The sequence below is a fragment of the Nerophis lumbriciformis genome, linkage group LG16 (assembly GCF_033978685.3).
Source record: "Nerophis lumbriciformis linkage group LG16, RoL_Nlum_v2.1, whole genome shotgun sequence".
NCBI lineage: Eukaryota > Metazoa > Chordata > Actinopteri > Syngnathiformes > Syngnathidae > Nerophis > Nerophis lumbriciformis.
Window position 1 is genome coordinate 37803527 of NC_084563.2, and position 121896 is coordinate 37925422.

General features: G+C 40.1%; 1 protein-coding gene and 1 pseudogene across 1 annotated transcript; one reads left to right on the plus strand and one right to left on the minus strand.

Moving 5' to 3' along the window:
• Positions 1-16289: 16289 nt before the first annotated feature.
• Positions 16290-19540, minus strand: LOC133617431 (uncharacterized; annotated as a pseudogene).
• A 33449-nt stretch (positions 19541-52989) lies between these two features.
• naa15b (N-alpha-acetyltransferase 15, NatA auxiliary subunit b) lies at positions 52990-119851 on the plus strand. Its single transcript, XM_061977104.1, has 20 exons — positions 52990-53177; positions 83358-83442; positions 83533-83637; positions 85295-85452; positions 85562-85696; positions 88226-88379; positions 88656-88775; positions 91267-91362; positions 95314-95420; positions 95922-95994; positions 96227-96396; positions 96478-96630; positions 99327-99455; positions 99531-99744; positions 104935-105128; positions 105201-105309; positions 114726-114824; positions 118304-118447; positions 118527-118624; positions 118706-119851. Exons 1-20 carry the CDS (start codon positions 53124-53126, stop codon positions 118898-118900), a joined length of 2592 nt encoding a protein of 863 aa, XP_061833088.1. The 5' UTR covers positions 52990-53123; the 3' UTR covers positions 118901-119851.
• Positions 119852-121896: the final 2045 nt, after the last annotated feature.

Below are 121896 nucleotides of genomic sequence, written 5' to 3' on the forward strand. Positions count from 1 at the left end.
CAACTGCTTACGTTGACAAACCTTTACGTCGACATCCTATTATATCGACAAATAAGAACCGCTTATGCCGACTACGCCTTCTGTCGAGGCGAGTCAGCCACTGAAAGGGTCGTAGACATAAACGTGTTCCACGTTATTCTGTGAAAGAAGCGTCAGTCAGGCTGATGAGAGGAAGAACACGTTTGTGCCTCCCAGCTCAGTGCTTCAGATCTCTGTTGTGCGAGAGGAAGTCCAAACTCCTCTCTGTCTTCTATCACTTCCTGTCTTGGAAATGCTCACACACACACTCACACACACACATACACACACACACACACACACACAAATAATTATCTTCATTTGATCTTTCTCTCAGCCTTCTTCTTCTCTCCAGAGAATCTTTACTTGCTCTCAACACTCCATTCACTGATGAAATAGTGAGGAAGACAACACATTAAGTGTGTCATAAAAATATGATAATAATTTTCATCTATTTCATCTTCTTAGGGCTTGCCTGCTTTTGTTAAGCAACCAATGGGTTTTTTTCCTCTCATTTTCGGATGTACAGTAGAAGAAAAAGAAGGAAAGAACAGGCAGCTAAAAGCAAGCACATGCGTACTGAATACTGAATATATTTATATACTGCATATATTTATATACTGCATATATTTATATACTGTATATTAGGGGTGTAACAGTACATGAAGTCATAATCTGATTTTTCGGTACAGAACATTGGATTTGGTTCAGAAGTGCACGGAGTACCTACATACTACACATTAGAAAGTGACAAATACAATGATACTGTGACACTGTTTCATGATGGTGAGTCCCCACCTGCTGGATTTAAAAAGTCACTACATTTGACCTACAAATAAAATTGAATTTTAATATTTTTTTTAAAAGAGAAAAACATTTTATTAAATAAAAAATGTTACCTTAATTGGTGCTATAATATATGGAAGAATATAAGTATACATAAGAATGCCCCAACAGTCTATGTAGGACAAACATGGCACAAACCTTCCTAATTGTTAGAAATCCCACTGTTTGTATTAAACATGCTTCACTGATGAGAGTATTTGGCGCGCGCTGTTTTGTCCTACTGATTACGGCAGTCCTTGAACTCACCTATAGTTTGTTTACATGCCGCAAAAAGACGTGTTTTATGCCACCCATTCTTTGTCTCATTTTGTCCACCAAACTTTGTATGCTGTGCGTGAATGCACAATAGTGAGCTTTGTTGGTGTTATTTGTCGTTTGGGCGCTAATCAGGCATATTTGAATCGAATAGAATGTATCTTTATTGTCATTGTACATTTGTACAAGGAAATTGTAAGCAAAACTAATTTAATGCCAATTCATAATAACACATAAGAACACAGATAAATAGATAAAAATACATAAAAATACCTAGCACACAGCTCACATGCACAGTTATTCATATTTGGTCAGTGCATGACTGCAAGTTAATCGATGCTAAAATGCTATTTAAAAAGGCCTTTCATTATGCCTATTTTGTAGGTATATATCAGCTCTACATTAATTTGACTTATGTCCTCTGTTTATATCATTTATATTTGCAAGCCTCACGACACATTATCTGTATGTAATATTGGCTGCATTTCTCATAGTTGTTTTCTGTGCCGTTTTGTTCCGGACCACAGCAAACGTTACCCAGCTTGCAAAGATTGTAATGAATACACTAGAAGAAGACAGCCTGTGGTCTCCTTTAACTTGGACACACACATCTGTACCTTTGGCCATTCTGAGCCAGTCATTTCTCGGAGTTATCTTATCTCACCCTCTGAGAAGCCTCCATTTTAATAACGTTTTCCAATGTTGTAAAAATGCGTAGAATAAATATTACATTTCAACATTTCTGTCAACGAAGATTTTGCGTCAGCCTGCGACAAATACTAATTTTGATAGTAGGCTGATACAGCTAATATAGACACTTACATCATGCGTTGTTTTCATTATAACACTTATATAAGACTTTTAAAGTCATTTTGATAGTAGGCTAATATAGACACTTACCGCATTTTTCGGAGTATAAGTCGCACCGGAGTATAAGTCGCACCTGCCGAAAACGCATAATAAAGAAGGAAAAAAACATATATAAATTGCACTGGATTATTAGTCGCATTTTTGGGGGAAATGTATTTGATGAAAGCCAACACCAAGAATAGACATTTGAAAGGCAATTTAAAATAAATAAAGAATAGTGAACAACAGGCTGAATAAGTGTACGTTATATGAGGCATAAATAACCAACTGGTATGTTAACGTAACATATTATGGTAAGAGTCATTCAAATAACTATAACATATAGAACATGCTATACGTTTACCAAACAATCTGTCACTCCTAATCGCTAAATCCCATGAAATCTTATACGTCTCGTCTCTTACGTGAATGAGCTAAATAATATTATTTGATATTTTACGGTAATGTGTTAATAATCTCACACATAAGTCGCCCCTGAGTATAAGTCGCACCCCCGGCCAAACTATGAAAAAAACTGTAACTTATAGTCCGGAAAATACGGTATATGTGTTGCTTTCATTATAACACTTATATAAGGCGTTTAGTTTTTTGCGGCTCCAAATAATAGTTTTTTGTATTTTTGGTCCAATATGGCTCTTTCATCATTTTGGGTTGCCGTTTCAATCATTGATGGCGACAAAAATCAACGTCAAACGCAGACGCGACACTCCTCCGACTTCTTTTTAGTACAAGCCGTCACTCGTGAGTTCAGCAAACCCTCCTGATGATTGTCTAAAAACATCATTAATGAATTACGACTAAATATATCAGTAGATGTTACACTCATTTGCTTTGTCACCTGTGATACAAAGTTACGATTTTTTTGGGGGTGGTTAACGTCTTTAAATGCACAAAAATCATCATTGTGGGAAAGTATTTTTACCACGTCCATGGTGGTGGCTTTCCTTTTCTTTGACGCACACACTCATGCCTTATCTTTGGCTAGCATAATGAAGGGCAAGAAAACAAATGTTTCTTCTTAAGCATCATTAACAGTTCATGGGAGTGCGTTTGTTCAAAGTGGGTTTCTTCCTGTACTTGAAATGAACTTAAGACCAAGCAATGTACCGAAGCGTGGTTATGGCGTACTGTTACATGACGTTTAGAGTACATACTTATGTATACACACACAAGCACAGAGCAGAAAGAGCTGACAGCCTGTGAGGCACAAACGTGATGACGTGAAAAAATGCTGACTGGGCACTGAATGTATTTTAGCACCACAAGTGACTTCTTGGTTTATGAATCATTTCATCAAAGCCACTCTTTGTTTGTTTCTGTGTACGAACGCTGGTTGTGTTTCTGTCCCGTTTTTTCCTCAAACAAATTAGCCTTATTTCGTCTTGTAAATGGCTCGTTCACTCCTACTGTCACACAGGAAAGACAATTGTGTTGTTTGTAAAACTGCTGTGAAGACACAAGTTGTTGTCCCCCAAACTAAACCACTGCTCAGCCTTGACATCCACCGTATCAAGTGGACGTCGATCGGATTTTTTTTTCATCAAACTCTTTGAACTTTGAACTCACTTCCGGTTGGCGTAACGTTATTTTCACCTTCAGCTTCCCGCTTGTCGTATAAACCGACCCTTTAAATACAAACTTAGAATGGGCGATACCGAGTAAATACAGTAAATACAGGGTAAATACTGGAGATCATCAAATCAACAATTGTGTGTTTTTTCCTCTAATTTACAGTATAGGGTCAATTAGGACAAAATGTAATAAATAAATACATCTTTACCTCATTACTTCTTCATATAACGTCCCTCCAGTGGTCGTCCTCTCCAGGATACTTATTTTACAAACATGCGTCAGCTTTAATGAATTTATTTTATCTGTCAAACTCAACCGTCAAAGTCAGTGGGCAGATAGATATGTGTGTATATGTGTATATATGTATATATATGTGTATATATGTGTATATATATATATATATATATATATATATGTGTGTACAAACCCCATTTCCATATGAGTTGGGAAATTGTGTTAGATGTAAATATAAACAGAATACAATGATTTGCAAATCCTTTTCAACCCATATTCAGTTGAATATGCTACAAAGACAACATATTTGATGTTCAAACTCATAAACTTTTTTTTTTTTTTTTGCAAATAATAATGAACTTACAATTTCATGGCTGCAACACGTGCCAAAGTAGTTGGGAAAGGGCATGTTCACCACTGTGTTACATGGCCTTTCCTTTTAACAACACTCAGTAAACGTTTGGGAACTGAGGAGACACTTTAGAATGATCAGTTTCCAAAAACAATTTGAAATATGGACTCGTCAGACCACAGAACACTTTTCCACTTTGCATCAGTCCATCTTAGATGAGCTCAGGCCCAGCGAAGCCGACGGCGTTTCTGGGTGTTGTTGATAAACGGTTTTCGCCTTGCATAGGAGAGTTTTAACTTGCACTTACAGATGTAGCGAACAACTGTAGTTACTGACAGTGGGTTTCTGAAGTGTTCCTGAGCCCATGTGGTGATATCCTTTACACACTGATGTCGCTTGTTGATGCAGCCTGAGGGATCGAAGGTCACGCTTACGTGCAGTGATTTCTCCAGATTCTCTGAACCCTTTGATGATATTATGGACCGTAGATGGTGAAATCCCTAAATTCCTTGCAATAGCTGGTTGAGAAAGGTTTTTCTTAAACTGTTCAACAATTTGCTCACGCATTTGTTGACAAAGTGGTGACCCTCGCCCCATCCTTGTTTGTGAATGACTGAGCATTTTAATGGAATCTACTTTTATACCCAATCATGGCACCCACCTGTTCCAAATAAGTGTTTGATGAGCATTCTTCAACTTTATCAGTATTTATTGCCACCTTTCCCAACTTCTTTGTCACTTGTTGCTGGCATCAAATTCTAAAGTTAATGATTATTTGCAACAACAAAAAATGTTTATCAGTTTGAACATCAAATATGTTGTCTTTGTAGCATATTCAACTGAATATGGGTTGAAAAGGATTTGCAAATCATTGTATTCCGTTTATATTTACATCTAACACAATTTCCCAATTCATATGGAAACAGGGTTTGTATATATATATATATATATATATATATATTTGTATGTATACATATATTCCTCGCGCGCTAATTAACTGAAAGACTGCGATGATGTCACGTTATCGATGGAAAAATGCATTTTTAGACAATATGATTTGCCTGAGCAGCGAGGAGACCCCGAGAGTAACAAGCGGTAGAAAATGGATTATAAAGGTGTATAGATTCCTGTTAGACCCGCCCACTGACTTTGATGGCTGAGTTTGACAGATCATTCTAATAGACTGGGAAGTAATTCATTAAATCGTGAAACAATTAAATCAATAATGAATTAACTGATTTTAAAAAAGGATTAAATATTGAAATAAATGAATGTTGAAATATTTCAAAGTACTTTTGTATCAAATACATTAATGACATATTTCTATTTTTAATTCCAACTATGATGGCACATTTAAGTACAGTACAGGCCAAAATTTTGGACACACCATCTCATTCAATGTGTTTTCTTTATTTTCATGACTATTTACATTGTAGATTGTCACTGAAGGCATCAAAACTAGGAGACCTGTGAAGTGAAAACCCTTTCAGGTGACCACCTCTCGAATTTTTTTGGGAGAATGCCAAGAGTTTGCAATGCATTAATCTAAGTAAAGGGTGGCTATTTTGAAGAAATTACAATATAAAACATGTTTTCAGTTATTTCACCTTTTTTTTTTTGTTAAGTACATAACTCTACATGTGTTCATTCATAGTTTTGATGCCTTCAGTGACAATCTAGAAGATATAAAAAAATATGTATAAATAAAGAAAACACATTGAATGAGAAGGTGTGTCCAAACGTTTGGCCTGTACTGTGTATTTATGTAAAGAAATATATATTTGTTTTGTCCAATTTGACCCTACATACTAATGTATTGATCATGATTATGATTAGAATTGTACACCCCCCATTTAACAAATTCAAGAAGTGATTCACGTGAGTTTCTTGTTTCTCGAAATACCACATTTTGCAGTTTTCATGCATTTTATGGCCCCCCCAAAAATGCGATGAAACGCACAAAACAATAATAATAAACATATCAGTTCAGATAGAATCCTAATAAAACACAGTATAGGTCTAATGCCGATACCAGCCTTGGTATCGCTCCTGTTTGAATGTCTCCGCCCACCCCTGAAGTGGTCCATAGTTTTATGGAGTATTGTTTGAGTTCGTAGCAGTACTTCACTGTTTATGTCCAAGACTTTGCAGAGTACTCCAGGCAGGTTCCGATGAGTAACAATGAATGAAAACTGTCAGGCCAGTGAAAGTGGGGGGGAAAAACACCTTTTAGGTTCATGGTGTTAGGGGCTTAGTCTTTAAAGTGACAGGCGGTCACGTTTGTCGTCCACTCAGTAGGACAAACGCTGTCTTCCTCCAAATATCATTGTGTACTGGGACCAAGTCTGTAGACCACGTTTGAACTAAAATATATATATTGTTGTTATTGTTCTTTGTTTTAGGATTTTTTTTTTTTTTTTTTTCCTGGTGCTGACATATGTGATTATATTAAAAAAAACATATAAAAGATAATGGCTATTTGTAAATATGTTTTTACAGGTTTAAATACATCAGATAATACAGTCTACTGTGTAAAAAAAATAATACTGTTTGTTGGAAAAATAGAGAAGTATTTTTATTTAGAATTGTTTGACTTTAACCCATCTGAGCTTCGCCATTGCACTTCAGACAATGTCTTACTACTAATTTCTATTGTAAACTCCTCTTTTGTTCTTTGCTTTTTCTAGTTCTTAAGCAGTGCTTCTTTCTGTTTATGCTGTACAGAACTCTGAAACGGTAACAAAAGAGAACTACGACGACAAGTTTTTTTCTTTTGCTTTTTCCAAACATAAACAATAAAGAGAACGTTCTCGCTGATCATATCCAATGATGATTGCTGTTTGTTTATTCAAGAGCAAAAACACAGTCCGTTCCCACCCAAATTAAAAGTACTATTGCTTTAAACTGCAGGGATGTCAAACTCATTTTTGTCGCGGGCCCTCAGAGGGCCGGCTTCAAGATATTAATCAGTTCCTCCAGGATTTCACAATGTTGCAATCACGCAAATTCAGCAAACTCGCATCGTTGTCAAATCCCCGAAATTTCCCTGAACCTTTTTGGCCAATCCCATTTGTCCCAGCAGCACTCAAACACAACGCAACTGTCTAACCCAGTGGTTCTCAAACTTTTTTCACCAAGTACCACCTCAGAAATAAAACCTGGCTCTCCAAGTATCACCATAATGACCAAGGTAAAAATACCGTAGGCCTAAGTATTCATTAATAACAAGTCAGAGGTTTGAACAGTAACACTGTTTAACTATATTAAAATAAGATACTTTAATCAAGGGATTATTGGGTGTACACAAACAATTTGAGAATCACTTTAATGCATACTTGCCAACCTTGAGACCTCCGATTTCGGGAGGTGGGGGTGTGGGAGGTGGGGGCGTGGTCGGGGGTGGGGCGGGGCGTGGTTAAGAGGGGAGGAGTATATTGACAGCTAGAATTCACCAAGTCAAGTATTTCATACATATATATATATATATATACATCCTGAAAATATGCAAACAAAACTGTGTTTAGATAATTGATACTTCAAACTTGCATAAATATAACATGAATATAACATAACTTGGCTTCTGAGAGCTTCAAAATGGATTGAATAAAATGCTAAAGTTGTTGATAAACAAGCAATTATTTTAATAATTAAATATGGTCATTTTAAATGAATTATTATGATAATTTAAAATTAATTATTTCAAATATGTTTATTTTAATGTACCGGTATAATTCTATGGCTGGATGTAATAAGGAGTCAGAAAAAATACAAATAAAAATACAATTAATTTTGATGTTTTTAGCAAAATATAGTAAACATTTATTTCGTTGTTTTTTTTTAAATTAATAAATATATTTACTTTTAGGTAAGATAAACATAATAATACAATTTATCTCTCGTCCGGATGATTTAGTTCTTGTCACCGTGTTGTCCTCCCGTCGTGAAGAAAAGGCTGTCCTCACTCAGGTCCGCATGGAGCTGGAGGGGGCGTGGCCTCCAGCTCCAGCTGAAAATCGGGAGATTTTCGGGAGAATATTTGTCCCGGGAGGTTTTCGGGTGAGGTGCTGAATTTCGGGAGTCTCCCGGATAATTCGGGAGGGTTGGCAAGTATGCTTTAATGTCTCCCTTAATGTGATTCTGCCGCAGTTTTTTGTAAATGCTGCTGCAAACTCAGGCATTTTAGGCCGCAACAATGACCAAAAAAACCTGCAAAAGCCGGGAGGTACTGATTATTTCAGATTACCCCCCCTTCATTTGAATATTATCTTTTATTACCAACAAACTGGTGAAAAACCTGCTTCTGAATCAGATGTCAGTGAAAAAGCAGATACCGTATGTGGTGAGGCGGGGCCGGCAGACCGACAGCGAAGCGTGGCCGGCAGTCCAACAGCGAGGCAGGGCACACCGGAGCCCGCTCCAAGATGGCAGCAAGGAGGCGTGGAGCGTGCCGAGATCGACGCCGCAATTATCATCAGGTGCGTGGAGCGCTCAGCTGGGCACGATTTAATAATCCTTGTGGACTGTAGGAGGGCGGCAGCCGCGGACGTGGGAGGAAGAGGCGGAGATGAGAGAAGGAGCCAGCGAGAAGCGGATGCTGAGCGCGAGAGCCAGAGGCAGACGACGACGCGGAAAGCTGAAAGCAGACGGCGGAGCGAGCAGCAGAGGGAGGCGCAGCGGAAAAGCGACCCGACCTAAGCTCAGCTTTATTGCAAAATATAGAAGTCAACCCTGCTCGCGACAATGTCCTTCCTTGATGGTCCTGAGAACCCGGACGACAGCTAGAATCGTTCACACCAAATTTTTCGGACTATAAGAGGCACTTAAAGGCCTACTGAAATATGATTTTCTTATTTAAACGGGGATAGCAGGTCCATTCTATGTGTCATACTTGATCATTTTGCAATATTGCCATATTTTTGCTGAAAGGATTTAGTAGAGAACATCGACGATAAAGTTCGCAACTTTTGGTCGCTGATAAAAAAGCCTTGCCTGTACCGGAAGTAGCAGACGATATGCACATGACGTCACCGGTTGTGGAGCTCCTCACATCTGCACATTGTTTACAATCATGGCCACCAGCAGCGAGAGCGATTCGGACCGAGAAAGCGACGATTTCCCCATTAATTTGAGCGAGGATGAAAGATTTGTGGATGAGGAAAGTGAGAGTGAAGGACTAGAGGGCAGTGGGAGCGATTCAGATAGGGAAGATGCTGTGAGAGGCGGGTGGGACCTGATATTCAGCTGGGAATGACTAAAACAGTAAATAAACACAAGACATATATATACTCTATTAGCCACAACACAACCAGGCTTATATTTAATATGCCACAAATTAATCCCGCATAACAAACACCTCCCCCCCACCCGTCCATATAACCCGCCAATACAACTCAAACACCTGCACAACACACTCAATCCCACAGCCCAAAGTACCTTCCACCTCCCCAAAGTTCATACAGCACATATAATTCCCCAAAGTCCTCAAAGTTACGTACGTGACATGCACATAGCGGCACGCACGTACGGGTAAGCGATCAAATGTTTGGAAGCCGCAGCTGCGTACTCACGGTACCGCGTCTGCGCATCCAACTCAAAGTCCTCCTGGTAAGAGTCTCTGCTGTCCCAGTTCTCCACAGGCCAATGGTAAAGCTTGACTGTCATCTTTCGGGAATGTAAACAATGAAACACCGGCTTTGTTTGTGTTGCTGTAGCCGGTCCGCAATACACCGCTTCCCACCTACAGCTTTCTTCTTTGCTGTCTCCATTGTTCATTGAACAAATTGCAAAAGATTCACCAACACAGATGTCCAGAATACTGTGGAATTTTGCGATGAAAACAGACGACTTAATAGCTGGCCACCATGCTGTCCCAAAATGTCCTCTACAATCCGTGACGTCACGCTCAGGCGTCATCATACCGAAACGTTTTCAGCAGGATATTTCGGCGCAAAATTTAAAATTCCACTTTGTATTGGCATGTGTTGCAATGTAAAGATTTCATCATTGATATATAAACTATCAGACTGCGTGGTCGGTATTAGTGGATTTCAGTAGGCCTTTAAAATCCTTTTGTTTTCTCAAAACTCGAAAGTGTGCCTTTTACCCGGTGCGCCTAATGTACGGAATAATTCTGGTTGTGCTTACCGACTTCGAAGCTATTTTATTTGGTACATGGTGAAATGATAAGTGTGACCAGTAGATGCCAGTCACACATAAGAGATACGTGTAGACTGCAATATGACTCAAGTAAACAACACCAAAATTGTATATGTTCCATTGAAAATATAGAACATTACACACGGCGCTCAAAAATCTATCAAAATGTTTCAGTACGACTTTGGTAAGCTATGAAGCCGCACCGCTTGATGGATTGTACTGTGCTTCAACATACGAGTATTATTTTGGTGTGTGTATAAGGTAAGACATATTATCTGCCGTTTTGTTTCGCAATATTACGCAAAAGCAACTTTTCTTACCCTCTGGTACCTGCTGATCTGTATTTGGGATCTGCATAAGTCCTGAAAATTTGCACGAGTCCGCCTTTGTAGTCCGTGACGAAGCCGTAGTCTATAAGCTTCTTCTTTTTCTCTATCTTCTTGTCATGGAACATTCATCCTCTGCTTTTGCCATCTCTAATATAAAGTAGTTTAAAGTTCTTACTTATATCTGTCAGTAAACTCGCCATGAAAGCAATAAAACATACCGGTATTGTGAGTTTACATAATTCACCCAAGGAACTTTAGTTATTAGAATTTCGGTCGGACGGTGTTTCACAGGACACATTTCCAGTGTTGTTGTTGCACGAGTGGCCACGGATGAGGAGATGCTGCTCCGTTATTGATTTAAGTAAAGTCTGAATGTCATTAAAACAGTTAGCTCCATCTTTTGACACTTCTTCCACTCCCGTCCTTGCACGCTACACCGCTACAACAAAGATGATGAAGAAAAGACGCTGTCGAAGGTAAGCCACGTAAATAAGACCGCCCACAAAACGGCGCATCCTGAAGAGACTGTCAGAGAGCGGCTTGAAGATGATCTGTAAAACATAATATATGCAACATTTTGACCAAAGAACCATCATTACATGTTATGTAGACCACAAGGAAGTGTTTTACATTTAGAAGAAAAAAAAATCCCTTCAATGCACTTTATAATCCGGTGCCCCTTTTGTATGAAAATAGACCTGAATAAACCCGCTCATCGGCAGTGCGCCCTATAATCCGGTGCGCCCTATGCTCCAGAAAATACGGTACTTAAGTTCAGTTAGTGTATAACTTAATTCAAAAAAGTGTTTCAATCACAAAAAAAATGGAATAGCTTGTTTCAAGTAATATAGTGCAAAGAACTGTATTTGCATGCATAACTTTTTTTCTGCCAAAACTGAAATATGTTCATGAAGAAAGATGACATTTCTTATACTGTCATAAGTGAATTTGTAATGAGGATCTTTTGTGGTCCATGCTGTAGTAGAGACACAAGTGCGCACGCACACACAACAACATAGGTTGTAGTGTGAGTAGTACCATTAAAAAATAGCTACTAAAAAAATTGGAAGTTACTCACCAATTACTTAATACTTGAGTACTTTTTTCACTGAATAATTACTCAAATTTTTCTTTGAATGACTACCTTTTACTTTTGCTTTAGTCATATTACGCTAAAGCAAAGGTGTCAAACTCAAGGCCCGCGGGCTACACCTGGCCCACTGCATCATTTTGTGCGGTCCGCAAAAGTCTGGAAAGAATGTTTCAATAACACGGGTGATGTTGGCGTATGTATATGTCATATATAACTCAAACTTACAGTGCATCTGGAAAACATTCACAGCGCTTCACTTTTTCCACATGTTACGGTACAGCCTTTATCCAAACTGGAATTAATTCATTTTTGTCCTCAAAATTCGACACACAATACCCCATAATGACAATATGGGAAAAAAAGATGTTAATATTTAAATACTTACGATAATATTGAAAATGATTTGAACGATACAAAAATATAATGCACAAATAATAAAATGTATTTTATGTTATCATTATTCGACGCTGGGTAATACTAATAACAGTAATGATCATGAGAATAATTTGTAGAGATGTCCGATAATATCTGCCTGCCGATATTATCGGCCGATAAAGGCGTTAAAATGTAATATCGGAAATTATCGGTATCGTTTTTTTAATTATCTGTATCGTTTTTTCGTTTGTTTTTTTTTTGTTTGTTTTTTAATTAAATCAACATAAAATACACAAGATACACTTACAATTAGTGCACCAACCCAAAAAACCTTTCTCCCCCATTTACACTCATTCACACTCATTCACACAAAAGGGTTGTTTCTTTCTGTTCTTAATATTCTGGTTCCTACATTATATATCAATATATATCAATACAGTCTGCAAGGGATACAGTCTGTAAGCACACATGATTGTGTGTGCTGCTGGTCCACTAATAGTACTAACCTTTAACAGTTAATTTGACTAATTCTCATTAACTACTAGTTTCTATGTAACTGTTTTTATATTGTTTTACTTTCTTTTTTATTCAAGAAAATATTTTTAATTTATTTATCTTATTTTTTAAAATTTTTTATTTATTTATTTTTTAAGTACCTTATCTTCACCATACCTGGTTGTCCAAATTAGGCATAATAATGTGTTAATTCCACGACTGTATATATCGGTTGATATCGGTATCGGTTGATATTGGTATCGGTAATTAAAGAGTTGGACAATATCGGAATATCGGATATCAGCAAAAAGCCATTATCAGACATTCCTAAAAATTTGCTTTGTCAGCAATGACACAAAACTGACCTGCAGGATGTTTTTTTTTTTCATTAATAATGTCTTAGCATATCTACATGGGTTGGTTTTAGCTACTTTACAACTTAAACAAATCCCAGCGGATAATCCTCATTTGCATGATTATGCAAATTTAGATACATACAATAATAATAAAAGAGCAGAACCTTTATCTCAGTGGTTCCCAAACTTTGTTCACCAAGTTCCACCTTAGAAAACACTTGGTTCTCCAAAGTAGCATAGTTCAGTTTCAGTTCAGTTTATTCATGTATATAGCACATTATATAAGTACATTTGTGTTTGTATATACAGTCACGATCAAAAGTTTACATACACTTGTAAAGCAAAAGAACACTGCTGTCTTGAGTTTCCAATAATTTCTACAACTCTAATTTTTTTGTGATGTCAAAAATCACTTTATTAAATATTTAAACATAGTGTTACTGTTCAAACTGTGTGTAATGTTACAGTGGCCAAAATATCAAATATACTTGTTAAATAAAACCACTGCCTTATTTTTTATTGATATTTAGGCCTACTAAACAACACCGACTGGGACATATATATATATATATATATGTATATATATATATATATATATATATATATATATATATATACACTGCAAAAAGTCAGTGTTTGAACTAAGCAAAATTATCTGCCAATAGAACAAGAAAATGTGGCTTGTCAAGACTTTCCAAAACAAGTAAAATTAGCTAACCTCAATGAACCAAAAAAAACCTTAACATAAGTATATTCTCACTAATAACAACTGTACTACTATATGAGTACGTATTGTCTATTGTTTCATTGAAAATAAAACAGCAAAGTCCATTTGGCTGTCATCTGTTTTAATTATGAGAAACAATTGTGTCAAAGTCATGATTTTTTTTTTTACATGCTTGAAATAAGAAATGATCAGAGGTGTGGACTCGAGTCACATGACTTGGACTCGAGTCAGACTCGAGTCATGAATTTGATGACTTTAGACTCGACTTGACAAAATGTAAAAAGACTTGCAACTCGACTTAGACTTTAACATCAATGACTTGTGACTTCACTTGGACTTGAGCCTTTTGAATTGACATGACTTGACAAGTTATTCGGGAGCGCTCCGTATTTTTCATTGTGTACTTGTCTATCAGCGTTGCGTGTGTCAGCTGGTGTGGTCTCAGTACAACAGCCAATCAAATTAGATCTACTTTGTTTTCATCACACAGCATTCATCCAATCAAATTGCAGGACAACCAACGAAGAAGACATGTCCAAACCACACGCCAGTGAACAAAAAATAATACCTAAAATAATTTTGTTTGGGTATAAAAATTACGAGGTGGTCAACACAAAACGGTTTGCAGTATGCAACACATGCGGTTCGAAAATTACTGATGGAGAGGCAACAACTTCCAACTTCGTCCGGCATTTGAAGTTGCACAAAGAACGGTAAGTTTTGAATGTAAGATAACGTTTATTGGCTAAGTAACGTGACTTTTATTTGCTGTGTAGTTAAATCAGTTAGGCTGTAAACTCACTGCTAACGTTATAACGTTATTGCAAACACGGGAATCTGTTGCAGTTCACTACCTTATTCATTATTTTTGTTCAGTGATTTTTTTTAAGCAGGGTTACGTTAGTCAATATATCACACGTAACGTTAGACGGCGGTCAGCAGCACCGCGTATTTTAGCCACCTAAAAAAAGACAAAAATAGTAAAATAAAGGTCAGTTAAAATGTATACTATATTATGAATATGTGTACCGTTTTAGCTAGCTTTCTGACATACTGTTGGTTGTTTACCTCAGTGGTTACCAACCACCGGGCCGCGGCCCGGTACTGGTCCGTGGATCGATTGGTATCGGGCCGCACAAGAAAAAAAAATGTTTTTTTTCTTTTTTTAATTAAATCAACATAAAAAACACAAGATACACTTACAAGTAGTGCACCAACCCAAAACAACTCTCTCCCCCCTTTTGTTCTGGGCATTGAACATGAAGACTCTTCCTTCACTGTTCCGAGTGGCCATGAGAGTCTTGGCAGTGCCTGCCTCCAGTGCTCCAGTGGAGCGAGTTTTCAGCCATGGTGGCATCATACTACGCCCCCACGTATATGTCATGTTTTTTCAATGTTAACACTTTTGTACAAATAAGTACATTTGCACTTTATTTTTCAATGTGTTTGTTCTGTAAAGGAATGAGTTTATGTTTAAAATGACTGGTTAATAGTGCTATTATAAAGTGCAATGTCAGCACAATTTTCTTTCCTGCAATTTAAAATGCACTTGTTTTAATAAATAAATACAGCGTTTGAAAAGCATACACAATCTGTGTTAATATATTAGTCTGTGGTTAAAAGGACTTGAAAGGACTCGAAGCTCAAAATGCAGGACTTAGGACTTGACTTGAGACTTTCCAGTCTTGACTTTGGACTTGACTTGGGGCTTGCCTGTCTTGACTCGGGACTTGACTCGGACTTGAGGGCAAAGACTTGAGACTTACTTGTGACTTGCAAAACAATGACTTGGTCCCACCTCTGGAAATGATTACTTTAAAAAAGTAGTTTTATACTTGTGAGTGTTGATGACACAGCTTTGCAACAGTTGATATTCTAGTTTCAAGCATGTTTTACTCAATATAGGTCATAAAATCTCAGCAACAAGCTGTAATATCTTACTGAGATAATTTAGGACCAAAACCCTTAAAACAAGTAAAACACTCTAACATAAAATCTGCTTAGTGAGAAGAACTATCTTATCAGACAGAAAATAAGCAAATATCACCCTTATTTTATTTAGATTTCAGTTTTTACAGTGTACTGTATATATATATATATATATATATACATATATATATATATATACATATATATACATACATATATATATATACATATGCATATATATGTGTGTATATACTGTATATGTCTATATATGCATATATACATATGTATATATATATATATATATGCGTATATATGTATGTATGCATATATACATATGTATATAAGCGGTAGAAAATGGATGGATGGATGGATATATATATATATATATATATATATATATATGTATATGTATATATGTATGTATATGTATATATTTACACATATACATGTATGTATATATATATACATACATATATATATATATGTACATATATATATATATGTGTGTGTATATATATATGTCTATACATGCATATATGTTTATTTATGAATGTATATATACATACAGTATGTATATGTATATATATATATATATATATATATATATATATATATATATATATATATATATATAGATTTGAGAAACACCTTGCGGTGCAGCTTGAACACATCATCAGTAAAGAACCAAGGTTCATTGGGTGTTTCGGGTCTTTGATCTCTATACACCCTCGCCTGGGCGACCCAACCGGGGCTGATCAGGCCCCGGCTTGTGTCCAAGCAGCGAACTACTCCATCTGTCTCCCCTCTTGATCCACAACCACCTTGAGGCTTTCTCAGCAGCCTCACTGATATTTCTGGTGGCTTTTCTCTCCAGCAACCCTCTGATTCCAAGAAGTCTGAATGCTTGATGCACAGATTGCCCTAGAAAGCCCCTGCAGCCCACTTCTATAGGCTCACAGCGGGTCCTCCAGCCGCTCTCTCTGCATGTCTCGACCAGCTCAAGGTATTTGGCCTTCTTTCGCTCATGGGCCTCCTCCATCCGGTCTTCCCAGGGGACTGTAAGTTCCAGCAGCACAACTTGCTTCGTTGAGTCAGAAGTTAAGACAAGGTCTGGCCTCAGCGATGTCCTTGCTATGCGCTCTGGAAACTTCAGCTGTCTGCCGAGATCCACCTGAAGCTGCCAGTCACGGGCTGTGGCTAGCAGTCCGGTTGGGGCCTTAAATCCAGCCTGTGGTTTGTCCCCTGCCTTGACGAAGGAGATGTTATGTCTGACTGGGAGCTGATGTTTGTTCTGCTGGATTCCAGTGCCAATGGTGTCTTCTACTGCCTTCAGCACCTGGTCGTGGCGCCAAGTGTACCTCCCCTCTCCCAGGGCTTTAGGGCAGCAGCTCAGGATGTGCTCCAGGGAACCCCGTGCCTTGCACAGTGGACATTCAGGTGTTTCTACTAGCCCCCAGCAATGAAGATTGGATGGACTTGGGAGGACATCATACACTGACTGGATCAGGAACTTGAGTCTTGCTGGTTCTGACTTCCAAAGTTCTGTCCAGGTGATCTCAGGGACGGCGGGGCGCAGTGGAAGAGTGGCCGTGCGCGACCCGAGGGTCCCTGGTTCAATCCCCACCTAGTACCAACCTCGTCATGTCCGTTGTGTCCTGAGCAAGACACTTCACCCTTGCTCCTGATGGGTGCTGGTTAGCGCCTTGCATGGCAGCTCCCTCCATCAGTGTGTGAATGTGTGTGTGAATGGGTAAATGTGGAAGTAGTGTCAAAGCGCTTTGAGTACCTTGAAGGTAGAAAAGCGCTATACAAGTACAACCCATCTTCCGGGTAGATGCGTGGTCCCAATTTGTCCAGGCTCCTTGCTGGCGCATGGCCACTGTCTTGCTCCGGCGTTCCTCCTCAACCTCTGCACGGATCTCTCCCTGCACCATCAGCCGTCTCTCTCGACCCTGGGCTTTGTCGTAGCGTGGTCTTGTATGGCTACCCAGCCCAGCTCGACCGACCGCCACAGCACCTACTAAGACGCCATGTCTCAGCCTTGCTTCTGCCTGGTCAACGGCCTCCTGTGCCTTCCACTTCCTCCCAGTTCTGACCTTGATGCCAGCAGAGGAGACTCTGGTGTCAGATGAGTCTCTGTAAAGTAACACCTCCCTGGCTCTGACTCCTCAGTCAATCCGGTGACTCCTCAGTCAATCCGGTGAAGGGAAGTTGCAGCTTGTTGGTGTTCCCATACAGGGCGATGCTGCTTAGGCTCTTCGGCAAGCCCAGCCACCTACGCAGGTGCTGGCTGATGTTGCGTTCAAAGCCCTCCACAATGGTTACTGGGACTTCGTAGATGAGCAGCGGCCAAAGGATTCTCGGCAGGATGCCATGTTGGTATATCCAAGCCTTGAACTTCCCGGGGAGGCCCGACTTGTCCACTGCTGATAGCCAGGTCTTCAGCTCCACATGGGCTGACTGCACTGCTGCTTTGTCCTTCAGGGTGCTGTCAAAAATCTTCCCCAGACTCTTCACAGGCTTCTCTGACACTGATGGTATGGGGACTCCATCCAGGCTGAAGCGGTATTTGTCCTCCACTCTCCCCTTCCTCAGAACCAGGGACCTGGACTTAGCTGGCTTGAACATCATTCTCGCCCATGTGATGATCCTTTCCAGTCCGCGGAGGAGCCACCGACACCCTGTCACTGATGTTGTTGTGACAGTCAGATCATCCATGAAGGCTCGGATCGGAGGTTGGCGAATGCCGGAACTGGACTTCGGACCCCTGCATTCCACTTCTGCTGCCTTGACCAGCATGTTCATCGCTAGGGCGAACAGTGCCACTGATATGGTGCACCCTGTGATGATGCCCTTCTCCAGGCGGTGCCATGCAGATGTTATTGCTCCAGAGGTGAATCTCAGATTGAAACTACTGTAGTAGTCTCGTATGAGTTCAGTGATCTTCTCTGGAACATGATGTGTCGTCAAGGCTGTTGTCACGAGCTTGTGTGGAATGGATCCATAGGCATTGGCAAGGTCAAGCCAAAGGACAGCCAGGTCTCCTTGATTTTCCCTTGCCTCCCGGATCAGCTGGGTAACCACTCCTGTGTGTTCCAAGCAGCCTGGCATGCCTGGGACTCCTCCCTTCTGCACTGCGGTGTCGATGTACGAATTCCTCAGGAGGTACTCTGTCAACCTGTTGGCAAGAATCTTGAAAAAGATCTTGCCTTCCACGCTGAGCAGGGAGATGGTACGGAACTGCGTGATGTCACTTGCATTCTCCTCCTTTGGTATCCAGACACCCTCTGCATGGCGCCACTGCTTGGCTGCCTTCCCCCTCCGCCATACTACCCTGATGAGTCTCCACAGCCTCTCCAGGAGTCTCGGGCAATGCTTGTAGACTTTGTATGGCACTCCACTCGGGCCTGGGGCTGCGCTGGTCCTTGCGGCTCGGACGGTGTCCCTGACTTCTGCCAAGGTGGGCTCTTTGATGTTAAACTGAAAGGAGGGTTCTGATGGTGTGGGTAGCCCTCTGCAGGGGGGCAGATCTTCTTCTCTCCTACTGTCGCTGTATGTGTTACTGAGGTGCTGATTGATCTCCTCTTCAGAGCAGACAAGGGTCCCGCTCCGCTTCTGCCCCAGCAGCTGTTTCGTAAATCCAAAAGGGTTTGCTATGAAGGCAGTGCGCTTGCGCGCCCTCTCTCTGCCCCTTCTCCTATGTCCCTCAGCACGTCGGAGAGAGATGAGCTTCTGCTTCAGGATGTCCCTGAGCTCTGACAGGGCTGGTCTTTCCTCCTCACTCGCCCTCTTATACTGATGTTTTAAGGCCTTCAGTTCTTTCCTGAGCTGGGCGATCTTGGTCTCCCGCCGGTTTGGCCTGGCAATGTTCTGAGCCTTGGGTTGTTTGATGCCAAATCTCTCAGCACCCATGCTGATGATCAGTGTACTCATCAGCTGCAGTCGCCGATCAACCTCCCCTCTGCATGCTGCATCAAGGGTAGCATCAACATCCTCGTCAAACTGTCGCCATTCAGATTCCTTGTTTGCTGCAGGCCATAAGACCCGGCGCTGTTCAGATGGTTTGTCGGGTACAGCATGTTGAGCATGGAGGTTCTGGACACTGTGGGGTGACTCCGGTTCCTGCTCCTCCTTCGTCTCACCAGGGTCAGTACTAGACACTGGCTCTGTGCGTTGCTCAGCTTGCTTTCTCCTTATGCAGCCCATCCTGGTCTGGTGGATCCTCAGGCCTCTCAGGTTCTTACAGACCTTGCCACAAAAACAAGTTGCTGTCGTTGTCGATAATCCGTCGCGTATGTCTGGTACCAAAAGATCCGTCAGTTTGGGGTGCTCATCCTCCCCCCCTCTCGGGCACCCGTGGGGGTATCTTTCTTTAGGGCTTTCTGTAGCGTTTTGTGGGTGCTCCCTCACGGGAGCTGCAGTGCAGGGTGCTAACCTTTACTGCCCCGTTGCCGTCTCTCCGGGCTGTCCACTGTCTCTCCAGTCGTCACCACACTTTCACGGTTGTCATCCAGACTTTCCTGGAAGTCACTGGCTAGGCCAGTCATACTAGATTTGAGAAACACCTTGCGGTGCAGCTTGAACACATCATCAGTAAAGAACCAAGGTTCATTGGGTGTTTCGGGTCTTTGATCTCTATACACCCTCGCCTGGGCGACCCAACCGGGGCTGATCAGGCCCCGGCTTGTGTCCAAGCAGCGAACTACTCCATCTGTCTCCCCTCTTGATCCACAACCACCTTGAGGCTTTCTCAGCAGCCTCACTGATATTTCTGGTGGCTTTTCTCTCCAGCAACCCTCTGATTCCAAGAAGTCTGAATGCTTGATGCACAGATTGCCCTAGAAAGCCCCTGCAGCCCACTTCTATAGGCTCACAGCGGGTCCTCCAGCCGCTCTCTCTGCATGTCTCGACCAGCTCAAGGTATTTGGCCTTCTTTCGCTCATGGGCCTCCTCCATCCGGTCTTCCCAGGGGACTGTAAGTTCCAGCAGCACAACTTGCTTCGTTGAGTCAGAAGTTAAGACAAGGTCTGGCCTCAGCGATGTCCTTGCTATGCGCTCTGGAAACTTCAGCTGTCTGCCGAGATCCACCTGAAGCTGCCAGTCACGGGCTGTGGCTAGCAGTCCGGTTGGGGCCTTAAATCCAGCCTGTGGTTTGTCCCCTGCCTTGACGAAGGAGATGTTATGTCTGACTGGGAGCAAAAAATGATACCTAAAATAATTTTGTTTGGGTATAAAAATTACGAGGTGGTCAACACAAAACGGTTTGCAGTATGCAACACATGCGGTTCGAAAATTACTGATGGAGAGGCAACAACTTCCAACTTCGTCCGGCATTTGAAGTTGCACAAAGAACGGTAAGTTTTGAATGTAAGATAACGTTTATTGGCTAAGTAACGTGACTTTTATTTGCTGTGTAGTTAAATCAGTGAGGCTGTAAACTCACTGCTAACGTTATAACGTTATTGCAAACACGGGAATCTGTTGCAGTTCACTACCTTATTCATTATTTTTGTTCAGTGATTTTTTTTAAGCAGGGTTACGTTAGTCAATATATCACACGTAACGTTAGACGGCGGTCAGCAGCACCGCGTATTTTAGCCACCTAAAAAAAGACAAAAATAGTAAAATAAAGGTCAGTTAAAATGTATACTATATTATGAATATGTGTACCGTTATAGCTAGCTTTCTGACATACTGTTGGTTGTTTACCTCAGTGGTTCCCAACCACCGGGCCGCGGCCCGGTACTGGTCCATGGATCGATTGGTATCGGGCCGCACAAGAAATATATATATATTTTTTTCTTTTTTTAATTAAATCAACATAAAAAACACAAGATACACTTACAAGTAGTGCACCAACCCAAAACAACTCTCTCCCCCCTTTTGTTCTGGGCATTGAACATGAAGACTCTTCCTTCACTGTTCCGAGTGGCCATGAGAGTCTTGGCAGTGCCTGCCTCCAGTGCTCCAGTGGAGCGAGTTTTCAGCCATGGTGGCATCATACTACGCCCCCATCGTGCACAAAGACTCTTGGCTAATTTGGTCTTTTGCAAATGCAATGCAGCATAGGGCCCTGACATATAAAAAGTACAACTTTTTTGTTATGTTCACGTATATGTCATGTTTTTTCAATGTTAACACTTTTGTACAAATAAGTACATTTGCACTTTATTTTTCAATGTGTTTGTTCTGTAAAGGAATGAGTTTATGTTTAAAATGACTGGTTAATAGTGCTATTATAAAGGGCAATGTCAGCACAATTTTCTTTCCTGCAATTTAAAATGCACTTGTTTTAATAAATAAATACAGCGTTTGAAAAGCATACACAATCTGTGTTAATATATTAGTCTGTGGTTAAAAGGACTTGAAAGGACTCGAAGCTCAAAATGCAGGACTTAGGACTTGACTTGAGACTTTCCAGTCTTGACTTTGGACTTGACTCGGGGCTTGCCTGTCTTGACTCGGGACTTGACTCGGACTTGAGGGAAAAGACTTGAGACTTACTTGTGACTTGCAAAACAATGACTTGGTCCCACCTCTGGAAATGATTACTTTAAAAAAGTAGTTTTATACTTGTGAGTGTTGATGACACAGCTTTGCAACAGTTGATATTCTAGTTTCAAGCATGTTTTACTCAATATAGGTCATAAAATCTCAGCAACAAGCTGTAATATTTTACTGAGATAATTTAGGACCAAAACCCTTAAAACAAGTAAAACACTCTAACATAAAATCTGCTTAGTGAGAAGAATTATCTTATCAGACAGAAAATAAGCAAATATCACCCTTATTTTATTTAGATTTCAGTTTTTACAGTGTACTGTATATATATATATATACATATATATATATATATATATATATATATATATATATATATATATATATATATACACATATATATACATACATATATATACATACATATACATACATATATATATATATATATACATATGCATATATATGTGTGTATATACTGTATATGTCTATATATGCATATATACATATGTATATATATATATGCGTATATATGTATGTATGCATATATACATATGTATATAAGCGGTAGAAAATGGATGGATGGATGGATATATATGTATATATGTATGTATATGTATATATTTACACATATACATGTATGTATATATATATACATACATATATATATATATATATATATGTACATATATATATATATATATATGTGTGTGTATATATATACATACATATATATATATATATATATATGTACATATATATATATATATATATGTGTGTGTATATATATATGTCTATACATGCATATATGTTTATTTATGAATGTATATGTACATACAGTATGTATATATATATATATATATATATATATATATATATATATATATATATATATATATATATATATGTGTGTATATATATGTTTATATATACATATATATATATCAATATATATAAACATATTTGATATTTGGATATTTTGGCCACTGTAACATTACATACAGTTTGAACAGTAACACTATGTTTAAATATTTAATAAAGTGATTTTTGGCATACCACTATATGGAGACCCCTGTCAACAAGGCAGAGGTTTGAACAGTAACACTGTGTTTGAATATAGGAAAATAAGACACAGTTTGAGAATCACTGATGTATCTTGCATTAAAGGGGAACATTATCACAATTTCAGAAGGGTTAAAACCATTAAAAATCAGTTCCCAGTAGCTTATTTTATTTTTTGAAGTTTTTAAAAAAATTTTACCCATCACGCAATACCCCTAAAAAAAGCTTCAAAGTGCCTGATTTTAACCATCGTTATATACACCCGTCCATTTTCTTGTGACGTCATACAGTGATGCCAATACAAACAAACATGGCGCATAGAACAGCAAGGTATAGCGACATTAGCTCGGATTCAGACTCGGATTTCAGCGGCTTAAGCGATTCAACAGATTACGCATGTATTGAAATGGATGGTTGTAGTGTGGAGGCAGGTAGCGAAAACGAAATTGAAGAAGAAACTGAAGCTATTGAGCCATATCGGTTTGAACCGTATGCAAGCGAAAACGACACGACAGCCAGCGACACGGGAGAAAGCAAGGACGAATTTGGCGATCGCCTTCTAACCAACGATTGGTATGTGTTTGTTTGGCATTAAAGGAAACTAACAACTATGAACTAGGTTTACAGCATATGAAATACATTTGGCAACAACATGCACTTTGAGAGTGTAGACAGCCCAGTTTTCATCAATTAATATATTCTGTAGACATACCCTCATCCGCTCTCCTTTCCTGAAAGCTGATCCGTCCAATCCAGTTGGAAATGCATCTGCTTTGAGTGTCGCAGGATATCCACACATTCTTGTCATCTCTGTCGTAGCATAGCTTTCGTCGGTAAAGTGTGCGGAACAAAAGTCCAATTTCTTGCCACTTTCGCATCTTTGGGCCACTGGTGCAACTTGAATCCGTCCCTGTTCGTGTTGTTACACCCTCCGACAACACACTGACGAGGCATGATGTCTCCAAGGTACGGAAAACAGTCAAAAAAACGGAAAATAACAGAGCTGATTTGACTCAGTGTTTGTAATGTGTTTGAGAAAATGGCGGATTGCTTCCCGATGTGACGTCACGTTGTGACGTCATCGCTCCGAGAGCGAATAATAGAAAGGCGTTTAATTCGCCAAAATTCACCCATTTAGAGTTCGGAAATCGGTTAAAAAAATATATGGTCTTTTTTCTGCAACATCAAGGTATATATTGACGCTTACATAGGTCTGGTGATAATGTTCCCCTTTAACGGTGATGGTGTTGCTTCACATGCAGACGCAAAAACTTGTTTGACCTCGTTGCTCTGTCTTCAAAAAATGTTTCTGCCACCCTTGATGTCTTCGTCACTGCAGCCACCTTCCTCTACCTCAAATGTCTCGCTCCTCTATGGTGTCTCCCCCCACTGCCTTCTTTCTCCTGCACTCTCTGGTGCATCCATGGTTCTCCCATCTGACGTTGATAAATGAAGACTTACAGCGATGACAACGTTATTACTCATGCTGAGTTGTAGGAGGACCACGTGAAGGACAGCGGGGAGACGGCATGGAGGGCAATGGAGATGTTTGCTCCGTTCCACCACAACCGCTTCATCTCCTGAGAGTGCAATGGACAGTGAGGCCTCAAATAAATGGAAGTAGATCTACTAGTTTGAACATTGAACGTCATCACTTACAACACACAAATCCAATTGTTTGATCAAACATTATATTTTGAAATTCAACCTTTAGAACAGCATGTAATGTGATGTAAGTCTTGTTAAATGATTGGCAAATATTACAATAAACTTATCTTGGCTCTGGAGCCACATACTGCGCTTCTGCCTCCTTGTTGTGGCTCCCTCACATTTGTTTTAACCAAGGAGTGAGAAAAGTTTGCAATTTTAGAAATAATGTTATAATTTCTGACTGTCTGTAAAGAGACGCAAGGAGGACAAGTAATAGTGTTTCGCTCAGCTTCTTTTAAAGGGGAACTGCACTTTTTTTTTTAATTGTGCCTATCATTCACAACAATCATTATGAGATTAAGAGCGGGGTTTTTTTGCATTCTAACTTGAAAAAATCTTGGTGGCTAGCAATGCAACAACCCTATTTTTCAGACCACAGGGTGCACCTGATTAAAAAGCGCACTGCCGATGAGCGGGACTATTCAGGTCTGTTTTCATACAAAAGGGGCACCGGGTTATAAGGCGCATTAAAGGCCTACTGAAACCCACTACTACCGAACGTTAAGTATCTTGTCTTTGCAGTCTATTTATTTGAATATAGGTTGAAAAGGATTTGCAAATCATTGTATTCTGTTTTTATTTAAAGTGGGGCCTGCAGGAATCCTCTTGCATGGAGACACGTCGGGGCGCAGAGACGCCCCCGACTGATACTGTAATGACTTCTTGTAGCAGGATCATTGGCTTGCTCCTCACAGACTAATAAAGTGAAGAAATGCAGTGTGTGGACTCATGTAAAGTGGGAACTAGACAAATGCAGATGCTGGGGGGTGTTATTTGGCTGTGTGTGTGTGTGTGTGTGTGTGTGTGTGTGTGTGTGTGTGTGTGTGTGTGTGTGTGCGGTGTCAAAGTGATGAATGTGGTAGCAGGAGCCATGGTGGTGGTGTAGGAGTCGGGGGCCACCAGATAACAGCAGACCAAGGCCTTAGCTGTCGGCCGTGCATGAATAAAACAACACAAACTCCTTTTCACTCTATTAAACCAACGAGCAAGTTTCTAATTAAAATGACACAATTTACTGAAGTATTACCTGCTCCAGCTTATGAGTTTTGCGGCATAAGAACCGTCTCTCGGTTAATTCCTACGCTTTAATTTATGCTGTGACGTTTGCTTTGCGAACCCCAAAACATCCAATGTATTACTCGCTAGCAATTAGCATATCGCTATCAAGACTCGCCAGCATTTATGGTGAGAGATGGACATAACTTTGTTTTTCTAACAATGGAAGGAAAGAAAGTGAGTGTGAAAAGATAGTGCTGAGAAGACGTAGTCGATGATATTTATTGAATTAAAGATAGCTAACTTGGTACAAACCCCGTTTCCATATGAGTTGGGAAATTGTGTTAGATGTAAATATAAACGGAATACAATGATTTGTAAATCCTTTTCAACCCATATTCAATTGAATGCAAAACAAAGACAAGATATTTGATGTTCAAACTCATAAACTTTTTTTTTTTTTGCAAATACTATTTAACTTAGAATTTCATGGCTGCAACACGTGCCAAAGTAGTTGGGAAAGGGCATGTTCACCACTGTGTTACATGGCCTTTCCTTTTAACACTCAGTAAATGTTTGGGAACTGAGAAGACACATTTTTTAAGCTTCTCAGGTGGAATTCTTTCCCATTCTTGCTTGATGTACAGCTTAAGTTGTTCAACAGTCCGGGGGTCTCTGCTGTGGTATTTTAGGCTTCATAATGTGCCACACATTTTCAATGGGAGACAGGTCTGGACTACAGGCAGGCCTGTCTAGTACCCGCACTCTTTTACTATGAAGCCACGTTGATGTAACACGTGGCTTGGCATTGTCTTGCTGAAATAAGCAGGGGCGTCCATGGTAACGTTGCTTGGATGGCAACATATGTTGCTCCAAAACCTGTATGTATCTTTCAGCATTAATGGCGCCTTCACAGATGTGTAAGTTACCCATGTTTTGGGCACTAATACACCCCCATACCATCACACTTGCTGCCTTTTACACTTTGCGCCTATAACAATCCGGATGGTTCTTTTCCTCTTCGGTCCGGAGGACACGACGTCCACAGTTTCCAAAAACAATTTGAAATGTGGACTCGCCAGACCACAGAACACTTTTCCACTTTGTATCAGTCCATCTTAGATGAGCTCAGGCCCAGTGAAGCCGACGGCGTTTCTGGGTGTTGTTGATAAACGGTTTTCGCCTTGCATGGGAGAGTTTTAACTTGCACTTACAGATGTAGCGACCAACTGTAGTTACTGACAGTGGGTTTCTGAAGTGTTCCTGAGCCCATGTGGTGATATCCTTTACACACTGATGTCGCTTGTTGATGCAGTACAGCCTGAGGGATTGAAAGTCACGGGCTTGGCTGCTTACGTGCAGTGATTTCTCCAGATTCTCTGAACCCTTTGATGATATTACGGACCGTAGATGGTGAAATCCCTAAATTCCTTGCAATAGCTGGTTGAGAAAGGTTTTTCTTAAACTGTTCAACAATTTGCTCACGCATTTGTTGTCACAGTGGTGACCCTCGCCCCATCCTTGTTTGTAAATGACTGAGCATTTCATGGAATCTACTTTTATACCCAATCATGGCACCCACCTGTTCCCAATTTGCCTGTTCATCTGTGGGATGTTCCAAATAAGTGTTTGATGAGCATTCCTCAACTTTATCAGTACCGTATTTATTGCCACCTTTCCCAACTTCTTTGTCACGTGTTGCTGGCATCAAATTCTAAAGTTAATGATTATTTGCAAAAAAAAAAAATGTTTATCAGTTTGAACATGAAATATGTAGCATATTCAACTGAATATGGGTTGAAAATGATTTGCAAATCATTGTATTCCGTTTATATTTACATCTAACACAATTTCCCAACTCATATGGAAACGGGGTTTGTAAAACAGTTGGAGTGTATCACTGCTTGTCTGCAACATAGTGAAGCAGAGTGAGTCGATAAGCCCAGTCATGTGCGTTAAAATTATATCTCAACGGGGGACATTTATCCATGACAATATGGAGAAACTGCTGATTGTTCGGCGGAGAAGCAGCAGAAAGGAGATACCGTAGAAATTCACTCTCCAAGGTAAGTGTTTTAATTTACTTTTACATTACATAAAACTACTGTAACTGTTTGTAGTACACTCTAATATATTGTGTTACATGCAATATTTATTATCCTAAAAGTATGTTACATCTTAGGGACGGCGTGGCGAATTTGGGAAAGCAGCTGTGCCAGCAACCTGAGGGTTCCTGGTTTGATCCCCACCTTCTACCAACCTCGTCACGTCCATTGTGTCCTTGAGCAAGACACTTCACCCTTGCTCCTGATGGGTCTTGGTTAGGGTCCCCCCCCCTTGCATGGCAGCCCCCGCCATCAGTGTGTGAATGTGTGTGTGGGGCGGTATGGCGTAGTGGGTAGAGCGGCCGTGCCAGAAACCTGAAGGTTGCAGGTTCGCTCCCCGCCTCTTGACATCCAAATCGCTGCCGTTGTGTCCTTGGGCAAGACACTTCACCCTTGCCCCCGGTGCCGCTCACACTGGTGAATGAATGATGAATAAATGACAGGTGGTGGTCGGAGGGGCCGTACGCGCAAACTGGCAGCCTCGCTTCCGTCAGTCTACCCCAGGGCAGCTGTGGCTACAAATGTAGCTTACCACCACCAGGTGTGAATAAATGATGGATTCCCACTTCTCTGTAAGCGCTTTGAGTATCTAATAATAGAAAAGCGCGATATAAAATCTAATCCATTATTATTATTATTATTATTATTGTGTGAATGGGTGAATGTGGAAATAGTGTCAAAGCACTTTGAGTACCTTGAAGGTAGAAAAGCGCATAACCCAGGTAGTTCTTAAAAGTGTGCTGTTTTGGGGATGAAGCTGAAACGACTGGGTCGCATCGTGATGCGGGTGTGGTTCTCCCAAGGATGCAGACGGCTTCGGACACAGCTTGCAGGTAGGAAAATGATTTATTTTAAATATAAATCATATGATGAATAAACAAAAGACATGCACATAGCACAAAAGGCAAAACAAAAGGACTAGCGTGGGAGCTAGCAGGAAAAAATAGCATAGCATGAAATCTAAGTAGTCGTTAACAGTTGTATGGGAACAAACTAGGAAGCCAGGCCGAGTGAGGCCAGGGCAAAGACTAAATAGCCCTCTGATTAGTGCCCGGGCAACAGGTGCGCGTCCCGAACACTAACCAGAGGCAGGTGAAAGTAATCAGTTGACATGGCAACTGAACACAAACAAAATCAAGGTGCTGAAAACATGTGACTCAAACATAAACAAACTATGATCCGGGCAGCGGATCGTAACAGTACCCCCCCCCCTTAAAGGACAGATTCCAGATGTCCCTTGACACTAAATAAAACTAGAACCCAAAAAACAAGAAATAGTTCGAGAGTCAAGGGAGGGTGGAGGGAGGATTTGGTGGTGGGTCGCCAGGCCACGTGTCCCCGAATCCACCGGGGAAGAGTCAGGTGGCGGCGGCGAGTGGAACGCCGCTGCCGCAGGCGAGGCGGGCAACCACGGAAAGGCCACATTCGTGGCTGCCGAGAAGGTGGGCGTGAGTGGCGCCAGAAGTTCAGCAGCCGGAGAGTTCTACGACTACGTCTCGGGTGTCACTGCTGTTTGCGCCACTGGCGTCCATAAACAAACCTCCGAGAGCGCCGCTTGCGCAGCCAGACCACTCGAGGTCGCTGAGACGAAGACGAGGAGAGAGCAGACGTCGCCGTGGAAACAGGAGGAGCAGACGTCGCCGTGGAAACAGGAGGAGCCGACGTCGCCGTGGAAGCAGGAGGAGCCGACGTCGCCGTGGAGGCAGGAGGAGCCGACGTCGCCGTGGAGGCAGGAGGAGCCGACGTCGCCGTGGACGCAGGAGGAGCCGACGTCGCCGTGGAGGCAGGAGGAGCCGTCGTCGCTGTGGAGGCAGGAGGAGCCGTCGTCGCCATGGAGGCAGGAGGAGACGTCGTCGCCGTGGAGGCAGGAGGAGACGTCTTCGCCGTGGAGGCAGGAGGAGATGTCGCCGTGGAGGCAGGAGGAGACGTCGTCGCCGTGGAGGAAGGTGCAGGTTCTGGTACCAGCCGTGGAGCAGGTGCAGGTTCTGGTACCAGCCGTGGAGCAGGTGCAGGTTCTGGTACCAGCCGTGGAGCCGGCGCTGGTGTGGGTACCAGCCGTGGAGCCGGCGCTGGTGTGGGAACCAGCCGTGGAGCCGGCGCTGGTGTGGGAACCAGCCGTGGAGCCGGCGCTGGTGTGGGAACCAGCCGTGGAGCCGGCGCTGGTGTGGGAACCAGCCTTGGAGCCGGCGCTGGTGTGGGAACCAGCCTTGGAGCCGGCGCTGGTGTGGGAACCAGCCTTGGAGCCGGCGCTGGTGTGGGAACCAGCCTTGGAGCCGGCGCTGGTGTGGGAACCAGCCTTGGAGCAGGCGCTGGTGTGGGAACCAGCCTTGGAGCCGGCGCTGGTGTGGGAACCAGCCGAGGAACTTGGCATGGTGGAGCTTGGCGTGGTGGAGGTACAGGAGACGAAGCTTGGTGTGTCAGCCGAGGTGCAGGAACAGGTGCTAGCCGAGGTGCAGCTGGAGGTGGCCTAGCTGGCGGTTGTGGCTTAGCAGGACGAAGGACTGGTGGCGGTGGCCGTGCAGGAGGTTGCGGTTTAGCACGCCGAAAGACTGGTGGCGGTGGCCTAGCTGGCGGTTGTGGCTTAGCAGGCCGAAGGACTGGTGGCGGTGGCCATGCAGGAGGTTGCGGTTTAGCACGCCGAAAGACTGGTGGCGGTGGCCGTGCAGGGGGTTGCGGCTTAGCACGCTGAAAGACTGGTGACGGTGGCCGTGCAGGAGGTTGCGGTTTAGCACGCCGAAAAACTGGTGGCGGTGGCCGTGCAGGAGGTTGCGGCTTAGCTGAGCGCAATGGTGCCACCCCACTAGCGCAGTTCCCAGTACTAGCCCCCCCCTCAAGACGCGGATACCAGACGCGCTCTTTGCGGTTTGGAACCGTCTTCAAGGGTGGGTGGGGGAGGTATGGAGGGGGGTATACTCCTCTTTAAATTGTCCAAATTGACTATCATCACTCCTCACTTGAGATTGGGTGGGAGCACAGGGGGGGGAAATATGTGCAGTGGGCGGAGCAATAGTCACTGGGGGCGGAACCAAATTCACTGGAGGTGGAGTCTGAAAATCAGAATGTGACTGACTAGACTTACACTTAATAAAAATGTCCTGATAATGTTTTATCTTGGAATAAAAGTCTTTTGGAGGTGGCTGACTGAATGAAGCAGAAGATGGAAAAAAAAATTCTTGCTCAATGACGTCATCGGGAGTGGGCGGAGTTACCTCTTTGGGGGGCGCCAATGAAATGACGTCATTGTTGATGCTGTCCATGTGACTGACAGCCCAATCGGAGAAATGTTTGGCAAAGTGGTCAATTGGGTTGCCAAACATCTGAGGAGGGGAAGTTTGAGCTGCATGTAGCTTGCTTCGGTCCGGGGGAGGAGTTTGCAGGAGCGGCGCGTCTTGACAGCGAGAGGAAGACCTTCTGGCCGGCTTCCGTCTTCGCTGACGCGTCCCGTACTGCGGGGGTGTGGCGAAACGGAGTGGATTGGGACCAGCTTTCCGTTGGGACCCCATATCAGGTCCTGGCGCTCCGAGGGGGAATAGCGAAGAGTTTCCGCTTCCATTGCTCGCAACACCTCCCACGTACCTTCGTCAAACTCCTCAATGGCGGCCGCGGGAGAATTGTTATTTGCTGGCTTCCTACTGAAACGACTGGGTCGCATCGTGATGCGGGTGTGGTTCTCCCAAGGATGCAGACGGCTTCGGACACAGCTTGCAGGTAGGAAAATTATTTATTTTAAATATAAATCATATGATGAATAAACAAAAGACATGCACGTAGCACAAAAGGCAAAACAAAAGGACTAGCGTGGGAGCTAGCAGGAAAAAATAGCATAGCATGAAATCTAAGTAGTCGTTAACAGTTGTATGGGAACAAACTAGGAAGCCAGGCCGAGTGAGGCCAGGGCAAAGACTAAATAGCCCTCTGATTAGTGCCCGGGCAACAGGTGCGCGTCCCGAACACTAACCAGAGGCAGGTGAAAGTAATCAGTTGACATGGCAACTGAACACAAACAAAATCAAGGTGCTGAAAACATGTGACTCAAACATAAACAAACTATGATCCGGGCAGCGGATCGTAACAGAAGCACCGGTTACATTTATTTTAGCTGTATTTTTAGAGATATAAACTTTGTCACAGAACCGATTCAATTAGTATTGCGAAGTACTACTGGATATAAAACTATGTACCATAGGGCGCACCGGATTATAAGGCGCACTGCTGATAAGCGGGTCCAGTCAGGTTTATTTTCATACAAAAGGCGCACTGTCGATTTTTGAGAAAATGAAAGGATTTTAAGTGCGCCTTATAGTCCGGAAAATACGGTAAGTAAAATTCACACATAAGTCCTCTAGTTTTCATTCACTTCCTGAAAAATTTGGAAAATTCCACAAGTCAAATGGTCCACAGGAAGTTGCATCGATCACATCCTCTGTCAATCATCAATCAATCAATGTTTATTTATATAGCCCTAAATCGCAAGTGTCTCAAAGGGCTGCACAAGCCACAACGACATCCTCGGTTCAGAGCCCACATAAGGGCAAGGCAAAACTCACAACCCAGTGGGATGTCAATGTGAATGACTGTGAGAAACCTTGGAGAGGACCGCAGATGTGGGTGACCCCAACCCCCCCCCCCCCCCCCCCCCCACACACACACACACACACACCCGGAGACCGGATGCAATGGACGTCGAGTGGGTCTAGCATAATATTGTGAAAGTCCAGTCCATAGTGGATCTAACATAATAGTGAGAGTCCAGTCCATAGTGGGGCCAGCAGGAGACCATCCCGAGCGGAGACGGGTCAGCGGCGCAGAGATGTCCCCGACCGATGCACAGGCGGCCATGAGTCGTAACTGCACTTTTTATCCATATAGATAAAAATAGTGTTCATATATGAGATCTAGTCTTATACATAGGGTTGCCAATTATGGCCAAAATAATAATCACGATTAATTGTATCATTATTGAAATCATGATTATTGATTGTTAGGTAACAAGTGTTGGGGTGTGAACGTAATACCATCATGTAATTTGTAATGTCTAATAAAAAGGCTATAGATAAACGTTATCCATATATCTAAAGACGAGTATTTGTTTTTTTTTCTGTTCATTAATAATATCAACGTGTCAGCTTTTTATCATTACATGATGTCTTTATCTCTATTTTTACATTTTGATAGAGGGAGGTATTTTTTTTTAAAGTATTTATTTATTTTTCTAAGTTATGTACATTTATCTGTACATGTAGATGCTGTATCGGGACAGATCCATTAAGAGTTTGAGCAGAAATATGTTGTATAGGAATTTAACTATACACAATAAAACATTAACAAAATGCTGTGTCACATAAATGTTTTTTAAAGTAATACCTTTGTGACATGAAAAAACACAAGTAATGTAAAAAAAACCATGTTGTTTACTTTTTGATATCAATATAAAACTCACAGCCGTTAGGCTAATGAAGTTGAAGTCTAATAAACAAGCTTTGTTCTTCTCTAACAACACCATGTGTTTCAGTGCAACAGCTTGTCCAACAAAATAAAAACCAGAGTCATACCTCTCACATTGAATACACAATTTTCACAGCCTGCGTTCAATTTAATGAAATTACATAACATTATAGTTAGTATTGATGTTATTTAAACACTGATAAAGTTTGCAGTTAAATAAAAGATGAGTTAACATCCCAGTAAACAAACTAAAGACTTTATAAACAAGTTGTGGCAATGTTCACGACACATCGCCTGCTGCATGTTTCCTCACGTCATTAACTTTCAGTGACAGCAACTGAGGGGCGCTATGTTGAGAAAATAAAAGGAACATCAAATAGTTTTCTCCTTCGTTGTATACTTTTAGTGTGGGACAAGTGCGTTTGTCTCCAATATTGTCCACACCTGTCTCTATCTTAAAAAAGCAGTGTGCTCTTAAACGCACGCCAAGAGGTGAGGGAAAATTACGTTAAAGGGGAAATCTCCGTAGCAAAGTCTGTGTAGTTTGTCCGCCATGATTTTTAAGCCAAACGACGCTAGTGCGCATGCACCTGACTTCGTTTTCAGGAAATAAGCAGTGTTGCCTAAAATACATTAATAAATGACGTTTTTTCGGTAATTACAAAATTAGATGTTATTACTAACCGTCGGGAATTTTATCACGGTTTATCATTATACCGTTCACAGTTACATCCCTAATATATACGTATGCAAATAACACATGCATGTCACATTCATCTGTGATGTGTAACCAACAATTGTCGAGTGTCTATCACAGGAACGCAAACTCGCAAAGAATGAAATTTGTAAACAGCTACTAGGGCGGATAGATAATTAGTTTGCATCCATGTTTTTAGGAATGGGATTGGTATTTTGTTTAGCTTATACAGTGTACTTTTGGGACAATGGTACAATGTAATTGCAGAAATTAGAGAACTCACAAAAGAACATACACTGAATACAAGATCAATCCAATTAGAACAAAACTTTATGTTAAAAGGAGATCATTATACAAACATACGTACCATCCAGTGACGTGCGGTGAGGTTCAAGGCTGGTGAGGCACTGACTTCATCACAGTCAGATTTACAAACATATGAACCCTAAAGAGTATCTTATTCACCATTTGATTGGCAGCAGTTAACGGGTTATGTTTAAAAGCTCGTACCAGCATTCTTCCCTGCTTGGCACTCAGCATCAAGGGTTGGAATTGGGGGTTAAATCACCAAAAATGATTCCCGGGCACGGCGCCGCTGCTGCCCACTGCTCCCCTCACCTCCCAGGGGGTGATCAAGGGGATGGGTCAAATGCAGAGGACACATTTCACCAAACCTAGTGTGTGTGTGACAATCATTGGTACTTTAACTTAACTTTAACTTTACACATACAAACTGTAGCACACAAAAAAGCACATTTAATAAAAAAAAACGTTATTATGGTCTTACCTTTACTTATAAATGAAGTCCATGCGCCGCTCCTTCTGAACAAAAGCATCGATAACTTGTTTATAGAAGTCTTCCTTATCTTTCTTCAGTTTTAAAAGTCTCTCTGTCTCGATGGAGATCTTCCTTTAATTATTACCTCCTGCTTCGATTGAAAGTCCAGTTTAGAAAACTGTTTTATTTTACATATGTAATCCTCCATGTTAAAAGTCCAGGCGAGAGGAAAAAATAAACGATCGCTGCTAACTGTTACTGCTTGTTGTCACTTATTCTGCAGCCGAGTAGTCGCAAGAATGATCCCTGGGATCACTAGCGCCCTCTACCACCAGGAGGCGGGATTACTGCGAGCCTCACCCAGTGCGTCTTTGCAGCCGTTTTATGATTGCTCAGCACAAGAAATACGTTACACACATGCAGTTGTTGACAAAATACACTGTACATTATATACCTCAGCTAACTAAACTATGGAAATGTTTAATATAATTCATATAGCAATACGGTCTCACTGCACAGCAGGCCAGCAGTTAGCCGAGTCATTGCGCAATCCATGGTGAGGCTCAACTGGCTGCTGACTCACCGCAAGTCTCTTCTCAGTATTTGAACGGCAAATGTGAAAATTCAGCGATTTTGAATAAAAATAATCTAAAACTGGTGAAGTTAAATGGAAAATAACTTTATAGTAAAATCACTGGATACATATAACAATTTAATTATTTGTTCTTCTTTTTACATTTTCTTTCTTTCCATGATGGCACGTGAGGCCCTGCCTCACCTGCCTCCCCTGACTGCACGTCACTGGTACCATCTATAACATTGATGATGTGTAATATATAACAGTGGTCCCCAACCGCCAGGCCACGGCCCGGTACCGGTCTGCGGACCGATTGGTACCGGGCCGCACAAGGAAAAAAAATTAAAAAAATAAATAAAAATGTATTTTATTTTTTTATTTTTTTATTAAATCAAAATAAAAACACAGCGGGACAAATTTTCAAGCGTTGACCGGTCCGCAGCTACAAAAAGTTTGGGGACCACTGATATATAACATTTAAAAGCATCGAGGATCTGCAATACACTGCAAACAGGACAAACAAACAATAACAGTTAGAAACATTGAAATGAGCATCATTGCAGCAAACATGTGGTAATGACACTTGTGCCATGTGGGACTTAAAACAAGTCTGTTTAAACATTTCTTCAACACAATTCATTTATATGCATATCTGTTGATAATGTAACAAAGCTTCTAAAATTGAGAATACATCAACAGCCAAATTAGCTTGATGACAAACTATTATACAGTCAGATGTTCAGTTGTTTATATGTTTAAGTTAATGTATATTAAGACATGACAGCAAGCTTACTGTTGGTGAATTACATGTGAATACATTCCGTGCAAAAAAATCGCTGGTCAATGTTATACCAATAATATGTGTTATTGTGTCTGTTGTAATCTAAGTCAGTGTTAAGGAATGTGGCTAATAAAGTCTCAGTTTATATCCAGAACACTGGCACTAAATATACAGTAGCTGACTAAGATAGCTGCAGGAGCTGGCAACAATTTTGCTGGTGGGCATAAATACAGTACAATGTGGAGTGAAGCGAATTATATTTATATAGCGCTTTTCTCTAGTGACTCAAAGCACTTTTACATAGTGAAACCCAATATCTAAGTTACATGTTAAACCAGTGTGGGTGGCACTGGGAGCAGGTGGGTAAAGTGTCTTGCCCAAGGACACAACGGCAGTGACAAGGATGGCGGAAGCGGGGATCGAACCTGGAACCCTCAAATTGCTGGCACGGCCACTCTACCAACCGAGCTATACCGCCCCAATAATCTTTGATTCACAAAATATAACTAATAGTAATGTTCACTCTTATTTGTGAAAAGTAATTCCCCCGTCACTTTTCCATGGTCCCCCGATTTGTGCATGAATACTCACTCCCATCGTGTTCTTCCTTGTTCTTTCTGCTGCTCAAAGAGGGGCATAATACCGGTTCAAGATGGCGGCCGAATTTCTTGCGCCACAGCACCCAATGCGGCTTCTATTCCTGTATGATATGGTTATGGTTGCGAGTGTTGCTCCACTCAGGACCACCAGAAACACGTGAGCTGAGGAGGACACACAAATGACAGCATGTAGAGGCAACAACAAAATAAAATGCAGAGGACATATCGCTCATTCTGTACATTGTATGATTATGACTTTGCTTTAATTTGAGGAAATCCAAAATGATTTAGAAATTAGCATAATAATTTATTTTTTTAAGTAATTGAGGATGCAGGTTGTATTTTTATTATTCCATTCTGGAAAAAAAAGACCGTCCATTTAACTTTTTATTTAAGATGACAGTGAAGTCCATGATTAGTTGATGAATACTGTACATATTTCATATCATAAATTAATGTTAATAGTTTTTTGTTTTTTTTGCCGACGATGGTCGTTAATGTGTTCACCTTTTCTATCGAAATAGTGCCCCCAAGTGGTTAATGTAACAAACTGATATCATTTTAAGCCCATTCTTATTATTATCAGAATCAGAATCAGAAATACTTTATTAATCTCCGAAGGGAAATTGAGATTTTCAGCACAATCCTATTCAAGAGCAGACAAACATTAAAGGGAGACAGAACAGGATCGCTGACGGGTCTGCCAACTTCCAGCGCCCCTTACAGAAAAAGGTGTGAAAGCGGTAAACAGAAACATATCTAATTGTTGATATAAATAGTCATATGTTAAAATTTGAGAGCACAGAATGACAAAACTAAAGGTCGGCAATTCAGGTTGTGAATGTGCTTTTATTCTGAAGGTTTCGTCCAGGATGTTTCAGCCACTGGCATCAAAAAAAAAAAAAAAAGATTACCCATCTTAAAACTCATTTGTATACTCTAGCCTTTAAATAGCCCCCCTGTTGGACCAGTTGATCTGCCGTTTCTTTTCTTTTCTCCTCTGCTCCCCTTTTCCTTGAGGGGGGGGGGGGGCACAGGTCCGGTGGCCATGGATGAAGTGCTGGCTGTCCAGAGTCGGGACCCGGGGTGGACCGCTCGCCTGTGCATCGGCTGGGAACATCTCTACGCTGCTGACCCGTCTCCGCTCGGGATGGTGTCCTGCTGGCCCCACTATGGACTGGACTCTTACTATTATGTTGGATCCACTATGGACTGGACTCTCACAATATTATGTCAGACCCACTCGACATCCATTGCTTTCGGTCTCCCCTAGAGGGGGGGGGTTACCCACATATGCGGTCCTCTCCAAGGTTTCTCATAGTCATTCACATCGACGTCCCACTGGGGTGAGTTTTTCCTTGCCCGTATGTGGGCTTTGTACCGAGGATGTCGTTGTGGCTTGTGCAGCCCTTTGAGACACTTGTGATTTAGGGCTATATAAATAAAGATTGATTGATTGATTGATTGATACTTGATTTTTTTTTATTATGTAACATTGCATGGTGAAGACAGGCTTGTTGGTACAGTAACTTAGAATTAGACTTAGACTTAGGCTTCCTTTTTATTGTCATTCAAATTTGAACTTTACAGCACAGATAAAAACGAAATTTTGTTACATAAGCTCATGGTAGTGCAGGATAAAAAAGCAATAAGGTGCATATATAAATAAATAAATAGGTTACTGTACAGATAAATATATTGCACTTTTCCACATGCGTCCACTTTGTATATAATGCTCATTATTTTATCTAGATGTACTTAACAAAAAGCTCATTTATGTATGCGAGAGAAAAATAGAGAGGCACAATCCAGGATTTAGGTGCATTTTTAATCTAAAATGCTTTTAAAAACGATAAACATGAAATAATTTACAACATAAAAAGGACATTGCTTTAAACTTAATACCACATGTATTTTTTTCTGTCAGTGCATTATTATCCATCCATCCATTTTCTACTGCTTATCCCTTTTGGGGTCGCGGGGGTCCTGGAGCTGCACTCGGGCGGTAGGCAGGGAACACCTAATGTCCCACATAAAATGAAAGCTAATTACAGTGTATTTACTTTTTTATTTACTTGTTTTTCGTTTTCAAACTACACAGTTGCTCTGGTAAGACAAAGAGCATTTCAATTATTTGTAATTCAGTCAAATGTACTAATATTTACTTTTTTCTGTCACATTGTACAGTATATTTTCTATGTGTGACTGTGTAGGTTTGACTGTATGAGCATGTATATTATAAAACAGTAAACTCTCAGGCTTGTGATTTATATTGCAGAATTGTTTATTTTAGTGAAATTTTAAATCCAAGTGGCTTTCTATCTGTTTAATTTATTTGGAAAGGAGAGCCCACCATTTTTTTTTATCCAACAGTTAATTTGTTATTTACTGTTTATTATTGAAAATGCTATGTATAAAAAAAAACAATAACATACTTAAAACACTTTTATTGCACGTTAAGCACAATTAAAGAACAATGGAAATATTTCATTTGATACATATGATTATTTTTGTTAAATACCGCGACCCCGAAAGGGACAAGCGGTAGAAAATAGATGTATGGATGGACATTCTAATCAAATAATAATCTGATTAGATAAACTCTGCCCCTTCCTAACATTTTTCAGACATGTTAGATCAGGGGTGTCAAACATACGGCCCGCGGGATAAATTTGCTAAGTATAAAAATTAGCCGAAATGTTTTAATGAAAGAAACTGCTGTTCTAAATGTGTCCGCTTGATGTCGCAATAGCAATTCATTGTATCTTTGTAGATTATGCTACATATGTAAAAAAATAAAAAATAAACCACATGATGTTAGTGCACCAGTCGAGGAAAATGAGCAAACATCCTGTAATTTCCATCCATCCATCTTCTTCCGCTTATCTGAGGTCGGGTCGCGGGGGCAGCCGCCTAAGTAGGGAAGCCCAGACTTTCCTCTCCCCAGCTACTTTGTCCAGCTCTTCTCGGGGGATCCCGAGGCGTTCCCAGGCCAACTGGGAGACATAGTCTTCCCAACGTGTCCCGGGTCTTCCCCGTGGCCTCCTACCGGTCGGACATGCCCATAGGGAGGCGTTCGGGTGGCATCCTGTAATTTGATTTTGATATTATTTTTTTATATTGATAGATGGAAAATTACCACCAATGAGTTGAATGATGAACATTATCACATGATTTATTCAGCCCACATTTATAGAATGTGCTTCTTCCATTTTTAAACAAAGAAAACATTCTGAACAATCTTTATTTTGAAGTCATCGTGCCGTGATTTTACCAGTCAGGCCCACTTGGGAGTAGATTTTTCTCCATGTGGCCCCCGATCTAAAATGAGTTTGACACCCCTGTGTTAGATTTTTAAACTTTTTAAAACTTTTTAAGCATGATTGAGGTGGCGACTTGTCCAGGGTGTACCCCACCATCCACCCGAATGCAGCTGAGATAGGCTCCAGCACCCCCCGCAACGCCGAAAGGGACTGATTGATTGATTGAAACTTTTATTAGTAGATTGCACAGTACAGTACATATTCCGTACAATTGACCACTAAATGGTAGCACCCGAATAAGTTTTTCAACTTGTTTAAGTCGGGGTCCACGTAAATCAATTCATGGTACAAATATATACTATCATCAGTCATCAGACAAGTTAATCATCAGAGTATATACATTGAATTATTTACCTTAATTACAATCCGGGGGATGGATGTGGAGGGGGTTGGGACGGGGGGTTAGGTTTGGTTGATATCAGCACTTCAGTCATCAACAATTGTATCATCCGAGAAACGGACATTGAAACAGTGTAGGTCTGACTTGGTAGGATATGTACAGCGAGCAGTGAACATAGTGAGCTCAGAAAGCATAAGAACAGGTCTCTACATTTGATTATTTACATTTGATTATTTACAATCCGGGGAGGTGGGATGTGGTGGGGGGAGGGTGTCAGTCTAGGGTTGTAGTTGCCTGGAGGTGTTCTTTTAGTGCGGTTTTGAAGGAGGATAGAGATGCACTTTATTTTACACCTGTTGGGAGTGCCTTCCATATTGATGTTGCATAGAAGGAGAATGAGTTTAGACCTTTGTTAGATCGGAATCTGGGTTTAACGTGGTTTGTGGAGCTCACCCTGGTGTTGTGGTTATGGCGGTCATTTACGTTATGGAAGTAGTTTGACATGAACTTCAGTATCAGGGAGGTGTAGCGGATTTTATAGAGGTGGTTCAGTGCAAGTTGTTTTACTCTGTCTCCAGGACAAGCGGTAGAAAATGGATGGATGGATGAATAATAAATAATTCTAGGGGTGGAACGGTACATGTATTTGTATTGAACCGTTTCGGTACAGGGGTTTCGGTTCGGTTCAGAGGTGTACCGAACGAGTTTCCACACGGACATATTAAGTAGCGCACCGCACGTTGTGTAAACAATGCACACCGAGGCGCAACACATGGCATGCTTGCAACGACCGGGCTACGACAACATGTAAAAGCCAGAGCTGGAAGACCCTCCTGCCTCGTTAAGATCTCCCGTTTGGGAACACTTTGGCTGCGCGATACAACAATGGTAGACGGAGGTTTGCCGACATTGTTCAGCAGCTGCTTCTGACAACACGTCAAACATGCTAACCCATTTGAAGCTTTGAAGCGTCACCACCGCATTCAAGCAGCCTCTCCTCGGCGAGTCAGGCCGGGCTAAAGCAATAACAAATGTTTTTATAGCACATACTTGCCAACCTTGAGACCTCCGATTTCGGGAGGTGGGGGGTGGGGGGCGTGGTCGGGGGTGGGGCGGGGGGCGTGGTTAAGATATATATATATATATATATATATATATATATATATATATATATATATATATATATATATATAAGAAATACTTGACTTTCAGTGAATTCTAGCTATATATATATATATATATTTTACTACATATATATATATATATATATATATATATATATATATATATATATATATATATATATATATATATATATATATATATATATATATATATATATAAGAAATACTTGACTTTCAGTGAATTCTAGCTATATATATATATATATATATTTTACTACATATACCGTATTTTCCGCACTATAAGGCGCACCGGATTATTAGCCGCACCTTCTATGAATTACATATTTCATAATTTTGTCCACCAATAAGCCGCCCCGGACTATAAGCCGCGCCTACGCTGCGCTAAAGTGAATGTCAAAAAAACGCTGCGCTAAAGTAAATGTCAAAAAAACAGTCAGATAGTTCAGTCAAACTTTAATAATATATTGAAAACCAGCGTTCTAACAACTCTGTCCCAAAATGTACGCAAATGTGCAATCACAAACATAGTAAAATTCAAAATGGTGTAGAGCAAAAGCAACATAATGTTGCTCGAACGTTAATGTCACAACACACAAAATAAACATAGCGCTCACCTTCTGAAGTTATTCTTCATTCGTAAATCCTTCGAATTCTTCGTCTTCGGTGTCCGAATTGAAAAGTTGCGCAAGCGTGGGATCCAAAAATGGCCGGCTCCGTCTCGTTGAAGTCATCGGATTCAGTGTCGCTGTTGTTGTGCAGCAGTTCTGTGAATCCTGCCTTCCGGAAAGCTCGGACCACAGTTGTGACCGAAATATCTGCCCAGGCATTTACGATCCACTGGCAAATGTTGGCGTATGTCGTCCGGCGCTGTCTGCCCGTCTTATTGAAGGTGTGTTCGCCTTCGGAGCTGTGTGAAAAAAGCCACCCGGCCTCTTCGCGTAAACTTCCCTTAACCACTCGCTCATCTTTTCTTCATCCATCCATCCCTTCGAGTTAGCTTTTATGATGACGCCGGCTGGAAAGGTCTCTTTTGGCAAGGTCTTCCTTTTGAATATCACCATGGGTGGAAGTTAGCATGGCAAGCTAGAACCACAGTGAAGGATGACTTCTCATTCCCTGTGGTGCGAATATTCACCGTACGTGCTCCCGTTCCACAGTGCGGTTCACAGGAATATCAGTTGCTGTGAAATACGGTAGTAATCCGTGTGCGGATGGAGAGATTGCGTCTTTTTATGAACCGGATCCTTGTCGCTTTGTAGGAGCCATTTTGTGGTCTTTACAGATGTAAACAGGAAATGAAACGTACGGTGATATCCGCGCGTTTTTTCTTCTTCTTCCGGGGGCGGGTAGAAGAAGAAGCGCTTCCTGTTCTATGGGGGCGGGTGCTTTCCTTGGCGGTTGCTTGCGTAGAAGAAGAAGCGCTTCCTGTTCTACCGGGAAAAAAGATGGCGGCTGTTTACCGAAGTTGCGAGATCGAAACTTTATGAAAATGAATCGTAATAAAGCGCACCGGGTTATAAGGCGCACTGTCAGCTTTTGAGAAAAATTGTGGTTTTTAGGTGCGCCTTATAGTGCGGAAAATACGGTATATATATATAAATAAATAAAAGAAATACTTGAATTTCAGTGTTCATTTATTTACACATATACACACACATAACACTCATCTACTCATTGTTGAGTTAAGAGTTGAATTGTCCATCCTTGTTCTATTCTCTGTCACTATTTCAGAACACACATATTATACAAATATACATTATAAAATCAATAAGAAAACGGGAGCTCTAATTTGGGAGTCTGAATTAGGATCAGAAGTTCCTATATAAACATTGCGCACTCACGTCGCCTTTTTGTATTGATTACTGCAGCTGTGCACTGGATTCATTCACAAATACAAACTACAACTCACAAACACTTTAGAGTTAGGCTCCACCATCAGAATGTGTACTTAAACTTATAAAGATCACATGGATATTATTCAGTGAGTTGATTCACCAAAACTAACCTGTTATACAGGAGGAAAAAGCACACAGGACATTTCAATTGTTCACAGACTGGTCGCTCTCATCAGAATGACAAGACACTTCCGGTCTGCAGGTGATAGCATTCAATTGGGAAGAAACGCCCTACTGCGCCCTACTGACCAATGTGAATACTGATAAATGTGTAATGACAGCTCCAAAAACGAATTCAAACCACAAAATAAAATAAATAAATCAACACAAAAATGTGACACATTATGCATGTACAGTAGATGGCAGTATTGTCCTGTTTAAAAGTGTCACAACATTGCTGTTTACGGGAGACGAACTGCTTTACGGTAGACGAAAACTTGACTGCTGTTGTTGTGTGTTACCGCCAGAGGTGGGACCAAGTCATTGTTTTGCAAGTCACAAGTAAGTCTCAAGTCTTTGCCCTCAAGTCCGAGTCAAGTCCCGAGTCAAGACAGGCAAGCCCCGAGTCAAGTCCAAAGTCAAGACTGGAAAGTCTCAAGTCAAGTCCTAAGTCCTGCATTTTGAGTTTCGAGTCCTTTCAAGTCCTTTTAACCACAGACTAATATATTAACACAGATTGTGTATGCTTTTCAAACGCTGTATTTATTTATTAAAACAAGTGCATTTTAAATTGCAGGAAAGAAAATTGTGCTGACATTGCACTTTATAATAGCACTATTAACCAGTCATTTTAAACATTAACTCATTCCTTTACAGAACAAACACATTGAAAAATAAAGTGCAAATGTACTTATTTGTACAAAAGTGTTAACATTGAAAAAACATGACATATACGTGAACATAACAAAAAAGTTGTACTTTTTATATGTCAGGGCCCTATGCTGCATTGCATTTGCAAAAGACCAAATTAGCCAAGAGTCTGTCAGTCATTTGTGCACGATGGGGGCGTAGTATGATGCCACCATGGCTGAAAACTCGCTCCACTGGAGCACTGGAGGCAGGCACTGCCAAGACTCTCATGGCCACTCGGAACAGTGAAGGAAGAGTCTTCATGTTCAATGCCCAGAACAAAAGGGGGGAGAGAGTTGTTTTGGGTTGGTGCACTACTTGTGAGTGTATCTTGTGTTTTTTATGTTGATTTAATTAAAAAAAGAAAATATTTTTTTATTTTTTATTTCTTGTGCGGCCCGATACCAATCGATCCACGGACCAGTACCGGGCCGCGGCCCGGTGGTTGGGGACCACTGAGGTAAACAACCAACAGTATGTCAGAAAGCTAGCTAAAACGGTACACATATTCATAATATAGTATACATTTTAACTGACCTTTATTTTACTATTTTTGTCTTTTTTTAGGTGGCTAAAATACGCGGTGCTGCTGACCGCCGTCTAACGTTACGTGTGATATATTGACTAACGTAACCCTGCTTAAAAAAAAATCACTGAACAAAAAGTATGAATAAGGTAGTGAACTGCAACAGATTCCCGTGTTTGCAATAACGTTATAACGTTAGCAGTGAGTTTACAGCCTCACTGATTTAACTACACAGCAAATAAAAGCCACGTTACTTAGCCAATAAACGTTATCTTACATTCAAAACTTACCGTTCTTTGTGCAACTTCAAATGCCGGACGAAGTTGGAAGTTGTTGCCTCTCCATCAGTAATTTTCGAACCGCATGTGTTGCATACTGCAAACCGTTTTGTGTTGACCACCTCGTAATTTTTATACCCAAACAAAATTATTTTAGGTATCATTTTTTGTTCACTGGCGTGTGGTTTGGACATGTCTTCTTCCTTGGTTGTCCTGCAATTTGATTGGATGAATGCTGTGTGATGAAAACAAAGTAGATCTAATTTGATTGGCTGTTGTACTGAGACCACACCAGCTGACACACGCAACGCTGATAGACAAGTACACAATGAAAAATACGGAGCGCTCCCGAATAACTTTTTCATCTTTGGGTTTTGGGGAAAGTAGCAAGTCATGTCAAGTCATGTCAATTCAAAAGGCTCAAGTCCAAGTGAAGTCACAAGTCATTGATGTTAAAGTCTAAGTCGAGTTGCAAGTCTTTTTACATTTTGTCAAGTCGAGTCTAAAGTCATCAAATTCATGACTCGAGTCTGACTCGAGTCCAAGTCATGTGACTCGAGTCCACACCTCTGGTTACCGCGCTAAGAGGACGTTAATGAAACTGCCTAACAATAAACCCACATAAGAAACCAAGAACTCGCCCTCGATCATTAGCTGTTTATATTGTGGGAAAGCGGACGTGTGAACAGGCTGTCAACACGTCACTCAGGTCCGCCTGAATTTCGGGAGATTTTCGGGAGAAAATTTGTCCCGGGAGGTTTTCGGGAGAGGCGCTGAATTTCGGGAGTCTCCCGGAAAATCCAAGAGGGTTGGCAAGTATGATAGCAGCAGATTTAAGACCATATTGCATTAGAAACTAGATTTTGACCCACTTCTACGGTGGAAGAACAATGAACCCATATATCCTCTTACTGCCAAATTAGCCAGGCTGGGGGGGGGGAAGAAAAGTTAATCTGAGGCTGAGTTGACTTAAAACTGTTTAATGTTGCACTTTTTATATGTAGAACAAAAGTTTTGTCATTTTATTTAATCTGAGCAACAACTTGAGGCAGTTTAATGTTGATTAACGTGGACCCCAACTTAAACAAGTTGAAAAACGTATTCGGGTGTTACAGTTTAGTGGTCAATTGTACAGAATATGTACTGCACTGTGCAATCTACTAATAAAAGTCTCAATCAATCAATCAAAAAAAGCACTTTATACTGTATGTAGAAAAGTTTTGTTAAGAAACCATTCTGAGCCTTATCTTATTTAGTTTTTATTTTATATATGTTGACCACATTAACCCTGGCAATGGACCCTATACAGAGGTGGGTAGTAACGCGCTACATTTACTCCGTTACATCTACTTGAGTAACTTTTGGGATAAATTGTACTTCTAAGAGTAGTTTTATTGCAACATACTTTTACTTTTACTTGAGTATATTTATAGAGAAGAAACGCTACTTTTACTCCGCTACTTTTATCTACATTCAGCTCGCTACTCGCTACTATTTTTTATCGATCTGTTAATGCACGCTTTCTTTGTTTTGGTCTGTCAGACAGACCTTCATAGTGCCTGCGTTTCAACAAATACAGTCACTGGTGACGTTCACTCCGTTCCACCAATCAGATGCAGTCACTGGTGACGTTGGACCAATCAAACAGAGCCAGGCGGTCACATGACCTGACTTAAACAAGTTGAAAAACTTATTGGGGTGTTACCATTTAGTGGTCAATTGTAAGGAATATATACTGTACTGTGCAATCTACTAATAAAAGTTTCAATCAATCAATCAAATGTGTGAAGGAAAAAAGACCCTTTTATTTCAACCGTACATCCCGTCAAAAGCCTAAAGACTGACTGCACAGTTCCTGTCTTCACAATAAAAGTGCCGCTCCATCGCGCCTGCGCTTTCAAAATAAGAGTCTCCGAAAGCCAGCGCAAACAAGCTAGCAAGCTACGGAGTTTGCCGCCAATGTATTTCTTGTAAAGTGTATAAAAACGAATATGGAAGCTGGACAAATAAGATGCCAAAAATCAACCACTTTCATGTGGTATTAGACAGAAAGGAGGAACTTTTTTCTCCTCCATTTGAAAACGTGGACGCTATCAGCACTACTGTCTGATTCCAATCAATGCAAGTCATCAGAATCAGGTAATACACCAACTTATATTCTTGTCTTCATGAAAGAAAGGAATCTATATGTGTTAAACATGCATGTATATTCATTAAAACACCTTTAACATGTAAACAAAAACGGCAAAATAAATAAATATAAATTATATACTCAGAGCGGCCCAAGGCATAAGCGTACTAAGCGGTTGCTTAGGGCCCCGCGGCCACCAGGGGGCCCCCAAAAGCAATTAACAAAAAATTATTTTTTATTTTTTGCATGTACGAGTCTGACTGATGATTTCTAAATGATCAAAGATATATTATTGTACAAAAACACAATTTTAGGTCAACATTTTTGCACATTGCTATTTCAGGTTTTTGTTACCAAAAATAATAAAGTGAATCAGAATCAGCTTTATTGTCCAGTTATGTTTAACACACATGGAATTTAACTTCAGTAGACTGCGCTCTCTTTGTACAAAGTAAACATTAAATATGAACAATTAACTAAAAATATGAACTAGTAATTAAAGACTAATATGTACAAGACTGATGAGACAAGATGTGTCACGGCCAGGGCGCATTGGAATGCGTCCTCATCCTTGCGCGCTGCAAGCACCGCGGGACACGCCCACGACTGTGGCGCAGATCTAGGGACGCGCCGCGCGCGTCTCCGCCCTGCAGCTGCCGCCAGCTGCAATCACTTGCCGGCAATCATCACACCTGCCTGGAATGAAGGAGCTGCCTTCATAAGCCTGGACATCTTGGCATGCCGGCGCCGGAATATAATCATCTGTTGGCGTATAGTAAGCGATCATCCTGCTTGATGCAATACTGGTCTCGCTGTCTGTTTTCCCTTCCGTGTTTCATTGTCGTATCATTCTACTGCAGACCTCCGTTCCTGTGTTTTGACATTGCTGTGTGTCTTGTCATTTCTCGTCGTCGTTCCCCTGCTTCTCGGACTGCTCCTTGGATCTCGACCTCCCGCTTGGACACGGATTCCCCTCTTCCCCTGGACTTCCTCATCTCTCGTTCAACACTTGGTAACGCACACCTCAGTTAAATACTACACATAGTCTTACACCATACACACTCTTGGATTTTGCCACACTCCATTTCCTTAGTTCGTATATTTAGTGTTGTTTATTATTATATATATTCAGAGCCGGCCCAAGGCATAAGCGTACTAAGCGGTTGCTTAGGGCCCCGCGGCCACCAGGGGGCCCCCAAAAGCAATTAACAAAAAATTATTTTTTATTTTTTGCATGTACGAGTCTGACTGATGATTTCTAAATGATCAAAGATATATTATTGTACAAAAACACAATTTTAGGTCAACATTTTTGCACATTGCTATTTCAGGTTTTTGTTACCAAAAATAATAAAGTGAATCAGAATCAGCTTTATTGTCCAGTTATGTTTAACACACATGGAATTTAACTTCAGTAGACTGCGCTCTCTTTGTACAAAGTAAACATTAAATATGAACAATTAACTAAAAATATAAACTAGTAATTAAAGACTAATATGTACAAGACTGATGAGACAAGATGACACTTTTACTGTAAATACAAAGCTTTATCACTTGGACTGTTCAACCCCAGGCCACTCTTGTAGCTGAATGTTTTCTACATTTTAAGATTAGGAACCATATATGGCACTCTGGACATCATTCGTTCATTCATTGGTATTATTTATGTTCTTAACTGGGCCACCCCCATATCTTTATAAATGACATGTCATTTGTAAAGACATGCCAGGCTGACAATAGGATAATGTAAACAACACTGCCAGAGCCGCAATGAGTTTATATATTATTTATATATTATTGGCAGAAATAGAGGGCCCCAAAATCAAATTTTGCTTAGGGCCCCATGGAGGCTTGGGCCGGCACTGTATATATTACTATATATAATAAATCATTGAACATTACTGCCATCTAGTGTCTGTTGCCGTCACCTCCCCTGCAAACCTTAACAAGATGACACTTTTACTGTAAAAACAAAGCTTTATCACTTGGACTGTTCAACCCCAGGCCACTCTTGTAGCTGAATGTTTTCTACATTTTAAGATTAGGAACCATATATGGCACTCTGGACATCATTCGTTCATTCATTGGTATTATTTATGTTCTTAACTGGGCCACCCCCATATCTTTATAAATGACATGTCATTTGTAAAGACATGCCAGGCTGACAATAGGATAATGTAAACAACACTGCCAGAGCCGCAATGAGTTTATATATTATTTATATATTATTGGCAGAAATAGAGGGCCCCAAAATCAAATTTTGCTTAGGGCCCCATGGAGGCTTGGGCCGGCACTGTATATATTACTATATATAATAAATCATTGAACATTACTGCCATCTAGTGTCTGTTGCCGTCACCTCCCCTGCAAACCTTAACAAGATGACACTTTTACTGTAAATACAAAGCTTTATCACTTGGACTGTTCAACCCCAGGCCACTCTTGTAGCTGAATGTTTTCTACATTTTAAGATTAGGAACCATATATGGCACTCTGGACATCATTCGTTCATTCATTGGTATTATTTATGTTCTTAACTGGGCCACCCCCATATCTTTATAAATGACATGTCATTTGTAAAGACATGCCAGGCTGACAATAGGATAATGTAAACAACACTGCCAGAGCCGCAATGAGTTTATATATTATTTATATATTATTGGCAGAAATAGAGGGCCCCAAAATCAAATTTTGCTTAGGGCCCCATGGAGGCTTGGGCCGGCACTGTATATATTACTATATATAATAAATCATTGAACATTACTGCCATCTAGTGTCTGTTGCCGTCACCTCCCCTGCAAACCTTAACAAGATGACACTTTTACTGTAAATACAAAGCTTTATCACTTGGACTGTTCAACCCCAGGCCACTCTTGTAGCTGAATGTTTTCTACATTTTAAGATTAGGAACCATATATGGCACTCTGGACATCATTCGTTCATTCATTGGTATTATTTATGTTCTTAACTGGGCCACCCACATATCTTTAAAAATGACATGTCATTTGTAAAGACATGCCAGGCTGACAATAGGATAATGTAAACAACACTGCCAGAGCCGCAATGAGTTTATAGTAGGTGTGTGAATGATCAATCAATATTATTGGCAGAAATAGAGGGCCCCAAAATCAAATTTTGCTTAGGGCCCCATGGAGGCTTGGGCCGGCACTGTTACTGTATGTATATATATATATATATATATATATATATAAATGTGTGTGTGTGTATATATATATATATATATATGATATGTGTGTGTATGTTACTCATCAGTTACTCAGTACTTGAGTAGTTTTTTCACAACATACTTTTTACTTTTACTCAAGTAAATATTTGGGTGATTACTCCTTACTTTTACTTGAGTAATAAATCTCTAAAGTAACAGTACTCTTACTTGAGTACAATTTCTGGTTACTCTACCCACCTCTGACCCTATATCATACTTGCCAACCCTCCCGAATTTGCCGGGAGACTCCCGAAATTCAGCGCCTCTCCCGAAAACCTCCGGGGACAATCTCCCGATTTTCAGCCGGAGCTGGAGGCCACACCCCCTCCAGCTCCATGCGACCTGAGTGAGGACAACAGGGTGACAAGAACTAAATCATCCAGACTAGAGATAAATTGTATTATGTTTATCTTACCTAAAAATAAATATATTTATTAATTTAAAAAAAAAAAAAAAAAAAAAAATACATTTTTACTATATTTTGCTAAAAACATCCAAATTAATTGTATTTTTATTTTTATTTTTTTCTGAATCCTTATTACATCCAGTCATAGAAATATACATTAAAATAAACATATTTGAAATAATTAATTTTAAATTATAATTCATTTAAAATGACCATATTTAATTATTAAAATAATTGCTTGTTTATCAACAACTTTAGCATTTTATTCATTACATTTTGAAGCTCTCAGAAGCGAAGTTATGTTATATTCCTTAAGATTTATTTATGCAAGTTTGAAGTATCAATTATCCAAACAGTTTTGTTTGCATATTTTCAGGATGTATATATATATATATATATATATATATATATATATATATATATATATCTGAAATACTTGACTTGGTGAATTCTAGCTGTCAATATACTCCTCCCCTCTTAACCACGCCCCCAACCACGCCCCGCCCCACCTCCCGAAATCGGAGGTCTCAAGGTTGGCAAGTATGCCCTATATGTATGTTATGCCATTGTTTACCCCTCCATCCATCCATTTTCTACCACTTATTCCCTTTGGGGTCGCGGGGGGCGCTGGAGCCTATCTCAGCTACAATCGGGCGGAAGGCGGTGTACACCCTGGACAAGTCGCCACCTCATCGCAGGGCCAACACAGATAGACAGACAACATTCACACTCACATTCACACACTAGGGCCAATTTAGTGTTGCCAATCAACCTATCCCCAGGTGCATGTCTTTGGAGGTGGGAGGAAGCCGGAGTACCCGGAGGGAACCCACGCAGTCACGGGAGGACATGCAAACTCGATCCACACAGAAAGAAATCCCGAGCCCGGGATGGAACCCAAGACTACTCAGGACCTTCGTATTGTGAGGCAGACGCACTAACCCCTCCTCCACCGTGCTGCCCGCCATTGTTTACCATCCATCCATCCATTTTCTACCGCTTATTCCCTTTTGGGGTCGCGGGGGGCGCTGGAGCCTATCTCAGCTACAATCGGGCGGAAGGCGGGGTACACCCTGGACAAGTCGCCGCCTCACCATTGTTTACCAATTTGGTAAATAAATAACCCAAAATGTATATTTTGTTGTTTTCTTACTGTACCGAAAATGAACCGAACCGGACCTCTAAACCGACATTTTTGTGTACCATTACACCCCTAAATTATTCACACTAATTATTGTCTCTAAATCCACCTAAGCATGTTGTGTTTGATGAGGAGCACATTAACTGATGAAATAACATTTTATTAACTAATCAATTCAAATGTGTCTTGTTTTTGCCTTGTCTTGTCCATGCCCTGGATCAGTGGTTCTCAAATGGGGGTACGCGTACCCCTGGGGGTACTTGAAGGTATGCCAAGGGTTACGTGAGATTTTTTTTTAAATGTCTGTCAAAAAGAACTGTGAAAAGAAATGCAACAATGTAATATTTAGTGTTGACAGCTAGATTTTTTGTGGACATGTTCCATAAATATTGATGTTAAAGATTTCTTTTTTTGTGAAGAAATGTTTAGAATTAAGTTCATGAATCCAGATGGATCTCTATTACAATACCCAAAGAGGGCACTTTAAGTTGATGATTACTTCTATGTGTAGAAATCTTTATTCATAATTGAATCACTTGTTTATTTTCCAACAAGTTAATTATTTTTATATCTTTTTTTCCAAATAGTTCAAGAAAGACCACAACAAATGAGCAATATTTTGCACTGTTATACAATTTAATAAATCAGAAACTGATGACGTAGTGCTGTGTTTTACTTCTTTATCTCTTTTTTTCAATCAAAAATGCTTTGCTCTGATTAGGGGGTACTTGAATTAAAAAAATGTTCACAGGGGGTACATCACTGAAAAAAGGTTGAGAACCACTGCCCTGGATGACAACGGTTGACCGCCGCCATTTTGAAACTGTCAGGGTCCCGGAAGAAGAAAACCGAGCAATCGAACGGAGCGACTCGGGCAAGGCAGGCAGGCAGCCAGGCAGGTCACTCGACTCGACTCAGCTCGACTCGTCTTGCCTGTTCGCACTAGCATTAGCTAGCGTTACATGTGCTGAGGTCGAGGGGGAATTGATCCCGTCTGCTGCTAAGATGCCGACAATTACTTTACCACCAAAAGAGAATGCTCTCTTTAAACGGATTTTGGTGAGTCTGCGTCTCGATATATATGATAACTGGTGTCAATGCAGTGGAAGTGCCGAGTTTACGGAACCACCACCGCCGGCAGCGCTCGGGCTGTTAGCACATGAGCTAACAAAATGGCATCATTGAATGGGTTTGCTAGCCAGGCCGTGTCACGGTGCCAAAATGGTTGTTCGTGGCTTTGAGGTGATGGCGGCTGCATATTGGCAGTGCTTTATACAAAACGCTCAAAACGACTGAATACATGTGAAACAACAACAACCACGTTATGTGCCAAACATGGTCGGTTACAAAGAAGCCCATCATGGCTTCCTGCTAACGTTAGCGAGGTGTCGCGTGGTTCGTCTGTTTGGACTGTTAAGGACTCGGTGTAGTGTGGATGATGGAAAGCATGTAAAGCAGCCTCGTATAAACAAGTATTTTCTCCTATATTTTAAAGTAACATGTAAACATTTGCTGCTAAGAAATGTGACGCCTACAGGCTAATCTTAGCAGGCTAGCTAGCTTACTGACTTGAGTTCAATCAATTTGGTAATTTCTCTGTTTTGCGTGGCTTGTTGACTTATGGATTGCTAAAAAAATCGAATCATATCCATTTGCAAATTGAAATGTTGCATGTAAATACGGTTTACAGTTGAGTTCGGTCCGGCATGATTGTGTCAGCAATTCCGTTGCAGCTTTTGGGCCTGCTGTTACTTGCACAGCTAGCAAGCAACCACCCATGACCCCCCTTCCCTTCCCTGGTCCCTGTTTAGACCCATGTGTCTGCTCGGTGCTTGTCAGAGAGGATCCATGTGTTCGTACGACTAAGTCAAGAGAAATAGTTGTGTGTAGTTCAGTTGCATTTGAGAGGGAGCAGAACTACTTTCTAGCATTGTCTCAGTTTTTGCGTCACCGCCCAAGTTTAAAGTTTCCCATCCGATTTTTATTACCGGTATTAATCATCAAACATTCCGATAAAATAAATAAATTATTAAATTCTGGCCCACTCTTGACCTGAGCTCTAATTGTGTTTAATTTCGATGTTAAGTAATAATACTCAATTGAACCATAAACGATTAGAACACAATAGTTGTGTGTAGTTCAGTTGCATTTGGAGCAGTGGTTCTTAACCTTGTTGGAGGTACCGAACCCCACCAGTTTCATATGCGCATACACCGAACCCTTCTTTAGTGGGGGAAAAAAAAAAAAACATTTTCGAACTCAAGACAAAGTTATATGATTTTTTACTGGTGCACAAAATGAACCGTGCATGAACATCACCTTGTTCAATGAACAAAACCAGCACAGTGCATTAACTCACAACAAATTACACACCTGCAAATCAGTTTGACTTCTGCTGTTGCCGTATCCATAATATGCCGATAGGGAGAAGTTTTTATGTACACGGTGAGTTGGGTGTGGCTCGAGCTCCGCGACGGAGGCTCCACCAAACCCCTGAGGCAGACTCACCGAACCCCTAGGGTTCGATCGAACACAGGTTAAGAACCACTGATTTGGAGGGTAAGTTGCACATCAGAGGGAGCAGAACTACTTTCTAGCATTGTCTCAGTTTTTGCGTCACCACCCAAGTTTAAAGTTTCCCATCCGATTTTTATTACCGGTATTAATCATCAAGCATTCCGATAAAATAAATAAATTATTAAATTCTGGCCCACTCTTGACCTGAGCTCTAATTGTGTTTAATTTCGATGTTAAGTAATAATACTCAATTGAACCATAAACAATTAGAACACAATAGTTGTGTGTAGTTCAGTTGCATTTGGAGCAGTGGTTCTTAACCTTGTTGGAGGTACCGAACCCCACCAGTTTCATATGCGCATTCACCGAACCTTCTTTAGTGAAAAATTAAAAAAAAAACAATTTCAAACTCAAGACAAAGTTATATGATTTTTTTTACTGGTGCACAAAATGAACCGTGCATGAACATCACCTTGTTCAAAGAACAAAACCAGCACAGTGCATGAACTCACAACAAATTACACACCCGAAAATCAGTTTGACTTCTGCTGTTGCCGTATCCATAATATGCCGATAGGGAGAAGTTTTTATGTACACGATGAGTTGGGTGTGGCTTGAGCTCCGTGGCGGAGGCTCCACCGAACACCTGAGGCCGACTCACCGAACCCCTTTGGTTCGATCGAACACAGGTTAAGAACCACTGATTTGGAGGTTAAGTTGCACATCAGAGGGGGCAGAACTACTTTCTAGCATTGTCTCAGTTTTTGCGTCACCGCCCAAGTTTAAAGTTCCCCATCCGATTTTTATTACCGGTATTAATCATCAAGCATTCCGATAAAATAAATAAATTATTAAATTCTGGCCCACTCTTGACCTGAGCTCTAATTGTGTTTAATTTCGATGTTAAGTAATAATACTCAATTGAACCATAAACGATTTGAACACACTACTTGTGTGTAGTTCAGTTGCATTTGGAGCAGTGGTTCTTAACCTTGTTGGAGGTACCGAACCCCACCAGTTTCATATGCGCATTCACCAAACCCTTCTTTAGTGAAAAAAAAAATAAAAATAAAAATTTAAACTCAAGACAAAGTTATATGATTTTTTTTACTGGTGCACAAAATGAAACGTGCATGAACATCACCTTGTTCAAAGAACAAAACCAGCACAGTGCATGAACTCGCAACAAATTACACACCTGCAAATCTGTTTGACTTCTGCTGTTGCCGTATCCATAATATGCCGATAGGGAGAAGTTTTTATGTACACGATGAGTTGGGTGTGGCTTGAGCTCCGCGACGGAGGCTCCAGCGAACCCCTGAGGCCGACTCACCGAACCCCTAGGGTTCGATCGAACACAGGTAAAGAACCACTGATTTGGAGGTTAAGTTGCACATCAGAGGGAGCAGAACTACTTTCTAGCATTGTCTCAGTTTTTGCGTCACCACCCAAGTTTAAAGTTTCCCATCCGATTTTTATTACCGGTATCAATCATCAAGCATTCCGATAAAAATAAATAAATGATTAAATTCTGGCCCACTCTTGACCTGAGCTCTATTTGGGGTTTGAACTCACAACCTACCGATCTCAGGGCAGACACTCTAACCACTAGGCCACTGAGTATGTCCACTAGGCCACTGAGTAATCGCCAAGCATTCCGATAAAAATAAATAAATAATTACATTCTGGCCCACTCTTGACCTGAGCTCTAATTGTGTTTAATTTCGATGTTAAGTAATAATGCTCAATTGAACCCTAAACGATTAGAACACAATAGTTGTGTGTAGTTCAGTTGCATTTGGAGGGTAAGTTGCACATCAGAGGGAGCAGAACTACTTTCTAGCATTGTCTCAGTTTGTGCGTCACCACCCAAGTTTAAAGTTTCCCATCCGATTTTTATTACCGGTATTAATCATCAAGCATTCCGATAAAAATAAACAAATAATTAAATTCTGTCCCACTCTTGACCTGAGCTCTAATTGTGTTTAATTTTGATGTTAAGTAATAATGCTCAATTGAACCATAAACGATTAGAACACAACATATACTATTTTCTGCTGAATGCTCTTTTTCATTAAATCTGTTTGCTCTTTTGTAACATTTAGCAGTGCAGTGGAACCTGTCTAAGTCGACACTGACAAACATGGTCGATCGCTTTTGTTGATATCAAATTGCCGTATTTTCTGGACTATAAGGCGCACTTAAAATCTTTTTTTTTCTCAAAACTCGACAGTGCGCTTTATAACCCGGTATAATCAGGTTGTGTTTACCGACCTCGAAGGTATTTTTATTTATTACATGGTGAAATAAGTGTGACCAGTACATAGTAGTCAAACATAAGAAATACATGTAGACTGCAATATGATGGCAGTCACACACAAGAGATACGTGTAGACTGCAATATGACTCAAGTAAACAACACCAACATATGTCCCATTGAAAATACAGAGCATTACACACGGCGCTCAAAAATCTATCAAAATATTTTAGTACGACTTTGGTAAGCTATGAAGCCGCACCACTTGATGGATTGTACTGTGCTTCAACATACGAGTATTATTATGGTGTGTGTGTATGAGGTAAGACATATTATCTGGCGTTTTGTTTCGCAATATTATGCAAAAGCAACTTTTCTTACCTTCTAGTACCCTCTGTTCTGTATTTGGGATCTGCATAAGTCCTGAAAAATTGCGCGCGTCCGCCTTTGTAGTCCGTGGCAACACCGTAGTCGATTAGCTTCTTTTTTTTCTCTATCTTCTTGTTATGGGACATTAATCCTCCGCTGTTGCCATTTCTAATGTAAAGTTCTTACTTATATCCGTCAGTAAACTCGCCATGAAAACGCTAAAAGATACCGGTATAGTGAGTTTACATTATTCACCCAAGGAACTTTAATTATTAGAGACGGACGTTTTTCACGGGACACGTTTCCAGCATTATTGCACCAGTGAGCCACGGATGAGGAGATGCTGCTCCGTTATTGATTTCAGTAAAGTCTGAATGTCATTAAAACAGTTAGCTACACTTCTTCCACCCCCGTCCTTGCACACTACACTGGTACAACAAAGATGACGTGGAGAAGACGCCGAAGGTGAGCCACGTAAATAAGACCGCCCACAAAACAGCGCATCCTGTAGTGACTGTCAGAAAGCTTGAAGATGATCTGTAAAACATAATCTATGCAACATTTACCCAAATAACCACCATTACATGTTACGTAGACCACAAGGAAGTGTTTACAATTTAGGAGAGAAAAAAAAAGTGACTCCTTTAACGCTTTGTATATGAAAAAAGATCGAAAATTGACCACCGGCAGTGCGCCTTATAATCCGCTGCGCCCTATGGGCCGGAAAATATGGCAAATGCTAAAAGGTCTTTTTGTTGACATGTCGTAGTATTGTTAACTTCATCATTATCGCTAAGCAGCGTGAAACCACAACTTTGACATAACTGCTGTCTCATTACACAGCATTAAAATATACGCAAAATGACTGTTTACACTGCAGGGCAAAGTGTCCCATAATCAGATTTTTTCCAAATCAGATTTTTTTTTCGCAGACTGTTCACACTGCAAGTAAAATGTGATCTTTACTAGACTCCAGTATAAACACGCACAGGCCCCAATGTGGCATGTGCAGTCCAATAAAGTGAATACAAAGGAAGTTGACCAGATTCCAAAAATAAACAAGGAATTAGCTAATACCACTACAAAATAAGATAAAAGTTGCCACACCTTTAAAACTTGTTTTTTATGCATATATTGTTATATAATGTATGCATAAATATATATAGTGTAATTTATTTGGGAAGGTTACAATCTTTTTATGGCTGTTAAGTAGAGGAGGCACGGTCTTCAGCATGAATTTACTTTATTGCTTTATTTTTATCATTCAGCTCACATTCAGGTCTCATTTCCGTTTAGACTGAAGTCACATTTGAAGAGAACATATTGCAATCGGATTCAGATAACCTCCTGATGTCGCCTGTATCTGATGCAAAGAAAATCAGATGTGACGCACTTTGGAGCATTAAGCGTCACTTTAAAGGCAGAAAAATTTGATTTGATGTGCAGTGAAAACAGTGCCAATGACTTTTTGTCCAATGCAAAGTTAGATAAAGAAAAACCTGGCAATATAAATTTGGATTCTACCACATCAACAAAAATGCACCTACTGTAGTACTTCAACTCACAAGCTTTATTGATTCTATAACACTTTGAAATTAACATTGCCCCATCCAAAAAAAACAACAACCCAAAAAAACACTGAACTATTAACACATAACATGCATTTGAAAAAAAATACTTTTAGATAAGAAAATACAAACAAATGTACTACAAACTACAGTTGTTTTATGAAATAGTAATGTACCGTATTTTTCGGAGTATAAGTCGCACCGGAGTATAAGTCGCACCTGCCGAAAATGCATAATAAAGAAGGAAAAAAACATATATAAATCGCACTGGAGCCCGGCCAAACTATGGAAAAAAAACTGCGACTTATAGTCCGAAAAATACGGTACATTTTTTATTTTGGAGAGTGGACTTCTACGGCATCTCCTTCAAGTTGCTTCTCTGTCAAACATACCATCAGCAGCTTCTTTGTATTTTAATTGATAAATGTCCATTGTTTGGATATAATTTTAACATCCCTGGCTGGTGTTTGACAATCTCTACGGCAAGTAGCAGTGGGCGGGTGTTGCTTGCAACTTAAAGCATAACAATTAGCTGAGAGACAGGTAAACATACTCGTAAATGCAGTTACAACTGCATGAAAAGGAGGGATGTCATTGATTTTATATGTCTAATTTTCATAATTGACCATGGCATATGACCAAAAAACAGGAAAGGCAAGTTTATTAATGGAGCACAATTTTTATGCAGGGCAGTTCAAAGTGCTTTACTGGTGCATCCAATTACAAGTAGGCAAATAGAATCATAAATACAAATAAAATCATTCATAGACAATAAAGAATGAATTAGATGAAAAGCAAAGTATGCAGATAAAAGAAGAGTGATCATGCTTTCATGTAGGGATATAATGGTAAACGGTATAATGATACACCGCGATAAACTTCCAGACGGTTAGTAATACTGTCTAATTTTTTAATTACAGAAAAAACGTCATTAATGCATTTTAGGCAACACTGCTTACTTCCTGAAAACAAAGTCGGGTGCATGCGCACTAGCATCGTTTGGTTTGAAAACCATGGCGGACAAACTACACAATCTTTGCTCAGGAGATTTCCCCTCTGAATAAACAGAACCAAGAGCTTGGTTTAACATCATTTTCCCTCGCTTCTCGGCGTGCGTTTAAGAGTGCACTGCTGTTTTTAGATGGAGACAGGTGTGGACAATACTGGCGACAGACGCACTTGTCCCACACTAAAAGTATACAGCGGAGGAGAAAACTATGTATTTGATGTTGCTTTCATAAAAGCCGCCACGGCCATCTTAAATATTGTGTATAAGGTAAGACATATTATCTGGCGTTTTGTTTCACAATATTATGCAAAAGCAACTTTTCTTACCTTCTGGTACCTGCTGATCTGTATTTGGAATCTGCAAAAGTCCTGAAAAACTGCGCACGTCCGCCTTTGTAGTCCGTGAAACGCCGTAGTCAATAAGCTTCTTTTTCTCTATCTTCTTGTTATGGGACATTCATCTTCTGATATTGCCATTTCTAATATGAAGTAGTGTAAAGTTCTTATTTATACCTGCTGGAATACATTAAAATATGTCCACAGCGTAGACATGCTGGCTCTGCTCCAGACAACCCAATACGTATAGCTTATGTCATCACAACATCCAATTTCGTTAGCGCTGTTAGTACGTCGTTTTTCGGTGGCCAAATTTTCAGGGTTTTACTAGTCAATAGTGCGCAAGTAATACATTATACAAATCCATTCACACTAACTACCTGCTGGTGCTAAAGTGTATGTCCATGTGTTATGATGTTCATCTTTCCCATGGTCTTGAACACATGTTGGCGGAGAATAAGGAAGTGTTGTTGTGTCTCTGGGGAGTGAAATACATAGACGGATGTGTGTGCACAAAGGAAGTACTTGTTGGAATTTGGCTCGTGGTTAGCATAAGTTTGGCGATAAAAGCTAAAAAGAGCGTCGGACGTTGTCTTCTTCTGGATGCTACAATACCTTACAGTGTTGGCGCTAGGAATTTTCAAAATGGGGTTCCAGGGACGCCATCAAGTCATAAAAATGGGGTCCCACAGTACATTTTTGGGGTCCCACTTTGTTGTAACCGTTTGGAAAACAAATGATAAATGTATGCATTATCCTGTTATATCTCACATTCTATATTGTGTTTTGGAAAAAAGTTGTCATTAACGTTACTTAATTCATAAAATAAATAAAAATACAAAAGAAAACACATTTTTATGCATATGTAAATTTATTCAGTATAAACATTCATTCACTTTCTTATTTCCTTCATGGATCTAAACTTTACCGCTGCCGGTAGTTTTTTGTATATTTTTATTTAGTAAGTTGTAGCTATATTTATTTCAGTTTAAAAGTGTAAAAAGTTTTTTGCTTCGGTCATGAAATTATGACAACCGTGTGCTCGAGTCTACATCAACTTCAGATCTATCCATCAATTCTAAGTTGTTGTTTTTTTTCATGTTTTTTTGTTGGTTTGTTTTCTGCCCTTTTTGTCAAAGAAAACTGTTGTTTTTTTTATGGCAAACACACAAAATATGCAAAATCTTCCACAAAAAATATTTTTCAAAGTGGAATATTTGATGTGAAGTAATCAGAGCCTTGGATAGGTCAATAATTCATAAAAACATTGACTTTGATTCAATATTTTTTGAGCAATGACAGTTTTAAAGAAAAAAAACAGCTTTGTTTTAGTAGTCAACATTGCGACTTTTTATAAATTACATTTCAACTGTAAGCTTTTTTATTCCACTTTTGTTAAGTTTTTTTTTTATTCTAATTGTATATTTAGAATATGCCGTGACACCCCTGCTGTAGATAATACAAATTTAAATCTGATAAGTCTATCGATAAAAAGCAGAGCCTGGCGACACAAGCACGTTTATCATAACGCACAGTCAGCATCTCTGCTTCAGTGATGACGTCACTGTCAGTGATGCAAGCGACACTTGCTAACTTGCCAGCCACTCCTTGCACATTAACACTTCAAAATGCACATATTTGCCCTGTTTGTTGACCTGCAAAGTATGTTTTTGGGGTGGAGGAGTCTGGTCGGGTGCTGCTTGAAGCTAACAGCTAAGCTTGAAGCTAACAGCTAGCCTGTCTTCATCCTCGAACTATGTCGATCCAGTGGTAGATAAAAGTGAAGTTTCTATGGACTCACAAAGACTAAAACAAGTCATTTACTGGAGTCTTGGCACAGGATGAAGTTAAAAAGGTTGACTTTACACTCACCTTAGTGTTTACCATGAAGTCTTTCTTTTGACATCCCCCCGCGGTAAAGTTGTCCGAGCGCAAACTGAGGCAGTATTTGTGATTGATAAAACTTTTGGCGAATAAAAATTTAAGAAATTGTACCGGAAAGTTAATTACCGTATTTTCCGCACTATAAGGCGCACCGGATTATTAGCCGCACCTTCTATGAATTACATATTTCATAATTTTGTCCACCAATAAGCCGCCCCGGACTATAAGCCGCGCCTACGCTGCGCTAAAGTGAATGTCAAAAAAACGCTGCGCTAAAGTGAATGTCAAAAAAACAGTCAGATAGTTCAGTCAAACTTTAATAATATATTGAAAACCAGCGTTCTAACAACTCTGTCCCAAAATGTACAAATGTGCAATCACAAACATAGTAAAATTCAAAATGGTGTAGAGCAATAGCAACATAATGTTGCTCGAATGTTAATGTCACAACACACAAAATAAACATAGCGCTCACTTTCTGAAGTTATTCTTCATTCGTACCGGTAAATCCTTCGAATTCTTCGTCTTCGGTGTCCGAATTGAAAAGTTGCGCAAGCGTGGGTTCCAAAATGGCCGGCTCCGTCTCTTCGAAGTCATCGGAGTCAGTGTCGCTGTTGTTGTCCAGTAGTTCTGTGAATCCTGCCTTCCGGAAAGCTCGGACCACAGTTGTGACCGAAATATCTGCCCAGGCATTTACGATCCACTGGCAAATGTTGGCGTATGTCGTCCGGCGCTGTCTGCCCGTCTTAGTGAAGGTGTGTTCGCCTTCGGTCATCCATTGTTCCCACGCCGTTCGCAGTCGTGATTTGAATGCCCTGTTGACACCAATATCCAGCGGTTGGAGTTCTTTGGTTAATCCACCCGGAATGACGGCGAGTGTTGTATTTGTGTGCTTCACTTGTTTTTTGACACCATCTGTGATGTGGGCGCGCATAGAGTCGTATATCAACATGGACGGAGCTGCGTGAAAAAAGCCACCCGGCCTCTTCGCGTAAACTTCCCTTAACCACTCGCTCATCTTTTCTTCATCCATCCATCCCTTCGAGTTAGCTTTTATGATGACGCCGGCTGGAAAGGTCTCTTTTGGCAAGGTCTTCCTTTTGAATATCACCATGGGAGGAAGTTTCTGGCCATTAGCATGGCAAGCTAGAACCACAGTGAAGGACGACTTCTCATTCCCTGTGGTGCGAATATTCACCGTACGTGCTCCCGTTGTATCAACAGTGCGGTTCACAGGAATATCAAAAGTCAGTGGAACCTCGTCCATGTTGATAATGTTCTCTGGCCGGATCTTTTTTTCCGCTATCTTCTTTTTACAATATGCACGGAAAGTAGCCAGCTTTTCTTTAAAGTCGTTAGGCAGTTGCTGTGAAATAGTGGTCCGTGTGCGGATGGAGAGATTGCGTCTTTTCATAAACCGGAAACACCAAGAAGCACCACCTTTAAAATCATCCAGGTGAAGTTCGCTTGCTAGCGTTGTTGCCTTCATTCGAATAGTGATGGTGCTGACACTTCTGCTTGCTGCTCTCTGCTCAACAACCCACTGTTCGAGTTCGTCCTCCAACTGTTGCCATCGTGCTTTGTTCCCTCGGAAACTCTGTTTTGTCTTCTTTACCTGGCGCAGGTCATCTTCTTGCTTCCTCCACCTACGCACCATTGATTCATTTATGTTATATTCTCTTGCTGCTGCTCTATTTCCGTGTTCTTCGGCATGACTTATTGCCTTAAGTTTAAATTCTGCGTTATAAGCGTGTCGTTTAGTAGGAGCCATTTTGTAGTCTGGTCTTTACAGATGTAGACACACAAAGGAAATGAAACGAAATATCCGCGCGCTTCTTTTTCTTCCGGGGGCGGGCGGTAGCGCTTCCTGTTCTATGGGGGCGGGTGCTTACCTTGGCGGTTGCTTGCGTAGAAGAAGAAGCGCTTCCTGTTCTACCGGGAAAAAAGATGGCGGCTGTTTACCGAAGTTGCGAGATCGAAACTTTATGAAAATGAATCGTAATAAAGCGCACCGGGTTATAAGGCGCACTGTTAGCTTTTGAGAAAATTTGTGGTTTTTAGGTGCGCCTTATAGTGCCGAAAATACGGTACTTGGAAGACGACCAATAAAAACGCAATAAACGGGGACGGAAATATGACCCGGCAAATATAAACAAAACAAGTCACCGACGGAAAGCGATAATCGATAAGTCCTAGTAATAAATATTGTAATTGTTGGTCCAATCCACTGTATTTTTGTTGTCGATTTTCATTAAAGAAACTGAAAGCTTAGTTGTTGTTGTTGTTGTTGTGCAGGAAAGCCAAGTGCTTTATTTGACACGGATGACCACATTATAGCGTCTTTTGTAGTGCTGCACAATTAATACAATTTTAATCGTGATAACGATTTTGGCCGCTACGATTAAATGAGGGTGATCGCCGGCGATATTCAATGCTTATTTTTTATTTGTTTTTAATCTATTAATCTATAAAATTAATCTATATATATTAACTTTTAAAAAGCTGGCTCCGCTGAATATCAATTAAAGCACTTTCACAACCAACAGTCAGCCAACCGAAGGACAGTGTACTAATGTGAGAGCAAGTGAGAGAGTGACTGACAGTTGATCAACTGGCTGCCTGTAGTTCCCGAAAATATTCGGAAAAATAAATTCATTATTACATTGGTGCCCTTCTCTCCCGCAGAGTGACCCACATTTTATCCCCCCGGAATATGCTCGCTCACCTCACCGTTCTCTAGGCATCCTCCAGCTCGTTCCTGTAAACCTGGAAATGGCCCCGTGCATATAAACCAACAAACGGCACAAGTTGCACAGCAAAGCTGCGTTGGTGTGCACATTTAAACAAATTGAGTTGTGGTCACAGGTTAAAAACACTTTCCTTCTTTTCTCAACAGCCATCGTTTGTTTGCCCGTGACATGAAGCTAATATTTCAAATACAGTTATGGTTTTTCACAGAGCGGGGTGCCCGCCTCCGTTGCAAAGCCCCAACGTACAGACTAGCATAACATCAGGTGCACGAGGGACCCCGTATCCATCCACCTCTCAAAAACACGCATAAATAATATATATAATAACGTTTTATTTGGCAAAGACATGTTCTATATATACTATGTTCCTTGGACTATGTGCCTTTTGTGCATAGGCTTATTTGTTCACTTGTTTGCACACTTATGATCGCACTCTGCAATAGCATATTTATTTTTAGTTACCTCTTTGCCTTTTGTGAATTTTATTTTATAACTGATTATTTTTTGTTAAGTTTAATTTTGAAATTAAAGCCCAGTTCACATTCTGTTTGTTTAAAATAGAAAGGGCAATAAAATGTTTTACATAACATAGTAAATAATTATGATTTCAATGTTGATAAAAATAATGGTGATCATTATTTTGGCCATAATCGTGCAGCTTTAGTCTTCGGTGCTATTTGTTAGTATCAAGAAACTATCCTTAACAATATTAATAAATTAGATGAATAAATCTCTCGTAGGCTGAACAGCGCATACTGAATCTTGATATCGCTAGCATACATTGCTGAACAACAGGGACATCCATAGCTAAAAGAGACTAAATGGGAACTTCACACCATAAAAACAACTGCAGAAAATGAATTGTTGATGAGACTAATATTAGTTATAAAAATTTATAAAAGTTTATGATAGCATGCAAAAGTATGCATGAAAACACTCCTACAGACGATAAACATGGGACGGTTTAATAAGTAAGAATTGGTTTAGTTAAACTGAGAAACTTACAAACGTTGCTTGGAGTGATAAATGAAGAATCCTTTCGAGCAAAAACGCTATAACGCTTATTTCTTGTTTACGGCATCACAAAAGGAAGTACATGTTCAACCCGCAATGCCTGTAGTGAGCGTACTTGTCTAAAAGATGGCGCCATAGCACAAACAATAACACAATTTCAGTCCTCTGCTTGGGTTTAATGCAAAGTATTGAACACAAAACATTACGGGGCATTAGCGGGAAGAACATCCATGAATTTGATATACATTTATCTTTTTTGTTCGGAATAAACCAGAAATGATAAAGCAAGATTCGTTTCATGAAGCCACTCGCGCTTTGGGAATACAGGAAAGAGGAAGTGCCACTGAGCAATGAGAGGGACACGCTAACAGCAGAATCAGTTAACAGTATTGACTGAGCAATGGGAGGGACACGCTAACAGCCAATCACGTGATAGTATCAACTACACCTTTCCAGCTGTTCGGCTCCCAGTCCCAGACCGTAGTCGAGGAGTGCAGGGGAGACGTCCCCTCCAGGGCCGATGTTTTTGACGGGGGTAACACGCTTCACTTCACCTGACAATGGGTCTGTTAAGCTCCGCTTTCGGGTCAGAATGACGAGGCCGCCGACTTGTGACAATTTGGTCGCTTTAGTTTTATTTCTGCCGGACACATTCGCAAGTCACCACTGCTGCTGCATGCTACCGCTCGCTTTTCTACCTCTTCCACTCACTCACCCAACATTGGAATTTTGCCTATCGTTCACAATTGCTTTCTAACATATAAAAATTGTTTTGTTCTTGGTAGCTAGCAATGCAGCTAATGGGAGCAATCAATTCTACCTCTAAATCACTTTAAAATGCATTCCCAAAACCGCCAACAATACTTAATTTACGTTCGGTAACCTGTATAATAACCTAACTGTAGCGACATTGTTATTGTGAGAGCAAACACTGAGGAACTCTTTTTCTAGCGTATAAACACATTGGTGTGCTACGGTATTAGCTGTAGTAGCTATTCACGGCAAGAGATAAGCTAGCTTCTACGCCAGCACAAAATGTGTTTGAGTTTAATGCACAGCACAATGCGATAAGACACCAATCTGTATTGACTAAAAAACATGAACAATCATATTTACAGTAGGGCTGCAACAACTAATTGATTAAATCGATTAAAATCCATTATAAAAATAGTTGGCGATTAATTTAGTCATCGATTCGTTGGATCTATGCGCATGCGCTGAGGCAATTTTTTATTATTTTTTATTTTTTAATTTTTTTTATTTTTTATAAACCTTTATTTATAAACTGCAACATGTACAAACAGCTGAGAAACAATAATCAAAATAAGTATGGTGCCAGTATGCTGTTTTTTTCTTCTCAATAAAGTACTGGAAAGGATAGAAATGTAGTTTGTCTCTTTTATCCGATTATTGATCGAATAATTTAAGCAACAATCGACAAATTAATCGATTATCAAAGTAATCGTTAGTTGCAGCCCTAATTTACAGTATCTGTAAAGTATTAGCCTGCATTTCATGTTTTGTTTGTACACAGCTTGCACTGTAGTGTACGGTGTTGTGCTGCATGTATCATTATCAGTGGTGTAGTGACTCACTCCACAGACCGTTGTCCGTGTGGTCAAGCTGAGTGGGGACGTTTCCAATTGACATAGCATAGCTTGGCTTAAAAGTTCCAGATTTGCAGCGTGACCTTGTCGCACTCTCGGCTTCCATTTGCTCCAGAGTTTTGGCCTACTTCTTCTTCAGTAGTTCATCCTCCATATTAGGGCTGGGCGATATGGCATTTTTTAAATATCTCGATATTTTTAGGCCATATCGCGATACACGATATATATCTCGATATTTTGCTTTAGCTTTGAATGAACACTTGATGCATATAATCACAGCAGTATGATGATTCTATGTGTCTACATTAGGGATGATACTCGAAACCGGTTTTCCCGGTTGTTCAATAAGAAAAAAACCCAGTCCTCGGACTCGAATCCCTTTTTAAGAACCGGTACCCGTTATCAAGACCACTATAGTAAAGAAAAAGAGTTGGTTCTTTATTCGAATCCCTGGTAACGAATACCGTCCCGACCAGAAATGCTCTGTGTGACATCACAAGAAATGACGTCACATAGCTCAGTCATTAGGCGCAAATAGCGAAAGCAGGAAAACAATGGACCGGAAAAAGCGCTCCAAGGTGTAATAAAGTTCAAAACAAAAGGTATAATCCAATGAATAACTTTACTGAGAGATTTCAGCAGGGTACAAACACATGACGAACACTTTTACGACCAACCGGAAACATAGCAACCAGGCTAGCAACGCACCTCCTTTACGGCAGCTGTCGCAACGTTCTTAAAGCAACCGCAGCACATACATATATATACAACATATATGACATGATCTCCCTTTTTTTAACTTTCTTTCCTTGTAAACAAAACAAAATCACACTGTATATGTGTTGTCTGTCTAATTATAAATAATGCAGACGAGGCGTGTTGGCTGAGTTCTTGACGTTTACATTCACAGCGACTTTCACAGCGACATGCAACAACACTTTTTGGGGCTACCGCGCATGCTCATCACTCTCGTTGCATGCTGGGTAGTGTAGTTGTTATTTTCCCTAGCTCATAACATCACATCCCCCTATAAAGAAATAATGTTAACTCAATAAAGTGTATTTCTTTTTTTAGCTTTAACTTTTCATTTTTTAGCATTGTAACCACATTTGCAAATAACTTTTCTCTTCATAGAATTTTCTTTCAATAAAGAAATAAAGTGCAAAAATGTCAAAGCATCATAACAAACAGTTACCGTATTTTCCGCACCATAAGGCGCCCTGGGTTATAAGCCGCGCCTTCAATGAACGGCATATTTCAAAACTTTGTCCACCTATAAGCCGCCCCGTGTTGTAAGCCGCATCTAACTGCGCTAAAGGAATGTCAAAAAAACAGTCAGATGGGTCAGTCAAACTTTAATAATATATTAAAAACCAGCGTTCTAACAACTCTGTTCACTCCCAAAATGTACGCAAATGTGCAATCACAAACATAGTAAAATTCAAAATAGTGCAGAGCAATAGCAACATAATGTTGCTCGAACGTTAATGTCACAACACACAAAATAAACATAACGCTCACTTTCTGAAGTTATTCTTCATTCATAAATCCCTCTAATTATTCTCCTTCGGTGTCCGAATTGAAAAGTTGGGCGAATGTGGGATCCAAAATGGCCGGCTCCGTCTCGTCGAAGTAATCGGAGTCAGTGTCGCTGTTGTCCAGCAGTTCTGTGAATCCTGCCTTCCGGAAAGCTCGGACCACAGTTGTGACCGAAATATCTGCCCAGGCATTTACGATCCACTGGCAGATGTTGGCGTATGTCGTCCGGCGCTGTCTCCCTGTCTTGGTGAACGTCACGTGTGTTCGCCTTCTGTCATCCACTGTTCCCACGCAGTTAGCAGTCTAGCTTCGAATGCCCTGTTGACACCAATATCTAGCGGCTGGAGGTCTTTTGTCAATCCACCCGGAATGACGGCGAGTAAGCGTGTCTCTTAATGTGATGTTATGAGCTAGCAAATATAACAACTACACTACCCAGCATGCAACGATAGTGACGAGCATGCGCGGTAGCCCTGAGAAGCGTTGTTGTATGTGCTGGCAGTTAGAATGTGGTTATGAGCACGCTGTGAGTAAACGTTGAGAACTCAGTTAACACGCCTCGTCTGCATTATTTATAATTAGACAGACAACACACTTAATAGGAGCCATTTTGGGGTCTTTACATAAACACACAAATGGAAATGAAACGTCACATATCCCAGCATGCACCGCGCGCTTCTTCTACGGGGAAAAAAGATGGCGGCTGTTTACCGTAGTTGCGAGACCTAAACTTTATGAAAATTAATAGTAATATTAACCCATATATAAGGCGCACCGGATTATAAGGCGCACTGTCAGCTTTTGAGAAAATTTGTGGTTTTTAGGTGCGCCTTATAGTGCGGAAAATACGGTATGTCAAATAGCAGCAGAATTGCACTTTTTGGAGAGCTGTATTATTTTCAGTTTTATGCCCAAGGGACTGATTTTATTTAACACTATATTATTATTTATACACTTATAGTGATCACAGAGACAGGTTGTTTTTGTGTTACTGTGTATATTTGTTTTTCTGAAAAATCCCACTTAATATACTTTGGGTAACAACAGTCAATATTTATTTATTTTATTTTATTTTTTTAGGGGGGTAACAGTCAATATTTATTTATTTATTAGATTTTATTTTTTTCTTAAATAATAAAAGTGAGCTTTTGTTAAACCAAATATTGTGTTTTTTTTCCAAATACAACAACCTATCTGGACTCGATAAGAGAATCGACAAGGAATCGGTTCGATAAGAGGATTCGATAATAGGCTCAAACTCGATAATTTCTTATCAAACATCATCCCTAGTCTACATTAAAACATTCTTGTTCATACTGCATTAATATAGGCTACTTTTAAACTTTCATGCAGAGAGAGAAATCACAACTAAGTCAATTTAGCAAAACTGTATTTATTAAACAGTTATTAAGCAGTGGCACAAACATTCATGTAATTTCCAAAACAGAAAGTGCAAGATTGTCAGAGACATTTTAAAACAAGCTATAAGTGCACTTTTGTGAATGATGTCACTAAGATGACATATCAAAACAACACTAAATTAAAGTGCACTTTTTGTACAGAACGCCATTACAATAGTTTAAAACAAATAAAGCGCACTTTTGTGCATGATGACACATAAGATATTTCAATAAGTGTCACATAAAAATGAGCTGCGTATCAAATAGTATATGTCCTACGGTGTTGATGTGGAAATAGTTGCTTCGGCATTTAGTTGGTGTGGCACCGAACGGAGATGTTGACATGTAAAGACATTTTCCCGCTTGAAGCCAACCCACCGTCAGACGATGGGCCCCGTGCTGTTTTTCTTGGGAATTATTCCTCCATTTGTTACCAGATTCGCACCTTCTTTCTCTCGTATTACCACTCAAACCACACCGTTACCTGTTAGCATCACAGCTAACGTTACCATGTCGCTCTGTCTGCTCCGCGGGAGCGTGTGACGTTGCTCACGTGACAGTATGTGACGTATGTAAAAAGGTGCGCTTGGTTTAAGTGTCTGTGAGAAGGAGAGACAGGAAAGAGTGAGAAACTTCTGCAGTTTAATGCCCCGCAGCTAAAAGCAACTGCGTGAGAACGTATACTCGAATATCACGATATAGTAATTTTCTATATCGCACAGAGACAACCCTGCGATATATCGAGTATATCGATATATCGCCCAGCCCTACTCCATATATTAGGTTTCAAAAAGATAAGGTTGTGAATCCTCGTTTATCCAAAAATAGTCGTCTTTGTTGTCTTATACCAAGTCTGCCATGATTAGAAAACAGGGAGTAGGAACATATTTGTTGCGGTAAGTCGGAAGAACGCTGCTACGGAAAAGGAAATAAATGCGCCGAAGAACTAGTTTCGGCTGTGCATAAAATGACCAAAACACGGTAAATATTGTACATATTACATATTTTTTTGATCGCGTCTGTTACTACATTATATAGAGTAGGGGTGCTCACACTTTTTCTGCAGGCGAGCTACTTTTCAATTGACCAAGTCGAGGGGATCTACCTCATTCATATATATCATTTATATTCATTTATTTATGAAAGAGACGTTTTTGTTAATAAGTTAAAGGTGTTTAATGATAATAAAAGCATGTTTATCAATCAATCAATCAATCAATCAATCAATCAATCTTTATTTATATAGCCCTAAATCACAAGTGTCTCAAAGGGCTGCACAAGCCGCAACGACATCCTCGGTACAAAGCCCACATAAGGGCAAGGAAAAACTCACCCCAGTGGGACGTCGATGTGAATGACTATGAGAAACCTTGGAGAGGACCGCATATGTGGGTAACCCCCCCCCTAGGGGAGACCGAAAGCAATGGATGTCGAGTGGGTCTGACATAATATTGTGAGAGTCCAGTCCATAGTGGATCCAACATAATAGTAAGAGTCCAGTCCATAGTGGGGCCAGCAGGACACCATCCCGAGCGGAGACGGGTCAGCAGCGCAGAGATGTTCTCAGCCGATGCACAGGCGAGCGGTCCACCCCGGGTCCCGACTCTGGACAGCCAGCACTTCATCCATGGCCACCGGACCTGTGCCCCCCCCCTCAAGGAAAAGGGGAGCAGAGGAGAAAAGAAAAGAAACGGCAGATCAACTGGTCTAACAGGGGGGCTATTTAAAGGCTAGAGTATACAAATGAGTTTTAAGATGGGACTTAAATGCTTCTACTGAGGTAGCATCTCTAATTGTTACCGGGAGGGCATTCCATAGTACTGGAGCCCGAATAGAAAACGCTCTATAGCCCGCAGACTTTTTTTGGGCTCTGGGAATCACTAATAAGCCGGAGTTCTTTGAACGCAAATTTCTTGCCGGGACATATGGTACAATGCAATCGACAAGATAGGACGGAGCTAGACCGTGTAGTATTTTATACGTAAGTAGTAAAACCTTAAAGTCACATCTTAAGTGCACAGGAAGCCAGTGCAGGTGAGCCAGTATAGGCGTAATATGATCAAACTTTCTTGTTCTTGTCAAAAGTCTAGCAGCCGCATTTTGTACCAATTGTAATCTTTTAATGCTAGACATAGGGAGACCCGAAAATAATACGTTACAGTAGTCGAGACGAGACGTAACGAACGCATGAATAATGATCTCAGCGTCGCTAGTGGATAAAATAGAACGAATTTTAGCGATATTGCGGAGATGAAAGAAGGCCGTTTTAGTAACACTCTTAATGTGTGACTCAAAGGAGAGAGTTGGGTCGAAAATAATACCCAGATTCTTTACTGATTCGCCTTGTGTAATTGTTTGGTTGTCAAATGTTAAGGTGGTATTATTAAATAAATGTCGGTGTTTAGCAGGACCGATAATCAGCATTTCCGTTTTCTTGGCGTTGAGTTGCAAGAAGTTAGCGGACATCCATTGTTTAATTTCATTAAGACACGCCTCCAGCTGACTACAATCCGGCGTGTTGGTCAGCTTTAGGGGCATGTAGAGTTGGGTGTCATCAGCATAACAATGAAAGCTAACACCGTATTTGCGTATGATGTCGCCTAGCGGCAGCATGTAAATACTAAAGAGTGCAGGGCCAAGAACCGAACCCTGAGGAACTCCGCACGTTACCTTAACATAGTCCGAGGTCACATTATTATGGGAGACGCATTGCATCCTGTCAGTAAGATAAGAGTTAAACCACGACAAAGCTAAGTCTGACATACCAATACGTGTTTTGATACGCTCTAATAAAATATTATGATCGACGGTATCGAAAGCAGCGCTAAGATCAAGAAGCAGCAACATAGATGACGCATCAGAATCCATCGTTAGCAGTAGATCATTAGTCATTTTTGCGAGGGCTGTCTCCGTAGAGTGATTTTCCCTGAAACCGGATTGAAAAGGTTCACAGAGATTGTTAGACACTAAGTGTTCATTTAGCTGCTGTGCGACAATTCTTTCGAGGATTTTCGAAATAAAGGGAAGGTGGGACACCGGTCGGTAGTTTACCATGAGGTCAGGATCAAGGTTAGGTCTTTTGAGCAGAGGATGAATAACCGCTTTCTTGAATGCTAGGGGAACAGTGCCAGAGGAAAGTGATAAGTTTATAATATTTAGCACTGATTGACCTAATAATACAAAAAGCTCCTTGATAAGTTTCCCAGGAAGTGGGTCAAGTAAACATGTTTGTTTTATCCCACTTACACGCTGTAATAGTTCCTCTAATGTTATTTCATCAAAAAGAGAGAGACTATTTTGTATTGCAGTATCCGTCGTAGATACAGTTGTATCTGTGTTCATAGAACCCAGTTGTAGCTGGGATGCGTTGTCTTTAATCTTCTTTCTAATGAGTTCAATTTTCTTATTAAAGAAATTCATAAAGTCATCTGCCGAGTGGGTGGAGCTATTGGGGGGAGTCCCTTGTTGGGTTAGCGATGCTACTGTACTAAACAAAAATTTAGGGTCGTTTTTGTTGAGGCGGATGAGATTTGAGTAATATTTAGCTTTAGCTAAGGTAAGCATGCGTTTATACAATATTAAACTATCACTCCATGCTTGATGGAAAACCTCAAGCTTGGTCGCGCGCCATTTGCGTTCCAACTTTCTACATGATAATTTATGAGCTCTGGTTTCTTCTGTAAACCATGGGGTGCGCCTTTTAGGGGCCCTTTTTTGTTTTAGCGGTGCTATACTATCAATGGTTTTGCGCAGGGCATTGTCAAAGTTGTTAGTGAGGTTATCAATAGAGCCGACATAATTTGGAAATGGTGCCATTACCGAAGGCAGTAGGTCAGCAAGAGTCATCGTTGTGGCAGCATTAATGTTGCGGCTGCTATAGCAGTTATTATTATTATTAGTTTGTTGACAATGAGTCAGAACTTCGAATTTTATAAGGTAATGATCGGACATTACTTTAGTATACGGGAGTACCATAACTTTGGAGGTGGTGACACCCCTGACCAGCACTAGATCTATCGTATTGCCGTTGCGATGCATAGGTTCATTTATTATTTGTGTAAGACCACAGCTATCAATTATAGTCTGGAGCGCCACGCACTGAGGGTCCGATGGGGTATTCATATGGATATTAAAGTCCCCCATTATGATTATATTGTCTGCGTGCGTCACTAGATCAGCAACGAACTCTGAGAATTCATTAATAAAGTCCGAGTAGGGCCCTGGGGGGCGGTAGATAACAGCCATATCGAGAGGCAGCGGTGCGACAGACCTCATAGTAAGCACCTCAAACGATTTGTATTTATTATTTAGGTTAGGGGTAAGGTTAAAGTTTTCATTGTATATTAGTGCGACCCCCCCACCCCTTTTAAGGGGACGGGCAATATGCGCATTCGTATAGTTAGGAGGAGATGCCTCATTTAGCGCAAAAAAAATCGTCTGGTTTGAGCCAGGTTTCGCTAAGACCAATGACGTTAAGATTGTTGTCTCTAATGACCTCATTAACTAATAACGTTTTGGGAGACAATGATCTTATGTTTAAAAAGCCCATATTATAAGTATTGGGCTGTTTTGACAAGTTTTTGTTTAAATTATCCGTAGTAGTTTAACATGTATAGATTCCTTTCTTTCATGAAGACAAGAAAATAAGTTTGTGTATTACCTGATTCTGATGACTTGCATTGATTGGGATCAGACAGTGGTGATGATAATGTCCACATTTTCAAATGGAGAGAAAAAAATACCACATGAAAGTGGTTGGTTTTTGGCATCTTATTTCTCCAGCTTCCATACTCGTTTTTACACACTTTACAAGAAATATATTGACGGCAAACTCCGTGTCTTGCTAGCTTGTGCACGCCAGCTTTCTGAGACTCTTATTTTGTTTGCGCAGGCAGGATGAAGCAGCGCTTTTGTTATGAAGATAGGAACTGTGCAGTCGGTCTTGAGAGTTTTGACGGCAGGTACGGCGTGAGAGTCTGTTGAAATAAAAAGTGTTTCGCAACTTACTTTTTCTTAATAATCTCACAAGACCATCGAGTGCCGTGAATGTCAAAGTGACGTATTGGTAAAGATTGATGAGCGCTCATTTTTAGGTTTTTTTTTTTTTTTTTTTTTTTTTTTTTTTTAATCCCTGGCTGGCGAGCACTGACACATCCTCCGCGATCGACCGGTGGCTCGCGATCGACGTAATGGGCACCCCTGATAGAGAGATTTGCAGTGTGTATATAAAACATTGACGGAGGGCTTTGAAGTTGTTTTAGAGACATTTGAAGGCTACAACGATGACTCCCATTAGCAGCATCTTGCAAGCATTTTTTCTGATCTTTAAAATCTTTTTTAAAAATGTGTGTGGTCTTGTCTCTCATAATGATTGTGAGGGTTGGCAAAACATTTTTTTTGAAGTGCAGTTGCACTTTAAATAAGTCTAGAGCTGCATCAAACTATTTCTCAAATTTAGAGCGACATCAAACTATTATTTCTCAAATTGACTAATTTATTGATAATTTTTTCAATAAATCTGTGTTGGTTTTTTTAAGTAGGTGTGCAACAAATTTTACGAAGTAATTTCCCACGTGTTATATTTGTATAGGTATTTATTGTAAGCAAATGTAAAAAAAAACATGTCTATGGATGTTGTCATTCATCAAGGTCATAGTAGTCTCAGTATTTTATAGTGGCCAAGTCCCTTTTTTTTTTTCTTTTTTTTTTTTAAGTTCCACAAGGCTCCCAGCAGCCAGCCCTAAGTGCTTTTCTTATTTCGAGACCCTCTTTTGGGGTGCTGTTCACAACTAGTTGAAGGGTATGGCCAGCACACTGCTGCATGCCTCCCTTCCAAGATCCTGAGAGCGGCCACTACATTCAAAGCGTTATCTTGAATAACACCCAGTGCGTTTTTTTGAGAAATACCAAACATTTCTGCCACCTTTTCCACTCAACCAGCAATATTTTCTGCTGAATGTTGCTCGTTAAGTGGCATTGTGGTAAGTGTGTATGAATCAAGGTTCAAACCAATTTGATTAGCAATGTGGCATGTGACTCCAGATATGCCTCTGTGGCAAGACTTGTCCAAACATCTAAAGTGAGTGTAATTTTTGATGCATTTTTAAATTCCACTCTCACTTTCTCAATAGTGGTTTCATATTTTTTCTCTGCGGTGGGAAGTGTGTACCGTATTTTTCGGATTATAAGTCGCAGTTTTTTTCATAGTTTGGCCGTGGGTGCGACATATACTCCGGAGCGACTTATGTGTGAAATTAACACATTACCGTAAAATATCAAATAATATTTTTTATCTAATTCACAGAAGAGACGAAGCAAATGTCAGCAATCGTCACACCCACGTCAGCAATCGTCACACACACATCAACCAATAAGAATTCGGCGGGGAGGGTCATGGCAGAAGTGCATTGTGGGTCATGGGATGCTAACTGCAATATGCTACTGCCGTAGCTATTAAAATGAACCATTTCAACATTGGCGGTAACTTATAAAAACTGAGAAGGGCTGAACAAAAATGGCACCGAAAAGGAAATCATATACTGCAGATTACAAGCTGGACGTAGTGAAATATGCAGCAGAAAACGGCGATTGAGCAGCAGAAAGAAAGGATGCTAGCGGCGCATACCAGGAGCGACAACGAGGAAGACGATTTCATCGGATTTAGCGATCAGGAGTGACAGATTGTTTGGTAAACGTATAGCATGTTCTATATGTTGTAGTTATTTAAATGACTTACCATAATATGTTACGTTAACATACCAGGCACATTCTCAGTTGGTTATTTATGCATCATATAACGTACACTTATTCAGCTTGTTGTTCACTATTCTTTATTTATTTTAAATTGCCTTTCAAATGTCTATTCTTGGTGTTGGGTTTTATCAAATAAATTTCCCCCAAAAATGCGACTTATACTCGAGTGCGATGTATATATGTTTTTTTCCTTCTTTATTATGCATTTTCGGCCGGTGCGACGTATACTCCGGAGTGATTTATAATCCGAAAAATACGGTATTCCTAAATGATATGTTATAATTTCACGAACGCCTTCTCCACCAACAATGGCAAGGAGTCTCATCTCTTGACCATCAGTCAGTATGCTGTGAGGAAGTACAGTTAATAGCTTAGATGTGCAACTTAATTCAGGGTACCCCATCTTGTTTTGAAAAACAAACAAGTATTTAAAATAGCGGTAAATCAGAAGCTTATTTAATATATGCATTAGCTCCATGTCACACAACTGTGCTTGCCATAAATGCATTAAATTGTTATAAAAAGTACTGAAATTAAGTAAACATGCATACTACAATGTATGTAAAAGCATGACAACTGATGAGACTCACAAAACTGACTTAGCATGAAATCCGTGTAAACTACCATACAGTTTGACTTTGAGCCTTGTTTTCTAACATAAGGAAAACTAATTCAAATAATTTCTTGAGTCTAACAAAATCTAACGGTGATAACCAACCCATGTTATTACTTTTTTAAACGCAGCTGGCAGACTGGAAAGTGACAGTAGGAAAAAGCCAACTTGCCGAAATATTAACCGGTACCCGGTTGTGGTAATACAGGCATAGAACATGTAAAAATAAAACAAACACTAACTTTCTTGTGTCTTGAACTTTAAATGCGTGATGTTGGGATTAAGGAGTAAATTACTTATGGAGCCATTTTACGTCCTCCTCCACTGTCCTGCACAATCACCCCACAATGCCGTTCATTGCAGTGGTGCCGCTGGGAAAAGCCATTTCTAGTATGCAAAGTTTACAGAGCACCGTGTTTGCGTTGTAGTCAAAATATTCCCAGACTTTGGATTTACTAGCTTTTTTACCCTTAAAAGCCTTGTTTCCTCCATCTGCATGTTTACTTCCGCACGCGGCCATTTTTGCTCAATGTGCCGACGCAGGGCAATTGACGTCAATGTATTTACGTCATCGATGACGTTGACTAAACTGACAAATTGTTGCAGTCCTGAATAAGTCATTAAAAAGTATAAAAAATTATCGCTATCGATCAACATAAAAAAAACGGCCATATCGCCCAGCCCAAGTTAAAAGTTAATTATTTTCATGTTACTGCTGCTGTTTAAACATGTCCTCTTAAACCAAGGCACTTATTTTCACATGTTCTTTTGTTTTTGTTAGCTGAAGAATTGAGTATAGCTAAAGATTTTTTTTCCAAGAAGATTGGAGAGTATATTTTACTTTTTAAATGATTTTCATAGCCCTTTTTTCTTACTCCAAAACACTTCTTAAATTGGGATCCTATTATGCAAAACATACGCTTCTTACTTGGTGGTACTTGTTTTTGTGTATTTGAGATCCCCATCAGTCCCGAAAATTTAAAATCAAGGCATGGTGGAGATAATTAGTTTTGTCAACGGATATTTCCATTTATAGCACATGTTCTGTGTTTAATACAGCAATACAGAAGGCCTTATGATGGCAATGTGTTTATATGTATGAGTGTACACGTGTACCCTGTTTAGGGATGATGTTCGAAATCGGTTCTCCCGGTTGTTCGATAAGAAAAGAATCGATTCCATGGACTCAAATCCCTTTTTGAGAACCGGTTCCCGTTATCGAGGCCGCTATAGTAAAGAAAAAGAGTTGGTTCTTTATTCGAATCCCTGGGAACGAATCCCTTCCCACGTACAGGAAATGCCCTGTGGAACCTGCAATGTTATGCCCATTTGATTGTAGACTCTTACTGACACCTTGTGGCGATATGAAAATACTACGCGCCATTAGTTTGGGCACTTCCGGGTTGAGACAATTGAGAAGTAGACAAGTTGTGTTAGCTCTTACAAGCCTTGGAAAAGATAAGTCTGTAAGTAAACTGTTTTATGTAGCTCTTACAAGCCTTGGAAAAGATAAGTCTGTAAGTAAACTGTTTTATGTAACTCAATATTAAGGTGGAAAGTGGTTAAGTTTGATACTAAGATGTTTATTGAAAAACAATTTTTGTGCACTGTTTCAATGGAACCTGGGGATAAGTTGATTGGCAACACTAAATTGGCCCTAATGTGTGGATGTGAGTGTGAATGTTGTCTGTATCTGTGTTGGCCCTGCGATGAGGTGGCGACTTGTCCAGGGTGTACCCCGACTTCCGCCCGATTGTAGCTGAGATAGGCTCCAGCGCCCCCCGCAACCCCAAAGGGAATAAGCGGTAGAAAATGGATGGATGGATGGATGTTTCAATGGATGTTTTGAGGACTTAAAATGGATGCCAGTTGTATATTTCCACCATCGAAATAGTTTCAACACTCAGAAGTATTTGTTTGATAATAGTACTGTATATTTGGGTGAAGCTAATATGTAAATATTGTGTATTACATTTCAGTATGTTAATTGAATCACATAGCTTAAACATTTGTCATTGTGTGTATTTCAGTTTAAAAAAATAAAAATAAGAGTCCAGTGCAAGACAAAAGTAAAGGTAGGAAAAGACAAAGCACGATCAACAACAATAAAGAGCCTAAATAGATTAATCTGCTTTGGATTGTTTGTTAGCTGTCTGCCAAGCTGTATAACCTCAACACGTACTGTATAGTGAGGGCAGAACAGGCAATTATTGCCAGGCTTTGCTCTCATGTGAGGGGGGAAGAATTGTTGATTGATGACTGTGGTGTTCTTAGTGTCATAGTGTGTGTGTGTAGTTAGTATGTTCCAATAGCAGCAGAAGTGCACTTTTTGGAGAGCTGTATTATTTTCAGTTTTGTGCCCAAGGGACTGATTTTATTTAACACTATTATTATTTATACACCTATAGTGATCACAGAGACAGGTTGTTTTTGTGTTACTGTATATATTTGTTTTTCTGAAAAATCCCACTTAATATACTTTGGGTAACAGTCAATAAATATATATATATATATATATATATATTTTTTTTTTTTTTTTAGGTGGGGTAACAGTCAATATTATTATTTGTTTTTTGTTTTTTTTCTTATAAAATAAAAGTGAGCTTTTGTTAAACCAAATATTGTTTTTTTTCCCATATACAACAACCTATCTGGATTCGATAAGAGAATCAATAAGGAATCGGTTCGATAAGAGGATTCGATAATGGGCTCGAACTCGATAATTTCTTATCAAACATCATCCCTAACCCTGTTTGAGTGATATTTGAGAAATTTCATATTGCTTTAAAATTTTGTCTGTACTACAAATGCTTTTCAGTTAGTAACACCGGTGCTACTAGTGAAAAAGCTAAGCTTACAGCCCTGATGAGGATATTTCAGTATCTGCAGTTGGTGTCTTAATGCGAACCAGTTGTTTGTCCAAAAATCAGACACCACTCCTCCAATTCATATTTTTTCAAATGTGTATGTGTTAAATTGTTAAAAGGCATCCTTTTTGAGGCCCTTAACATGCAATAAAAGTCCTCAAAGTTTGCTGGCACGTCAGGTTCGGCGAACATTTTTATATTTTTGGGGTCCTGAAAATAAATCCTTAAAAATAGCTATTTAGCGCAACTTATAATTTAATTCTGATATTGAACAAACACGCTCAGTTGCTGAGAACGGTGCAACGACTAAAACCTCTTGCCCCCTGTTTGAAAGCAAGAGAAGAAAAAACAAAACAATTTATCGATGCTGATCAGTTATTTCTCAGTTCGATGCTGATCAGTTATTTCTCAGTTAGATTGGTCAAATTTAGTATTTATCCTTGACCTCAACACAGTCGCGGAATTTTTAGTCCAGAGGGCGGTATACGGTATATACCGTTATCTTAAAATAACGTGCAAAGTGTTTAAGGTTGCCTAAGTGTTTTACGGCTAGATAACCAGTGTTGAGACTACTCAGATTATTTTTGTTGTAAGTAGTAACGTGTTGTTTATTCTTGTAAAGTAATTAGTCTGCTGTTACTATGTCAAAGCCGTTTTTGTTCATTGCGTTAGGTTAAAATCCGCTGGCTGTTTAAAACTACTTTTCAGCCACCATACTACAGTACCTTAGTCTGCACAGGCTATATATAGGAAGAGGCACTTTCAAGCCGAGGTGTCCCTAAACACTTTGACACACTGAGCGAGCAGCAGGTTCTCAAGCAAATTGGTGTATGTTTGAATAAAGCTGTAGTCACTCAGCAATAACCAAATGGAGTCGCTGACCAAAGCATTGCATCACTCAGGAGTAGAGAACTCCACACCGCGCCACCGTATTTAAAACAAAAAAAACCGTTTGATGCGCAGCGCGTCATTGTGCTTCAAGCGTGCTTTAAAACCTCTAAAGGCCTGATTGGCCACATGCGTGGACAGCACCGTTTAGCTCTTATTTTCAAAATTGTGTACACTACTGAATTGGGGTCTTATGCCGACATATGGACACTTATACTGCTATCTGGTGGTGTCAGAAGAATATAACACAATGGAATTTGGAAAAAAAAGTGTAAAAATAAAAATTAGCATGTCACAATGATGTACTTATAGACTAAGTACATCATATAAAAAGATGATTTTTAGTTTTTATTCTAATTAGGGTCCAATAAGCCCAAATAGCAAAGAGAAATAAAAAAATAATGTAAACAAACAGCTTGGGCCTTAAGAGGTTAAAGGGGTGTGGTTTGTCTGTCAGGCGCAGAGAAGCGCAAACAGCCGTACCAAAGGCACATTAAAAGATACAGGTATGGCGGTATTGTCTCAAATATATAGCCTACCGCTTTCTAAAATATACCGATATTAACTATAACACTGCTATACCGCACAGCTCTAATTTGTATTTTATAATTACTTGTATACGTCGGTGCTTCTCGCCAGTGGTTTGGCAAACGGCAAGTGGTTAACACTGTAGTTTATATTTATTGAAAGTACATTAAAGTTCCGTTCAAATTTGAGGTAGTGTAAAATAATGTGTACCAACACATAATAACAAGTTTAATTTCAGGAACAAAGTGTTTCTATCCATCCATCCATCCATCCATTTTCTACCGCTTATTCCCTTTGGGGTCGCGGGGGGGCGCTGGAGCCTATCTCAGCTACAATCGGGCGGAAGGCGGGGTACACCCTGGACAAGTCGCCACCTATCCTTTCTATCCACAAACTCAAAATTATTTGAACAAAAAGTGTCTGCAGTTTTTAGTACATGTTAATAAATAAGGGTAGTAATCAGAGCGCAAACAGACAGTCTAATTAAAAATTATTTGGATTTAAAAATATCTAGGTTTTTTTCAAACTAAATTAGTAGGTGAGTTTATTCTCCCAGTCGGGACCAGTAGCCTGTAGTAGTTCAGTCACACAAACAAATTCACAGACATACACAGGATCACGGTTAGTAAAGACTGATTGTTCCATTATATCGAACATCGATGCATTCCTACTATTTACTACTACGGTATCTTCTAACAGAACATTTCCGCCATGTTTGATCAAAGTAATATATGCTAAAAGTTGATCATCGTAAACGAACTGAAGTTAATCACAATCATCTATCACAATGATGTAATCGCCCAGCCCTAGCTTCAACTTCTGTGTGTTTATGCAAAGACTAGGACAGTGGATGGCTGACAGGAGGTTTATTTTGTTCCGCTATGGATATAGCAAAATGTTGTCATATTAGTAGTAAGATAGATCACCGTCTGGGTTCAGATTTTTTTTTACAATTGTTAGGTAGGGCCTGTCGAAGATCTTTGCACACTGAATGGAGTGTGAAGTGAATTATATTTATATATAGCGCTTTTCTCTCAAGACTCAAAGCGCTTTACATAGTGAAACCCATTATCTTACATTTAAACCAGTGTGAGTGGCACTCGGAACAGGTGGGTAAAGTGTCTTGCCCAACGACACAATGGCAGTGACTAGGATGGCGCAAGCGGGGGTCGAACCTGGAACCCTCAAGTTGCTGGTACGGCCAATCTACCAACCGAGCCACGCCGCCCCTGAGTGCTTTTCTAGTTCATCCGGCCTTCCTTTTTAATTTGTTCTCTGAAGTTGTAAAGAGTTCTCTGTGTACTTTTGACCTCAAGGTTTATTTTCTCCTTTCTTTAACAGCGATGTTACGAGCACAAGCAGTACAGAAATGGACTCAAGTTCTGCAAACAAATACTTTCCAACCCCAAGTTTGCAGAGCATGGAGGTAAATATTCAAATTGGGGATGTACTGTATGTGTGTAATGATGACATGCGGGAAAGTCATTGTTTTTGACCATACTGTTGTTCTTTCCAGAAACCCTGGCGATGAAGGGTCTCACTCTGAACTGTCTGGGGAAGAAGGAGGAGGCCTATGACCTTGTCAGAAGAGGCCTGCGCAATGACCTTAAGAGTCATGTCTGTATCCTTGAATACGTTTTAAAGAGGTCATATTATGATTTAAAACACTTCCTTGTGGTCTACATAACATGTAATGGTGATTCTTAGATCAACATTTTTGCACAGATTATCTGTTTTACAGACCATCAAACCGCTTTCTGACCGTTTCTTCAGGATGCGCCATTTTGTATAACAAACGTGTTTTTGGCATCAACTTTGTTTAATTAAGAAGAAACATAAATGTAAAAATAACAGAGGTCGTAAGAGGACCACAGCCTCAATGGGGTGCCATGTCCCGGGGGTCCTCAAGGAAAAAACATTGTTTTGAAAATAACTAATGTATATTGTAATGTAAAAATAAAATAAAAAATTTAATAAAATGATTATTTTTAGGATAGGCTAGCATAGGATATACTTATTTATCCCACAATGGGGAAATTACGTTGTTGCAGTATAGGTTTTTACATACAGGAGCTGGTTTTGAATTTTGACAATAAACAATCTTGAATCTTTACAATGAGACGCTACCATGATAGGCAGTGTTAGCTACCTGCAGTATTAAGAGCAGAGGACGAGATTAATTTTTGGCTTGAAGGGGATGGAAAACGCATCATTCATTCAAAGTTATTACATTTTGTGTATGCTAATGTTTCTGGTAGTATTTCCTCTCTTTGATGAAATATCTACTTAACAAGTATTGCAATTTGCCCTGTTGTGATCCTGTCTCTTGAATAACTCTCCAGCGTTTGTGGGAGCCAGGTTCTCAACAAGTTCCTGGACCAGGCTGGTTACATTTGTATGTATAATGTCTTACATTATAGTGAAAATGGAAGTTCTTTAGCAGGAAGATGTGTGTTGGCATCTTTAGTTTTTTGTGTGGAGTTTGCAGGTTCTGTCTGTTTTCTGGCATTTTTCCAAAGTCTAAAAACATGTATGTTTGGGTTTAAATGCTTCTGTCTCTGTCTGCCTTTTATTGGGATGTAGACCTCTGCCACCCCAAGCCCGTTGGGATAAACTACAGCTTCTCCATGACTGTGAACAGGAGAAGAGCTGTTAGACGATCAATAGTACTTCTAGTCAAAACGGAACCATACTTATAAATACTGTAACTAGAGACAAAATATCTGCTTCGGTTTGTGATTTTTGACATGAGCTGTTTTTTGCTCTAGTCTTCAAGCCACAAAACATTGTGTTACTGGACACGCTGTAAGAGCGCGCTTGTCTCTGTGGAGTACAGTCAGTACATCTTCTTTTTAGCTCTTTCCCTTCTGACTCCTAATCCATATCAGACAGAACCATGCTTCAACACAAAACTGGCATTAAGTGACTGTGCCTATGGGTTTAATATACTGTTATAATTAATACTGGTATCATATGTATATTTATTGTATCTGATGATGTAGTTCTGTTGTAGTTAAGTTTTTATAAAAAAGTCGATACCGATAACGTCAAAATACCAAATATGGGCAACGATAATCGGTCAATCTCTACAGTAAATTACCATCACTAGACTCATAATATTTCTAATTATGCCAGGTATTATTACTGGTCTCTTTTAATGCAACCTTATTAGTGGATTGTGAGCATAACTTACTTTGCTCGACTTGATCAATTTCCATACTATTTGCCTAATGGAATGGAGTGAATCGTTGTGTTTCTTAAGTCCCCGTACCTCTCAGGCTGGCACGTATACGGTTTACTGCAGCGCTCAGATAAGAAGTATGACGAGGCCATCAAGTGTTACCGAAATGCGCTGAAGTGGGACAAGGACAACCTGCAGATCCTACGAGACTTGTCTCTGCTGCAGATCCAGATGAGAGACCTGGAAGGCTACCGGGTGAGCACAAACATAAGGAACATAAATCTAATTGCTCTCCAATATTAATTTTTTAGTGAAAAGTCAAAATGTAATTGGAGCTGTGCTATATAATTTCATGTTCTTGTAGGAGACAAGGTACCAGCTGTTGCAGCTGCGTCCCGCTCAGCGAGCTTCTTGGATCGGCTATGCCATTGCCTATCACCTCTTGGAAGACTATGAAATGGCAGCAAAGATCATTGAAGAGTTCAGGAAAACACAACAGGTTGGACATTAATATATTTACAAAGTATGACTACCAGCATGCCATTTGCATTAATAGCAGAATATGTTAATGTATGTTTTTATTCTAATGTGAGAATTTGTTGAGTACCCTGATCTTTCACATTATGTATGTATTGTATCAAGAAAGCAACTACCGTATTTTTCGGACTATAAGTCGACGTTTTTTTCATAGTTTGGCCGTGGGTGCGACGTATACTCCGGAGCGACTTATGTGTGAAATTATTAACACATTATCGTAAAATATCCATCCATCCATCCATCCATCTTCTTCCGCTTATCCAAGGTCGGGTCGCGGGGGCAGCAGCCTAAGCAGGGAAGCCCAGACTTCCCTCTCCCCAGCCACTTCGTCCAGCTCTTCCTGTGGGACCCCGAGGCGTTCCCAGGCCAGCCGGGAGACATAGTCTTCCCAACGTGTCCTGGGTCTTCCCCGCGGCCTCCTACCGGTCGGACGTGCCCTAAACACCTCCCTAGGGAGGCGTTCGGGTGGCATCCTGACCAGATGCCCGAACCACCTCATTTGGCTCCTCTCGATGTGGAGGAGCAGCGGCTTTACTTTGAGCTCCTCCCGGATGGCAGAGCTTCTCACCCTATCTCTAAGGGAGAGCCCTGCCACCGGGCGGAGGAAACTCATTTCGGCCGCTTGTACCCGTGATCTTGTCCTTTCGGTCATAACCCAAAGCTCATGACCATAGGTGAGGATGGGAACGTAGATCGACCGGTAAATTGAGAGCTTTGCCTTCCGGCTCAGCTCCTTCTTCACCACAGCGGATCGATACAGCGTCCACATTACTGAAGACGCCACACCGATCCGCCTGTCGATCTCACGATCCACTCTTCCCTCACTCGTGAACAAGACTCCGAGGTACTTGAACTCCTCCACTTGGGGCAAGATCTCCTCCCCAACCCGGAGATGGCACTCCGGGTTGGGAGATGGCACTCCCAACTCGGATATCTATATGATATTTTATTATCCCGTAAAATATCATATAATATTATTTATCTCATTCGTGTGAGCGACGAAGCAAGTGGCAGCCATCGTCACACACACGTCAGCAATCGTCACTCACACTTCAACCAATAAGAATTCGGCGGGGCAGAGGGGTTATTGCATCTGCCTCACAATACGAAGGTCCTGAGTAGTCTTGGGTTCAATCCCAGGCTCGGGATCTTTCTGTGTGGAGTTTGCATGTTCTCCCCGTGACTGCGTGGGTTCCCTCCGGGTACTCCGGCTTCCTCCCACTTCCAAAGACATGCACCTGGGGATAAGTTGATTGGCAACACTAAAATTGGCCCTAGTGTGTGGATGTGAGTGTGAATGTTGTCTGTCTATCTGTGTTGGCCCTGCGATGAGGTGGCGACTTGTCCAGGGTGTACCCCGCCTTCCGCCCGATTGTAGCTGAGATAGGCTCCAGCGCCCCCCGCGACCCCAAAGGGAATAAGCGGTAGAAAATGGATGGATGGATGGCAGAAGTGCATTGTGGGTGTTGGAATGCTAACTGCTATATGCTGTACGCTACTGCCGGAGCTACTAAAATGGATCACATCAACATTGGCGGTAACTTATAAAAACTGAGAACGACTGAACTAAAATGGCACCGAAAAGGAAATCATATACTGCAGATTACAAGCTGGACGTAGTGAAATATGCACCAGAAAACGGCAATCGAGCAGCAGAAAGAATGGACGCTAGCGGCGCATACCAGGAGCGACACCGAGGCAGATTTCATCGGATTTAGCGATCAGGAGTGACAGATTGTTTGGTAAACGTATAGCATGTTCTATATGTTATAGTTATTTGAATGACTCTTGCCATGATGTGTTGCGTTAACATACTAGGCACGTTCTCAGTTGGTTATTTGTGCATCATATGGCGTACACTTATTCAGCCTGTTGTTCACTATTCTTTATTTATTTTAAATTGCCTTTCAAATGTCTATTCTTGGTGTTGGGTTTTATCAAATAAATTTCCCCCAAAAATTCGACTTATACTCAAGTTCGGCGTATATGTTTTTTTTCTTCTTTATTGTGCATTTTCGGCCGGTGCGACGTATACTCCGGAGCGACTTATAGTCCGAAAAATACGGTAATATGCTGCATGTGTTTTCCCTAATGTATCATTGGGGCAGCAACATATAGAGATTGCCCCATTGGATACAATTTGATTGTCTGTAACTGTGTTTCTATTTTCATCTGAGTTGTTTCAGTGTGCATATTGTACTTGAAGCTTTGCATGTTTGTTTTTGTTTCTGGGCTGTGCGTTTATTGGCTTTATTAAGTTCCATGCCAATTCTTCATATTTAGGTAAAATATTCCGGGTAATATTTTATTTAAATTAATTGCCCTTTCCTTGCGTTTCCTACAAACTGTACAACTACTAATTTCACCACCTAAAAGTATACTAAGAGTTATGCGGTTTCTTGGAACTTTTGCCCTCAGAGGTCACTTTGGCTTGTGGAAAATAATCACCACTATCTCTTGCTGTTTTCTGTATCAAATGACGTGCATCCAGACATCTCCTGACAAGGTGGACTACGAGTACAGTGAGTTGCTGCTTTACCAGAACCAGGTGCTGAGAGAGGCAGGTCTTTACAAGGAGGCCCTGGAGCATCTTTCCAACTATGAAAAGCAAATCTGTGACAAACTGGCAGTCGAGGAGACACGAGGTGTGTTAAGTCTCAGTGTGTCTCACTGACACTGTAACTTTTTTCCACATTGAACTATGAAACCAATGAAAGTTGAAATTTTTTGGCATAGTGCAAGCAGGTAACTTTTCTGTATGGTTTGGTACAGGCTATATTATTTAATGGTTAAAGGTGTGTGGTTATGGAAAGTTTTGCATTATCATGCCGCATAGTACGGTACATATAATGTAATCTACAAATGCATCACTGAAAATCAGTTCAACTCTGTGTTCACTTGATAATGTCTTATTTATTTAGGAGAGTTGCTGTTGAAGTTGGAGCGCCTGAATGAGGCAACGGATGTCTACCATCGCCTGCAAGAGAGGAACCCAGAAAACTGGTCCTACTACCACGGCATGGAGAATGCCCTCAAGCCAAGTAAAATATGTTGTCCTTCGTATGTAAAACACACATATTGTGGTTCTAAAAGAATATTATCTTATCCAGTAGATGTATCTATTCACAGGTTCCAAGTCCCGTAGGGTAAATGGCAAAAACATATGAATAATCGATTAAAAAAAGAAATCCCATTTTTTTCATAGTCTTAATGCTATAAAATGCATTTCATAGTTCTAGACACATTTAAAATTCAGTTACACACATTCAAAAACAAAGACAAACAGTACAGTGATCCCCACAAAATGCCACTCTATTTGTGGTGTTGGGGGTTTGGCCATGGGTGTGGTGAGTGGTGTGACCAGGGGGCCATATCAAAGATGACATGATCATATCAAAGATGACATGATCATATAATTGACTGTGGCTTGTGTAGTTGTTTAAACAGGCTCAAACTGTATTTTGTTTTTGTTTTTGCGTAGTATATGTGTTATCACTGGGCTTAAAATCCCAACAGAAACATTTTCAATTTCCTAAATCAATTTGATTTTGATTTATAAGGTTCAAAATCAAAAATCACGGCTTGATTTGATATGCACTTAAATAATAATGTCTTAACTCGGTTATGAAATTAAAAACAAATATCTTCACCTTAAACAACTTGGGTAAACTTTCTCAAAAGTCTTAAAATTATGACATAACTGAATTATAAATGATAAATGGGTTGTACTTGTATAGCGCTTTTCTACCTTCAAGGTACTCAAAGCGCTTTGACAGTATTTCCACATTCACACATTCACACACTGATGGCGGAAGCTGCCATGCAAGGCGCTAACCAGCAGCCATCAGGAGCAAGGGGTGAAGTGTCTTGCCCAAAGACACAACGGACGTGACTAGGATGAATTGCAAGAGATAGTTTATTTTATTAAAATAATTAGAACATTTAATCACTGCAAATGGCATTAAGGTATTGTTTCTTCAAGTGTGAAATAATGCCAAATTTGTAAATTATTTTCCTAGAGGCCCTTGTTGGTACAGTCAGACAGGATGTAACACACAGCGATTTTATTGTAAATGCGGGAAGTATGCTCTTGGTTTTTCTGGCACATTTGACACTGCTTTGTTTAGGGAGGTTTGTAAACAAAAGTAGCTTCCTAAGTACGGCTGCCGTCCTTTCTTAATAGTGAGATTGCATCACATCAGCAATTATCTTATAAGATTTGCTGAGATAGGCTCCAGCACCGCCTGCGACCCCGAGAGGGACAAGCGGTAGAAAATGGATGAATGGATGGATTTTCAGTTATATATATACAGCATAATGAATAACAACAGTTTCAGTCAGAGATTCATGATGCATGATCATGAGTATGGTTCACTTTGAGCATCTGAAGAAGCAGCTTGAAGCTGGCAAGAGCATTGTAAATCGTTGCCAACAGAAGTTGCTATGGCCTTGTTTACTCTATCTTTATGGCCTCAATCCCTCACTTGTTGTTGTTGTTCACACGCAAGACGGCGATGTGGGGGTAATTGATATCAGACCTTGTGAATTGATATTGCAAAATTTTAAGTGTTTTTGTTTACGCAGCCCTAGTAAAAATTAATTGTGTGACTTGTAATGTACCCTCTCGATTGTTATTGGGATGAACCACCAGATGGCACTAGACAATTCTTGGGTTTGCAACCAGCCCCCCTCTAGAGGCCCGTTTTATAATCCATCCATTTTCTACCGCTTGTCCGTTTTGGAGTCGCGGGGGTGAAGGAGCCAATCTCAGCTGCATAAAATTTATAATTCAAAAACTCACAATAACATGAATTATTATTATAGTTGTTGTATTGCATACTATAGTAACAAATATCTCATTAAAAAAACTGTTTTTGTTCACCTGAAAAACAAAAGCTGAATATATGTAACACCATGCATCGTCCAGAGGAAAAGCCAGGTCTGTGTTGGATTTTCAAAGCTATGATGTGCATCTTGGTGTAAGTTGGCCACTTGGTGGTACTGTTAGCTCACCTTTCCTCATATTTTCTTTCTCTATAACCAAACTACTGCTCATATTTTGATCGATGATAGATTGAGGTTTTTTAATATAGAATGGTGAAAGGTGGTGTCATGTTTCATTGCCTGTTTACTCTTGCTTTTATAGTGGCTCCCCTCTTTTGCAGTAAGTGCTTACAAATGAGAAATAACGTAATGGCAAAATAATGATGAATGCTGTGATCACAAATTTGGTTTTACTTGACCGATTTTCACTATTCGAAGACTGTTTTGAGACATTTTACCTGAGTTGAAAGTCGAAATCATCATGCTAGGCCACCTATTATGCTGAACATGCATTTCTCGCTCCTAAAATTAGGTTACCCTAAGAAAAGGTAATTATTTACAATTTAAAGCAGAGAAAATAAATCTGCTAATATATGCACACAGCAAATGCCAACCACAAATAGGTGGGGATCTACTGTGTACGAAATATAGTAAAAGTAGTCTTTCCTGCTTGTTGAAGTAGCTTTCCTGTGTTTTCCTTTTCCTTAGGTAGTGTGGAGGAACGATTTAGGGTCTATGAGGATGCCTGGGAGAAGTTTCCTAAAGGACTGGTTCCTCGCCGACTGCCCCTCAACTTTCTTACTGGTAGGACCAACATTGCAACTTCTAGTGAAAAAGAACAAGCAGATCATTTTAGTTTATTTAGTCATCGTTGATCAGGAATGTACGGTAACGATAATGTAGATACCGCGGTATTGCGGTTTCAAAATCCTCACAATAATTCCGTGACTTGTGACTATTTATCGAAAACTTCGTGAGCATAGTTTTTTACTGGCACTTTTGCGTTTGCCGGTCTGAAAATAAACAACATATCCTCTGTGCAGCACGGGACCAACAAAGTGGGGTTGTGTAACGCCGTAAAGGGGAGAATATGAGGAAGCGTGCGAGAGAAGTGTGTTCGTAGTAGAGAAGAGGATCTGTATTTTTCAGACATTTCCTGAAAATGTAATCAAAATCAGTCCATAACTTTTTAAAGTTATGTTGCTAACAAATAGACAAACAAACCCTGCCGAAAATATAACCTCTTTGGCAGCAAAGTTTGCATACTGCAAAGCAAAGCGTGCCATCTTTGTCTCGAGCGTTTTTTATTCAGCACACCATGCTTGTAATTACAACTACATACACTCGAGCTAGCTGTCAAACAAAACATTAAATGTGGGCTAATAATTTACAGATACTGCATTATGATTGTTCATGTTTTTCAATCAGTGCAGATTGGTGCCCTATCGCATTGTGTTGTGCATTACAAACTCATAAGCGATTCAGCTGCTCATGTAAAAGCTAGCTTACGGCTAATGCCGTCGCATGCCGTTTCAAGACGATGTGTTACTACACTAGGTAAACAGTTTCTCAGTGTTTGCTCTTACAAAACAATGTTGCTAAAGCTTGGATATTACACAATTTACGGAACGTAAATTAAGTATTGTTGGCAGTTTTGGATGCATTTTCAAAGTGATTTAGAAGCAGAATGGATTGCTCCCATTAGCTGCATTGCCAGTCACCAAGAACAAGCCAATTTTTACAAATTAGAATACAACAATAAAAACAACTTTTTGTCTTGTCTCTCAACTTCTTGTCTCTCTGATCGATAGGAAAAATTCCCCCCAAAAAGTGCAGTTCCACTTTAAGTTATGGTGCTAACAAACAAGGGGGGAAAACCTGCCAAAAAATAACCTCATTGGCTGCAGTAATAAAGTCTGCGTCCTGCAAAGCGAAGTCCGCTACCTTTGTATTAAGCATTTCCAAGCCAACACCGCTGGGCGGAAAAACGGCAGCTTGGAGCTGTAATACTTTGTATTACTGTAAGAATAATATGAGAAACTACTCAACATCAATCTCTGAGGTATTTACAATATTAAAAGTTACGTTGTCAATTGAGAAACCGCATTTTCCGAACTGATATAAAAAAAGATCCACTGCAGAAGACATACGTTTTTTTATATATACCGTATTTTCCGCACCATAAGGCGCCCTGGGTTAAAAGCCGCGCCTTCAATGAACGGCATATTTCAAAACTTTGTCCACCTATAAGCCGCCCGGTGTTGTAAGCCGCATCTAACTGCGCTAAAGGAATGTCAAAAAAACAGTCAGATAGGTCAGTCAAACTTTAATAATATATTAAAAACCAGCGTTCTAACAACTCTGTTCACTCCCAAAATGTACGCAAATGTGCAATCACAAACATACGTATATCAACATGGACAGAGCTGCGTGAAAAAAGCCACCCGGCCTCTTCGCGTAAACTTAAACTTACCTTAACCACTCGCTCATCTTTTCTTCATCCATCCCTTCGAGTTAGCTTTTATGATGACGCCGGCTGGAAAGGTCTCTTTTGGCAAGGTCTTCCTTTTGAATATCACCATGGGTGGAAGTTTCTGGCCATTAGCATGGCAAGCTAGAACCACAGTGAAGGATGACTTCTCATTCCCTGTGGTGCGAATATTCACCGTACGTGCTCCCGTTATATCCACAGTGCGGTTCACAGGAATATCAGTTGCTGTGAAATAGTAATCCGTGTGCGGATGGAGAGATTGCGTCTTTTCATGAACCGGATCCCTGACGCTTAGTAGGAGCCATTTTGTGGTCTTTACAGATGTAAACACACAAAGGAAATGAAACGTACGGTATATCCGCGCGCTTTTTCTTCTTCTACGCGGGCGGGTGGTTGCTTACAGTAGAAGAAGAAGCGCTTCCTGTTCTATGGGGGCGGGTGCTTACCTTGGCGGTTGCTTGCGTAGAAGAAGAAGCGCTTCCTGTTCTACCGGGAAAAAAGATGGCGGCTGTTTACCGAAGTTGCGAGATCGAAACTTTATGAAAATGAATCGTAATATTAATCCATATATAAAGCGCACCGGGTTAAAAGCCGCACTGTCAGCTTTTGAGTAAATTTGTGGTTTTTAGGTGCGGCTAGTAGTGCGGAAAATACGGTACAGGCGTCATCAAAAGTTTACATACACTTGTAAAGAACGTAATGTCATGGCTGTCTTGAGTTTCCAATAATTTCTACAACTCCTATTTTTCTGTGATAGAGTGATTGGAGCACATATCTGTTGGTCAAAAAAAAACATTCATGAAGTTTGATTCTTTTATGAATTTTTTATGGGTCTACTGAAAATGTGACCAAATCTGCTGGGTCAAAAGTATGCATACAGCAATGTTAATATTTGGTTACATGTCCCTTGGCAAGTTTCACTGCAATAAGGTGCTTTTGGTAGCCATCCACAAGCTTCTGGTTGAATTTTTGACCACTCGTTTTGACAAAATTAGTGCATTTCAGCTAAATTTGTTGGTTTTCTGACATGGACTTGTTTCTTCAGCATTGTCCACATGTTTAAGTCAGGACTTTGGGAAGGCCATTCTAAAACCTTCATTCTAGCTTGATTTAGCCATTCCTTTACCACATTTGACGTGTGTTTGGGGTCATTGTCCTGTTGGAACACCCAACTGCGCCCGAGACCCAACCTCCGGGCTGATGATTTTAGATTGTCCTGAAGAATTTGGAGGTAATCCTCCTTTTTCATTGTCCCATTTACTCTCTGTAAAGCATCAGTTCCATTGGCAGCAAAACAGGCCCAGAGCATAATACTACCACCACCATGCTTGACGGTAGGATTGGTGCTCCTGGGATTAAAGCCTCACCTTTTCTCCTCCAAACATATTGCTGTTTACCTTGCTCCATTTTAGTTTCATCTGACATCACATGGACAAAGATAAGACCTTCTGGAGGAAAGTTCTGTGGTCAGATGAAACAAAAATTTAGCTGATAGGCCATAATACCCAGCAATATGTTTGGAGGAGAAAAGGTGAGTAATGGGTAAATCAGGCTAGAATTAAGGTTTTAGAATGGCCTTCCCAAAGTCCTGACTTAAACGTGTGGACAATGCTGAAGAAACAAGTCAATGTCAGAAAACCAACAAATTAGTTGAACTGCACCTATTTTGTCAAGAGGAGTGGTCAAAAATTCAACCAGAAGCTTGTTTATGGCTAAGGGACATGTAACCAAATATTAACATTGCTGTATGTATACTTTTGACCCAGCAGATTTGGTCACATTTTCAGTAGACCCATAATAAATTCATAACAGAACCAAACTTCATGAATGTTTTTTGTGACAAACAAGTATGTGCTCCAATCACTCTATCACAAAAAAATAAGAGTTGCAGAAATTATTGGAAACTCAAGACAGCCATGACATTGTTCTTTACAAGTGGATATTCCAGCAAAATGCGTTGCCCTTAAAAATACATGTTTGTGTAAGACATTTGATTAGAACATTTTGGTATTATGTTTGTGTTCAATTAAGTGTGTTTATCTTAAACATTCAGGCAGCCACTTTATTTTACACACTATGGCATTTTTACAAAGTCTGTTTTTTTTGGACAATAACATAATATTGTACCATGGCCTTGATACCGTGACAGTATCGTACCGTAAGATTTTGATATCGTTACATTTCTATTGTTAATAATTGTTAGAACACATTCACTATCTGCTTTTTTTTCATATTCCTCATCTCACTTTGTCTTCATCTATTAGGTGAGAAATTCCGAGATTGTCTGGACCGGTACCTGAGAATGAACTTCAGTAAAGGATGTCCGCCTGTCTTCACCACATTAAAGTCTCTCTACAACGACAAAGAAAAGGTGACTGCAGAGACCAATGTCTAAACCACACAAATGCAGACCTGCCAACTTGTACAAGAGGTCATCAGGTTACCAACAAGTTCCGCCCCTAAACAATTATGTAAATCACATTTAAGTACAAGTCAGACAGTGGAATACTTTGCAGCTGTCCAAATGTGCATTTTACTGCATATTGCCAGTATGGGATTCAGTTCCTGACACCTGGATTATGGTCCTGTGTCAAGGCAGCAACATACTGGCTCATTCCTCTCTATTGCGTGACGTGCGCTTGCAGAAAAATGTACCTCGCATTACAGCGACGCCTACCGGAGAGGCTGTGATTGGTCGGCGTGTAGAACGTGGCGGCAGGACAGTGGAATATAATTTTAAAAATATATACCATTTTCTTCAAGACTGGCAGTTCTGCAAATGTCAATTTGTACAGAACACATATTACTCCAATTATATCAAAGTGACTCATTTGACAACATTTACTCTCATTGTGCAACTTTCCCTTTACAGGTGTCAATTATAGAAGAGTTGGTGGTTGGGTTTGAGACCTCGTTAAAAAGCTCCAGACTGTTCAGCCAAAATGGTAAGAACTACCAGTGATGGGAATGATCATCCATACTACCAGTGATGGTAATGATCATCCATGGCCAGTCAGCAACATTACCCACAGTCATATGTAATTCATATGCAAGTTATTTGATGGATAAACCTAATACGCAAAGTACAAGTATTGTAATGGTCAAATTGCATTTGTTCTTGCAGTCGGATGTATATGAATGCCAAGTTGAACGGACTGTTGATTTGAACTGTTGCAGATGAGGGTAAAGAGGAGCCACCTACCACATTGCTGTGGGTGCAGTACTTCCTGGCTCAGCATTACGACATGGTTGGCCAACAGACACTGGCTCTTGACTACATCAATGCAGCCATTGATAGTACGCCAACCCTCATTGAACTTTTCCTTATCAAAGCCAAGATTTACAAGGTAGCCTGTGCTGCTTAATTGCACATTTTCCAACCTTTATTTGAAAATAGTTCAGGTACTGAGCTTTTTATCATCCTGCAGCATGCTGGTAACATCCGAGAGGCTGCTCAGTGGATGGATGAGGCCCAAGCTCTGGATACTGCTGATAGGTTCATCAACTCAAAGTGTGCCAAGTACATGCTGAAGGCCGGCATGGTCAAAGAGGCGGAGGAAATGTGCTCCAAGTTCACAAGGGTGAGAAACTGAGAGTGTACACAAAAATACATTCTAAAATTTGCTTAAAAAAATTTGAGCTTAATGATGGCTCTATAAAAACTTCAATTTAAAACAGCAAAATAGTTTCTTCATTATTTTCCAGAAATCTGGCATACAGGGTTTGGGTCTGAGCTAAAGAAACAAAAAATAGAGAAAACAGTGGACATTTTTATCACAACAGTCTTTTTTTTTTTGGTTCAATGAATGTGAGTATCGTTTGTATTTTAACAGATACTACTACCAAATTGTTACTTATAATACAGTGCCCAAACCACTACTTAAAAAACGGAAAATATACAAAGGCCTTGTTCACTCTGCAGGTCAATTCTGCTTTGTTTGCCCTTATGCGACCTGTATCAGATTTTTTTCATGTCAGTCTGAATAGTGCAATTCCAATTTTTTTTTATCTAACCCAGGTCTCTTTTGTATGTGGGGCGGGGGGAGTAGCACATGTTCGAATACAGATTTTAACCCCTTAATTGGCATTTTGCTCCTAAAATAAATCCATTCAAATTTGATCAAACTAGAGTAAAGTTTTTACTCATCTGCATACCATGCTTGAAATAAATATGATTGACACGGAAGTGTCACTGATTACTCTGTGCGCGCTGAAAGCTGTGTTTGTCCCTCCCTCTTGCACCATGCACAGGGAGGAGCAGGACTAAATACCTTAGCGCGCACACTCTACAATTACAATTTTTTTATATGCTACGAAGTTGATTTACGGTAGTAGTACATCATCCATCAGTGGGCAAAGTCAACGTTGAGCCATACTTCCAAAGAACTTAATACAAATGTCACTGAGTGTGTGACATTCAAGCAATTTAATAAACCTGCAGTAGTTTGTAATAAAGGGAAAACTATTTAGATACCGTATTTTCCGCACTATAAGGCGCACCTAAAAACCACAATTTTTCTCAAAAGCTGACAGTGCGCCTAATAACCCGGTGCGCTTTATTACGATTCATTTTCATAAAGTTTCGGTCTCGCAACTTCGGTAAACAGCCGCCATCTTTTTTCCCGGTAGAACAGGAAGCGCTTCTTCTTCTACGCAAGCAACCGCCAAGGAAAGCACCCGCCCCCATAGAACAGGAAGCGCTTCACCCGCCCCCATAGAACAGGAAGCGCTTCACCCGCCCCCGGAAGAAGAAGAAAAAACGCGCGGATATCACCGTACGTTTCATTTCCTGTTTACATCTGTAAAGACCACAAAATGGCTCCTACTAAACGATCCGGGTCATAAAAAGACGCAATCTCTCCATCCGCACACGGATTACTACCGTATTTCACAGCAACTGAACCGCACTGTGGAACGGGAGCACGTACGGTGAATATTCGCTCCACAGGGAATGAGAAGTCATCCTTCACTGTGGTTCTAGCTTGCCATGCTAACTTCCACTCATGGTGATATTCAAAAGGAAGACCTTGCCAAAAGAGACCTTTCCAGCCGGCGTCATCATAAAAGCTAACTCGAAGGGATGGATGGATGAAGAAAAGATGAGCGAGTGGTTAAGGGAAGTTTACGCGAAGCGGCCGGGTGGCTTTTTTCACGCTGCTCCGTCCATGTTGATATATGACTCTATGCGCGCCCACATCACAGATGGTGTCAAAAAACAAGTGAAGCACACAAATACAACACTCGCCGTCATTCCGGGTGGATTAACCAAAGAACTCCAACCGCTGGATATTGGTGTCAACAGGGCATTCAAATCACGACTGCGAACTGCGTGGGAAAAATGGATGACCGAAGGCGAACACACCTTCACTAAGACGGGCAGACAACGCCGGACAACATACGCCAACATCTGCCAGTGGATTGTAAATGCCTGGGCAGATATTTCTGTCACAACTGTGGTCCGAGCTTTCCGGAAGGCAGGATTCACAGAACTGCTGCACAACAACAGCGACACTGAATCCGATGATTTCGAAGAGACGGAGCCCGCCATTTTGGAAGCCACGCTAGCGCAACTTTTCAATTCGGACACCGAAGACGAAGAATTCGAAGGATTTACCGGTACGAATGAAGAATAACTTCAGAAAGTGAGCGCTATGTTTATTTTGTGTGTTGTGTGTTGTGACATTAACGTTCGAGCAACATTACCGGTATGTTGCTATTGCTCTACACCATTTTGAATTTTACTATGTTTGTGATTGCACATTTGTACATTTTGGGACAGAGTTGTTAGAACGCTGGTTTTCAATATATTATTAAAGTTTGACTGAACTATCTGACTGTTTTTTTGACATTCACTTTAGCGCAGCGTTTTTTTGACATTCACTTTAGCGCAGCGTAGGCGCGGCTTTTAGTCCGGGGCGGCTTATTGGTGGACAAAATTATGAAATATGTAATTCATAGAAGGTGCGGCTAATAATCCGGTGCGCCTTATAGTGCGGAAAATACGGTAGCTTATTTTAAAAAGTGCATTCATTTTAGTATTGGAAAAAGTGAAACAAACTATACACAGAGTAAAGTTAAAAATAATTTAAAACATATTTAATCATTTATACCTAACAGCTAATTAAAAGCCCAAATTTAGGATCCCATAAAATGTGAAAAACTGCAAACACTTCAATTGGTCTCCGAGTCTGTATTAAACTCGTACAATCAAATAAAATCTTTGCATTTCTGGTTTGGCCATAGGATTCCAATGTTATGAATGTTTTTTTTTTTCCAGGAGGGGGCGTCAGCTGTTGAGAACCTGAATGAGATGCAGTGTATGTGGTTCCAGACAGAGTGTGCACTTGCCTACAAAGCTATGAACAAGTTTGGGGATGCTCTCAAGAAGTGCCATGAAATTGAAAGGGTAGGTTTTACCTAATGGGAATTGCAGACATATTTTTTTACATTATATATTCTTTTCCTCGCTACCTTTGTTTAGCATTTTGTGGAGATCACGGACGACCAGTTTGATTTTCACACCTACTGCATGAGGAAGATGACACTGCGCTCGTACGTGGACCTGCTGAAGTTAGAGGATGTGCTCCGCATGCATCCCTTTTACTATAAGGCTGCTGTCACAGCCATCCAGATATACCTGAGCCTTCATGACAATCCTCTTACTGATGACAGCAAGGAACTGCAGGCTGACACTGGTAAAGAAAACAAACTTGTCGTTACAACTTTGTACAGTAGATGACATTTTAATGCTTTTTCTTAACACCTGGTCTACCAGAGAATAAGACACAGCAAGAGGGATCAGTGTTGCCAACCTAGCGATTTTGTTGCTATCGTTAGCGAATATTCAGACAATCCGATATTGATTTCAGATATCAGTCCCAAAATAACAAACCTGTGCCCATCATTCAGCTTGCTGGAGGGTTTCCCTCGGATTGCCAATATACATGTGGCGATGGGGGCATGGCTCATCGCGTCGCCAATATTACAAATTATATATTGTGTGTGTGTGTGTGTGTGTGTGTGTGTGTGTGTGTGTGTGTGTGTGTGTGTGTGTGTGTGTGTGTGTGTGTGTGTGTGTGTGAGAGTGTGTGAGAGAGAATATGTACCGTATATATACGTACAGGTAAAAGCCAGTAAATTAGAATATTTTGAAAAACTTGATTTATTTCAGTAATTGCATTCAAAAGGTGTAACTTGTACATTATATTTATTCATTGCACACAGACTGATGCATTCAAATGTTTATTTCATTTAATTTTGATGATTTGAAGTGGCAACAAATGAAAATCCAAAATTCCGTGTGTCACAAAATTAGAATATTGTGTAAGGGTTAAATTTTGAAGACACCTGGTGCCACAAACTAATCAGCTGATTAACTCAAAACACCTGCAAAGGGCTTTAAATGGTCTCTCAGTCCAGTTCTGAAGCCTACACAAACATGGGGAAGACTTCAGATTTGACAGCTGTCCAAAAGGCAACCATCGACACATTGCACAAGGAGGGAAAGACACAAAAGGTTATTGCTGAAGAGGCTGGCTGTTCTCAGAGCTCTGTGTCCAAACACATTAATGGAGAGGCAAAGGGAAGGAAAAACTGTGGTCAGAAAAAGTGTACAAGCGATAGGGATCACCGCGCCCTGGACAAGATTGTGAAAAAAAACCCATTCAAAAATGTGGGGGAGATTCAGAAGGAGTGGACAGCTGCTGGAGTCAGTGCTTCAAGATCCACCACCAAGAGACGCTTGAAAGACATGGGTTTCAACTGCCGCATACCTCGTGTCAAGCCACTGTTGACCAAGAAACAGCGCGAAAAGCGTCTCACCTGGGCTAAGGAAAAAAAGAGCTGGACTGCTGCTGAGTGGTCCAAAGTCATGTTTTCTGACGAAAGCAAATTTTGAATTTCCTTTGGAAATCGAGGTCCCAGAGTCTGGAGGAAGACAGGAGAGGCACAGGATCCACGTTGCCTGAAGTCTAGTGTAAAGTTTCCACCATCAGTGATGGTTTGGGGTGCCATGTCATCTGCTGGTGTCGGTCCACTCTGTTTCCTGAGATCCAGGGTCAACGCAGCCGTCTACCAGCAAGTTTTGGAGCACTTCATGCTTCCTGCTGCTGACCTGCTCTATGGAGATGGAGATTTCAAGTTCCAACAGGACTTGGCGCCTGCACACAGCGCAAAATCTACCCGTGCCTGGTTTACGGACCATGGTATTTCTGTTCTAAATTGGCCCGCCAACTCCCCTGACCTTAGCCCCATAGAAAATCTGTGGGGTATTGTGAAAAGGAAGATGCAGAATGCCAGACCCAAAAACTCAGAAGAGTTGAAGGCCACTATCAGAGCAACCTGGGCTCTCATAACACCTGAGCAGTGCCAGAAACTCTTCGACTCCATGCCACGCCGCATTAACGCAGTAATTGAGGCAAAAGAAGCTCCAACCAAGTATTGAGTATTGTACATGCTCATATTTTTCATTTTCATACTTTTCAGTTGGCCAACATTTCTAAAAATCCCTTTTTTGTATTAGCCTTAAGTAATATTCTAATTTTGTGACACACGGAATTTTGGATTTTCATTTGTTGCCACTTCAAATCATCAAAATTAAATGAAATAAACATTTGAATGCATCAGTCTGTGTGCAATGAATAAATATAATGTACAAGTTACACCTTTTGAATGCAATTACTGAAATAAATCAAGTTTTTCAAAATATTCTAATTTACTGGCTTTTACCTGTAAATGCGTGTGTGTGAATCTGTGTATATAGATATATATATGTGTGTGTGAGAATCTGTATATGTGTGTGTATATATTTATATATGTGTATATATATATATGTATATGTATATATATATATATATATATATATGTATGTGTGTGCGTGTATTGGTATATTTTAGTATTAACTAGATGGTCAAATGATTAATTATTTAAATCAGATTAATCTCATTTTGTAATTTAGGTTAATCCGGAGTGATTACTCACTTGAATAATTAAAATTATCTTAAGAAAAGACCCTGATATGTGTACACAAATGCAATGTTATTGTCACAATGTCATCCAGGAACGTTTTACTTCAATGTATGTCATTTATTTGCACAAAACCTGGTAACAGTTTTATCCAAAGTTCTTTCAGGCTGTATTTTACAGTGGAAATTTACCAGTAAGCACGCCAGCCAGAGTCTCCTTACTCATTTTCGTACATACATATTCATTGATCGGATCACTGGCCGTCTAACGGTTAGGGTAAAATAGCTTTTACTGTCAAAATAAATTGCATGATTAATCTAAGTGTGTAAATTATTAATGCAATAATTGTGATTATTCACATGAGGTAATTTGTTAATTTTGACAGTCGTCTTATTAAAATTTGTAAAAAGTAACACAGACTGCACTGTATTCTGACCTCTCTGAATGTTGGAATTTAGTTTGCCAAATATGTAAACAGTCCTTTGAAATAGTGATGGAAAAATGAAACTTGAGGTGGTTTATTGATATTCTCCACAATGAAATCCCTGTGAAACTAAGCACACAAAGGAAAGTACAGATGAAGTGCACATGCATGTAGGAATCATTAATAATACAGTTTGGAAAAAAATCAAAAAAGCAATACAATTTTACAGGTTGATGGTTGGCTCTGCTTAATGCTGACATACAATGGACCAGCTCATTGACAAGCTATCCCAAATTAGCATGACCACACGCAGGGCACATATATAGACATTAGAGGTGGGGGAAATAATGGTAAATGGGTTATACATGTATAGCGCTTTACTACCTTCAAGGTACTTTAAGCGCTTTGACACTATTTTCACATTCACCCATTCACACTGACTGTGGGAGCTGCCATGCAATGCCCTAACCACGACCCATCAGGAGCAAGGGTGAAGTGTCATACTCAAGGACACAACGGATTACCAACCAAGCCATGTCGTCCCCCGTAATTGATTCTTAGATGCATAGCAATTCGGACATGGATGATTATAGAATCGGTTAGTAAACGTCAATCGATTATTTATTGTAAATAAAGTAATGCAGACAGTTCTAAACTGTGGCTGACTGCAGCGAGCCACCTCACCGAGGGATCCGACCAGCTCCTTTATTATAGGGCACTTATGGTCCAGTTTTGCACACATTTTTACTAATTTAAAACATGTGGGAATTAATTTAACTGTTTCTTATTCCAAATGAACAGTTTTTTTTAAAAGTTGCAAGTGATAAATCATCAACATACATAAATTAAAGATGCATCAATAATTGATTTTTAATAATCGAATCAAATCGTGAGGTGCCCAAAGATTCCCACCTCTAATAGACATACAATCATTCACATTCATATTCAAGCCTATGAAAAATTTAGATTCTCCAATTAGCCTAACATGCATGTTTTGGTAATTTGAGAGGATGCGGGAGTACCCAGAGAAAATACACACGCATTGGGGTTCTCCCACACAGATGTCCAGAGGTTTGAAGGCGCACACAGCGTAAAGTAGGATGTTACTTTCCTGTAGTAATGTCAAAATTTGGGTAGTTTTCACAAGCTTGAACAAGAAATGCATTAGGTTGAAATACCTTTTTACTAAACGTGTTTTCTCTTTTTTCTTTTCCCGACGGCCAACTGCGTTTCGCAATCAGCTGTTGCGCATATGCTGACGGGTGATTCGGATGCAAGTTTTTTTTAAATAAAAGCATTGAAAAACATCTCAAATATCATTAAGATGTTTTTCTAACTAATTATGGCTTATAGTGCTTAAATAATAGGTTGTATTCATTTGACGGCTCATTAACAATGCAAAGCTCGAAGTGGTGTGCCAGGAAGCATCTGTCATAGCGTTCTGGGCGGCATGTTGATTTCTCGAAGAAAAATGCCCTATGCTCGCGTTGTTTTAGACTGTTAAAAGGATAAAAGTGACTAGGAAAGCAGGACCTGAGTAAAAGGCTCCGCATCTGCTAAAATGATGCTCCCTGAGTTTTGCCTGGCAGGCATGTAAAATAGATGACTGAATGGACTGTTTGTACATAGAGACATGGTTCTCACACGGAGGCACACGCTTCGAAAATTGAAAAGTTTGCAAACAGAGGGGTACATAAATTGAGGTTCCACTGTATATTACTTAAATTTGTTTTCATGTTTAAAAAAACCTTAATTTGTAAAGTGTTACTGCTTTTATTTTTTGTTGTGGCTGTGCACCACAATCAACTAAATTTAGGGGAAACCCTGCAGTGCGTTATGAACTTACCTTGATGAATGAATGCGGCCTGTAGGTGTCACCAAAAATATTTACCACTCCACCTCAACTTCTTCATACCTATCATTGTTCTCTGTTTAGCTAATTTTACTTGATCAAACCTTTTCTAACATTCCACACTTATAATAATAAATGTACATATGATTCTTGCTGATATTGTTTCGGATCAATATTGTTATCGGACAATATTTAAGGATCCAATAATGACAGTGAGTTTAATTCAGACCTTTCGAGATTCTGTTTTTCAAATGGTGCAACTTTGGCTTTTATTGGCCTTTTTGGAGGTTAACATGAAATCATGTATCTGTTTTCTCAACAAGCAGCAGGTGTTTCTGTCTCCTACAGCGTCATGGCCAATTATGCATATTAAATGATGTCACAGCCCACCGCCACAAATATATTGCAGTCCTGTGGGAAACAAAGAAGACGTTTTCTGAAACAAAAAGAACATTTGCATGCAGTTAAAGTTAAAGTACCAATGATTGTCACACACACACACACACACACACACAAACACACACACACTAGGTGTGGCGAAATTATTCTCTGCATTTGACCCATCACCCTTGATCACCCCCTGGGAGGTGAGAGGAGCAGTTGTGCTTCTTTCCTACCATCACCCATCTTGGAACTCTCTTGCAGCTAACCTGTCGGACAAAGAGTTGAAGAAGATCAGAAACAAGCAACGGAGAGCCCAGAAAAAGGCTCAGGTGGAGGAGGAAAAGAAGATTGCGGAGAAGGAGAAGCAGTTGAAGAATCAGAAAAAGAAAAAGGAGGATGACGACGAAGAGATTGGAGGCCCGAAAGAGGAGCTCATTCCTGACAAATTGGTCAAGGTTTGTTGGAGATATTAGAGATGGCCAAGTAGGTCAAGGTGGTGTTGACTGTTCCTGACATCTTGTTTACAGGTAGAAAATCCACTGGAAGAAGCAGTCAAGTTCCTGATACCTCTCAAACACCTCGTCAAAGATAAAATAGACACACACCTAATGGCATTTGAAATCTACTTCAGAAAAGGTTAGTAGGAAACGAAGAGCTAGAAAACCCTGTCACTTTGTTTTCATCCAAAGGTGAAAAATTAGAAAATAAGTGTTATCATATGCAGGAAAATCTGTGAATACTATAGAATAGTCTTAAAGTTTGCTTTTAAACATGTGAATATAAATCAGGCATCACATTGTTTGGATATCATTCAAATGGTTTGTGAAAGTATTTTAACATGAACCAAAAACTATATATCTTAAGTTAAATAAATAAAAAAAGGCTACAACCTTTTATACAGTAGTAACTTGGTTTTGTACGATTTAACATGCACTGTAGACTCAGTCCCTAAAATAAGCCAGTACTCTGATAAAGAAGGTGAGAAACACAATAGAGCTCTGAATGTCACTTGACTAGTTTTGTTTAAATCGCCATGTTGGCAGGAGAAGCAGCAGCTAAAATGAATGCATCAGTGTTAGCTTTAAACCTCCAGAGTTTCCTGCACATTTTAATCTAACGGCTATTGAATGATAACACAAAACTTAATCCGTTCAGGCATGTGATTTTTCCGTCCATAGTCGGGAATCTGTCTTTTTTATCTCTGTAAAAATCTTTTAAATTTTTTTTTAGTTTTTTCTGACCTACTACGGTTTTCCCGTAATGAGTATAGTTTTTGATATTCCAGTGGTAAAAACTACGGTTTTCCATTAAAAATTATTAACTTAAAAATCGAAGCTACATAGCAAAGCAACTCCACGGGAAGGGCACAACATATACGGGAACTATCAATGATGATCGGTTGGTTTACATATAAGAAAATCTATGATTGGTTGGTTGGTTTACTATGCTTAGTCACGATTGGTTAAGATTAGGGCAAAACATTACGGACAGGCCAATCAGAGGCAAGATAGGGCAGGTCATCAAACCAGGAAGGGATACCCACAACAGACACGCACATCCCAATTGACGACAAGAAGAGAAGAGGGAATATTCAAACGGGGGATTTATATATTTAAAAAAACTAGTGGAAGATGGCAGAGGGATGCTCTTCCTTAGATTTTTATTTTAGCAATGTACAAACCCCGTTTCCATATGAGTTGGGAAATTGTGTTAGATGTAAATATAAACGGAATACCATGATTTGCAAATCATTTTCAACCCATATTCAGTTGAATATGCTACAAAGACAACATTTTTGATGTTCAAACTGATAAACTTTTTTTTTTTTGCAAATAGTCATTAACTTTAGAATTTGATGCCAGCAACATGTGACAAAGAAGTTGGAAAAGGTGGCAATAAATACTGATAAAGTTGAGGAATGCTCATCAAACACTTATTTGGAACATCTCACAGGTGTGCAGGCTAATTGAGAACAGGTGGGTGCCATGATTGGGTATAAAAACAGCTTCCCAAAAAATGCTCAGTCTTTCACAAGAAAGGATGGGGCGAGGTACATCCCTTTGTCCACAACTGCGTGAGCAAATATTCAAACAGTTTAAGAACAACGTTTCTCAAAGTGCATTTGCAAGAAATGTAGGGATTTCAACATCTACGGTCCATAATATCATCAAAAGGTTCAGAGAATCTGGAGAAATCACTTCACGTAAGCGGCATGGCCTTAAACCAACATTGAGTGACCGTAACCTTTGATCCCTCAGACGGCACTGTATCAAAAACCGACATCAATCTCTAAAGGATATCACCACATGGGCTCAGGAACACTTCAGAAAACCACTGTCACTAAATACAGTTTGTCGCTACATCTATAAGTGCAAGTTAAAGCTCTACTATGCAAAGCGAAAGCCATTTATCAACAACATCCAGAAACGGGCCCAAGATCATCTAAGATGGACTCATGCAAAGTGGAAAAGTGTTCTGTGGTCTGACGAGTCCACATTTCAAATTGTTTTTGGAAATATTCGACATCGTGTCATCCGGACCAAAGGGGAAGCGAACCATCCAGACTGTTATCGACGCAAAGTTCAAAAGCCAGCATCTGTGATGGTATGGGGGTGCATTAGTGCCCAAGGCATGGGTAACTTACACATCTGTGAAGGTACCATTAATGCTGAAAGGTACATACAGGTTTTGGAACAACATATGCTGCCATCTAAGCACCGTCTTTTTCATGGACGCCCCTGCTTATTTCAGCAAGACAATGCCAAGCCACATTTAGCACGTGTTACAACAGCGTGGCTTCGTAAAAAAAGAGTGCAGGTACTTTCCTGGGCTGCCTGCAGTCCAGACCTGTCTCCCTTCGAAAATGTGTGGCGCATTATGGAGCGTAAAATACGACAGCGGAGACCCCGGACTGTTGAACGACTGAAGCTCTACATAAAACAAGAATGGGAAAGAATTCCACTTTCAAAGCTTTAACAATTAGTTTTCTCAGTTCCCAATCGTTTGAGTGTTGTTAAAAGAAAAGGTTTGTAATTAACACAGTGGTGAACATGCCCTTTCCCAACTACTTTGGCACGCGTTTCAGCCATGAAATTCTAAGTTAATTATTATTTGCAAAAAAAAAAAAAGTTTATGAGTTTGAACATCAAATATCTTGTCTTTCTAGTGCATTCAATTGAATATGGGTTGAAAAGGATTTGCAAATCATTGTATTCCGTTTATATTTACATCTAACACAATTTCCCAACTCCTATGGAAACGGGGTTTGTAGACGACGTCTAGGAAACCCACAATGCATCTACTTGGCCACATTTGGACAAATGTAAGCATCTGGATAAAACAATGCCCAACACATTCATTTTAGTTGTTTACCTTGTAAGCCCAAATCAAAACTGCTCTCAACATGAAAGACATGGAATACACATTTAAACACATGATTGTGAACATCAAATATCTTGTCTTTCTAGTGCATTCAATTGAATATGGGTAGAAAAGGATTTGCAAATCATTGTATTCCGTTTATATTTACATCTAACACAATTTCACAACTCCTATGGAAACGGGGTTTGAAGACGACGTCTAAGAAACCCACAATGCATCTACTTGGCCACATTTGGACAAATGTAAGCATCTGGATAAAACAATGCCCAACACATTCATTTTAGTTGTTTACCTTGTAAGCCCTAATCAAAACTGCTCTCAACATGAAAGACATGGAATACACATTTAAGAACACACATGATTGTGGCAGACATGTGATGACTTTTGCTACAGTATAGCCTGTCTAAACTCTACATTTCATTTTCATTGGTGTTTTAGAACAAGACAGTAGCTGATATTTTGTTCATTACTGTTTATATTTTGACATTGAATAGTTTCATCATTTTGAAACAAACGACATGACTGCAAGATATTTATTTCATGCTATAAATCACAAATTTATAGCATGATATTCAGATAAAGGAAGTAAGCTAATATAATAAACATTGTTTGTACTCTTTGTGATTTTTGCATTTGGAGCAGTTAGAAGTAGAGAGACAGAAATTGGCTATAAAATCCAAGGCAAAATCCACTAAAGCAGAAACAAAAAGGAAAATGCAAGCTTCTCAGGAATTTGCCAAAAAAAGCTCATGTCAAAGCCATCAAAGCAAACATGCCAAAGTAATGTGTAAATAACTAGATCAGTGGTTCTCAACCTTTTTCAGTGATGTACCCCCTGTGAAAATGTTTTAATTCAAGTACCCCCTAATCAGAGCAAAGCATTTTTGGTTGAAAAAAAGAGATAAAGAAGTAAAATACAGCACTATGTCATCAGTTTCTGATTTATTAAATTGTATAACAGTGCAAAATATTGCTCATTTGTAGTGGTCTTTCTTGAACTATTTGGAAAAAAAGATATAAAAATAACTAAAAACAAACAAGTGATTCAATTATAAATAAAGATTTCTACACATAGAAGTAATCATCAACTTAAAGGGCCCTCTTTGGGGATTGTAATAGAGATCCATCTGGATTCATGAATAACTAAAAACAAACAAGTGATTCAATTATAAATAAAGATTTCTACACATAGAAGTAATCATCAACTTAAAGGGCCCTCTTTGGGGATTGTAATAGAGACCCATCTGGATCCATGAACTTAATTATAAACATTTCTTCACAAAAAAAGAAATCTTTAACATCAATATTTATGGAACATGTCCACAAAAAATCCAGCTGTCAACACTGAATATTGCACTGTTGCATTGTAATGAATGAAATAGCCTACTTGATTTGATGTTCAGTTTATGAACTTACATTCATATTTTGTTGAAGCATTATTCAATAAATATATTTATAAAGGATTTTCAAATTGTTGCTATTTTTAGAATATTTAAAAAAAAAAATCTCACGTACCCCTTGGCATACCTTCAAGTACCCCCAGGGGTACGCGTACCCCCATTTGAGAACCACTGAACTAGATAAACAATCTGTGGCTGTGAAGTGAACTAGTAAGGTTGTAAATACTGTATAGAGTAGGCTCGCCCATGTGGTGCCTTTTGGATTTGAACACAGTAATAGACTGTTACATCCACAGTGCAAGAAGGAGCGCTGCCGCTGGTCCTTTCTTGCCACAGCCATAAGACTTTACAACGCACTTATGTGATAACTTTTTTTGTGTGCAATACAAATGTTAGTGTTTTAATTTATATTTTATTGATACATATTTGTGTGAAATATGTGGTATTTATTAATATTTTTTTGTTTTTCATTACGTTTTATTTCTGCTCCTTTATGTAAAAAACGCACTGCAACAATGTAATTTCCCCATTGTGGGATAAATAGTATATCCTATCCTATAACAAAACACTGCATTATGTATATTCTTGAAATGTTAAATGTTATTTTCAAGTTATGATACTACATATCTTGTTAATTTTATTGTTACTTTCAAACGTCATTTTTAATAACCATACAAATGGGTTATATTGGGATATTACAAACCACCCGAATAAAAAGTGCAAAGCATCTGAGTATACATGCTGGACCTAATGCACATTATTTAAGACTTAGGCCGAGGTTTTTTGCTATAAAAACTAACTTGTCTACAACGTCTGGCTTTAAAGCTGCTCTGTGGCAAGACACAACATTGCCCCCTTGTGCTAAAAGCTCTCTCCAAGGGTGAGCTGCTGGCAGAAATACAGAGGTAATGTCTTGCTAACATGTTAACTCTAGAAAATGTTGTGGAGTGGGTCTTCCGCCATGCCAATGGATTGGTTTCACAATCTGCATTTAGTGCTTGCCGGTAACTGTTTAGTTCCACCTCAGCAGCCTGCTGGTCTTCAGAAGTAGAGCTAGACCATTGCTTGTTGCCAGGGAATTTGTACCGTGGGTCCAACACTTTCATTGAATGTTAATCCATCCTTCTCCACTGAGTTTTGAGGCATAATTTTTTCGCTAGACAACAAGCAGTTGCCTGTGAAATAGTTTTTCTCCTCTTGGAATGTTGCTCGTACCAGTCAATGGCTGCAAAAGATGAGACTACCGTATTAGTCCAGTGCTAGTAGCGGCTAAAGTGCTAATGCTACCTGTGCTGGAAGCAATGGAAGGCTGTGTAGACTCCTGTCAACTTTTAAGGCTTTCTATGTAGTCACTTATGTGGTACTTTTCTAAATGATTAAATAAATGTGTCGCTTGGCTGGTTTTTGAAGGCATTGACTGCCAACATACCTTGCACATTGGCTTAATTTACTCCATGTCACTTTGGTGATACTCAAACCACCGCCACAAAGTTGTTTAGTAACCCTTTTTTATCGACAATAGCCTCATCTTTGAAGGATAACTCCTTCTCCAAGTTATTGCTGACATTTTTTTCGCTGCTCTCGGCTCCTCGTTTATCTCAAAGTTCCGCCATTCTGTGTTAAGTACGCAATCTTACAGGAGGTGGGGCGGGAAAAAGTAGATTCTGATTGGCAGTAGTCACAAATATTTCCGCCATATTTCATCGAGTTAAAAATAGTGGCAGCTGATCACTGATCGACCTGGAATTTATTGTCTTTATCGATCATATAATCGCCCAGCCCTTATAGAAAGTGAATTCCGTACGAGAGGTGTTTAGTTCTATCCCGGTATTGGAGCCTTGAGTTTTGGCCAATACTGATCCGACTTTCTATTACCACGAGTGGAAGCAAAACAAAAAACTGTTGTCGTTACAAGTTTTGACTAAAATAGGAGTTTTCCTGACCACTGATAGTGATCACAGCCCAGGGCTGGGCGATATGGCCTTTTATTAATATCTCGATATTTTTTGGCCATGTCACGATATATATCTCGATATTTTTCCTTAGCTTTGAATGAACACTTGATGCATATAATCACAGCAGTATGATGATTCTATGTGTCTACATTAAAACATTCTTGTTCATACTGCATTAATATATGCTCATTTTAAACGTTCATGCAGAGAGGGAAACCACAACTAAGTAAATTTACCTAAACCGTATTTATTAAACAGTTATTAAACAGTAGCACAAACATTCATGTTATTTCCAAAACAGAAAGTGCAAGATTGTCAGAGACATTTTAAAACAATCTATTAGTGCACTTTTGTGCATGACGTCACTAAGATGACATATCAAAACAACACTAAATTAAAGTGCACTTTTTGTACAGAACGCCACTACAATATTTTAAAACAAATTAAGTGCACTTTTGTGCATGATGTCACACAAGATATTTCAATACGTGTCAAATAAAAATGAGCTGCATAATAGGAAGTCAAATAGTATATGTCCTTCGCTATGTGGTAGGTGCCTGCGGATGTTATCTCCTTATGTTTTTGACTATTTGTTTCATACGGTGTTGATGTGGAAATGGAAGACGCCAGGCTCAATTGGGTCAGTGCTGGTTGCGCCTGCATTTTGTTGGTGTGGCACCGAACAGAGATGTTGACATGCAGTTTCAAGCACTCTTCATTCTCTAACGGGTGACTTTTCAAATGATGCTACAAATTAGCAGTGCTGCTAAGTTGCTAAAGCTTTTGCTGCATACTTGTTCAACATCTTCGCGCTTGAAGCCAAACCACCGCCAGACGATGGACCCCGTGCTGTTTTTCTTGGGAATTAATTCTTCCTTCATTTGTTACCAGATTCGCACCTTCTTTCTCTCGTATTACCACTCGCACCTCTTCGCTAGCATCACAGCTAACGTTACCCATGCCGCTACCTGTCTGCTACGCGAGAGCGTTTGACGTTGCACGCGCGTCAGTATGTGACGTATGTAAGAAGATGCGCTTGTTTTTAGGTCTCTGTGAGAAGGAGAGACAGGAAAGAGTGAGAAAAGCATGCAGTGTAATGCCAGCAGCTAAAAGCAACTGCGTGAGAACACATACTCGAATATCACGATATAGTCATTTTCTATATCGCACAGAGACAAACCCGCGATATATCGAGTATATCGATATATCGCCCAGCTCTATCACAGCCACAATACAGCCTGCAAACATATTCGATCTGAACTCTACCCAGCGAGAGGCACGGATATGCTATTATAAGCTAATTGAATGTAAACTAGCTCAAAGTGGTCGCCTAGCAACCTGAATCTATAAAATTATCAAACCGTGAAACATTGGACAAACTTTAAGCATGTTTGATCACACAAAGGATCGACAAAACAGGCTGATAAAATCAGACTGGCGCAAGGTACAATATTTGTTGAATTAAAACTAGTTAGAAGTGCTGCTAGCTGCTAAAGCTAACGTTAACGGCTTCAAGTTGGCTGCTTAGCAATGCATAAACGTAATTGAAGCAAAACTCTCGAACCAGAACCTCCTGGTTCACAGATATAATTTAAAGAAACAGATGATCTGGAAAGTGATGTGGTAAGAAATCTTTGAATGATGGAAATAATAGATGTAAAATCATCTCTTGGAAACATACAGGCAGCAGCAAGAACAGATAATAGGGCTCTACAATCAAATATGGATCAAGATAATAGGGCTCTACATCAAAGATGGATCAAGATAATAGGGCTCTACATCAAAGATGAAATAAAAAAAATAGACAACTTGAAAGGCTTTTCTTGAAGACAGAGGTTCAGTGAGGAGGTGAAGATTCTCATAAAGGAACTAACAGCGGTGAGAAAATAGTAAATAGTTCTGCAGGAGGACACCACAGCAGTAAGACATGAGGTGAAAGTCCTACAACAAGGAACAAGAGCAATGATACATGAAACAACAGCAGCAAGACAGGATATGAAAGTCCTGCAAGAGGAGAATGCAGCATTGCGCCAACAGTTGCTTCAAAATAGCACCTATCTGGAGAATATCAAAGAAGAGACATATCAGTTTACATGACAGAATATCTGCGCATCACTCCTCGATCCTATGCTAGAACAGTTGGCAACAGAAGAGAACCAGATTGTATGGATGTTGCTTCAACGGCGCAACAAGTGGTCAACTATCTGCAATCAAAGGAAATTTATGTTGATGTTAATACCATTGATGCATGCATCCAACTGAGTGGAAGAAACAACACCTCCACGCCAGTCATCGTGAAGGTCACCAACAGGAACTCCAAAATAGCACTGCTGAAACAGAAAGTAGCTAAAGGGTACAAATGTGTACATGAACAAGCACCTCACTAAACACATTGCTGACATTAGGAAGCAGGGGGAAATTCAGGGACCTTGGAGCGCTAACTGCAAAATTCACATCAAGCTGAATGGTGGTGCAGAAGCAGGAGTACTTGCCCAAGATATCAAAGGATCTGGACAAATATTGAAGTTTACAACACTTCGACAGAACGAAAACCATAATGGAGTCTGACACAAAACAAAAATCTACATTCTACATCGACACTACTACGTTCCAAGGCACCATTGTACAAGAATACCGTAAGATCACATTCATCCACACTAATGGACATTCTAATAGCAAGACAAAAAATCGCTAAACAAGAAAATATGAAACTGAGAACCTTTTGCAACATAGATCATAAAAGTCTGGAATTTTAAAAATTATATAGATCTAGATACATTTTTTTTTCTCACTATCAGGAATAATTATTTTTTTATGCAGATAAATAATAGCAACATTAACATGGACAACAAACTTGTCGATTGTTTATTTCAACAGCAGAAGCTTATATGTAAACTACCACAGTTTGATTCCTAATAGTATGTATTTTGTATTGTTTTCTTCATGTAAAACAATATTTATTCTTTATAATAAAAAATGTGTTAATACTTTTTGTGTGTCTGGGGATAATTAGATTTACTGGTATATTATTTTCTGGTTTTAATACGATTCCACTCTTTGGAACGGATTAACTAAAACAAGTTATGACAGTATGTTATAATCTTATGCAGTTCCAAAAGACATTTCCCCTCTGAATTTAATCTGAAAAGCAGGGGTAAGGTATGTTTGTCTGAGTTCATGCCAGGGATGGAAAAATGTGTATAATTTTGGTCTACTGTGTAATCAAATCTAAGCTTTTTTTTTTAAAACTACTGTATACAACTCCTTCACTGTCGTAACATTACACTAAAATCATTTCTATGTGTTGTCTTTTCAGAAAAGTACATGTTGATGCTCCAGTCAGTGAAGAGAGCGTTGGCCATTGACCAGGACCACCCATGGCTACACCAGTGTCTAGTGCGCTTCTTCAAAGGAGGTGAAAACATCTCATCTTGTTTCGCTTTTTCTGCTTCACACAGTTGAACCTGCTTAAAGGGGAACTGCACTTTTTTGGAATTCTGCCATCATTCAGAATCCTTATGTAAGACAAGAACATGTTTTTATTTTTGTATACATTGTAAGTACCGGTAGTAAATAAATGTGAGCTAAAGTCAGCTTACAATGGAGTCAATGAGAGTTGCTCTATTCTGCATATAGAAAACATCCAAAAACTTCCATCATTTTATATACATGTTGTAAGTATATATGTAATGTAGAAACAGGCACATTCATAACATGTAATATTTACTTGTTTTGCTCATTTTAAGCATATGGTGGCGTAGGGCTGGGCGATATGGCCTTTTTTTAATATCGCAATATTTTAAGGCCATATCGCGATACATGAAATATATTTCGATATTTTGCCTTAGCCTTGAATGAACACTTGATGCATATAATAACAGCAGTATGATGATTCTATGTGTCTACATTAAAACATTGTTCTTCATACTGCATTAATATATGCTACTTTTAAACTTTCATGCAGAGAAGGAAATCACAACTAAAAAATCACTATTTTTTTCATACGGTGTTGATCTGGAAATGTTTGCCTCGGCATTTTGATGGTGTGGGCGTGGCACAGAACGGCGATGTTGACTGCGGAGTAAGCACTCTTCATTCTCTAGCTAGTGTGTGTGTGACAATCATTGGTACTTTAACTTTAACAGGTGACTTTTCAAATTATGCTACATATTAGCAGTAATGCTGCTTTTTATAGCAACGCTTTCGCCCCACACTTGACAAATTACGGTTGTCTGTTCGACATATTCCCACTTGAAGCCAAACCACCGCCAGACGATGGACCCCCTGCTGTTTTTTGTGGGAATTAATTATTCCTTCATTTGTTACCAGATTCGCACCTTCTTTTGCTCGTATTACCGCTAGCATCACAGCTAACGTTAGCCATGCTGCTACCTCTCTGCTCAGCGAGGGCGTATACGTATGTGACGTATAACGTGACAGTATGTGACGTATGTAAGAAGGTGCGCTTGTTGTCTGTGAGGAGAGACAAGAAAGAGCGAGTAGAGCATGTAGTTTAATGCCCGCAGCTAAAAGCAACTGCGTGAGAACGCATACTCGAATATCACGATATAGTCATTTTTTATATTGCACAGAGACCAACCCGCGATATATCGCGCATATCGATATATCGCCCAGCCCTACGGTGGCGCATTAATTTCACAAACACATCACAACGTCCACTTTTTCCGTTGACATTACTGATTACTACTCACTGCTTTCATGAAGCCAACAAACATAATTAAACAATTTGCTGTACAATATCTGCTCTCTCTGGGATGCGGAGTGTTAGGATGTTGATATATTCCCGTTTAGATGAAGAATGATTCATAATCCTCACGAAGACAAAAGGTGGGTGGAGCGAATCGTCTTTTTGGGGGGATTTTACAATTTTAAGTTGGCTGTCAAAGTGTACCAACTTCTCAGTTTATGTCCACATCATTTTACTATCCAGGTGGGAGGCATGATTTATAATCTAGAATAAACTTTTACGAGCTCCAAGGCAAGAAAGCACCTCACCAGCTCATGCTGTCAATACAGCAGCATAAGGAAGTTGCCTCTCTCTGATCAATACGCCGCTAAATGTAGGTCCTTAACGTTAGCACTTATAATAAAAGTATCGCTAATACTTGGCTAATATTCAGGTCACAAAATGTAAATGAAGTATTGTTTTTTGTAGGGTTATTTATTGAGTTTGATGGTCGAAATGGACGCAACATCATTCTGCTATTGGTTCCATAGTAAGTGAACTTTTATTTACGTTTATTTAAGAGTTAAAATTATTTTCTTTTTTTTTTTTAGACATGTGTTCTGGTCTCTCATAAGGATTGTGGTTTATAGGCAACATTTATTAAAAAAACACAAAAAAAAACCACTTCTTAAAGTTGGTCTCTCTTATGCTGACCAACCGTCCAAGTAAGGCTGCACAATTAATTTAATCTTATTCACAATTTTTTTATTTACCAAATTTGTAAACAATGGCTTTATCCTTTTAACATTGGGAACACTATAATAATTCTGCCCAAAAATAGAAATAGCTCTGTGTGTGATGGATGTGAGCCACCACTAGGCTGATCAGTGCAACAGCAGGCAGTCATGAATGCTAAGCATAACAATAACATACATATACACACAGGGTCCATTGCCAGGGTTAATGTGGTCAACATATATAAAATAAAAAACTAAATAAGATAAGGCTCAGAATGGTTTCTTAACACAACCTTTCTACATATAAAGTGTTTTTTTTTATTGATTGATTGAGACTTTTATTAGTACATTGCACAGTACAGTACATATTCCGTACAATTGACCACTAAATGGTAACACGCGAATACGTTTTTCAACTTGTTTAAGTCGGGGTCCACGTTAATCAACATTAAACTGCCTCAAGTTGTTGATCAGATTAAATAAAATGACAAAACTTTTCTTCTACATATAAAAAGTGCAACATTTAACAGTTTCAAGTCAACTCAGCCTCAGATTAACTTTTCTTTCCCCCCTACTTTTTTGCACACTCATGGAATTCTCTCAATGAGCTTCAAGAGGTAGTCACCTGAAATGGTTTTCACTTCACAGGTGTGCTTGAAGCTCATCGAGAGAATGCCAAGAGTGTGCAAAGCAGTAATCAGAGCAAAGGGTGGCTATTTTGAAGAAACTAGAATATAAAACATGTTTTCAGATATTTTACCTTTTTTTGTTAAGTACATAACTCGACATGTGTTCATTCATAGTTTTGATGCCTTCTGTGACAATCTACAATAAAATAAAGAAAACACATTGAATGAGAAGATGTGTCCAAACTTTTGGCCTGTATCGCTCTCAAACCAACACAACAAGGAGTTGATAGCTCAACAATCTTTTTTATCCGAACATTACAGCAAGCTTAAATGTCAACACTTAAAATACAAACAAAACACAAACACAAAAAAAGGAAAATCATTTTACCCTGTCTGGGAATATGTGTAGCATTGTTGACCACTCTGATAGTTTCGGCTTGTGTCCAGGAGGTGCTTTCTTTCGCTGTAATAAAGGTCCTTTGTGGAATTATTTTCAGTCTCATCACAATTAAGAATTTTCTGCGGAACAAAGCCCTGTCGGCTGATAAAATCGTCAAAATGAAGGCTCTGCCAGCCAGAGAACTACCTAGCTAAAATGCTAGCTCAGTGGTTGTTTAGCAACCCAAAGCAATACAGCAAGACTGTGAGAGTGTAGACACATTTAAAGTGTTTCTGATCACATAAAGTGATCTCTAAGACACAGCTCAGACAATTGTGGAAATAAACTTGTCAGAAGTGCTGCTAGCCTCGAAGCTCTTCAAAGTGGCCGCGCCGGTGTTTACTGGATGTGACGTAGGAGGCCCAACCATCAGCTCACATGTTCTCTGCTGTGTTCCCTCAGTCTCAGAGAGCAAAGACCTGCCTGAGGTGGTTCGAACTGTCCTGAAACAAGAAGTTTCCCGACTGTTTGGGGACAGCAATGCTGAGAGTTTCAACCAGGCCTACCTCCACAAACACTCCAACTCCATACCACACCGATTTGCCGGTATGCTTTACACACTCACGGACACAGCCAAGTAAAGAATAAGCTGACGCTTCCAACTGCGTTGTTGTGCCTTCTTCAGCCGCTAAGATGATGGTGTACATGGACTCGTCAACTGTGTCAAAGGCAGTAGAGTTGACCACCGCACTCGATGAGTCACTTGACAACAGAACTATCCAGGTGTGTTCCCATTCATTCATTTTGGTATGTCATGACAAATGAAAAGTTGATATTGACGTCTGTGCTTTGCGCGTGAGTCAGATTTGTACAGAGATTCTGGAGAATCTTCGGAGCAGCGTCCTGGATGACTCAAAGGAGCGTGCTGAGACGTACCGCGCCGAGTGTCACAAGCTTTACCCCTACACGCTAGCGTTCATGCCGCCCGGATACGAGAACGCCAAGATCGTCAACGGAGACGTATCCACAGAAACAGAAGAGCTAGCCAACGAGATGTGAGCATGACCAGACACTAGGGGACGCGGAACGGAAAGGGGCCTTGCACTGAGCCTTGTGGGTACGCCTGGCAGTCATTTTGTAGAGCCAGACACACGGGAAGCGAAATAATGTTTCCTCCTTTGGCTCAGCTTAATTGGGTCTGACCCGGCATGGCTTGGCTCTTTCCCATATGCTGAAAATCAGGACTGTGTGCGTGCGTGTGTGTGTCAAGGGTGTGAATGAATCTGAGCATGTGTGCGGTTGTTTATTTGTGATAAAAGGGGAGGAAGATAACAAAATGGCCATTTTACTTTTTTTAAATCGCGCTACCAACCACACTGAATTTTCAAAAAAAAGAATTATTGGCAAATGTGAAACTGAGCTGACTGCGGTTTCTCTGAGATGACAACCACTGGAGTTTGACTCTGTGCTGCTTCTACAAACGCATTCTTTGTTTTACATTTAAGTTGACAGTGGGATTTGGACTGGATTTGAGTCATCAGATCAGCACAAAGAGTTCTGAAGGGGACTTGAAGTAGGCGATTTGTATCCGCCGTAACAATCATTTAAGCAGCAGTCGTTCTCACAAACCACCTTGCAGGAACCATGACTGTCGCACACACACACGTACACGGTTGAAATCTTACCAGTACTGAGCGGCTCGTAGCACAGAATGAAAACTTAAAAGGTTGCGCTTCTCAAATAGACTGCTCCAGTTCAACGTGTTGTTGGGAGAGAGCGATGGATCCAAGCAATATTGTAAGACACCTTCCTGTCCATCTTGCAGCAGTTCTAGTTTTAACGCTCGGGGATTGCTCAGACGTCATTGGAGTGTTTTTGCATCGACACAAGAATTCTTGCAGCGGGGTCTTCCACTGAAATCCTACTCTTGAGGTCAATATTTGTCACCCAAACCTGTTTTTCTGGGGTAAAACTTTCAAACATTAAAAGGCAAAGATTCAACACCTGAAATTTGATCTTTTGTTCTTTTTCAACCCTTTTTTCCTAGTTTTCCTTCTAATTCGGCTGTGAAAGAAAAAAAAACCTGAGCTTGCCATGTATATCTGGATTTTTGTATTAAAACCAAACTAAAAAAAACTGTTTTGTTTTGTGCTTTTAAATTAATTTGTAATTTTTCTAGTTTGTTTCCGGTAAGATCATGTTCAATGAATACTGTCTGTAAAATACATCAGACTTTGGGATAAATTTACATTTTCTTTATATCCAAGTTTACCACAGTTGAATTCTTAGAAACAGACAATTTTCTCTCATTTCTGTGTACATGACTTATAATAAATAATTTACTCTTTCCACCATGATAATCTTTCATGTGTTGTTGACCGTTTTACCACATACTTGGTGAAAAACGAGAGAATAAAACTGTTTTCGCCACTTAAAGGCAGAAATGTCGATGTTAATAAAATATAAGGTCTTGTCCCTTCATTTTCTTTCCACAATCATATTTGATCTTATTTCAAAATGTTTTTTTAAGCTCAAGGTTTTGTAATTTGACAAACTAAAGATCATCTTTTTGTCACTGATCAGACTCTTCGGCTAAAACTGGTCGGACGAATACACAATAGAGACATTTTTAAACCATTATATAAACAAACTAGATGAGGCAATTGCTGAAGGAATTGCATGTGAATGCTCCAATACTGAAGTTGAACTGAAATGCTGATAGAATGTAGTATGAATGTAAGAATTTTTTGAATTTCCAGGAAAACAGGAATTTTGATTGAATCTTGGGAAAGTGTTAGTTTGAATGTTCAGGGTGAGTGGAATGTGTTGATGTTGGAATTGTTAGAATAGGTTAAAAAAATTGGGAATTGTGTAACTTGGAAAAATGTTGCATTTATGTCAATGGGAACTTCCTGGAAATTTCGGGAAAAATGGGATTTAAAAAAAAAAAAAAGATGAGAATACACTGGAATAAAAAACAGTCTTTAGTAATTTTTTAAGCTTGTTTTGAAAAGCCCTACCATTATTTGACTCCTTTAATACACGAGCCAGCCTATTCGACTGGGAAGCAGCGCTGTACAACACACTTTTTTGCATAGCACATGTTCTTGTTCTTTGTACTACAATGTTTCCATTAGTCTGTTGTCTAGTAGAGTGTCTGTGTCTGTCGCAAACATTTTAGAGCAGGCCTGGGCAATTATTTTGACTCGGGCCAAATTTAGAGAACAAAATATGTCTGAGGGCAGGTATATCTATAGGAACACTTAATACAAAACCTCACAATAATGTCTGATTGAATGCTAAAAACGTTATGACAGACCACCTTAGAAAAACGGAATGGAACTTTACATTTTTTTACTGAATGAGACACCCAAAATGTACATGAAAATTAAGAATGCGGGATTTACAATATTAACTATAAACGATAAAACTCTGAATGACCGTCACACCCCTTCTCGATAGACATATTTTACAATCAAGCGAAACGCAACAAAAATGCAATAAATACAGTGGAATATGAATGCGAAGGGTAAAAAAAACCCACCTACAATCTGATATATCACTAAGCTTTAGAACTTTGTTGTAAAAATCTCCTTCTGCGTCTGTCCCTGACACCCACATTTCAGGCTGGCTGCTCTGGAAACACTGTGGAAACGCTATAGTATACCATATACCATAGTAACTAATTAGATTACCATAGTAACTAGTATATCATGGAAAAGTGCAGATTCCAACCATTGAAATACTTTGTATAGTGGATCTTTCTGTGTGGAGTTTGCATGTTCTCCCCGTGACTGCGTGGGTTCCCTCCGGGTACTCCGGCTTCCTCCCACCTCCAAAAACATGCACCTGGGGATAGGTTGATTGGCAACACTAAATTGGCCCTAGTGTGTGAATGTGAGTGTGAATGTTGTCTGTCTATCTGTGTTGGCCCTGCGATGAGGTGGCGACTTGTCCAGGGTGTACCCCGCCTTCCGCCAGATTGTAGCTGAGATAGGCTCCAGCGCCCCCCGCGACCCCGAATGGAATAAGCGGTAGAAAATGGATGGATGGAT

What these genes read in the sequence shown, in the direction of transcription:
- naa15b (XM_061977104.1), top strand. Translation starts at nt 53,124, where the DNA reads ATGCCGACAATTACTTTACCACCAAAAGAGAATGCTCTCTTTAAACGG. An exon ending in GGCAGTCGAGGAGACACGAG is followed by an intron (nt 88,380 to 88,655) that starts GTGTGTTAAGTC and finishes TTATTTATTTAG; the next exon opens with GAGAGTTGCTGTTGAAGTTG. An exon ending in TGTGCTCCAAGTTCACAAGG is followed by an intron (nt 96,631 to 99,326) that starts GTGAGAAACTGA and finishes TTTTTTTTCCAG; the next exon opens with GAGGGGGCGTCAGCTGTTGA.